Source organism: Bubalus kerabau, chromosome 16 (assembly GCF_029407905.1).
Source record: "Bubalus kerabau isolate K-KA32 ecotype Philippines breed swamp buffalo chromosome 16, PCC_UOA_SB_1v2, whole genome shotgun sequence".
Taxonomy (NCBI): Eukaryota; Metazoa; Chordata; class Mammalia; order Artiodactyla; family Bovidae; genus Bubalus; species Bubalus kerabau.
In genome coordinates this window covers 16,780,304-16,924,482 of record NC_073639.1, presented here as the reverse complement: position 1 = coordinate 16,924,482, position 144,179 = coordinate 16,780,304, and the positions used below count along the sequence as shown (strand labels likewise).

Below are 144,179 nucleotides of genomic sequence, written 5' to 3'. Positions count from 1 at the left end.
GAGTGGGTCCTAACCCCACTGACTTTATAAGAAGCAATTATAATACCAACACACAGAGGGGGGATTGGGTGAGGACACAGGAGAAGATGCTATCTACAAGGCAAGAGGAGAGGTCTCACAGAAACCAACCTTGCCAACACCTTGATCTTAGACTCCAACACTGAGAGAAACTTAATTTCTGTTCTTCAAGCTACCTAGTCTGTGGGACTTTGTTATGGCACCTCGAGCACATTAATGTATGTGCTAACCTAGATTTTTCTGTAAAGAAACTAAATGTAACCACAAGGTCTACCTCCTGTAAGCTTGTTCAAGGCTTACCTTTTTTTTGGTGCACTGCGTGGGATATTGGAGAAGCAATGGCACCCCACTCCAGTATTCTTGCCTGGAAAATCCTATGGATGGTGGAGCCTGGTAGGCTGCAGTCCATGGGGTCACTAAGAGTCAGACACGACTGAGCGACTTCCCTTTCACTTTTCACTTTTACGCATTGGAGAAAGAAATGGCAACCCACTCCAGTGTTCTTGCCTGGAGAATCCCAGGGATGGGGGAGCCTGGTGGGCTTCCATCTATGGGGTCGCACAGAGTCAGACACGACTGAAGCGACCTAGCAGCAGCAGCAACAGCGTGGCATATGGAATTTTAGTTTTCCAACCAAGGATCAATCCTGTGCCCTCTACAATGGAAGCACTGGACTGCCAGGGAAGTTCTAAGACTTGCATTTTAAGGAAAACCTATATTTTTAAAGATTTGAACAAGAAACCCAAATCCATTTTCCTTTTGAAAAATATTTACACAATATATTGATACAGTAAATTACATCATTTTAATTGCAATTTGTACAGACATTTAGAACATTAAAAATGCCTGATCTGGACATATATGAAGGGTATTTTCTTTTGTCATCTATAAATTTATATATTCAACAATAGAAGTAAAACTCAAACTTACTAGAATGTGAAAGTGATAAAGATAATTGATTAAATCAATAGGAATTATTTTGACATAAAGCAAATTATAACCCAAAACTTTTCAGATCATACCAAAAACCATAATGCATTGAGAATTACAGATCTATTTGTATGTCTCCTTTGGGAAACTGTCTATTCAGCTTCTCTGCCCGTTTTTAAATATGGTTGTTGGGGTGGAGGTTGTTGTTGAGTTGGATGAGTTCTTTATATATTTTGGATATTCACCCTTTATCAGATATTTTGCCAAAGACATACAGATAGCCAACAGGCACATGAAAAGACGTTCAACATCACTAATTACTAGGGAAATGCAAATTGAAACCACAATGAGATGTCACCTCATGCCTATTAGAACGGCTATTATAAAAAAAGCAAGAAATACTAAGTGATGGCAAGGATATGGAGAACAGAGAATCTTCATACACTGTTGGTGGGAATGTAACTTGGTACAGCTACCATGACAAACAGTATGAAGATTTCTCAAAAAATTAAGAAGAGAACTACTATATGATCTGGATCTCCTACTTATGGATATTTGTTCCAAAGAATACAAAAACACTAATTCAAAAAAAGATATGTACCTCTGTGTTCACTGCAGCATTATTTACAATCTGCAGCCAAGACATGGAAACAACCAAAGTGCCCATTAATAAGTGGATAAAGAAGATAGGATATTCATATTTAATATGTATATTATAAAAGATATATTATATATGGGCTTCCCAGGTGGTGCTAGTGGTAAAGAATCTGTCTGCCAATGCAGAGACACAAGAGTTGCAGATTCAATCCCTGGGTCGGGAAGATCCCCTGGAGTAGGATATGGCAACTCACTGCAGGATTCTTGCCTGGAAAATTCCATGGACAGAGGAGCCTGGGGGCTACAGTCTGTGAAGCTGTGAAGAGCTGAATACAAATAAGCAACTGAGCATATTATATATGCACACACAGTGGAATATTACTCAGCCTTTAAAAAGAATGAAATCTTGCCATTTGTAACAATAGGGATAGAGCTTCAGTCTATTAGGCTAAAGTGAAATAAGTCAGATAGAGGAAGACAGATATCATATTATTTCACTCATTTAGAGAGTATAAAAACAAACAAACTAAATGAACAACCAAACAAAAAATTGACACACAGATACAGAGAACAGAGTAGTAGTTACCAGAGGGTAAATGTTGGCGGGAAACCAAAATGGATAATGGGGATCAACTGTATGGTGACAAGTGGAAACTAAATTTTTGGTGGTGAGTACATCATAGTGTATACAGCAGTGGAAACATAATGTTATGCACATGAAATGTTACCTCAATAAAAAATAAATTTAAAGAAAGAAAAATAGATCCATCTCAAACAGAAATAATGAATAAGTTCTTTGATTATTTGGTAACACAATTAATTAAAATAATGATATATACAAATACATGGGGAAAACATAAATTGCTGCTGATTTAACAAAATTCTGATTCCATCCAAGACACTACTAGAAAATTTGTATTGCTCTGCCTAAACAAGTAATCACTTTTCAGTGACAAACTACCTACTGAGTGCTGTCAATTCAAAGATTATTTAAAAGTTGACCTGCACTAGAAATCTTGAACTACTCTGCTATCTTATAGCCCATACATGAAAGAAACCAGATTGAGGTTTTCCCTCAATAATCATGAAAATAATCAATAAAATCATAAAAAAAGAGATGAGACCATATTGATAAATGAAAAGAAACATAAATTCCACATACACTTAGAAATTAACAGACTATTAAATCATAGTTCAAAAATAAAAATTTAAAACACTTAAAAATGAATAAAGCTTGAACATATAACTTGCAGAGTGAGGTGCAAATGGCACTTCCAATGGGGGAGTGTTGTAGAAACGAAGAGAGATTGAAAATGAATGTATTAAATGTCCAACTAATAAGTTAGAGAAAACAGGATAAGTCTGCAGGAAGGAGATAACAATGACAAGAGCAGAAATGAACAACATAGAAAAAAATTACAAAAAAAAAAAATCAATAAAACCAAAGTTGGTTCTTTAAAAATATTTACTAAAAGGTTAATCTCTCATAAAAGTGATCAAGGAAGAGAAAGTGAGAGACAGCATAATCAATACTAGCATTGAAAAGGGATGCATCACTTATCTCTGTTGTATCCATGGTTATAATATTAACAGTACTATGAACAAACTTATATTAATATAAAATTGAAAATAAGGACAAAATGCAGAAATCCTTGGAAAAATATATCCCAAAAGTAACTCAAAATAAATATCTATTATATATGCAATAGGCAAATTTTACCAAATTTTATGAAATGAATAATTCTAATCTCATACAAGCTTAGAAATGTAAAAAGGGGGAAAACTCAGGAATATATTCTCTGGGGGCATTTTTAACTTTGATACTAAAACTCGAAAAGATTGGTACAAGAAAATTATAGGTCAGTCTATTTTGGGAACATGATGCAAAAATTTTAAATAAAACATTAGCAAAATGAATCTCACATGTACAGAAAAACAAAATATACCATGACCAAGTTGTATGTTTATCCCAAGATTGAAAGACTGCTTTAATATTAGAAAATCTATATATGCCAGTTACCACATAAAGGAGAAAAACAGTGTGGTCATCTCAACAGATGTAGAATAAAAATTGCATAACTTATTTTTGATAAAAATCCCTAATAAATTAGAAACAGAAGAGAATTTTCTCAACCTAATAAAGGATAGCTACCAAAAACTTACATAAACTATCATTTTAAGTGTAGAACATTGAAAATATTCCCTTTAAAAGTGGGAACAACACAAAAAGTTCCACTGATAGTAAACATTGTGATAGATATCCAAGCCAGTGAAATAAAGAAATGAGATACAAGGAACGGAAAGGAAGAAAAACAGTCATTTTTCACAAATGCTGTATATATAGACATAGAAAACCCAAAAAAACCTATAGATAACTTATTGGAACTATGAGTTTGATGAGGTAGCTTGCCAAAGATCAATACACAAAAATCAACTGCATTTATATATGCCAGTCCACAAAGAGTAAATGGACTCCAAATACCCATTGAAAATGGCACCAACAATGGCTGATTTTATGTGGCCCAGATTTCATGAAATGTATCCAAAGATTATTCCAAATGTAATCAAAATACCTGCAATTCAAGACACTCACTCAGTGTCCAGGAATGAATGAATGGATAAAGAAAATGTGGTGTATTTATACAATGGAATCTTATTCAGCCTTGAAGATAAAGGAAATCTTGCCATTTATGACAACATGGACAAACCTTTAGGATAGTATGCTAGGCGAAATGAGACCAAGACAAGTACTGCATGGAATCACTTGTATGTGGAATCTGAAAGAAACTCAAAAAACGAACTCACAAATACAGAGAAGAGATTGGTGGAGGTGGGGAGTGGGCAAAATGGGTGAAGGTGATCAAAAGGTACACAGCCTCACTTGCTTTTAAAGGACAAAAATAGGCTATATTTCAAAATTTAGGTCCTGGGAATATAATGTACAGTACAGTGACTATAGCTAATAGTGTATTGTGTATCTGAAAGTTGCTGAGAGTAAATCTTAAAAGTGCTCATCGTAAGAAAAAAATTGTAATCATGTGATGGTCATTTTGCAATACATGCAAATATTGAAGCATGTTGTACACATCAAACTAGTATAATTTTATCCATCAATTATATCTCAATATAAAGAAAGAAATTCAACAGAAGTCCCAGTGGGTTCTTTCTTGAAGCCCCTCAAGACAATCACTGCTGCTGCTGCTGCTGCTTAAGTCGCTTCAGTCGTGTTCGACTCTGTGCAACCCCATAGATGGCAGCCCACCAGGCTCCCCCATCCCTGGGATTCTCCAGGCAAGAACAGTAGAGTGGGTTGCCATTTCCTTCTCCAATGCATGAAAGTGAAAAGTGAAAGTGAAGTCCTTCAGTCGTGTCCGACCCTCAGCGACTCCATGGACTGCAGCCTTCCAGGCTCTTCCATCCATGGGATTTTCCAGGCAAGAGTACTGGAGTGGGGTGCCCTTGCCTTCTCCGAAGACAATCACTAGAAACTTCCAACACAGAGAACCTGACTTTTACGCATTCGTAAGAAGACGGCAGTTTATAGTTAACCGAGGGCGGGGATACACAAAAATGGCAGGTGTTTCCTACCTCTTCAAAACAGACTGCAGGTGATTTGGTTCAAAATCACTGATGATTTTAGACAACTTCCAGACATTGTCTTACCTATTTCCTCTGGTTACACATATACATATAAGAACTGAGAACCAAGCTGTTAGCCAAGTAAAATGACTGGTCCAACGTGATGTAAAGTGTTACAGAATTGCCACTGGCAATTCCTTAATGCCCAGTCTTGAGGACTTTCCTGTAAGTCAGAGGAAAAACTTTTTTGTTTTCACTAATCCCCTGTACCCTGGTAAATCATAGGGTACTCCCAACAAATAAACAGAATTGACCCACAAACTTCTTTCAGAGAAGAGCCAAGAAAATGTGAATACGATTTGGGGCTAAAGAAGAGTTTAACTGGAGTGAGAGGATTCATTGAAGAGACATGAGGGAGAAGGCATAGCATGGTTCTCAATTCAAGGTCTGGGGACCTGGAACACTTTTTCATAGAGTCTGTGAGGTCAAAGCCATTTCCCATTTATACTGAGATGTGGTTTCCCTGTTCACTCTCCTTCTCTCTAAGCATACAATGGAATTTTCCAGGGGCTACATGACCTGTGATATCACAACAGACTCAGTGCAGAAGCAGATAGGAGAATATAGCTGTTTTCTACTAAATCAGACACTGGCGAGATTTACAAAAATGTGAAATGATGCCCGTCTCCTAATTTTTTTGAAAAATAGTTATCTTTTCATAAAATGTGTTAACATTATATCAACATACATTTGTTATTGTTATTTTTAAATATATAAGTAAAAATATCTTGGAAATTTCTTCAGTCTTAACTTCCAATACAGTAAATGGTGACAGATGTTGCCTGTCTAAATGAAGGCTCTTTGAGGTTCTCAAGAACTTTTAAGAGGGAAAAGGGATCCTGAAACAAAAATGTTTGAAACCACTGTTCTAGACTTCTAAAACTATGCTGAAGAATGTATCTCTCACTCGCAGGGAATGGCTTGTCACTGGATGGTTTTGATCAGGGAAGCGCAAGGTCAGAGGCAGGCTTTTGGGAAGACTTATCTGACTTACTTGTGGGTAGATGGACAATGAAGGGGGGGTGAAGATACAACTATTAAGAGGCCATAAAAATGCAGTTGAAAAGCAGTGACACGGTGGGACTAGACAGAAGTAGGCAGAAGGATACAGTAGTAGGATTCATGAGTGAGGCAACCGATGGGACTCAAGGGGTACTGCAGGGAAACTGATGGATGTGTTCCTGAGTTGACCAAGATTGTGGTGGCATCCTTAACATAAGCAGGGAAACAGGGAAGTAGATGTGTTTCTCGGTGTTGCGTTTATGCTCTGACATGTTCACCTCGAGGCAAAACTGTGACTCTGATGAGCAGATAGCTGGAAACATGGAAAAGAAATTTGAGAGAGGTTCATTCACGTTGGGGATGTGGAGGTGAGTGGGTTTGAGATGATGAAGACATTCCCCAGCAAGACATGGGGGGAGATAAAGATGGGGAGCAAAAAAACCCAGAGGGGCAGCAGTAGAGTGGTGAGGGAAGCTTGGATCCTAAAGGCAGAGAAGAAGTTGGACTTTGCAATGTCTCAGAAGACAGGAAGGAACACTTCTAAAAGAGAGTAAATGGCACCCAGAAGTCCATAGGGTTGAGGGGCTAAGAGAACTAGAAAACCCCCAGGAGGAAGGCATGGTAACCCACTCCAGTATTCTTGCCTGGAGAATCCCCAAGGACAGAGGAGCCCAGCGATCTGTAGTCTTTGGGGTCATAGAGAGTTGAGCACGACTGAAGTGACTTAGCATACACACACAGGAAATTTGACATGTAATTTTATTGGAGAGGTGGCTGTGAGTCAGACCACAAGGGGCAGAGGAATGAGTATAGGTCGAGAAAGCCTAAGAAGAAGTATGCCAGCAAGAGAAAAGAGAGAAGGTGATAGCCTGCTCAGAGAATGGAAAAACTCTCTGAGGATGAAGATATTCAGAGAAAAGAGCAGAGGTACCAAATAAATTCTCTCTTTGGATTCAGTAAGAGGATGTCTGAAAAAAAAGGGAAAAGACTGATTAGTATGGTAGAAAATGAGTGGACAGAATGTGAAAGAAAAAAAAAAAGAATGTATGACAGTGTTAAAGGTAGCAGAAATGTAGGGCCACCTGAACTGGGAGAGATGAGTGCATGCCAGGATTCTACGCCTGCCAACAAAACAAAACACAAAAAGGTTCTACTTCCAGCAAACTCCCGGAGCTTTGGCAACAGTGAACATTCAACTCCGTTTCCTCTGAAAAGTAGAACTCTGGGAGATCTAATTTTTGCATATTCTTCTTTATAACTGGAAAGTTATCAATTTTTTGATCAGGAGTTTGTATTTCTTTTATAATTAAAAACATTCATAGTTTTTAACACTGTGTCAAGGCCACAGTTTTATTTTTAATTTTTTTTAAGGCTGCACTGCTCAGCATTCGACTTCCCTGGTGGCTCAGATGGTAAAGCATCTGCCTACCATGTGGGAGACCCGGGTTCAATCCCTGGGTTGGGAAGATCCTCTGGAGAAGGAAATGGCAACCCAGTCCAGTACTCTTGCCTGAAAAATCCCATGGATGGAGGAACATGGTAGGCTACAGTCCATGGGGTCACAAAGAGTCAGACACAACTGAGTGACTTCACGATCATTCACAATCTTAGTTCCATAATCAAGAATCAAACCCGTGCCCCCCACATTAGGAGCATGAAGTCTTAACCACTGGACTGCCAGGGACGCACCAGGGCCACAGTTTTAAACAATCTATCTCTGGGGAATAGGAAGAAGCTATTATTACTCTCTACTCTATATATTACTTATTACTCTCTATATATTCTCACTTATTACTGTACACATTTATACTTCAGAATTTCAAATGTGCATGAAATTAAAACATTTTAAGACTTTCAAAATACTGTCACAAAGAGGAGAAACAAATAGTTGATGTTCAGCATTCAGTGTGAGGCACAAGGATATAAAGTCCTTGCCCTTGGAGTGTAAAGGGATGGGACATAATGCAAAATAGCTTCTAAGTGCTAACCCAGTGTACAAAGTAAAAATGTCATGGCACAAGTTATAAGGCCATTGGGACTGATAAGAAACAAAGTAATTTGATACTTTCTAGAGCAGTGTCAGTGGGCTTCTGGGGACACCAGGTTTTAGAAATTAAGGAAAGATTGAATGATGGTAAAAAGAAGGCATCAAGTGTAAACCACTCACCTGAAATCACAGCTGGGACAAAAAGCACTTTATAGAAAAGTGCTTAGGAGTCCATGCTCTAAAGTCATTAACACGTGGGTGTGAATCCTGGCTGTCTCTTCACATTGTGTAGTCTTGGGCAAATCAATTAATCTTAAAAGGGGATAACTGTAATATTTGCTACATAAAAGTTTCACGAGAATTAACTGTGAAGCTACATGTAAAACATTTAGTTGGGTACCTGGCATATTGTCAGTGTTCAATAAATACTTGTTATTTTTACTTGTCAAGTTGCATTTATGTCTGTTATAAAATATAAATGTAGCAAACATGGGCCTCCATAAATTCAATTAATATTTACAGTCTACTCCTAGTTGTTTATGCTAATATAAAATAACATAGCATGAAAATAAAAATTCATTACAATAAATGCTTGAGAACACCATGCCTGCAGATATGCCACAAAATGTATGAGATATTATCCCTGCCTTAAACACTAATTTGCAAACAAGATTTTAAAAGATATGTAATGATACAGGTCAGCTTATGCCGCGTTTCAAATGCATGATTTGGATCAAAGTGGTTCTGGAGTTTGAGGGTTAAAGAAATCACTGAGCACAGAAAGAATTAGGAAAGATGTTTCACGGATAAGATTTGAATTGATCTGAAGAATACATAGGACTTATGAAAGTCAAGAAAGGAAAAGGGCATCCTGGGGAGGGAAAATGTGATCAACAGAGCTAGAAACAAAAAAAATGCACCTCATCTAAATGAACATGGTGTCCTGGACTGTATCCTAGGAGAGCCAAAGGACATCAGCAGGAAAATGGGTGTTTAGTTAAGAGTAAGCGAAGAGTTGACTCATTGGAAAAGACTCTGATGCTGGGAGGATTGGGGGCAGGAGGAGAAGGGGACGACAGAGGATGAGATGGCTGGATGACATCACCGACTCGATGGATGTGGGTTTGGGTGAACTCCGGGAGTTGATGATGGACAGGGAGGCCTGGCATGCTGCGATTCATGGGGTCGCAAAGAGTCGGACACGACTGAGCGACTGATCTGATCTGATTGACACAAGCCTAGCTAGAGATTTTGGACTTCTGCAGTCCTTGTAATGTCACTGAATGTAGAAGGATGGTGGAGAAAGGAGCAGAGCCAGCCTTGAAATGGGTGCTCTGTCCCCACAGAGGCTTGAATGTCATTGTTATTAGTTTGTACTTGTTCAATCCCACACTCCCTGAAAAACAAATAACGTATTTTCACTTTCATATTTTCCCCGGTTATTAAAATCCTAATGCTGGGTTAAATGGAACCAGAACTCACAGAACCTTTCAAAGTTCATAGAACAAACTCTGAATCAAAACGGAACCAGGACATACAGATCCTTCTGGAGTCCATGGAACAAACTTTGAAAAAAATGGAACCAAGGCGTACAGATCCTTCTGGCAATGAACTGAACAAACTCTGATTAAATGGAACCGAACTCACAGAACTTTCCAGGGTCCACTGAGCAAACTCAATTCAATCACAACTCACAGAACTTCCAGAATCCACTGAGCCAACTCAGAATTAAATGGAACCAGAGCTCACACAACCTTCGGAAGCCCACTGAGCAAGCTCAGAATTCAACCTCACCAGAACACACAGAACCGCCCAGAATCCACCAAGCAAACTTTAAACAAGCAGAACTCACGTGGAAGCTCTGGGATCGCAGAACCTTCGGCAGTTGGCCAGGCATCCCTCCGCCCCCGCCGTGCGCTGCGCTGTGCGCACCCGTCCCGGCAGCCTGGCTGCTTTGACTCCTACGGCTCCTGGAAACAGCAGACACCGCACTGCTTTGCGTTGCTGCCTCTCACTGAAGTGGGGTCGGGGGCTGAATGCTCCTCCTCCTTGTGGACCACGAGCCCACCCATTGGCACCACCTGGATCTTGTAAAAGTCCTGCATCCTAGGCCTTCCGCAGCAGATGGTTAAAGGATATGCATTTGACAAGGTTTCTCAATTATCTGCAGCTACATAACAAACCACTCCAAAACGGAGATGCTAAACCAGTAACCATTTACGATCTCACACCTTTGCAGAGGGTCAGGGATCACCTTCGCTGGAGGGCTCCTGCCGCTGCTTCCCAAGGCTGCAGTGGCAGTGGTTTAGCTGCTCAGTCGTGCCTGCCTCTTGACACCCCGTGGACGGTAGCCCGCCAGGCTACTGGGTCCCTGGAATTTTCCAGGCAAGAATACTGGCGTGGGTTGCCATTTCCTTCTCCAGGGGATCTTCCCGACCTGGGAATCCAACCTGGGTCTCCTGCATTGCAGGCAGATTCTTTACCAACTGAACTAGGAGGGGAGCCCCTGCAGTTGGACGTGGCCAAGGTTTTCCTTGGTGGCGGGGGAAAGTCCACTCACTGCCTGGCCAGTTAATACTAGTGTGACCAGAGATGACAGATCTTCATCACGGGGCTCTCCACCCCACAGGACAACTTGAGTGTCCTGACAACATGGCAGCTGGGGTCCCACGGCAATGGTCCAAGAGGGAGCCAGGAGGACATCCCAGCGCCTCTGAAGTCACCTGCGTCATTACATAGGTCATGTGTAATGACATGACCTGCCTCACTCAGCCGGGGAGGGACACCCGGGGCCGTGACTACCAACCTGAGGCTACCAACCCTGCCCAGTATAGTCGGGGAAGCACCAGCTTCACCCAGAGCTCACAGCCCTGATGCGTGGGGGCTGGGAAGGTTTTTGAGATTCCTTGGCATTGGCAGGATGTGGGGCCTCCTTCAGGGCAATGGGCTGCTCACGCTGTCCAGTCTGGAAAAGCCTTACCCGGCCCTTGCTGCAGACGCCAGAAGGATGAACGCATCCAGACTCACTGACCTGCTGACACGTGGGGCTAATTGAACACCGTGGTGCTTGTGAGCACCACTGTCTTCCCAAGGAGCCTAGGTGACTGGCTCTCCCACTGGCATCTCCATCCCTTTGCCTCCCATCAACACAATTTCTATGTTTCCCACTTTGGTGGATGTGAAATGGATCTCATAGTTATCATGTGATTGGAGAAGGAAATGGCAACCCACTCCAGTGTTCTTGCCTGGAGAATCCCAGGGACGGGGAAGCCTGGTGGGCTGACATCTATGGGGTCACACAGAGTCGGACACGACTGAAGCGACTTAGCAGCAGCAGTTATCATGTGAATTCCCAAGATTAGTTACTAAGGCTTGCTAGCCATTTAAATTTCCTTTGTGTGAAATGCCCATTTTTCTACTACAGGGTTTCTTTCTTGACCACTGACATCTTTTATATATTTTGGATACTAATCTTTAGCAGTTACATGTGTTACAAACAAATTCTGGTCCTGGGGTAAACTACCAGAGGCTGGGGAGATGCAGATAACTGATTGACTCCTCCCCCTCCATACCTTCCAACCCTGATCATTCAAGCCTTCATGACTTGGCCTCACTCAATAGCCATAGTCTTGGAGCGGACTTTTTCTTTATGAAAAATTAGCATTGGAATGAGGTGCCACTTCTGCTGTATAGCCAAGAACAACCCCTTGGAGGATACTGCTTCCTTGTATAGAAGGATTAAAAATCAACAAAGCCCTAAGTTATGAAAATGTGAGGCAAACAGGCAGTCCTGCCAGTGCAAGTTTATGCGTAGGTGTAGGTGTGTAAAATGACTGTGCTTGTTGCTTACCAACACTTGACTTTCTCCTTTAGGCGCAAGGAGAAGATCCCTTGTTGGGAGGAGTCATGGTCCCATCTAGAAGGAGTGAAGCCGGCTGCATGGGGAAGATTTATTGCAACACCTCAGGAGGCTGGGGCTGGGTTTTTTCCAACATGGCCTGCCTGGCACTGTGCTAAGCTTTAAGGGGAAATGGCTGGGCGTGTGACTGTGATCTTAAAGAGAAGTGTCCTCAGGGTTCAGGGGGACGCTACTGGGGTGATGGAAAGAACAGAGCTGAATCAATAGGAGTCTCTTAGCAAGCATGAACTGGTTTCCTGCCATCAGAGTGTGCAGGACCACCTGTAACCTCACATGGCAGAGACCCAAGGCCTAGGCGTTCGCGGACTGGTCACGCTTCCTGGTTTTCTCTCTCTTCCTGGCTTCTTGCTGCAGAACCGATCCGCTTTGAATCAAGTTCAAACCAACCCAAGTAGGGTGGTTGGGGGAGGCTTTGGGAAATAAGGAGACTTCCTGTCACTGAGGGCAGGGGGGTGCTCGAGCAATGCACTGAATAAATAAAAGGTGAGGCATTTATACTTCAAGCTAGTATGTGGGTCATTCCAGATCCACTACTGACATGGATTTCTACCCAGTGAGTCACTTCCCTTACGGTCTTTCTCTAAGTTTCTTAAATGCATTCCCACAACACCTGCAGTTAAGCTCAGTGTTTCTGGGAATGTAAGAAGCAAAACACATCTCTGAGAAAAATGGACCCACAGGGTAATAATGAGGGCTTTGAGAACAGGAAATCTGCATGTGCTGGTCTGGTTCTTTATGCTTCTTCTTGCTCACCTCCCAGCAGGCTGCCTGTCTGAAGCCATCTGTAAGGACACTTGCAGGATCCTCTAGGTTAGCTCTTCCATGAAAGCAGGAGTTCTGTGTTCCTTACTGACCTACAGGAGGGCCAGTTAGAAGCTCAGTAAATATTTATTAAAAAAGACGAATCTAGAGAGCTAAGGGACATGAGAGTGTCTAAACACTACCATGCAGGATTGAAGATGAATGACAGTTCGTTTCTGCTCACTGAAAACCCTATAGGGAGGGACCAGTTTCCTCAGAGAAGATTTGGTGCAAGGAAGGAATACATTAATATAGACACCCTGGGGAGAAAGCCTGTGTGATGGAGGGCTTCAGTCTAGGTCTCTCGGAGTTAAAATGAGCCAAAGAACATTCACTTACTGACAAGTATCCATACCAAGAGGAAATAGAGAGCTTCAAAGAAAGGGAAGTAAACCTCAATATTCTGGGCCTGATGCCAGATATTCTAGCGCATGAAAGATGACAGACAAAGGAGACAACACCTCGAGACCTATTCCAGACTGTATATTTTCCTCCCTTTGTGGGTCAGCCGCTGTTGAGTAATGTGTGTCCAGGAAGTAATAGAGAATGTGAGGAAAGATGTTTTCTGCTGCACTCTCTGTAATTCTAGGAGCCACACTGTCAGGAAGGCTTGAGGTCTAAGTCATGTTGTGATGTCTAGACTGTGTGAGAAGAAACAGGATGATGGTAAGATGTAGCTTATCCAAGGATGCTTGTGGCTGAACGTATTAATAGTTTGATCCCCCTCCCCCTAGAGTGACTGGAAAGGTCAAGGCAGCCTCTGTGCTGTGCTGCGCTCAGTTGCTCAGTCGTTGTATGACTCTTTGCAACCCCATGGACTGTAGCCCGCCCGGCCCCTCTGTCCATGGGATTCACAAGGCAAGAATACTAGAGTGGGTTGCCATGCCCTCCTCCAGGGAATCTCCCCAACCCAGGGATCGGAACCCAGGTCTCCCGCATTGCAGGTGGATTTTTTACTGTCTGAGCCACCAGGGAAGCCCCAAGGTAGCCTCTACTTACTGGGAAAGAAGAATATTTTATCTTTTTTGTTTTTTAATTGTTGCCATATTAGGAAACTCTATTGCAGGTTTTCTGGGACTTTGTACATGTTTTTCTCCCTAGGCTAATATAGAGAATGATCTAGTAAATCACCTGTATCTTGCTACTTGTTCAGGTTTCCCTGGTGGCTCAGAGTCAGACATGACTGAGTGATTAATACAAACTCTTGCTACTTGTAGCAGGGGAAGAGTTTTGGAAAATGTAGAATTTTGAAAAGGCACAGGGTTTATCTGATCTGAAAGGTTTATACCTAATTCAGGCAAAGTGGGGAGGCTTTCTGCAAAGATGAGAATTGCAAAGCATGGGAGTCTGAAAGACTGAAAGAACTACAGGCTCTAAAAATCTTGAGTAGAAAAATAAACACATTTAGAAAATTTACTCTGGAGAAGGCAATGGCACCCCACTCCGGTACTCTTGCCTGGAAAATCCCACGGATGGAGGAGCCTGGTAGGCCGCAGTCCATGGGGTCGCCCAGAGTCAGACACGACTGAGTGACTTCACTTTCACTTTTCACTTTCATGCATTGGAGAAGGAAATGGCAACCCACTCCAGTGTTCTTGCCTGGAGAATCCCAGGGACGGGGGAGCCTGGTGGGCTGCCGTCTATGGGGTCGCACAGAGTCGGACACGACTGCCGTGACTCAGCAGCAGAAAATTTACTCATGCAGGCTGGGTTCTCATTACTGTAAAAGTAGAGGTAAGACTTAGCAGGCCACAACATTCTTACAATTTACATGCTTTTCCTTATTAGTGAAAGGGCCACTTAAGAAAAGCAATTTTGGCAAAATAACAAACTTGTAGTGAGGCTGTTTTACACAATTAGCATTATTGACGTTTAGAAAACTTAAGTAGAATAAAGTCAATAAAATTATAACAGGTATTCATCATGTTCTTCAGTTTTGATTCAGTGTATTCCTTTATTAAATAAATATTTAAGCATAAATAGTATATTGCTCACTTAAGAAAGGAAACCCAGAGCCCAAACATCTGAGTTTAAAATAACGCTTGGGGAGTTGCTTCCTTTGCAAACGTGTGCTGAGCGCCTGTGACGGGGCCAACCCTGTAGCGGGTCTCTTGAACACGTGGCTGAGCAACACCCAGGCACTTGCCTCGTGAGCAGCTCGCATAATCCAGGCAGGAGATGCTCACACAAAGGCAATTCACAAAATAGGGGACACTGAGCTCGTCCCGAGTGCCAGCCAGCACTATATGCAATTCCCACAGTCTTACCACAGAAGGCCTATTAATCCATTTCCTAGATGACACAAAGAACGTCAGTTCCTTGCCCAATCTCACAGGGTAACCTGGCTCCAGAGCTCTTGAAGCTTTCCTCTGCTTATGTGTAATATATACAATGATGGGCCTGTAAGTGATGGACACACGCACGGTATTATAAAAGCACGGAAGTAGTACTTTTGACTGGGTTGGTGGGAATAATGAGGGAAAGCTTCCTAGAGGAAGCCAGGCCAGAAGGAAATCCTAAAAGATGTATGAGTATTAATGTTACCAGCCAGGGTTCTCAGCCTTCCCCAGTCAATAGAAATTGACTAGAGGCCAGACAAGAAATTCAAGCAAGGCTTCACTGGGGCCCCTGCTGCAGCAAGTGTGAACTCAGACAGCAGGGTCCCTTGCTTGCTTGCTCCCTGAGGGGCCTGAGTTTGTTCCTTATATGGGGTGAGGGTGGGCATTGGGCTGGAGGCGAGCTTAAGGTGTCTTGCCCGCCCCTCTGGTGCTGTCGAGAGCAGGCGACAATGAGCAGTACTCTGCCTTTACTCCTGGCTCCTCAAAGGTGCAGTTGGGGTTTTTGGTCTCTTTGTATCTTTTAGGTCAAGAATTTGCTCCAACTGTGCATGTACGCAATTGTTTTTCTTCTCATACAGTTTCTTTGCATTTTGTTGCTCAAAGAGTGGTGTGTCCAGGTGCAAGCATCGCAGTACAGCAGCCCAGGGCCCCAGGGCCCAGCCTGTCTCATTAAGCTGATGGTTGAGGGGAGGTAGGCAGGAACGGATGCTGGAGAGCCCTGTGAACCTTCCCACAGAGCTTGGACTTCTCCCTGTATTCAGGGAGAGTCTACCGAAAGGTTTTAAGCTGGGAAACAACACGGCCAGACTTTTAGATCCATCTTCTCTGATGGCTTTTCAGAGCTGTGGATCTCAGAATTAAGCGTTTCTCTGAGGGCTTTTGAGTTTCCCTGGTGGCTCAGCTGGTAAAGAATCTGCCTGTGATGTGAGAGACCTGGGTTCAATCCCTGGGTTCAGTCCCTGGGTTGGGAAGGTCCCCTGGAGAAGGAAACGGCTACCCACTCCAGTATTCTGGCCTGGAGAATTTCATGGACTGTATAGTCCATGGGGGTCCCAAAGAGACATGACTGAGCGACTTTCACTTTCACAGAGGGCTTTTAAAACAGAGGGCTGGGCCCCATTCCCTGAGTTTCTCATCCAGTCACCTTGGTGTGAGGCCTGAGAACTTGCATTCCTAACAAGCGATGCAGCTGTGGCTGCAGGAGCCACACTTGGAGACCTCCACTGTTGTTGTGCAGGATGTATTTGAAGGGGGTGAGGCTGGAGAGCATTTAGGAGGCTAATATCAGTAATTTAGGAAAGAGAAAAGGAACATCTAAAACCTAGAACTAGAGTATAAGCTCTATGAGAACAGGAATTTTGTCTCTCTTATTTAATTCTGTATTCCCACCATCTAGATTATTGTCTAAAAGTGAAGTGCTAGTCACTCAGGCATATTCGACTCTGTGATCCCAGGTACTGTAGCCCACCAGGCTCCTCTGTCCATGGGATTCTCCAGGCAAGAATACCGGAAGCAGTTGCCATTGCCTTTCCTAAGGGATCTTCCGGACCCAAGGATCAAAACCGGGTCTCCTGCATTGCAGGCAGATTCTTTACCACCTGAGCCAACACAGAAGCCTCGATTACTGTCTAGCACATAGGAAGTGTTCAATAGGCATTTACAGAAAAAAAGATAGAGTTCCAGGTTCCTAAGCTGGATGACTGTGAGTGATGCCATGAATAGTGGTAGATACTACAGGATGAAGGACAGCTTTGGGATGAAGATGGTGATATGTTTTGGATATGTTGCATCTGAAGAATGTGTGAGAGTTCCAGGGGAATAAAATCATATGACAGTTGGGTGTGAGAATCTAAAGCCCAGAGCGTGAGAGCTCTGGGCCAGAGATACCCGTTTGGACCCCACTGGCAAGAGGATAGCTGGTAGAGCCAGGAGATTGGTCAATGAACTTGCTCAAGTGGAGCAGTTGGAGTGAGAAGAGCCAAGAGTTAAGAGTGAAGCACCACAATTTATGGAACAAGTAAAGAAGAAGGAAGACAAAGGAGGTGGTCAGAGAGGCAGGAGAGAGCTAGGGGAGTGCAGTCATGGGAGTCAGGGGTTTTAATTATTTGCTTTACTTTTTATTATATAAAATTCCACACATAAAGAAGAGTGGAAAGAGTAATATGATTTCCCATAGAGCCCTCAACAATGGTCAACTCACAACCAATCTTATTGTACTTATATTTCTACCCACTTTCTCTTGCCAACTAAATCATACTATTTTTTAAATGAAAAACACATATCATATTGGTTCATTAGCAAATAGTTCAGTTCAGTTCAGTCGCTCAGTCGTGTCCAACTCTTTGCAACCCCATGAATTGCAGCATGCCAGGACTCCCTGTCCATCACCAACTCCCAGAGTTCACTCAGACTCACGTCCATCGAGTCAGTGATGTCATCCAGCCATCTCATCCTCTGTCATCCCCTTCTCCTCCTGCCCCAATCCCTCCCAGCATCAGAGTCTTTTCCAATGAGTCAACTCTGCATGAGGTGGCCAAAGTATTGGAGTTTCAGCTTCAGCATCATTCCCTCTGAAGAAATCCCAGGGCTGATCTCCTTCAGAATGGACTGGTTGGATCTCCTTGCAGTCCAAGGGACTCTCAAGAGTCTTCTCCAACACCACAGTTCAAAAGCATCAATTCTTTGGTGCTCAGCTTTCTTCACAGTCCAACTCTCACATCCATACATGACTACTGGAAAAACCATAGCCTTGACTAGATGGGCCTTTGTTGGCAAAGTAATGTCTCTGCTTTTCAATATCTATCTAGGTTGGTCATAACTTTCCTTCCAAGGAGTAAGCATCTTTTAATTTCGTGGCTGCAGTCACCATCTGCAGTGATTTTGGAGCCCAGAAAAATAAAGTCTGACACTGTTTCCCCATCTATTTCCCATTAAGTGATGGGACCGGATGCCATGATCTTCATTTTCTGAATGTTGAGCTTTAAGCCAACTTTTTCACTCTCCTCTTTCACTTTCATCAAGAGGCTTTTGAGTTCCTCTTCACTTTCTGCCATAAGGGTGGTGTCATCTGCATATCTGACGTTATTGATATTTCTCCCAGCAATCTTGATTCCAGCTTGTGTTCCTTCCAGTCCAGTGTTTCCCATGATGTACTCTGCATATAAGTTAAATAAGCAGGGTGACAATATACAGCCTTGACGTACTCCTTTTCCTATTTGGAACCAGTCTGTTGTTCCATGTCCAGTTCTAACTGTTGCTTCCTGACCTGCATACAGATTTCTCAAGAGGCAGGTCAGGTGGCCTGGTATTCCCATCTCTTGAAGAATTTTCCACAGTTTATTGTGATCCACACAGTCAAAGGCTTTGGCATAGTCAATAAAGCAGAAATAGATGTTTTTCTGGAACTCTCTTGCTTTTTCCATGATCCAGCGGATATTGGCAATTTGATCTCTGGTTCCTCTGCCTTTTCTAAAACCAGCTTGAACATCAGGAAGTTCACGGTTCACGTACTGCTGAAGCCTGGCTTGGAGAATTTTGAGCGTTACTTTACTAGCATGTGAGATGAGTGCAATTATGCGGTAGTTTGAACATTCTTTGGCATTGCCTTTCTTTGGGATTGGAATGAAAACTGACCTTTTCCAGTCCTGTGGCCACTACTGAGTTTTCCAAATTTGCTGGCATATTGAGTGGAGCACTTTCACAGCATCATCTTTCAGGATTTGAAATAGCTCAACTGGGATTCCATCACCTCCACTAGCTTTGTTTGTAGTGATGCTTTCTAAGGCCCACTTGACTTCGCATTCCAGGATGTCTGGCTCTAGGTGAATGATCACACAATCGTGATTATCTGGGTCATGAAGATCTTTTTTGAACAGTTCTTCTGTGTATTCTTGCCACCTCTTCTTAATATCTTCATACATGTCTCTAAAAGGTAAGCTGTCTTTACACAAACAGCGCCATTATGTTAATTCAACTAGTCCTCTAGTTGAATGGATATTTGGGTTGTTTCCAGTCTTTTACAAAGTCAAAGTTTTTGAGAATGAAGGAATGACTTGTAGTGCCCAGTGAACCTGAGTCATCTGATGGAAGACATTAAAGTATTCACTGGATTTTGCAACATGAAGGTCAGTGAAATCTTAACCAGGGCTAAGGTGTACATATACAAACTACCCAGCAGTATGCAGTACGGAACTTGGCAAGGGTGACATCATGGTGCAAACGGAAATCGGAATATAGTGGGTCACTGGGTGACTGTAAGAAAATGGAGATGTCAGGATGTATAAACTACTCTTTGAACAAGTTGGATAGGAAAGGACACAGAATTGTAACTGGATAAGCATTTGAAAATAAGGGGTTTTATGTGGGGGGGCTCTGTTTTCTATATTTATGAATGTATCAGAAGATATACAGCATGTATGGAGATATAGAGTTAAAATGAAAAAAGAAATGTTGATGGCAGAGAAATGCTGTAATTCTTCATTTTTGAAGAGAAGACTTGCAGTTGTTGAACACATGGTTGGAAAATCTAAATATGTAACAAGCATCTTTAAAAAAAAAATACATTTCCTGAAATGTATAGGAACTCAAGTCTCCATGAAAAGGCAACTTTCACTGGCCTGATCCTTGTCCCCTTGAAGCTTATTATAAAAGAGGCATTTATCCTTATAACAGCATTCTATGATCTTTGCTACATTTCTATCACTACTGCCTAGCCGAAACCACCATCTTTTCTTGAGACCTCCATAGTAGCCTCTGAACGGCCAGCCTGCTTTCTTTCTTTATTCTTATGTGGTTCCCCTTTTCCACAGAGGACCCAGGAAAATGTAACTCAAATCCTGCCTCTCCCCTGCTTTAAACCATTCAGTGACTCCCTATTGCAGTTGAAAAAGACTCCAAAGTCCTTGGAAGAGTGTGCAGATGATGATCTGTAACTTTTTCTGTCTCCTCTCACTGTCCACATCTTAGCTCAAAGCTCTTCCCTTAGAGGGGCCATCTCTGGCTGCCCTACCTAAAACAGAACGCTGCCCATTCCCTAAAGTCACTATTTATCACCACGTTGTGTTTGTCCCCCTGGCTTAAATGATCACATCTTCACTCACCTTGTGTTCATTGTCTGTCTCCCCAGTTAAAACACAGACCAACCGAAAGGAAAAGCCTTTAGTTCATTGTAGTAACCCCGAGGCCTTAAACAATGCCCAGAACACAGTAGCCACTCAATAGACATTCGCTGACTCTATTAATACTGTTCTTTGACTTTTGCAAGGATCTGTTATCTTTGTACCACTTCTTTTCTCTCCTTTGCTTTTACACAAAGCATTTCAACTGAACAATTATGACTTTGGGGAATCAAACTTTGAAATGGACATAATGGAGTGTGAGTTCCTTAACAACCAAATGCAAACTTTAGGGAGCTTTATATAAGCAAAGTGGAGTATCCCTGAGTTAACTGGAAAAAAAAAAAAATCCTGATCACCCTGTCTCAAGTGGAAAAGTACATTAGCCTTTCTTTTGAAAGATGAGATAACTTGGAGTATGTGCAGATGCAGAGTGGAAGACTCCTTTACGGAACCTGAAGAAGGGTATTCTTGGTGAAGGAGTAACCCTTTTGATCCAGCTGTACAGATAAATTGCAACCCACAATGCTAATGCCTGAGACTGCCTAGTTTGGAGGCAAAGTATTAGCAAGCCAATTTGGCTACAGATCTATGGCTCAATATTCCAAGCTACTTTATAGATAATGAAGATTGTGTTTTGAGTTCCACATCCCTGACTTTTGGGTTTGGTTCTTGTTTGTCCCCATACTCAGGAGACAAAGGAAGTGTTATTTATCAGCTATCCTCCAAAAATTCTTGAGAAGACAGTGGCTTAAATATGATTGATTCAGTTGGATAGCCAAGCCTTATAGATCAATTATTGCTGATCATTGTTTTAATTTTCAAATAAGTTTCCTCATCACAATGGCTATAGTCAGAAAACATTAGCTAGAGTAAATTATAAAAAGCAAGATTTTTTAAAAGAAAAATCTCTTTTACAAGAAAAAGGTTGACTGTATTTACACAACGGACTTTAAAGGTGATGCCTGTGCCATGCCGTGCTCAGTTGTTTCAGTCACATTTGACTCTGTGAGACTCTACGGACAGTAGCCCTCCAGGCTCCTCTGTCCATGGGATTCTCCAGGCAAGAATACTGGAGTGGGTTGCCATGCCCCTCTCCAAGGGAACTTCCCGACCCAGGGATCAAAGCTACATTTCCTGTGTCTTCTGCATTGTAAGAAGTTTCTTTTTTCTCTCTCTTTTTTAAAAAATTATTTTAAATTGAAGGATAGTCATGTATGGATGTGAGAGTTGGACTATAAAGAAAACTGAGCGCCAAAGAATTGATGATTTTGAACTGTGGTTTTGGCGAAGACTCTTGAGAGTCCCTTGGACGGCAGGGAGATCCAACCAGTCCATCCTAAAGGAGATCAGTCCTGAATATTCATTGGAAGGACTGATGCTGAAGCTGAAACTCCAATACTTTGGTCACTTGATGCGAAGAAGTGACTCATTTGATAATACCCTGATGCTGGGAAAGATGGAAGGCAGGAGGAGAAGGGGACGACAGAGGATGAGATGGTTGGATGGCATCACCGACCCAATGGACATGAGTTTGAGTAAACTTCAGGAGTTAGTGATGGACAGGAAGGCCTGGCGTGCTGCAGTCCATGGGGTCACAAAGAGTTGGACACGAGTGAGCGACTGAACTGAACTGAATTGTTTTACAATATTGGTTTGATTGCTGCCATATGTCAACATGAATCAGCCATAGGTATACATATGTCCCCTCCCTCTTGAACCTCCCTCCCTCCTCCCATCCTTTCCCACCCCTCTAGGTTGTTGCAGAGCCCCGGTTTGACTTCCCTGAGATACAGCAAATTTCCAAATTGGCTTTCTATTCTATATATGGTAGTGTATACACTTCCTTGCTACTCTTTCCATTAGTCTCACCTTCTCCTTCCTCTCCCCCATGATGTCCACAAGTCTGTTTTCTATGTCTGCATTACCATTGCTGCCCTGCAAACAGGTTCATCAGTACCATCTTTCTTGATTCCATATATATGCGTTAATATATGATATCTTTTTCTCTTTCTGACTTACTTCACTCTGTATAACAGGCTCTAGTGTCATCCATCTCATTAGAACAGACTCACATGTGATCCCTTTTGTGGCTGAGTAATATTCCATTGTATATATGCACCACAACCGCTTTACGCATTCATCTGTCGATGGACATCCAGGTTGCTTCCGTGTCCTAGCTGTTGTAAATAGTGCTGCTGTGAACATTGCGTACATGCACCTTTTTCTATGTTGTTAATACGCCTAGAAGTGGCATTGCTGGGTTGTATGCTAGTTTTATTCCTAGTTTTTAAAGGAATCTCCATACTGTCTTCCAAAGTGGCTGTATCAGTTTACATTCTCACCAGCTGTTGGAAAGCGTTCCCTTTTCTCCACACCCTCTCCAGCACTTGTTTGTGGATTTTTTGATGATGGCCATTTTGATCAGTGTGAGGTGGTCTCTCATTGTAGTTTTTATTTGCATTTCTCTAATAATGAGTGATGCTGAGCATCTCTTCATGAGTGGATTAGCTGAGCACCTCTTCATGTGTTTGTTAGCCATCTGTATGTCTTCTTTGGAGAAATGTCTGTTTAGGTCTTTGTCCACTTTTGATTCCCAGGGTAGGCCAGATGGCCTCACAAGTGAATTCTATCAAACATTTAGAGGCGAGCTAACACCTATCCTTCTGAAATTCTTCCAAACTTGCAACAGAAGGAATACTTCCAAACTCATTCTACAAGGCCACCATCACCCTGATACCAAAACCAGACAAAAACATCACACAAAAAAAGAAAACTACAAGCCAATATCACTGATGCACATAAATGCAAAAAATCCTCAACTAAATTCTAGCAAACAGAATTCAACAACACATTAAAAAGATCAAGCTGGGTTTATCCCAGGGATGCAAGGATTCTTCGATATATGCAAATCAATCAGTGTGATACACCATATTAACAAATGGAAAGATTAAAAACTTTATGATAATCTCAATAAATGCAGAAGAAGCTTTCAACAAAATTCAGCACCCATTTATGATAAAAACTTTTCAAAAAATGTGCATAGAAGGAATCTACCTTAACATAATAAAGGCCATATGCAACAAACCTATAGCAAACTTATTCTCAATGGTGAGAAACTGAAGGTACTCCCTCTAAGATCAGGAATAAGACAAGGGTGCCCACCCTCATCACTATTATTCAATATAGTTTTGGAAGTCCTAGTATGGCAATCAGACAAGAAAAAGAAGTAAAAGGAAATCACATTGGAAAGGAAGAAGTAAAACTCTCACTATTTGCAGGAAGATTCTTTACCACTGAGCCACTGGGAAAGCCCTTAAAGGTGATAAAACAATACTAAAAATTCCAGTCCTTGAGTCCTTTCACTATTCAGCTAAAACTATCACAACATTGTTAATTGGCTCTACCCTAGTACAAAATAAAAAGTTTAAAAAAATAAAATAAAAATTTTAGAAATAAATGAAAACCAAGTTTTAAAAGATATCATCCAAAGAAATACAAAGTTAAAGACAAGTTTAATGGAAAATTTCAAAGGCTTCTCTGCCAGTCTTATTCATTTATCATAAGAGAAAGATAAAGAAAAATCTAAAAGTACAGCTGGCAACTCTAATTTAGATGTGACTTTGTTTCTGATGCTCAGTTTGAAATACCCTAAATTGTATTTTTGAGGTAAAATCCCATAGGTGAGGTCATGTTCACCAGCCCTTGAGATTTTCTTTCCAGTTTCTGGCTCAGCTCCTGAAATCATTCTTCTTACGTTCTCTCTCCAAACCAAAGGGAAGGCAGTCTTTCTGCCTATCAATGCTGTGTTTTCAAGGGCCTGGTTGTGTTCAAAAAGGACAGCAAAAACAGGACTTACCTAAGGAGTCTCCTCTTTTAAGGGTGAAACACCGTCAGTTCCTCCTTATAATCAGGAGAAGAAAATGTTCCCCCGTACTCTTTTTCCAGGAGTACATTTTGAAAGAAGAAATTATTTTAAGACATTTTTATACCTCAGTAGAGTTATACCTTAACTCAGAAAATCTGGTCTGTCTTTGTGACAGCTTGATATGACAGTTCTCTAAACACAAAACGCAGGAGCTGTTTCTGCACGTGTGTGAGTCTTACCAGAACAGAATATTTTTACGTAAAACTTTTTCAAGTTCCAGGACAGAAACTTATAAGTGTTTTATGACATCCTTAGTTTAATACCAAAGAAAAACTTTTACAATTTCTAGGAAAATAATAAAACCTAACATAAATGGATACACCTAACATCTTTACACAGAGAAAGCAATGGCACCCCACTCCAGTACTCTTGCCTGGAAAATCCCATGGATGGAAGAGCCTGGTAGGCTGCAGTCCATGGGGTTGCTAAGAGTCGGACACGACTGAGCGACTTCACTTTCCCTTTTCACTTTCATGCACTGGAGAAGGAAATGGCAGCCCACTCCAGTGTTCTTGCCTGGAGAATCCCAGGGTCGGGGGAGCTGGTGGGCTGCCGTCTCTGGGGTTGCACAGAGTTGGACACGACTGAAGTGACTCAGTAGCAGCAACATCTTTACACAATAAAAAGAGGGGTATTGTTAATATACCAAGTACTTCAAAAGATTATCTGCCAAAGTGTTCACAAGCCACAACCATTATGGTCCGAGATAAATGACAAATACGGAAGGGCTTCCCAGGTGATGCGAGTACTACCAATGCAGGTAGAATAAGAGACGTGGGTTGAATCCCTGGATTGGGAAGATTCCCTGGAGGAGGGCCTCTCCACTCCAGTATTCTCACCTGGAGAATCCCAAGGACAGAGGAGCCTGGTGGGCTATAGTCCATAGGGTCACAAAGAGTCAGATACGACCGAGGTGACAGCATGCACGCAGAGTGTGGAAGCTAAGAAGCCTTCTGCAGCAGGGACTTCTAGTTACCCGTACAATATTCAGCGGGATGGTGATATATATGTCTAGCAACAACAAAAAAAGAAAGTAAGTCTTAATTTTCTGGTGTTTGTCAGTTTTTGTGGTGTAAATGCTCCCATTGTGACATACTTCAGGCTACCAATGTGTTTAACAACCACCTTGCTAAAAAAAAAAAAAAAAGAAAGAAAGAAAACCACCTGAAAATTTAACCATTAGCTCTCACAAGCCAGAAGGAGCTATTTGGAGCACATCACTGCATTCACCCTCCTCTTCTTCTTCACTAACTGAAGTTCCATGTTGTTGCACTGACAATTTTCTAGGATTAAAAACAAAAGAAAGGCGTTTCCCAGTCATTTTTCTTTTTGCCCCAGTCATTCTTGAAAACCGACCGTAAGATACCGTGTGCTGATGAGAAGTAGGCACAAGTCATGGTGGCCGTGCTGCTAGTGGTGTGATCCTTACAAGAGCTTCAGAGTGCGTTCAGCCTTACTGTCCTCATCCTGTCCTTTTTCCTGCCTGGAATGCAGACTTGAGGACTGGAGCTGCAGCAGCCTTTTTATAATCAACAGTGAGAGAGGAAGGGCAAGGAAATCACAGAGATCTTGGCCCTGACATCTTTGAGTTGCCTTACCACCTTTGGAATTCTTATTTCTGATCTTTTTGCGTTTTGTTGTTGTTGTTGTTTTTCTTTACAAGAAAACACATTCCTATATTGCTTAAGCAACTGTTTTGTGTCAAAGGCAGCCAAAGCCCATCTTTTACCTTGGGCAAACTTATCAATGGATGTAGACCTCATGAAGAGAAATTGCCACCAAAAGCAAACATGTTTAAATTTTTTTCTGGATATCACATAGCCATTAAAACTTTTAAAGACTGACCAATCCACTAAATATTTTGTTGGAATGAGTCTACCTAAAATACTTGACTTTGGATACAGAAATTGTATTCTCAACACAGCACCATGAACGTTCAGTGAAAACAATATTGGCTACCATTATTGAACATCTCCAGTGTACCAGATACCACGTTAAGCACTGCAAAAGCAGCAGCATACTCGCTGTGTGACCTGGGGCAATTCACTTAACATTCTGATGCTTCATTCTTGTCTATAAAATGGAGATAATGTAATAGCTATATCATAGAGTTGTTTTGAAAGATAAAGGAGTTAATAATATATATGTAAGGCAATGGCACCCCACTCCGGTACTCTTGCCTGGAAAATCCCATGGACGGCGGAGCCTGGTGGGCTGCAGTCCATGGGGTCGCAAAGAGTCGGACACGACTGAGTGACTTCACTTTCACTTTTCACTTTCATGCATTGGAGAAGGAAATGGCAACCCACTCCAGTGTTCTTGCCTGGAGAATCGCAGGGATGGGGGAGCCTGGTGGGCTGCCATCTCTGGGGTCGCACAGAGTCGGACACGACTGAAGCGACTTAGCAGCAGCAGCAGCAAGGTGTTCAAAGCAACGCCTGACAAACAGTAAACACTAAAGAAATGTTAGCTATTATTAGCATGATTATTATTCCCCACAAACGCTATTGGATAGGCACTGTTATTACCAGCAGATGAGGGTAAGGGCATCTGTTTCATAGGGACATTATGAGACCACCAGGAGACGATGCCTCTCTCGTGTTTAGCATTGTGCCAGGCAAACGCTCAATAAACTCCAGCTATGATGAGTTCAGTACAGAACAGCACTCAGATGAGACTCTTAAGTGAGGTCTGTGCCAAAATAGTGTGAAGGAAAAGAGTAGTTACGTGGGGATGGGCGTGGGTGGGGGGGTGGGAGAGAAGGTTAGTGTTATTTATCTATCCCTATGATGTACTTATGGTACCTTGTGATAGATAATTAAGCTGTCAGAGGATGAGTGATATTTGACATGCAATAGATATGAAACAAACATATGGACATGGCAAGAAGGAAAAGCAGCAAGAAGGCCTCGGGTTGGGGGCTTTGGCATAGCGAAGACAGAACTCAGGCTCAGGGAACCTGGAGTTGGCCCTGATTCTGCCACTTACTGGTTTTTGACTTTGGGCAAATTATTTAACTTTTCACTTCCCTCATTTGTTAAAGTGAGAACTCTGAACTCAATGCACTCATCCATCCCAACTTTTTGTTGCCTATTAATTAACTCATTTATGTATTTGGCTGCACCAGGTCTCAGTTGTGGCATTCGAACTCTCGGTTGCGTCATGTGGGATCTCGTTTCCTGACCAGGAACTGAAACTAGACCCCTTGCATTGGGAGCACAGAGTTTCAGCCACTGGACTACCAGGGAAGTCCCATTTCAACTGTAAGTAGGAATTTTGTTTGTTTAGTATCTAGGAGGTGATGTTGGACCGTAAAGAGTAGGCCAAATTTTGGAAACCAGAGCTGCTGGTTCATACACCAAGTATGAATCCAGGACATAATATTTAGATGCGTTGGTGTAATACTGTTGCAAATGTACCAGCATGTTGCTTGAGAGTATGAGTGAGACCGGGAAGGAAATGTGAGTCGGGGTCATGCTTTGAGAATCTTGGGTACCAGGCCTTGAAGTTAGAAGTGTATTGGAAGCACTGCTAAACTATTGAACTCCCCCCCCCCCTTTTTTTTTTTAATATTTATTTATTTGGTTATACCAGGTCTTAGTTGCTCCATGGGGAACCTTTGATCTTTGTTGCAGCATTTGGGATATTTTTTTTTTCTCGATATGGCATTAGAACTCTAGTTGCAGCATGTAGGATTTAGTTTCCAGACCAGGGATTGGACCTGAGCCCCCTGCATTGGGAGTGTGGAGTTTTAGCCACTGGATCATCAGGGAAGTCCTCATTGAACTTTTCTGAGCAGGAGAATGACATGCCCAGATCACTCCCCTTGGGAGATTATTTCAGCAAGGAGAATTTTTTAAGGCTCACCTGAGGTATGGAGGAGGGTTGGGGGACCACTCTAGAGGTTTAGGCATGAGATCAAAGCAACTGGGGGCATGGGAAAGGAAGGATATGAGACAGTGTCAAGAAGGATGGGAGTGTCACATGGAAGGGATGAACCCGTGGAAATTCTCCCATATGATTTAACTGGCAAGGCATTGATGTGACAGTTCAGCAGTTTAGTGCAGAGCCATTCATTCTTGGCACGACCTGGGGATCAGAACATTTGTTAGGTGAATTTGGAAACAACAGTTTGAACGGTAGGTGGTAAACTCATAAACTCAGGGGATCAGCCTTTGTTAATAATGGTTGAATTAACAGGTCAGATAAGCAAAGAGAACCCTATCGATTTATCATAGTTTAGGAATTCGGTAGCTTTAATATTCACTGTGAGTTTGGGGGGATAGCAATACTGAAATTCCTTGTGGTAGAAAAAGGGAGGAAGGTCTTCAAAGGCCTATCACTAGACCCAAATGGAAATGTGGTCTCAGAGAATAATCCTAAGCAAGGATTCCAGAAGGTCCCACACACTTCAGAAACTGTGGAAATTCTTCCCAAATTCTACTGTCCCCAGGATATTTATCATCAAATGTCCACATAGAACTTTTACAGAGTGTACAGACTGTTTAGAAACTCTTACGGCTAACAGCTTTGGGGAAATTCTTAGAAGTATCATTAGATCTGAAATTTAAAGTTGAGAGTAGGGACCATCATGAGAAAAAAAGCATTACTGTGAAGTATGCTCTCCTCTGGGCTTCCCAGGCAATGCTAGTAGTAAAGAAACTGACTGCCAACACAGATAGACGTAAGACACTCGTTAGATCCCTGGGTTAGGAAGATCCCTTGGAGGAGGGCATGGCAACCCACTCTAGTACTCTTGCCTGGAGAATCCCATGGACAGAGGAGCCTGGAGGCTGCAGTCCATAAGGTCACATGACCGAAGCAACTTAGCACGCATGCATGCACGCACATGCTCTGCTTTAAGAAAGATGCCCATTGGAATTTTCACAGCCATTCTATTACAGACTTATTTCTTCAGCAAATATTTGAGTGTCTACTGTGGTAGGTCTGTGCAAACTTTGGGGATGTAATGGAAAACAAACTAAATAGAGCTCCCACCTTCGTATTACTTAGAAGGCTGTAGTCTTCCCATGAATATTCAACAACACGCCTAAATACATCTGTAACTACAAGCAGTTCAAAGTTCTCTGGAGGGAAGGGTATGATGAGAGAAGAAAGGGATATCAACATCCAAAATGTATGAATCTCGCCACCCCATTCTCACTGGAACCGCCCCCCTTTACTTTTGCCTCCTGCTTTTTTTTCCTTCTAGTTTTATTGAGATGTGATTGATACCAGCACTGTATAAGTTTCAAGTGGATAGCATAATGACTTGAATGACATACATCATGAAATGATGACCGCAGTAAGTTTAGTGAACATCCATCATCTCTCCTAGATATAAAATGAAGGGAACTTCCTTCATTAATGTGAAGAACACCACACCAGTGATTCTTGGCAGGCTCCTTCCTGGGAAACATTCACTTCAATTCACTTAAAAAGCACAAACTCTACATTGCATTTATTTTTTCTGTAGAACCATCTCTTAACATAAGCTTTTGGGTTCATAGTTTGCATATATAAAATTTGCAGCCAATTTTAAGGGCCCACCTTTTGGTAAGTGATTAATAATTGATAGACAAACTGCTTACATAGTAAAATGAATTTGTCTTCTGTCCCATGATACCTGCTTTTCTGTGAGGATCTGGTCCACCTCCCTAGCTCAGCCCATCCACTTTCTCTGATCATACTGCTGAATCTTGTCATTATCCCAGACTCTCCCAGCTCCATGATTTTAATCTCCAGCATCCCATTCTCAGACTGTTCCTCAGCTTTGGGAGTGGTTCCCAGCTCCAGCAATGGTTAGAGCCCTCCCAAGCCCCAGACCATCATTCCTTTCATCTTCTCACCTTTCCATCATCATCACACTCTCCTGTGTCCTCTCCTCCCTCCTTATCAAAGCTTTTCAGAGTCTCTCCCTTGCCTACACCCTCTGCTTTCTGACCCTGGTTCCCTCCATCACATCCACCTGCAAAACCCCAGCTCTGCCCCCTTAGGCCAACGGAGGCTAGAGGGAAAGCCACAGCCATGCTGACTGGCCTTGCTTTAAATTCATGACTACTAACCTCAAACAGGCACTTAATAGCTCTGCCTGGCAAATTTGCTCTCAAACTCTTCCCCAGAAGAGAACCATCTCACGTCTGCTCCTCTCTCTTTCAACCTCCAGCATCTCTTCCGCCCTCACCAATTCTCAGGAAGTAGGGTCTGTGGCTATTTCACCAAGATAAGAGACGCAGAAACAAGAGAACATCCCTGTGTTTCCAGCTCTGCAGTCATCAGCCCGTGTGTAGCTGGCTTCACACACTGCCTTCCTTCCCCTGTTAGTTTCTCCCCGCTTCAGCACGGAGGCTCCTGGCTCTTCCGTGAAAGGGGAAAGAAGACTTAGCATCAGGGTCCTTTGCACTTAGAAACTCTCGCTGCAAATCCCACGGTAGGCTCCCTCTTCCTTTAGGACTTCTTGACAGGAAGGTTTTTCCCCTCCATGGACATAGCCGGGCTTCGCAGGTGGTGCTAATGGTAAAGAATCCGCCTGCCAAGCTAAGAGACAACGCAGGTTCGATCACTGAGTAGGGAAGATTTGCTGGAGGAGGCCATGGCAACCCACTCCAGTATTCTTGCTAGGAACATCCCATGGACAGAGAAGACTGGTAAGCATTCTTGCAGATTGATGCATTCACTCATTCCTTTCTCCAACAGTGTCAGGCTGTGCTCTAGGCACAGCGGGTACAGCGATGAATAGACACAAAATCCTGCAGTTTTGGTGAGGGAAGTACTTAGGTAGTGATAAGTGAAGTGTCCACGCCAAGCAGGGAACGAGGATACAAAGTGTATGTATTTGGTGGAGATGTGGTGGGGGTGGGGTGAGATTTTAAAGTGACCAGGTAGGCCCCACTGAAAGAGGAATGTTTAAGTGAAGAGGGGAGAGAGGTGAGGGAGAGTCCCGTGTGCGCATCTGAGGGAAGGGCTTTCTGGGGAGAAAGCAGCTGGTGCAAAGGTTCTGAGGTGTGAGTGTAGCCCGGTTGATTCCAAGACTTGTGAGACGATCACGGTGACTCAAGGAAGGAGCAAGGGATAGAGCAGGAGAACAGGTCAGGAGAGTAAAGGGAGGCAGGAAGGAAAGTTCATGAAGGGCCTTCTCCACATTGTGAGAACTTTTGAGTGAAATCGGGAGTCAAGGGAAGATTTGGGAGCATACAATGATATCAAGGCAACCCACATTCAAGTTTTCACGACTGTCTCAATAAGGTCCTTTTAAAAACAGTTCAATTTTCTATTGCCATTGAAAGAAATACCTGGCACTTGGGGCAAAATCAAATTTCATAGCATGTGTGGACATGAGTTTGGGTAAACTACGGGAGCTGGTGATGGACAAGGAGGTCTGGAGTGCTGCAGTCCATGGGGTCGCAAAGAGTCGGACACGACTGAGCGACAGAACTGAACTGAACTGAACTGTGCTATTAGTAATTATCATTTGGGGCTACTAGGCTGGAGAGGGCGATGGCACCCCACTCCAGTACTCTTGCCTGGAGGGCTGCAGTCCATGGGGTCGCTTAGGGTCCGACACGACTGAGCGACTTCGCTTTCACTTTTCACTTTCATGCATTGGAGAAGGAAATGACAACCCACTCCAGTGTTCTTGCCTGGAGAATCCCAGGGACAGGGGAGCCTGGTGCACTGCCGTCTATGGGGTCGCACAGAGTCGGACATGACTGAAGCGACTTAGCAGCAGCAGCCGGCTGTGCTGGGAAAGGTCATCTATAGGTTAAAAAAATTAACAGCTCTGTGTCTTTTTAAAGCTTTCCCCCAGAATCCAGGATCCAAACATGGGTTAATCATCATGTCTTTTTAAAAAACAGCTTTATTGAAATAAAATGGACATGTCATATAAGTTGCCCACTTAAAGTGTACAGTTCAACGAGCTTTAGTATATCTGTATAGAGTTGAGCAATCATGATCACAGTCTAATTTCATTTTATTTATACATTTATTTTGGCTGCACTGGGTCTTAGTTGCAATATGTATGCTAAGTCGCTTCAGTTGTGTCTGACTCTGTGACCCTATGGACTGTAGCCCGCCAGGCTCCTGTGTCCATGGGATTCTCCAGGCAAGAATACCGGAGTGGGGTGTCATCCCTTCTTCCAGGGGATCTTCCCAACCCAGGGATGGAACCCATGTCTCCTGCATTGACAGGTGGATTCTTTACCTCTAGCGCCACCTGGGAAGCAGCTGCAGTATGCAGGATCTTCATTTGAGGCATGTCGGATCTAGTTCCCTGACCAGGGCTTGAACCCTGGCCCCCTGCTTTGCGAGCATGGAATAGCAGCCATTGGACCACCAGGGAAGACCCAGACTAATTTTAGAACATTTTTGTCACCCCCTAAAGAAACTCCATAACCTTTAGTTATCACACCCTGCCCTCAGCCCTTCCATTCCCCCCAAACATAGGCAACTATCATTCTACCTTCCAACAGGTGTGCCTGTCCTGGATATTTTGTATAAATGGAACATTACAATCTGTGGTCTTTTGTGTCTGGCTTCTTTCACTTAGCATAGTGTTTTCAAGTTTCATCCATGTAGCTTGTGTCAGCGCTTCATTCCTTTTTATGACTGATGGGGAAACAGTGGAAACAGTGTCAGACTTTATTTTGGGGGGCTCTAAAATCACTGCAGATGGTAATTGCAGCCATGAAATTAAAAGACGCTTACTCCTTGGAAGGAAAGTTATGACCAACCTAGATAGCATATTCAAAAGCAGAGACATTATTTTGCGAACAAAGTTCCGTCTAGTCAAGGCTATGGTTTTTCCAGCGGTCATGTATTGATGTGAAAGTTGGACTGTGAAGAAGGCTAAGTGCCGAAGAATTGATGCTTTTGAACTGTGGTGTTGGAGGAGACTCTTGAGAGTCCCTTGGACTGCAAGGAGATCCAACCAGTCCATTCTAAAGAAGATCAGTCCTGGGTGTTCTTTGGAAGGACTGATGCTGAAGCTGAAACTCCAATACTTTGGCCACCTCATGTGAAGAGTTGACTCATTGGAAAAGACTCTGATGCTGGGAGGGATTGGGGGCAGGAGGAGAAGGGGACGACAGAGGATGAGATAGCTGGATGGCATCACCGACGTGATGGACATGAGTTTGGGTGAACTCCGGGAGTTGGTGATGGACAGGGAGACCTGGCATGCTGCAATTCATGGGGTTGCAAAGAGTCGGACATAACTGAGTGACTGAACTGAACTGAATGTTCCATTATATGGATATAGCATACTCTCTTTATCAAAGGAGGGTTTGAGCAGAGGAATGACCTGATCAGAGTGGCATTTAACAAGGCTCACTCCACCTATTGTTTCAAGGAGTAGACAATGAAGAATTGTGTCAAATGTTGATTTTAGGGAAAATAAGACAAGCCCCAAGAATTGATCTATAACTGCTCAAATCATTTAATGAAGAAATTAGCATAAATAGTGTGATCTGTGTATAAACAGGGTTTACATATTTTGAGGGACTTGTTGCATTTCCTTTGAATAATTAAACATGGAATGCAGAAATAATAAAATAGCTAATAAGAATTTTAAATGAATGTGCACATGTAAAAGTACATGAACAACTGGAGAGTACCATTAATTTTCTAAAAATACTGGTGGTAATGGTTCTTTTGGTACACGTGAAGTTTATTCCTCGGAATAATTATTCGCCTCTAAACATAACTCAGCATTATGGTAATTATCCAAGATTTCGTGCCAGCTTACAGAGAGCTGGCCAAGAGAAAAATTAAATCTTACAAAAAGACACTGTCAATGTCTATGCAGATCAGGTTGCTGGGAGTTAGTTCGTTTTATTTGGGGAAGTTCATGTCATTTGAAAGACTTAGAAACTGGATGGAAAAATTGTAAAGTTCTATTGTGGCATTTGTCATCTGGAGCAACGAGGTAACCAACTGGCATCATTAGATCCCGAACTGGCATAAAACACACGTATTGATTGATTCAAGGTTTGGTATAAACACAGGCAATAGTCATTAGGTTATCCAGTTCTGGGTACTAGCAACTTCTGGGGCTTGCAAATCACTAAGTGAGGGACAAGGAAAATTAGACAGTAAAAAGGCGAAGCTCGAAAGGTAATTGTCAAAATGCACTCCGCGTTTCCAGTGCGGTTCGGTGGGCACGGTGGGAGTGTGGATGAACATTTTGGAAATAAACACTGAAAGCGAAACTTCACCGGCAGGTAAGGCGCAAGTCCGTTCCCCCTGGACTCAAGGAGGCAGGGGCAGTAGTGCTTTCTCCTTGGAACAAGCGGGGTTGTGGGGCTGGAGGCGGGGGAGGCGGCGCGGGCCCAGCGCTCGCGCCGGCAGGGCCGGGAATTTGGAGAGGATCCCTGGTCGGGCGGCGGCGGCGCGCGGGTGCGCGTGTGAGCGAGCGAGCAGGCGGGCGGGCGAGTGCGCCGAGTATTGGCAGCCGAGGAGTGGAGGCTGGGCGGCTCCGACTCCCTGACGCCAGCGCGACCAGATCAATCCAGGCTCCGGGAGCGAGCGAGCGGGCGGGCGGGAGGAGGAAGGAGAGGCCGAGCCGCTGAGCCCGGGCCGAGGCTCGGGGAGGGACCCTGCGAGCGCAGCGCGGCGCAGCGCCCGGCAGCCCGGACCGGGGCCGCGGGGGACCCGGCTCTCCCGGCCAACTCGTGCGCCCGCGCGGATGGGCGCGCAGCCAACCCGGTAAAACGAAACAGACCCGAACCCAACTTTCCTCTCCGTCGCGTCCCCGCCCTCCCCTCGGCGCCCCGGGCTTTCCAGCGCTGCCGCCGCCGCCTCGGACTGGGGCGGGCCGGGTGGCCGCGACGGAGCGCGGGGCCGGTGGCGCGGGCTGCGGCGGGGAGGGGGTCTCTTCCCCGCGTGGGGCGGATCGGGGGACCCCCACCCCTGCCCATGATGGCGCCTCCCGGCAGCTCTAAAGGAGCAAACCTACCACCTTTTGCCCTCGGTGCCGGACCAGCCGGGCAGGGCTCGGGCCGTGGTGCCCCCCGCGTCTTTGTTGGGTCTGCGGTGGGGAACCGCGCTCCGGGGCTCCCGGGCTCCCGGCCCTGGCTGCGCCCGGCCCTCCGCGGCCACCCTCCCCCTCCGCCCGTTTCCCTTTCCCTTCGTGCAGCCGGGCCTGGGCGGTCGGCGCGGCCCGCGGGCCCATTGTGTCCCGCGCCGGCCCGGGCGACCCCTGCGGGAGTCGGAGGGCGGCCGCCGGCGCTGCCCTTTCCGCGGAGCCGGGCTCGCGCCAGGGGGACACCCGGTGCCCTGGGTCCCTCCGCGTGCGGGGCGGGCTCCCTCCTCTGCCCCCACCAGCCTCTTGGGGGTCGAGGTCAAGGAAAGTTCGCACCGAAATTCCCTCTAATTTATTCAAAGGTCTGGCTGCGGCGGCGTGTAAATTTTTTTTTCCTCTTCCGCCTACCCCCCCTCCCCCCCGCCGAGTCGCAGAGTGTCGTCTCATTCCTTTCCCTTTCCCGGATTCGATTGCCTCACTGCATGTGTGTTTGTGAGTTCGCGGTGCAACAACTGTTCATTTACTCTGCGCTCGGTCTTTGTTAAGTGTTTCTCGGGGTTGTTGCTGCGGGAAGGTGGGGGTGGTGAGTGTGAAAGAGATGTGGGCTTGTTTTTCTAGTTGATTAATATATATATATATATATATTTATATATGAAGGCTTCCAGGGAGAGCGTTTTCTTGATGTACCTTGGGAAGGGCGGGGGAACCGATGCCTGCAGGATCTTACAACTACAGTAGCTGCGGCTTTTGTTTATTTTGCGGCGCGGACGTTGTTTCCATGCACTTGCAAGATCGCCGGTAAGGCACTTCCCTTTCTGAAAATCCGGGCGCGTCTCCCAACCATCTCCCGAGAAAGCATCGTTGTCGTAAGGGCTGTGACAACCGGCCGCCTGTTTGTTTCCCCTGAGGGTCTCTTGCCGTTGTAGCTGAAGTTTCTTGAGTAGGTGGAATGACACAGAAGTTGCCTGATTTTTCGGTGTGCTGTTCTGCTGCTGAAACTTTGAGCACGCCGCTCAATCGCAGAATGCCTTGATTTCAGAACATTTCTCGCTCTCGTGGCCTGCCGTGGATAGCGTGCTTACATTCAGGAACACAATGAGAAAACTGTTCTCTGCGCTGTGTTGATTTTTCTTCTTTCTAATTACCGCCTGATGCTTTATTGGAGGTAGGAGAGCTGTACTGGAGCCACGATTGAAAAAGAATCAGGCCCGAATCAATGTTCACGGCCCCGCGATTCTTCAGTGGTATAAATATTTTGCATCAGTGTTATTCTGTTGGAGCGGCCAGGCCTGAATATGCTGTAACTGATTTAAGTGTTTGTGCTCTACTCTCCCTCTGTCCTTCCCATTTGCAGTTATCTGATATTTCTGTGCAGGTGGTGTACATTTGTGCACTATTACAATTCTTTAGGAAACTAACCAGGGTCTCGGGAGATGGTTTTCTAGAGGTGGGTGATGCCAAAGCCTCTGGAGGATCCGGGCAGGATCAGGTTTCTTCTGAGGGTAGGGATTTGTCCTTGATTTAGTTTTGACCGCTCCAGCCATAGGTATGTAACGAAATACATTTTTCCTTTTTTCAGTGTCCTTTGGTGTTATACCCCTGAAGAGCCGATGACCTTTGCATTTTAGAGAAGTGACAATTTTTAGGCCATTTAAAATGTTAACTTATACCTCTTGGAATTCAGTTTTCTACTGAGCTCAATGAAGCATTAAAAGGAAGTGTCTCATTTTTCCAAATACATTTATTAGTTGAAAACTAAATTGCAGTTTGTAATTTTGATTTCTAGTAATTCTGGGTTTAATAACTTCGTTAGATTGGAAAAAGAATAAACTTGAGTGTAATTAGATGAGTGTATTTAAGCTGCAGTCGCTGCCATAATCAAGGCCAAGTTGTGTGTGTATAAAAGATCTCATTTGTGTAGTCTTACAAGGCTAATGGAGGCATCATTGAGGCTTTATAAATAATGTAAGTTGTGTATAATGTAGAGTCTCCAGAGACGGCACAGAAAGCATCATTACCAGCCTTTTCAACCTGCTTGAGATCTTAAATTGATTTACAGCACTGAACTGGTGCAAAATGATACATCAGGATGACATGGGGTCAGCCTGTAAAAGTCTATGATGTCAGCCTATTAGTTCAGTCATCATAATTAAACCATATTACAGGGGCAGCTGAGCAGGAGTCTGGCGTTATCCTTCAGATATGGGTGGTACATGGATTCTGTTTATAGCGGAAATGCGGAACTGGTGAGGAACGCTCATATTTCTGGAAGAGAAGAAAGGCTTACAGAACTCTGAGTTTCTGAAAAGAATTGAAGATAAATTAAGGGATGTTAAGTCTGCGTTAAGTAGCTTTCCATTTGGTAGTGGACAAGCAGATGCTTTGGGGATGCTGATAAGGACCTTTGCAGCTTTGATCCCTGCACTGAATCATGCTTCATGTGAGCTTGAATTTAACTTGGCCTTAGGGACCTTTAAAATATCAGAGGACCACATACTTCGCATCTCTGATCCTTAACATGGAGTTGTACTATATTGATGTATCTGCTGATATGTTATTTCTTGAACTAATCAGAGTTACCAGCTCTCTATTGAAAACAGAGACACTAATATTTGAATTGAACATATGAACAGTTCAGGAAAAGAAGATCCTTATTTTTTGCTTAAATTTCTGGCACTCCTTATTCAGTGTATCTGTCATCCGGGGGTGACAATCTGGTAGCCATATTGTGCTGTCCAATCTGGTAGCCATAACCACATGTGGGTATTTAAATTGAAATTAATTAAAATGAAATAAAAATTCATCTTCCCAGCAGCACTAGCCACATTTCAAATGCTCAGCTAATGTGGCTTGTGGCTACCACATTGCACAAGGTATACACAGAATGTTCGCATCGTCACAGATGGACAGTGTTGGACACTGCTCCTCTAGAACCTTCGCCTCTCCTCATCCTTGCTTTCTACTCATCTTTCAGCTGCTACTCTGCCTGTTACGTCTATGGATGAGTTTGTGGGGTCAGAGACAAAGAGCTACATCACTTAATTTTGCTGTTTACTAGTTGCTTTTGTCAAAAAAAGCTTGGAAGTAACCATTGAAGCTGCTGCATAAAATGAGGTTGACTTTTCTGTGGATCCTATTTATCATTGGTGTCATGGACTCTGATTTGGAGCTTTGGGTAGGAGAAATAACAGTAGCTGATTTCCGCACCCCCCCCCCCCACCCCCCGGGTTTTTACCATATCCTTGTCTTGAACGCTCATATCTCATTTAAGCCTCAAAACTTCCCTAAATACTGTTGTCACATTTTACAGGTAAGGAAACTGAGTTCAGAGCAATTCATTGTCTTGCCTCAGGCTACGTACCTAGTGGTTATATTCTTCGCAGTGATATGAACAAGGCAGCCTCACTCTAGAGTCTCTCTTTTTTTTAACGGTTCTCCCCCTTTTTACTTTCTTTTTTAAATGGGAGGGTAATTGCTTTACAGTGTTGTGTTAGTTTGCTGTACAACAATGTGAATCAGCTTTAAGTATATATGGTATCTTTTCTCATAGCTCAGTGGGTAAAGAATCTGCCTGAAAGGCAGGAGACCGGGGTTTGATTCGTGAGTCGGGAAGATCCCCTGGAGAAGGAAATGGCAGTCCAGTATTCCTTCCTGGAGAATCCCATGGACAGAGGACCCTGGCAGGCTACAGTCCATGGGGTTGCAAGAATCAGACACGACTTAGCACCTAAATCACCACCATAATATATGCTTCTCTCTTGAGTCTCCCCCCACCCACCCATAGAGTCTCGCTTTTAAATATATTAATATATCTAGAGTACCTAACTCAACATTGTTCTGCTGGGCTTTATTATTCTGGTATAGACATAGCTTTACTTTTATTTTTATGCTTTTAAGCAAATTTGCCTTCTCTTATTGTGCTCTACTGGGTCATTTTCTGTTGTCTTTTAAGTGCTTAAAGGAAACATAATGATCCTGCGTATCTAAGCAGAACATAATTGGAGGAATAATTCTGGCATAAAAGTAAGGCATTTCAAAGCCAAATTAGTTTTATCTCTGCTTTTCTGGAAACCGGTCACTTTCTTTTCCCTTGCTTTTTTCTTATGTAAAATCACAAACTGATGGTGCTAAAAAAATGTTCCAGTAGTTCTGTTTATCTCATTAAAATTAATCTCCCTTCAGTTGGTAAACACTGCATCTTGAGATGCAAATCGTTCACTGCAAATTCCTTGGAAAACTTTTTTCTTTATATTTAATGTCTACTTTAGTGTAGTCTTGTAGTTCAGCCATTGTTAAATTTGGGTGGGGGGCAGGGCCATCAGGGCTGTTTAAGAAATCTGATGAAACCCTGGATCCTCTGTCTCACTTGCATCCTCTAATCCAAACATGCTTATTTGCTCTGGTAAGCTTGTGTGTACACAAAAGTACCCCAATCGCGTGATATTTCAGGTGAAGGACATCCATGGGCCTGCCTTGCCAAGTGTGCTCATAAACACAGGATTTGTAATTTCCTTTACAAATAGTAGAGATACTGAGTGTTAAAAACTGCTCGGATGACTTTCTGCTCTAGTTGGTTCCTATCGAGTTGAGCGATCGGGCATCAGGGAGGGACGGCGGGCTTGCCTGAAGTCACCAGCCCGTGATTGGAGGCGGGAAGCCCATGCTTGGATCACTCTCACTGTCAAGTTCCCAGGTGTTTGTTTTTTATCCACCATGCCTGCAGTGTTCCTGGGCTTCCCTGGTGGCTAAGATGGTAAAGAATCCGCCTGCAGTGCAGGAGACGCTTTATTCCTGGGTTGGGAAGATCCCCTGTAGAAGGGAATGGCAGCCCACTCCAGTATTCTTGCCGGGAGGATCCCATAGACAGAGGAACCTGATGGGCTACAGTCCACAGGGCCACAAAGGGTCAGACACGACTGACCAGTTAACACTTTCACAGTACTCCTGGGGCTTTTGGTCTGATCATATCCAGCGTTAATTGGGGAAGGGAGGAAAGAAGAATTTTTTGGCACGATACTGACTTTGTGTGCCCAACATTGTTTGAGATGGTAAGGGATAAAGTCTGATAGCCTCACAGAGACTTTTTTACACATTAAAATTGATTTTTTTTTAAGAGAAGGAAAAGAAAATGCCTCATTTAATCAATGAAACCTTTCTAGAAAATGGGAGATCCAAGATTGTACAAAGCGCAAATGAAATCAGTCAATTCTGCTATACAAATCTCCTCTTTCAGCTCTCAAACAAAAAAATCACATTTCCCACCAAAAGCTCAAGATTGAGGTATTTAGGGAAGGAGCTGGGGGGTACTAGGGAGAGAATTGGAAGGTCTAAGGAGAAAAGGGATAATTTAAATATAAAAAGGTAGAGAAATTTGCCATTAGTTATAAAATGACATTGAGGTTGATGAAGTATTCTCTGTTGTTGTACTTCTGTTTGTGGTTTTTCTTTTCTTTTTGAATCGCTGTTATCGGTTTATCGTAAAAGGGTATGTACGTCAGGAACAGCCAGATGGAAGAGATGCACAGGATGGTACCAGAAAAAGTGCTCCATGCCCTCTGCAGGCACCCCACTCTCATAGCATCTTTTTTTTTTTTTTAACCAAGGCTTGCTTATTTATTTGGCAGCATCAGATCTTAGTTGCCACACGTGGGATCTTTGTTGTGGCACATGGAGTCTCTAGCTGTGGCTTCCCGGCTTAGTTGCTCCGTGGCATGTGGGATCTTAGTTCCCCAACCGGGAATTGAACCCGCGTCCCCTGCATTGTAAGATGGGCTCTTAACCACTGGACCCCTGGGGAAATTCCCTCTAAAAGCATCTTAATGTGTATTCACCAGCCTGGAGGCTCTGGTCTTAACATTTTGGTACCAAGATGAGCAGGACATGCTTTGATAGCAAATAGAGGCATCTCCGTTTTGCCTTGAACTGAAATCTCTTGACTCTCTATATCCGTTTTCTGTTATTACCTCGTAGTGCAGCTATTCCAGCTAATCTGGTGATCCGTCATGTGATTTGCTGCAAAAATACCTGAAGTATTTTTAATACTTCTTCTGGAGTTACTTTCTTTAAAAAGAAAACAAAAAAAGCTAAGCTAAGTTGCATGAATGTATTTACTTAAAATCTAAGTCTAATCTTCACTTTGTTGTTCATTATTTTTTTTTTACATTTTAATAATCATTTTATTAGTAACAGAAGAATCTCCACTAGTATTTACGTAGTGCAAAAAAAGCTGTTATTACCCCTAAAATGTGATATAGCTGACATCCTTCATAACAGCAAAAGAACAAGAGGAAAATCCCTTCGTGTTATAATTGACACTAATTTTGCTAGTTTTAAATTAGAACATTACAATGAAGACCTTAAATTATAAATTGATGTGGTATGTTTAGAAATTAAATTACAAAATAATACAAATCCTTTTAAAGTATAATGTGCCAACAAAGTTTAATTAGGATTCAGGTTTCAGATTAGGCAAACAGTTTGATTCTGTGAAGTGTATAATGTTTGGAAGGAAGAAGGTAGGAGGAAGATAAATTATTTCACAAACTTTTTTTTAAAGATCAAAAAAAGATACAGTGTTTAAACAGATAAGTTAATGTTCTACCTTGTTGGCTGCAACATACAGAAAATACTTACTTTTTTTTTTTTTTTAAGCAAACTGTGTTCATTATTAAGATAGGGTCAGTTTTAAAGACATACTGCTGATCCTAGGCAAAATAGTAACATTTACAGCTTGCTGGCTGACTTGCAGAAGTAGCAGGCCCTGTAGAACATTCATTTGCATAATGAAAACTGTCTTTCAGACGGGAAAAACCAATCTTTAATAAACAGTTCAACTCCAGTAACTGCATCAGGATTTTAGGCAGATACTAGAAAGTGCAGTATTTGAGCAGTTTAACTTAACATCTTTGTGATTTTTTAATAAGCTACAATGAGAACTTTAGGGAAGATTCCCTCTTGAAGATAAAGCTTCAGACTACGGTTTGAGGGAGTCCATGCCTGGCAATTCTCCCAAATCTCTGTTTGGTTTGTGTGCTCAGATAGGAGCCTTATTTAGAACCCAGGTCTATGGTGCGTGGATTGATTTCTTAACTAATTTTCTTGAGACAGACAAGCCTGCGTTTCAAGGAACACATACAACATACACAACAGTTAGTTATGCATTTATATGCTTTTAACCTCATAATTAAAATAAATATTCACTAATGTCATGTTTGCGAAAAGGATGGAGGATTCTAGCTTTTGATTCAAAAATATATGCATACTTATTTAATGCTTTATTTGTAGTTTCCTTTTAATTTTAGGGCAGCTATATTGTATTTTTTCCTACAATCTCAAATAGTTAGGGTATAGTTACTCAAAGTATTCATTCATTTTACCTCTCTTTGTCTATCTTTTGTGGTTTCTTTGTGGTGTGCTTTTGCAAAGTGGAAGTATTTCAGACCTCTATAGTTTTTTGTTTTTTGTTTTTTTTAGTTTTGAATACCACAAGAGAAAAAAGGGAACTAATTATCTTTCAAGTATTATAATTAGGCATTAAATTAAGTAATTATTTAGTTAGCTAAATGCAAGATCTTTTTGTTTTTTTTTCAATTGAAAGAGAACATGTCTTTTTACTGGAGAAGGGTATGAAATGTCTCCTTACTTGATAATTTTGATGTAGTATAGTAATGAGCATATGCTTCACTTAGCAAATCTTTATTAGTTCAGAGTGGCTCAGTAATTAGTGAAAAGACAGAAAAAAGTGAAAAATTGGATGCAACATTGCAAGAGTTGTTACATAGTGTTAATAATATAGGGGTAAGTTGTACAGAGAGCACACATGAGGTCTTCTGTGGTGTGGAAGGACCTGTAGGTTTGCATGGGCCAAAGGATGACACCTGGGGGCAGAGGAGCGGCTTGGAAGACTGGAGGGAACATAAGCGTTAAGAGAACTTTCTGCCGTGATAGAAATGTTCTGTTACTAACGCTGTTGAGCATTTAAAATATGGCTAGTCCAACTGGGGACTACATTTTTAATTTTCATTAACTTACATTTAAATAGCTACCTAATTAACAGTGAGCTCTTTTTTTGGACAGCACAGATGTGGAGGCTAGCATGCAGCTCCAGAGAGTATTCCAACAGGGGGTATTCCTGACAGGGTCCTACAGGACAGCGGTCCCCAACCATTTTGGCACCAGGGACCAGTTTCATCCAAGACAGTTTTTCCACAGACAGAGGTGGGGGTGGGGGATGGTTTGGGGATGCTTCAGGCACGTTACATTTATTATGCACTATCAGTGTGATGTGCACTTTCTGTTATTATTACATTGTGATATATAATGAAGTAGTTATACAACTCGCCATAGTGCAGAATCAGATCATCAGGCATTAGCTTCTCACAAGGAGTGTGCAGCCGAGATCCCCCACATGCCCAGTTCTCATAGGGTTCGCGCTCCTTTGAGAATCTAGTGCCACCCGCTAACCTGACGGGAGGCGGAGCTCAGGCCGCAACTGGAATGCTGGGGAGCAGCTGTAAATACAGATGAAGCTTCCCTTGTTCACCCGCTGCTCGCCGCTCACGTCCTGCTCTGTGGCCCAGTTCTTCACTGTGGGTTGCTGTGCCTGGAGTTGGGGACCCCTGCTGTAGAGTGAGGTAGGAGGGGTGTTCCCCAAGGGGAAATTGGATGGGGATTTGAGGACCTCAGCATGCCTGAATAAGGAAGCATTGGGAAGTCGCTGAAGGTGTTTGAACATGCAGTTTGCGCTGGAGAGGGTAAAGCCCACGTGCCAGCAGATTGATAAGAAAGCACTTTGAGTTATCTCTCTGATGGAGTGGGTTTTGTGAGTGAAAAAAACACTTGGTAGTTATTGACTATAGAGTAATGGGAAAGAGAGATGTCAGAGATTATGCTTAAGTCTCCAATCTGTGCGTGCATAGTTACTTAGTTGTGTCCAGCTCTTTGACACCATGAACTGTGGCCCTTTGGGCTCCTCTGTCCATGGGATTCTTCAGGCAAGAATACTGGAGTGGGTTGCTGTTCCTTCTCCAGGGGATCTTCCTGACCCAGGGATCAAACCTGTGTCTCCTGCATCTCCTGCATTAGCAGGCAGATTCTTTACCGTTGGGTCAACTGGGAAGCCCTTCCAACCTGAGTAGGTAGAAAATTAATAAAGCTTTTACTTAAGAATAGAGAAGAACTGGTTGTGGAAGGAAGGTTGTGTGAATGATAAATTAGAACTGACAGGTTGAATGTAACGTGGTGTACCCAAGTATTCTACAGGCAAGTTAGAGACACATAGCCATGCTAAAGTCTACAGAGGGGCTCGGAGCTTTCTGTAGACTCCACATAGTAAGCTGCTGGGAAGGACAGTGGAACATCTAGGAATGGATGGGCATTTGGAGAGGGTCATGAACGGAGAAACTCTTCCACTGATGCCCACAGTTAAGAACTAGTAGAAAGGAGAGGGATGTTTGAAGTAGACCAAAGAAGGAACTGGAAGAAAGTTCTGGGGTCAGAGGAGTTAAACCAGGAAGCCAAAAGGAGAGAGAACCCAGAGGAATCTCTGGGGAGCGTGTTGTATGGTTCAGGGTGAAGGAGAGGAGGTCAACATTCATCAAGTGAATGCAGCTGAGGTGAAGAGGCTGCGTATATTAAGAGAAATAGTCTTGTATGCCCTCGAGGGACTTACGTTTCAAAATTGATGAGACTTCTTCATATTTGAAGTGGAAACAGTGTCAGACTTTATTTTTTGGGGTTCCAAAATCACTGCAGATGGTGACTGCAGCCATGAAATGAAAAGACGCTTACTCCTTGGAAGGAAAGCTATGACCAACCTAGATAGCATATTCAAAAGCAGAGACATTACTTTGCCAACAAAGGTCCGTCTAGTCAAGGCAATGGTTTTTCCTGTGGTCATGTATGGATGTGAGAGTTGGACTGTGAAGAAGGCTAAGTGCCGAAGAATTGATGCTTTTGAACTGTGGTGTTGGAGAAGACTCTTGAGAGTCCCTTGGACTGCAAGGAGATCCAACCAGTCCATCCTAAAGGAGATCAGCCCTGGGATTTCTTTGGAAGGAATGATGCTGAAGGTGAAACTCCAGTACTTTGGCCACCTCATGGGAAGAGTTGACTCATTGGAAAAGACTCTGATGCTGGGAGGGATTGGGTGCAGGAGGAGAAGGGGACGACAGAGGATGAGATGGCTGGATGGCATCACTGACTTGATGGACAGGGAGGCCTGGCGTGCTGTGATTCATGGGGTCGAAAAGAGTCGGACATGACTGAGCGACTGAACTGAACTGAACCTCATATTTGAAGGTTGAGGGAAAGAAGTTAATGGACAAAGAACCAGCACAGATGATGGAGTTAGTGATCTGGAGACGGTGACGAAACCACAGTCATGGTAAGGAGGGAGACTGCGGAAGAGGCAGGTTGGGGTCCACAGAGGAGAGGGAAGCAGATGGTAGTGCTCTTGCCAGCTTGTGCTGGTTTCCCTAGTAGTGGAGGAGACAGGTCAGTCCCTCCACTGGGATAGTGAGCGGAAGTGGAGCATCAGAAAACGGTACTGAAAGTGTGAGAATAACGGAGATGTTTGGGAATAACCGTCATCGGTGGCGTGCTAGGAAATCTATGGAGAACTTCAAGTTTGAACAGCCCAGGGAAGCCTGGGGTAAAGCTTGATGTGGCTGTAGAGTGGACTAGTAATTGTTGCTTTTTAATGTTGATAAAACTTGGTGGCCTGAAAGTAAGGTTGAAGAGGAGTGCTGGCAGAGATGATTCTGGCCTAGGGAGAGCAAACAGGTTAGGAAATGAGGCATTAGAGTCAGGTTGCCTGGGTTTAAGTCCATGCTCCTAACATTTACTTACCTTTTTTTTTTTTTTTTTTAAACTTTGAGAAAGCTACCATTAACTTTTGAACGTCAAGTTTGCTCATCTGAAAAACAGAGATAGTAGTGTCAGCCTCAGGATTGATACAGTAAGATGAGTTATCCTTCCATATTTCATCCAAGATGCTGCTAGTCATAAGATGTTATTTCATATGCTGCTGAGGAAAAAACCATCATGTGGGGACCACATACCATTGATTGTAAATTTCCTGGTTTGGAGCGGGTGCATCTTGCTGTCAGTGACGTAAAGAATACATGAAGGACTTAGCCTGGGACCTGGCACGTAGTGAGCATTCAGAAAATGTTAGTGTTCATTTGTAAGAGGCAATGTGATTTTGGAGTCTAGGATGTTAACGAGAGCAATATCGAATCCAATCTAGATATGGGGTCACAGGTTCTAAGGCGTTTAGTGCGTTAAATGAATTGAAAAGGGTTAAGCACTGAGAATCCCGATAAATGAAATTGTAAAATAGCAGGTTTGGGAATTTGTAGAGCAAGTGTTTCCCTGACAATTCCAGATAAATCTTTTTAAGAAAAGTGTAGTAATTGAATTAAGCAAAGAATCTCCTTCGAAGATTGTTAAAAGCTGTTTAAGTTGCCCAGAGCTTTTAAAAGTATTCTGAATTTATCTTTGTACTTTTCTTACAGTGTTCATCAGTGTTAAAAAAATTTTTTTTTTAATCAGAGAATACATGCTCAGTGCAGAAAACTTCTGGCATGGATTCTTGTCATAATATCAGAATGGAAGGGGGAGATTGATTCTTGATAATCATTGATTGAGTGAATTGATTGTCATTTTCAAAAGATAGTGGAAGGGTAGTATTAATAGCTACCTATAGAGCTCTTCTTTCTCATCATGGCTTCAAAGGCAGAAACCATAACGGAAAAGTTTATACATTGAACATCTGTGTGACCAAGCACACACTGATGAATGACCACACACAAAAACACAACCTTTCAGATCTGCAGCAAGTTACTTTTCTTTGTAAGAAACGTTTTAAATCAATAGGAAATAGACCCCTGCAGAAAATTGGTACATGTACCCAGAGTATCATACCAAGTCAAGTCAGACAGACAAAGACAAATATCATAGGATGTTATTTATATGTGGAATCTAAGAACATAATACAGTGACCTTAACTGCAGAACAGAAACAGACTCACAGACAGAAAATAAACTTATGGTTTCCAAAGGTGAAAGCGAGGGAGGGATAAAGTAGCGATTTGGGGTTAACAGATACACACTACTGTATATAAAATAGCTAATCAGCAGGGGCCCACTGTATAGCACAGGGAGCTGTATTTAATATCTTGGTATAGCTTGTACTGGTTTGTTGCTGCTCAGTCTCTAAATCATGTCTGACACTTGTGACCCCATGGACGGCAGCACACCAGGCTTTCCCGTCCTTCACTATCTCCCAGGGTTTGCTCAGATTCATGTCCATTGAGTTGGTGATACTATCTAACCATCTCAACCTCTGCTGTCCTCTTTGCCAGTGAGTTGGCTCTTAGCAGACTGTAGTTGGCCAGGCTTCTCTGTCCGTGGAATTCTCCGGGCAAAAGGGAGTGGGTAGCCATTCCCTTCTCCAGGGGATCTTCCCAATCCAGGGATTGAACCCAGGTCTCCTGTATTGCAGGTGGATTCACTACCATCTGAGCCACCGGGGAAGCCCAGTTTATAATGGAAAAGAATCTAAAAAGAATATAATCAAAATAATTTTGCTGTACACCTGAAACACTATTAACCAACTATGCCTCAATAAAAAGATAAATTCTGATAAAGTTGGTAAAGGGCATGAGCAAGCAATTCACAGACAAATGCAAACTAATAGCATGAGATGTTCTGCTGTGTCCCGGATGAGACTCTTCATTGGAATGGGGACAGTGTCTTCTCTTTTACTTGACTGTATCATTCTTGTGGACCAGGAAGGATCAGTCTGGGGAAACTGCTTTTCTCACTGAAGGAAAGGAAGCCCAAATTTCCCTGTCTCCTGAGAGAAGCAGGAGTACAAAGAGGTACCATAAATCTAAGTTGGCGTTTTAAGAGACAAGTCAGCTCCATCCCATTTCCTTAATGTTGCCCCACGCCCCTCGTGACTTTGGGCTCGGAGTCTCCACATGAGGTGTTCCCAGCACTTCGGGGCTGCCGGCTCCAGGCAGTTTCTCAGTCAGCTGGCACGATCAGTGCACCTTCAGGACGCCAGTGCTTCATAGAGCATAGCGAGATGGGCCTTTCTCTCCCCGCTGAGTCGTGGTATTCGATTTGATTCATTGCAGTGTCTCCTTTTTCATGAGAGACACAGCGATGGTCTTGAAACATGGTTGTGATTATTGAGCTAGACTGGCTCATAAGGTATTAAAAATAACAAGTTCCCTCACATAGTAAAGCCTTGTATAAAGTGAAAAAAATTTCAAGTTAGGCATCAGCATTTAATTGTCTCTTAAAGGTAATACTGTAAGTCTCCTACATACAAACAGGTTCTGAGAGCCCGTTCGTAAGTCCAGCTTGTTAGTAAGTCTGACAAAGTTAGCCTAGGTAGACCCAACTGACACAATCGGCTGTAGAGTAGTACTGTATTGTAATAGATTTATAATACCTTTCACATAAATAATACATTAAAAACATAATAAAGGAACCATTTTTAATCTTAGAGTACTTTGAAAAGTCCAGTAGTAAGGTACAACAGCTGGCATGCCCGGGAACACTTGCATCTTGAATGTCCGCAGCTTGAAGATTCGTGTGTATAGTTAAGATTGTGGGTATAAGAAAGGCTTTTCATGTGACACCAGTTGGTGGTGGGGTCTTTACCTAACTGAAGTACACTCGGTCTTATCTCAGCATTTAGTTTTTACCCAGCTGCTGGACAGAAGAGAATTTGTCGGCATCTTCTGCCCCACCATCTCCTTTCTTTTAAAATGATCTGCAAATATTTCAGCATTTGGCGGGGGGCGGGGAGGCTTTTGAATCTCACCCACAGGCTTACCCCTGGGCCTGTTGCCTTTCCTCTTCATTCCTAAGTCCTTTTGGGGGTTGGTGACTCGGAGCAGGGAGCCTGAACAGGTAAGCATTAGGCAGGCACATCCCTCAGACTCTTTAAACGAAGTTGGGGAGGGAAGAGCCATGCCGGCACCGAGTCTTTTGATTTTATCAAAGTGTGTCTTTAATTTTATGGGTAGCCTTGCAAAGGGAGTGGTAATGCTGCAGTGAGTGTCTCTGTAGGAATTACACCCTCAGCCCTTTGCCATCCCATCTGTTAGAGCTTCCTGTTGTGCTGTGTCCGTTGCTGGCTTTGCAGTCTGGTATAATTAATAACAACCTCTTTCTTTCCCCAGTGTTCGTGTTGTGTGCTCAGGACTTCTATTCAGTTTGTTCAAGCTCGAGAGAACGTTTGATTCGTTTCAAATGGTCGTCTGTTAAACTGTGAACAAAATTAACTTGATTATTGTTGAAATGATCGGCATTCAAACCGTGTTGATAGCGTTTATTTGCATGGAAACGCTGAAGACTTCTGTCTTGTCACGCTGTGCGGGCTGAGATATTGATCTGTAGTCCAGGAAAGCCTCCTTTAAAAATAGGTGCACCCTCACTGAATGGTTCTGCTTTTTGTTGAGCCGGTGTTAATCGATTCTGCAAGTATTTCACACGTCGAGCACTGAGTTCTGTCTCAGGGAGGGAGAGAGCAGCGTCTCAGTCAGTGTTTTCCCTGCAGAAGCAGTCTTAACTACTGATAAGAGGAGACTATGATTCTTTGGTGGCTCAGAGGGTAAAGAGTCTGACTGCAATGCAAGAGACCCAGGTTCGATCCCTGGGTTGGGAAGATGCCCTGGAGAAGAAAATGGCAACCCACTCCCGTAATCTTGCCTGGGAAATCCCATGGATGGGGGAACCTGGCGGACTACAGTCCATAGGGTTGCAAAGAGTCGGACACAACTGAACGACTTCACTTTCACTTTCATGATCATACGAAAAGTTGAATAACAAGGTATCATTATTCATGTTATTGCATTTTTGAGGGTGTAACTCCAGTAATTGGGAGGGCCTTTTAGAATCAAGGAATGGGAAAGAAATTGGATGCAGTTGATAGAACTCCTGTGTCCTGCCCACTTCCAGCTTAGTGGATGGATTCTTTGAGCAAGTTTTTGAGAGTCTTTTATTTGTACTTCTGTTGTTAGTGTCTCTCTTAGCTTGATAAAGTTGACATAAGGAGTCATAAATGTAGGGAAGATCCACTAAGAGTTTGTAGGGGAAGATACCAAGAGCTTGTAACTTTGGGGAAAACATGAATCTTGTCTAGTTGGCTTCTGTTTTAATAACTTTTATTAGAGTTATCTTAAAAGAGAATGGCCACCCACTCCAGTATTCTCACCTGGAGAATTCCATGGACAGAGGAGCCTGGCGGGCTACAGCTTATATGGGTTGCAAAGAGTTGGACACCACGGAGCGACTGACACTTTCACTTCACTTTTGTTCAGCTTATAGACTGTGTTCCTTGAGGGTATGTGGACCGTGTCTTTATGATTTTTGTGTTAGCCCAGTGATTCTCACTTTGCATATCAGAATCCTGTGAAGGACAGCCACGGCACAAACACCAGGGCCCATCCCAGGGGGTCTGATTTAGGGGTTAGGGTAGGGAGCGTTTAAAAAAAGCATCACAGATGAGTTTCAACGTACAGCAGCATTAAGAATTGTCGGCTTGACACGTGGTAGTTTTGAGTGAATTCTTTCATTTCGATGTCTTTAAATACGTGTCAGGAAATAGGACCTGTGGCGTGTTGTAGGTCCCTCGTGAGGACGGACGATGTCTTGATACCTAGCAGTGCTAGGTGCCAGGTAATACCTATCCTCGGTGCTCCATGCTCCCCAGCAGTTCTGAGGGCTACTGTTTTCCACCCCCTTCTTTTCTCTGAGGAGAAAAGAGAATTATGTGTCTTTGAAAGCTTCTCCTTTTCCCTTCTTGAAGGAATCAGCAATTCCTTGTGTGCTGGAGTCTAGAGGTGGGGGCTCATAAAGACAGCGGTTGGGACCCGAGGCCCCAGGAGCTCACAAAGAGGAGAGGAGTGTTAGAGGAGAGCGGAGGCCGTCCACGGAGACCGGAGGAGAGCGGAGGCCGTCCGCGGAGCCCGCTAGAGAGCGGAGGCCATCTGGAGGAGAGCGGAGGCCGTGAGCAGAGGCCATCCTCGGAGTCCGTCTGCGGAGTCCGTCTGGAGGAGTGAGGAGGCCGTCCGCAGAGTCCGTCTGGAGGAGAGCGGAGGCCGTCCGCGGAGTCCGTCTGGAGGAGTGAGGAGGCCGTCCGCGGAGTCCGTCTGGAGGAGAGCGGAGGCCGTCCGCGGAGTCCGTCTGGAGGAGTGAGGAGGCCGTCCGCGGAGTCCGTCTGGAGGAGAGCGGAGGCCGTCCGCGGAGTCCGTCTGGAGGAGAGCGGAGGCCGTCCGCAGAGTCCGTCTGCGGAGTCCGTCTGGAGGAGTGAGGAGGCCCTCTGCAGAGTCCGTCTGGAGGAGTGAGGAGGCCGTCCGCGGAGTCCGTCTGCGGAGTCCGTCTGGAGGAGTGAGGAGGCTGTCCGCGGAGTCCGCAGGAGCGCGGAGGCTGTCCGCGGAGTCCGCAGGAGCGCTTGGGCGTCACAGCTGTGGGGAGGGCAGGGCTGTTACCACCAGCATCTCATGGGTAGAGGCCAGGGATGTGGCCCGACGTCCTGTGATGCCGAGGGTGAGAAACCCTGGACCAGGGGAGAACCAAGGGGACCAGGAGGCCGATGGGACCCAGAAGTGGTTGTGTCCCTGACCGCTGTTGCTGCCACACCTGTCTGCTGTTGGCTGTGTCCTTATCCCCTCCCCCAGATCCTCCAGAGTTGAGAGGGCTGTGTTTTGCCCCTATCTCTAGATAGCATTGTGACTGCCATCTGTGTATGAGCCATTAAAATGAATATCTTAATATTTTCTAGAATAAAATGTGATAGTTGGCAGAGTCCTTTAATTATTTTCCATCTCTACATTTACTTGAATGGGACAGTGTTAACCTCATGAAAAAAAAAGAGCCAGTAACTTTTGTTCTGTTTTGTGTATATTTTCAGTAAAGGACCTGAAGTAAAACTGGAAGAAAACATTAAAAAAAAAAATCGAGTCAATCTCTGAGAAAATCAGAATGAAAGACTTTACAATCTTAACAGAGGCTGGCTACTAAAAACTTATTTTTTTAATGTTATTTCTTAGTAAGTTAAAGTTGTTCAGTCCCGTCCAACTCTTTATGACCCCATGGACTATACAATCCTGGAATGAATGGGTAGCCTTTCCCTTCTCCAGGCGATCTTCCCAACCCAAGGATTAAACCCAGGTCTCCTGCATTGCAGGCGAATCCTTTACCAGCTGAGCTACCAGGGAAGCCTAAGATTACTGGAATGGGTAGCCTGTCCGTTCTTCAGCAGATCTTCCCGACCCAGGAATCAAACCAGGGTCTCCTGCATTGTAGGTAGATTCTTGACCAGCTGAGCTACCAGGGAAGCCCAAGTTATTGCTTAGAGCATCATTTATAAAGGAAAGGTTTGAGATAGCCCAAGTGTTTCCCTTTTAGGAGTGGATAAGAAAATACAGCCTGTACTTCTACTTTTTTAAAAAAGAAAAAACCTTGAAAAGTTCTGGAGGTGATGATTGTGATGGTTGCATAATGGTGTGAACTTAATGCTACTAAAGTGCACATTTAAAATGGTTACAATGAAAATGTATGTTTTGTATATTTTCACACAATAAAACAGTGCCATATGAAAGAGAAAAAACAAAAAAAAGACTACACAGTAATTGGTAAAAATAAACTAGATTTAAAAAAGAATAATCAGTGAGAATGTAAAGAAAATGAATTTCTTAAGAGGAGTTTAATTGTAATGTTCCACAGACTCATCACAAGAAAAGAATATTAATACTCAAACATATAACGTGGGCTGTTAGCGTGACGTAATAGTGCTAATTGCCTTGTGTCTTTGTTGAGTTATAACTTCTTATCCCTATTTTAGGCTCTTTAGATGAAAATGGACTTCATCTCGTACTTGCTGCCCTGGTAAAACTCTTGGTTTTTCCATGTTCTAGGAAAGTGGCAAGGTACCAAGAAGGAAGACAACACCAAAAACAAAAGTTGGGGTGGGAAGGAGCTAGAGGGATTAAAATAAAACAGTAAGCAAATCCTTGCTTGTCTCATGCATCCTTTATGCATGAGACAAAGGAGGAGGTTATTCAGGAGAAGCAGGATGGTGGAGGGGGTGCCTTGGCAAGCCCTTAACCTTTCTGCACTTTGGTTTCATCATCTCTGAAACAGTGTTTACGTCATGGGATTCCTGTACGGATTAAGAGAGTTAATAGGTATAAGTGCTTGGGACACTGCTTGGTGCTTCATTGTGGTGGTGGTGGTGGTGGTGGTGATAGCAGAAGGCTTTTCTTGCTCTCTCTGAATACTTGAGCTGTGTTGGAAATTGACGGCAACCATGGATACGCTCTTGCGTGATGTTTCCCATGGAACCACTGGCATGACAGCCCTTTGAAGTGGGTGGTGAGAGTTTATGGAGTCCTCGAACTGGGATATTTCAGATATTCTGTAAAGACTGCTGCCAGTAGGATGAATTTCGAGAGGAGGACTAGAGTGATTTCTGTGATGGAATAGGTTTTTAAGTTTTTATAATAAAACCATAGTTAACTCTCTCATCTACATATTTTCCACAGCAATATTAGAATCTTGAACAGGCATTTCTTTAGAATTTGCTATGTTCTCAAGAGTATAGAATAGTTTTATGATTAGTGTAATAAGCAGAATATGCTAAGGAATGAAAAACTTCTTTGATAAAAGTATAATACATATTTGAGAAGTAATGGTTAATTTTATTAAGGCTGCTTTGGATTATCCATTCTATAGTTCATCCCCACTGATGCACGTGGTTGATAGCTTAATAAACTCGTTTGGATTTCTGTATCAGGGTAGGTAACAGAAAGCCCAGGGTGCATGGGAGATGGAGTTGTGGTGAAGAAATGGCACAGGTTTTTGTCCACCCTCCCTTAGATAATTACAGAGCCTGAAGACGTCCTGTGACTCTTATCACAGTCAGCCTGATAATGTGGTTCTTCCACCCTTCACGCCTCCCCTCCACTTAACAACTGTGAGCTTGGTGATGCTGGGAACTGTAGCCTGCCCAGTTTTTTTCTACTGTACCTTTATGTAAGCCCTTACAGAATTGTTCAGTTAAGTAGTGAATTAGTGGAGAGTAAAGTTGCTTAGAAAGTTGAACATACAGAGGAGGAGAACTTGCATTCGGAAGCCTTCCAAGTGCACTCTGTTTATTGGGCTTTTCCATCCCCATTGGTAAATACCTGACCCTGGGCAGGCTAATAGGTAGAACTGGACTAAACAACTGGCCTGAGGTGAAAGAGGTCTAGGTTTGTGGCGCAGGTCTCACCTCATTCTGTAGGTGACGCCTGCTCGTACCCACAGCATCATTTCCCTAACCCGATGAAAGACAAGCGCTTCTGCTGCTTTTTTGCCCTTAGCTGGAGGGAGCTCTTGCTGTAGGGTAAAGCGGGCAGCCGCTCTTTGCTCAGTTTCTCCTCCTGAAGGCCTGTTAGTCCAGCTTGGGTTTTTGGCAGATTGAAAACAAGATGTCATTGATTGTGAAGGGGAGTGAAATCTGGCTGATCTCAATGTTTGTCTCAGCGGTTATGTAAACTTAGATTTTGAGGAGTTATTTTTTTCTTCCAAATAACAGATTTACATACTGGGAAAGGACAGAACTGAATTGCTTTTGAGGTATCTGATTAATACAAAACATTTCTTTGGTAAAAAAATTCATGCATTGAAAAATGTGAAGGATATTTGAGTTACTAATGGAAGGGGACTAGAACGGGGAGGAAACTTATTTTTTGTTATAATATGCCATTTTGTAAAATTGAGTTTTTTGATCATGTGGTTGAACTGCTTAATAAAACAGTACATTCCCATCAAATATCCTGTTCATCCAGAATTAGGTCATATATCCCAAATCCATACATAGGAATACATTTCTGTGAAAATCTTAGTTCAGTGATAATTCTGTTCTATACAGAAATACTTTCAATGTTTTTTTTTTTCTTTCTTTATAAAAAGATAAATCTTGCCACCTGTTAGTCATAATATTGTCTTCTGGGGCCATGTAGAACAAATCTCTTAACCTACTTTCAGTTTTTATTTGTTTTTATTATTGGGGTTTTAAAATTGGAAACAGTTATTGGTTGTAAGTAAAAATGGTCTGCTCTCCTCCTCTCCTCTCCACCAGCTCACTCGGTATAGTAATTGCTTGTTCAGATTTGTTTCTTTCCTGGCTTTTCAAGGTACACGTATATTTCACATGTACAGGTTTTGTTTCTATTCGAGTTTTTAAAATGAGATTATACTTTGTGTAGTGTTCTGCAGCTTTTTTTTTAACTGAACAATTATCATATTTTTTTTTTTCCATGTTAGACATGAAAGGCTGTCCTCCTCCTACTTTTCTAACGGTTAACATCATTGTCAGATGTACTATAAGTTAATCATTCCCTTATTGTTAGACTGCTAGGTTATTTGGTACGTGAGTGGTCTTGAACATAGATCATGCTCATCTGAGGATGCTGCTTCCCTGGGAGCTGTTTCTCTGGCTGTTTTCCCTCATAACCCTTATACCACAGGGTCTACAGGAGTGGGGGTCTCCGCACTGCCCCCTTCAGACCCTTCTTCCCGCATCCTCCATAGAAACACCCAGCTTTGACTGTCATGTCAAACTGTGCCATGCTTCCCCTCCTTATTATTCACTCCCCATCCTCCACCCTCATCACTACAGAATTTACTGTCTATATTCCCTCCTTTGGGGCTACCTCTGTGGCTCAGACAGTAAAGAATCTGCCTGCAGTGTGGGAGACACAGGAGACATGGGCTCCATCCCTGGGTCGGGAAGATCCCCTGGAGAAGGAAGTGGCAATCCATTCTAGTATTCTCGCCTGGAGAATCCCATGGACAGAGGAGCCTGGTGGGCTACAGTCCATGGAGTCACACAGAATCAGACACGACTGAGTGACTAACACACACACACACACACACACACACTCTCTCTCTCTCTCTCTCCCCCCCCCCCCCCCACTGTCTCTCCCCGTCTTCCCTTCCTTTCTACCTCCTATGATCATTCTTGAGAGAAGCCTGGTGGGCTACAGTTCCTGGGGTCGCAGAATCAGACATGACTGACTCACACACACCCACTCCCTTTCCACCTCCCATGATCATTCTTGAGCTACTTCTTTGCTGATCTTTGACTCCACCTCAGGTGCCATCTCATAGGGCTGTGATACGGGATTTTAACAGATCCCAGAATTAAAAATGAGACAGACATCACCAACTTTATGATTAAGTATTTTCTTCATAAAATGTATTTGTTCATAGCCGTAACTTCAGAATGTGTTAGTCATTCAGTCATATGACTCCATGGACTGTATAGCTCTCCAGGCTTCCCGGTCCATGGGATTTCCCAGGCAAGAATACTGGAATCGGTTGCCATTTCCTCTTCCAGAGGATCTTCATGACCCAGGGATTGAACCCCGACCTTCTGCATCTCAGGCAGATTCTTTACCATTTGAGCCAGCACAGCAGCTAAGGTCTGACCATTTCTGCTGGACTGATCCAAACCTTTATCATCTTGAACTGCATCAACCGCTGTGGCTTCCTCACCGGTCTCCATACTCCCTCCTACTCTGCCACGCCTCTTCCTCCTGCTCCCCCACCTTTCAGCCTGTTCTCAGCCCAGCCACACCATAGTCAGCCCAGGAAGCTGGCGGTGGGACCACACTGGCATCTCTGCTCCCAGCACAGTTCAGAGAGAAAAAAGCTCCAGAGTCCTTGTGGCTTTGCTGTCTGCTCCTCTCCCTTCCCTCTCTCCATCCGGGCCATGCTGGACTCTGCTGCCCCGGGATCATTTCAGGCACATTCTTGCCTCTTGGCCTCTGCTCTTCCTTGCTCCCCCTCTGCTTGCCATGTACATCCTCAGGATGTACTCCTCAGACTGTACTCCTGAGGATGTACTCCTCAGACTGGCTCCATCCCGCACCTTTTTAGGCTTCTGTTGGAAGATCACTTTCCCAGTGAGGTGACCTGACCACTAGAATGTAGGTCTCATGAAGGCATGAACTTTTTTTTTTAAAACTGTTTTTTTCCCCCTTGTTCAGTGCTGTGTCCCTGTGCTTAGAAGAGTGTCTAATAAAGGGGGCCCAGGTTTGATTCCTGGCCAGGGAACTAGATCCTGTATGCCGCAACTAAGACCTGGAGCAACCAAATAAATATTAAAAAAAAAAAAAGAATAGTATCTAATATATTCTGGGGGGTTGTCAAATGAGCTGAATGACTGCAGTGGTTATCAGCTTTTCTTTTTATCATTTTCTTTGTACAAAGTTCAAACTTCACTGGACAGACAAAAACTAAGAGACAAACTTTTGTGTAAACAGAATATTAAAATTAGCTTACTGTGAACCCACTCTGTAAATATGTTACATTTCTCAGCATGTTCGAATTTTCAAATCAATTTTACGTATTCCTATTTAAGGGGCTGGTAACAACCCAGTGGGGTAGGTGGTGAAATCAAAATTTCACGGAAAAGCAAATTGAGGCTCAGAGGTGTTTTATTCAAAGAGCAGCTGCTAAGTGGAAAGCTTCCCTTTAGACCTGCCTTTTTTCATTCCAAGTGAAGCTTCTGTTTTCTCACTTAGAAACGTCTTAAAATGACAGAAACATGGTGAGGATCTGATCTGAAAGTCTGGAGACTGGGTCCTGATTTCTCCCTCTGGATTTTGGCCCTGCCTTTTGTTTCTGCTTCGCAAGCACATGAAATCAATGGTTCGCTTTAACATTCCTGACAATGACAGAGCAACAAATTTTATTTCTCTCACCTGTGGAGGAAGTGGCCTCCACCCAGTTTTACTGAATTAGGAGGGAAGTGATTTTTTCAAGTGATAAAAAGAAATAAAATTCCACGTTCTTCCCAGAGGAGGAGTTAACAATTGGGAGAGTGGCGTGAGACCACATGTTGGTTTGTAAAAGGATATAACTTGTAAAGATGTTTCCTTTGATGCCTGTGATGAATATGGATGTGTTTCCCTTTTAGAGGGTTCTGATTAAACGACTCAATTAAGAGCAGAGCTGGAGGATCTAAATATAGGGAGAGGGCTCAGGCGGCCCTGCCTTGCCTATGTCACTCACCCCTACAGATGTGCGTGTTTGTGGTCATAAACAGCACCTGTGAGATCGCTGGAGAAGGAGCAATGTTCCAAAACCTGAAATACAGCAGGATTGGTCGGTTGGGTTTTGTTTTTTTTTTAAGTACATAGGATAGTTTTTTTCCTCCTATGGTCTATTCCATTTTCATCTGTGAATTTAGTATTTGAATTCCTTACTGTTTTAACCTGATGAATAGACTTTAGTATCTGTTCTGGTTTAAATTGTAGATCTACCGCTTACTAGAAAACGATCTGGAAAAAGTTGCTTAACTTCTGACCCTCAGGTTTATTAGTAAAATGGAGATAATGATATGCATCTTGAAAAGTTGGTATAAAAGGTCAATATGAGTGTAAAAACTACCAGTACAATCCTTCCATAGGGTAATAGCCCAACTAAAATAGTTTCTTCCATTTGTTAATGATTGAATCATTCATAACTGGTCACTTAATGGAAATTTACCACATTTAGCACTCTTTGCAAGCTGTAAAATTGCTCTTTTATGATAACTTAAAACACTCAAAAGAATTTTTTTCTAAGAGACAACTACTGCAGACCTTTTCCTCTTATAGACAGACAGTGAAGTTTGAAAATGCCTCTGCTCTTCTGTCTCCAGTGTTTGAGGAGTAAGCAGTTGCAAGCCAGTAACTCTACAGTTCTTGAGTTGAGGTGACTACAGATGAGATTTATCAGAGTGAGGTCTTTCAGTTCAGTTCAGTCGCTCAGTCATGTCCGACTCTTTGCGACCCCATGAATTGCAGCATGCCAGGCCTCCCTGTCCATCACCAACTCCCGGGGTTCACCCAAACTCATGTCCGTCGAGTCGGTGATGCCATCCAGCCATCTCATCCTCTGTCGTCCCCTTCTCCTCATGTCCCCAATCCCTCCCAGCATCAGAGTCTTTTTCCAATGAGTCAACTCTTCGCAGATGTGGCCAAAGTATTGGAGTTTCAGCTTTAGCATCAGTCCTTCCAATGAACATCCAGGACTGATCTCCTTTAGAATGGACTGGTTGGAGATCCTTGCAGTCCAAGGGACTCTCAAGAGTCTTCTCCAACACCACAGTTCAAAAGCATCAATTCTTCGGCGCTTTCTTCACAGCTTTCTTCACAGTCCGACTCTCACATCCATACTTGACTACTGGAAAAACCATAGCCTTGACTAGACAGACCTTAGGACCTGGATATCTTGAAAGGCTTACCACGTACAGAAGGACAGTTTTCCATTATAAGCATAAATTTGAGGAGGGGAATTCAGGGGGATTAAAGAATGCTGTACAACTTTTAGAAACTTCCCTTTAACTCATATGGTAAGAAATCTGCTTGCAATGCAGGAGACCCGGGTTTGATCCCTAGGTCAGGAAGATCTTCTGGAGAAGGGAATGACAACCCACTCCAGTATACAACTTTTAGAGGAAGTGGCAAGGAGATGTAGAAATAAGCCAGGTTTCTTGGTTGAAGTTGAGGACAGTAAGGAAACTCTGCTTTAAGCATCTGCCTAACTAAACAAGTATCATCTAGTGAAACAAAATCAAACCGACGCTCTTCTGCAGGGATTATCTATGACTAAGAAAAGTTGACCAGGTGCCCTATCGGCAGCCTGAATTTGTCAGGATAGAAGCACTTGTGTATGCAGAGCAGAACCAGAAAGAATTCTTCTCTTGAGGAATTTTCCAACACAATGAACATACATTGAATAGCGTACTTAGTGCAATTGAATATGTAAACTACAGCACTGTCGTTAGAGACACATCTAAGTGTGACATCCATAAATCCTTGATTCCTTTTCATTGAGAGGATGCTGCTGCTGCTGCTGCTAAGTCGCTTCAGTCGTGTCCGACTCTGTGCGACCCCATAGACAGCAGCCCACCAGGCTCCGCTGTCCCTGGGATTCTCCAGGCAAGAACACTAGAATGGGTTGCCATTTCCTTCTCCACTTTTGAAATCATTTGGCTGAAATATTACAGCCTGCAGTGAACTTCCAAGTAGCAGGTGGTAAGTGCATCCTTTTCTTTTTGATTCCTACGATCGCTTAACACTCAACACTCTGTTGAGAGAGACCACATCTCAGCACCTCTTGCTGGCTTGTCCCTCAGATCACACCTAAGAGACTGGAAGAGAGGCTGTTGGTGCCTGTGTTTTAAAGGCACCAGTACCTGCATGATTGCATGATGAAAATTAGCTTTCAAGAGCTGGTCTTCTCTTCCACCTTCACCCCCTAGTTTCTCCAGATTTGGAAAATTAATCTCTGAAAAAAATTTTAATGTAAAAGAGGCAGACTAGCTATTCTATGTCATCAGTCTCACATTTAGAAAGTGGAGAAAGGTTTGAAAGTAACTGAAATGGGCTGAATAAGAAACTCAGGAAAGTTGAAGTCTGTCTTCTGGGTGTTTGGGCTTCCCTGGTGGCTCAGCTGGTAAAGAATCCGCCTGCAATGCAGGAGACCTGGGTTCCATCCCTGGGTTGGAAAGATCCCCTGGAGAAGGGAAAGGCTACCCACTCCAGTATCCTGGCCTGGAGAATTCCATGGACTGTATAGTCCGTGGGGTCGCAGAGAGTCGGGCACAGCTAAGCGACCTTCACGTTTCTGGGTGTTTGTGCCAATAGGGCATTGCTGCTGCTCCAAGACCAGCAGGATTCCTCCGTGAGCTGCAGTGGGCATTCATGCTGCTTTCTTGTATAGGAGCTATAAATACTTATATTTATAGCTTATATATATATACACACCCACATATATATATACACATGTATATGTATTTCCCCCCTAGGGACTCAGTCAAAGTAGAGTTCCTTTTAGCCCAACTTCTGAGCAAAGAAGTAGGTGGTTTAAAAAGTGCTTTCAAGTCTGTCGAAGAGATAGAGGTTTTAGTCATCTGTACTTTTTTCTTCTAGGATTTTTTTTCCCCTTCCTTTTGATTAGTGGTGAGCTTTATTTAGCTGCGTTTGACCTGTTTGGAATTGGGAAATATTGAATGAAAGTTGAGGGCTAACTGCTTGTTTGATATAAGAAAAAGAAATGCAGAGGGACTTACAGGACAAGTATCTCAAAAACCACGTGAGTTCCTAGTTGGAGTAACTGAGAAAAGGAAACATTTGAACAGATGATTTGTTGAAATCAGATCACAGATCATTGTTACTCTGGGGTCTTTTCTGAGACTGAGATAGCTAGAGAAAACCTGTCTCTCTCTCTCTCTCTTTCTCTCTCTCTTCCCTCATTGGGATGTCATTGTACTTGTGTAGCAATTTTAACTTTATTTTCCTCCCCCGTTTGCCTTAAGAGTAGATGATGGTGTAGCATTTTCCTAAGGATCTGTGTGATCGATGCTCCATGATGCTTTTATTCAGAGCTGTTTGGAGTTGGTGCTGCTCCGGTTGTGTCCTGTCTGTTCCCAGAGTACTCTCTCTGCCTGTCTTCATTACTGGTTTTCCTGGTTCCCTTCCTAGGGTTGGTTTTCCAGCTGGAAATGTGAGCGTGTGTGTGGCTTCAGCCTTCCTGTTCAGGCAGTCTGTGGGGTGTCTTTGGTTCTGCTTTGAAGTAATAGGTATTTTAGCTTTATCCAAAGCTTGGTAGTTTCCCAGTTCTTCATAAGTTTTCATTAATTCTGTAGCCTAATTTTATTTAGGCCTGTTTGGTATGTTCTCCCCTTCTTCTGTGAATTCTCCATCATACTCTTCCCAGCAAAGCTCATGGCAGTTCTTGGATTCTTGGCTTAAATGGGTTGCACGTTATGTTTTAAAATGTATACTAGCATCGAGTCTCTGGAATATTTTTCTTTGCGGGCCTTCATCTTTTTAAGCATTTTCAACCCAAATCTGTAGTGTCCAGTCTGTGATTCTGTGGTTTCTATGAGTGTCAGGAATGTTCGGGTGTCTGTTTTATCCTTCTTGGGAATCCTCATTTGTTTTGAGGAGTCTGCTCTTGGTTAGGAGTATATATGGAGAAGGAAATGGCAACCCACTCCAGTATTCCTGCCTGGAAAATCCCATGGACAGAGGAGCCTGGTAATATATGGTCCTATGGGGTTGCAAAGAGCCAGACGCAACTGAGCAGGAAGTATGTCATTGACATTAGTACCTAAATGAAATAAAGCAGGTTAAAAAAAAAATAGTCCATTTTGGAGTAATGAAAAGTTACATTACAGATTTCCTGGTATGTTTACTTTTTGACCCTTTTTGATGTTTTAATTCAAGTATCTCAGGAGGTAAAAGTTCTCATCAGGCCTTGAATCCTATCTAAAATTGGATGTTAGGATAGAAAACACCTTTCAACAGTACTAATTAATATTGCCGCCAGTTACTTTATGCAATACACCTCTGAGGTACTTCCCGTTTCCATGGCATTCTAGTGAGGTGTATGGTGAAATAATTTAGACATGAGAACTACTAAACTACAGGAATCATATAGTTTGCTTATGATTTCTCAAAAGCCCCTCAGTCGCTCTTTGAGAACTGGAGTCTTTTTCTGTTTCTTCACAAGATCATCAGTTTAAGAAGAGCTGGTGGTATAAGTCAGGAAATACACATGCAGTTTATTTAGTTACTTGGAAGTACTTTCTCCAGCAAAATGGATCAGACTTTTTCATAGAAAGATAATCTTTACAAAGTTGTCTTCTTTCTCAAGTAACTTATCCAACGGTTAAACAGTTCTAAAGCGAAGTTAATCAATATCCCATACTTTTAGTTCCTTGATTCTTTTGATCTTTATGCCTTGATGTTTTACCATTAGAGTTAAGACAGTAATGAACCAAAGAACAAGAGGTTGGGGGCTGGGGTGAGTCTCTTGCTTCACTAACAATAGACCATTTATCTACTTTTTTTAAGGTACCTGGAAGGAGTCTTTGATACTTTTCCCCCAGTCGCTTTTGGAGCCTGTATTTTATGCTGATTTTGTTGAACAATTCTGTTCAGATCAGATCAGATCAGTCGCTCAGTCGTGTCCGACTCTTTGCAACCCCATGAATCGCAGCACGCCAGGCCTCCCTGTCTATCACCAACTCCTGGAGTTCACTGAGACTCACGTCCATCGAGTCAGTGATGCCATCCAGCCATCTCATCCTCTGTTCAGTTATTCCTCAGTATTTAAAGGGATCATTTATTTTGTCTAGTTCACTGAATTCATGCCAGTGCACAGATTGTAACAGCACTAGTCTGAAGCTGCAGAGGGCGACTGGCCATCATCTGTCCCCTCTTGTGCTTTTCTTGATTTGTAGTGCTTGGTAGCCCCCAACCCCCACCCCACCCCCATGTCTTTTTATCGTATCTGCGGATACAAATTAGAATAATTTTCCTTTAAAACTTTCAGTGGGAATCTGGGATCTGAGGTATTGCATGGCAGAGAGTGTATTTTGTTGATATTCACACAGTTGGATAATTACATGTTTCTTTACTAGATGAGGCAGAGATGACGAAAATGCCCCTTGTGCAATTGGCTAATGAGGGTTCCTTTCAATGTGGAGCACGTTCACACAGCAGTTAAAGTTATTTTACAGCTTTTTGCTTTTTTTCTTTTCATGTTAAGGAATACCACATAAGTTGCAGAATTCAATAGCCATGTCAAAAGGAGCATTATAAGCGTATTTTTCGCATTTGGTTCTGGTAGTGCCAATAGAAATCCTTTCCATGAGTGAGACTCCATAGGGAAAGGTACTGACTTTAGAAGCCTGTCTTAAACTGCATTTTTATTACGTCCTAAATCGGGTCACACTGTAAGTCTAATCTGATTTATAAGTAGACTTTGTATGTGGCTTGAATTAATGAATTGAGGTGGGTTTTTTTGTGTGTCATTTGCAAATATTTGTGTATAGAGGCTTTTTAAATTTTTTAAAGTTACAGATTTTCCATTAAAGCATGTTTGAAAAGTTTTAACAAGTAGGAACGAGAGAGACTTAACCTTCCAAACCCAGCCACTGTTAATACTTTGATATATTTACATAGTTGTTCAAGCTATATACACAGTTTTATATTCTGCTTAAGGTTTTTTCCAAGTTATCATTTTTATGAACATAATTTTTAAGGACTACATAATATTCTTTTGAGTGAGCTATACTACAGCTTCCTTAACTATCTTCCAATTTTTAGATATTTATTTTTTTCCTTACAGTAAAGAATACTCTGATGAAAATCATCATGCAAAAACAGTTTTACGTTTTCAGTGCAGAATATTTCCTTAGTGTACATTTCTAGAAGTGAAGCAAGCTACTGGAACAAATCTCACCCTTTTTTTAAGACTTCTTGGGGGTTCTTTACCAGTTGAAGTGCTTTTTCTTCTTTGTCAGTGTGAAATGTTTGTATTTGGAGAAGAGGGAAGGAAATCTCTGTTTGCTGACTCATGTTTTTATTTTGCGCTTTAAACTGATAAGGCCACTTAGCTCTTGACATAAACTAAAGCAGGAAGTACCAAAAGGGGCAGAAAAAAATGAGTTGTCTTGCCAAGGCCATCGTGTCATGGACTCTTGAGTTCCTGATGGGAGGTGGGTTACTTGTTTCACTTGAATATAAAAAAAGTGCTTAACCCAAGGAGGCAAAAATCAGTCATCAACCTGTGTTTTGTTTCATATGCACATTTATATGCAAGAGTTTATGATCTTGTCATTTTAATATTTTTAGTGGCATCAACCGCCACCCCCCCCCAACAATTGGCCCTAACAGTGTTTGGAGGTAGTAGCAGGGTTTTTTGTTGTTGTTGTTGTTGTTACTTTACAGGGAGGCCTGGTGTGCTGCGGTTCATGGGGTTGCAGAGAGTCAAACACAACTGAGCGAGTGAACTGATTAACAATGTTGTGATTCAGTTTTTTGACGTTGTTTTTGTTCCCTGGGTGGAGAGGCCTTCTATATTGAGGATGTCACCTTAGCTTTCTTTCTAAAACACGAATCTAATCCCTTTGATGCTCTGATTTAAAACCTTCCATTTGCCCACAGGATAATAGGTATCACAGGCCCTTCACAGTCTTGCCCCGCCCTTATCAGCCTTGTATCATCTACATCAACCTTGAACCCTAGCATTTCCCTGATGTCTGTTAGAACTACCTATTTAGAAAAGTGGTTTAAAAATTGAGGCTCTAGAGCCAGAAACATGGGTTCCCTCTCTGGCCCCACCACTTACAACCATGTACGTAAACCTTGAACAAATTAACTAACTTCTGTATTTCACTTTCCTTACCTGTATAGTAAGGAAAACAGAATGCTCCCTTAAAGAGGCTTTGTCACAAGTTTAAACTAGGTAATAAAGGGAACAGTGTCTCTCATGTAATGATGACTCCAAATATTAGTTCTGTTGTTTTGCAAAATTCTGCTCATCCTGTAATGATATTTCCTCTTTGGGAAAACTTCCTGAAATCCCTGGAATTAATTGTTCCTTCCTTTTCTTCTCTCCTTTTCTGCCTTTATGTATTGTCGTGCATCGTTTTTCCCTGCGGTACAGCTTTTGTGACACGGTGTGGTGGTTGGTTCTTGGTTGGCACATGCGCAATACAGGGGCCACCTCTTCTGTTCCTGCACTCAGAGTTCACCTTGTTCCACTCATGGAACTCCTCTCCTGCTGAGACCTGCACTTGCCTCCAGACTGCTCAGCACAGACCTTGAACTTGGCATACGGGGAGCCAGTTTGCTAACCGTGAGTTCACTGTTAACACACTGGCTCTTCAGGATGGAGCATCTTTGTCTCTGGCCTCAGTGGGGTAGCCTAAGTACTTAGCAGGCACTCAGTGCAACTTCGTTGAATGAATATCGATTCCAGTAGTTGAAGCAAAGGTCTGAAATTGTGGTCCTCAACCCCCACCACCACACACACACCTTCTATGATAAATCCATGAGTTCTAGAGTTTAAAATAGCCCCAAGTGATTTTGATAGAAACTCACCCCCTCAATTTGAAAACCATTGACTGAAATATAAAAACGCAGCTTTTGGAGTTAAAGAAGAGGACATACAGGATAAGGAGAAATGTATTCTGTTGATAAATTGTTACTAGAGGACAAGGAAAATAAGTTGTCTTTCTCGTTCTTCTGCACAATTAACCTTTAGTAAAAGTAAATAATCATTTCAGGAGGTACACTCTGACCAAGTGTGACTCTTGATGATAGCATAGTGCTTTGTTTTCTCTTTTATTGTTAGACAAAAATAATGCCACTTTAAAGAACTGATAAATCTGAGTAAAACTCTTTCCAGAAGGGAACAACTGAGCCCCTATAGCCTATTGAGTAAGTAAAGCTCCACCCTTGGCCTTCTAATTCCTTCAGGGAGCTAAATCATTCATCAAACATTTATTGAGACTCTGATATGTGCCAGGTACAGGGCTCTGCTCCAAAAACAGAAAGACAGTCAGATAGAATTCCTTTTTCCTCTAGTGAGGAAGTAACTCTTGGCATGTACAGTTTGCCATGACAGCAGTCCATCATAAATATCCCTTTCAGTTCTCAGAATCAGTAATGATTTCCCCCTTTTATTCCTGTTACGGGTAATCTGTGCCTTTTCTTTTATTGATTAGTTTTGCTAGAGGAATATCTGGTTTTATTAGTATTTTCAAAGAGCCAACTTTGATTTTATTTTCCTATTTTATATATATAGATATATTTAATTTTTTGCTCTCATTTCCTTTTACTGTCTTTGGGTTTAATTTGCTGTTCCTTTCTTTTTCTTTTGGTAGATACATAGAAAATTAGTTTTCAGCTGCTTTAATTTTCTAATATATGCACTTAAGATTATAAACTTCCCTCTAAGCATGGATTGAGCCACATCCTACAAGTTTGATGTGTCAGATTTTTATAATCATCCCATTTAAAATACTTTCTAATTTCCCCTACATTTTCTTCTTTGACTCACAGGTTATTTAAAAGTGTAATTCTTTTCAATAACAGTATTTGGGCATTTATTCTTAGTTGTACGATGATCAAAGAGCATATTCTGTATAGTTTTATCCCTTTGATATTTGTTGAGATTTGCTTAACGGCCCATTATATGGTCATGTGTTTTTTTTGTTGTTTTTTTTTTTATTTTATTTTTAAACTTTACATAACTGTATTAGTCCTGTGTGTTTTAAAGTGCTATGTATGCTGCAGTTGCTGGGTGCATACATGAATTGAGTCAAGTTTTTAAACATACAATCTCCTATATCTGTCAGTTTTCATTTGCTTGTTTTGTCATTTACTATGTTGATCTCCCACCAAGACTGTTTGTCATTTTAACTATGTCAGTTTCTACTTTATGTATTTTGAAACCGTTACTGCTTGGATTAAAAAATTAGGACTGTGATATATTCATGGTAGAGCACCTCTTTTAACATTATGAAATGTCCCTCTTTTATCCTTGGTGATACTTCTTTCTTTGAAGTCTCTCTTATCTGATTTGATAGCTCTGTGAACTTTTTTGTTTAGAATATGCACAGTACAGTTCTTTCCATTCTTTTTCTTTCAGCTTTTCTCTGTCCTTATATTTGATATGTGTCTCTTGTAAGTACACTATATATTTTCATTTGGCTTATTTAGTCTCTTGATTTGTAAGTAATTCTCGAGACTTTGAGGACTGCATCTGAATCTTAACTGTTTTCTGTTCGACCCACCTATTATGTACTCCTTCTTGTTCTGAAGTTTTTTTGGTTAATCATATCTCTAAATAGAATTCCATATTTTTAACTCCTCTATTACCTTTTCATCGCTTTTAAATTATTCTTTCAGTGGTTGCTTTATTATGACATGAATTCATAATTTGTATCAATAATAATTTAATGCTTTAGCATTGCCTGGGTAGCATAAGGACCTTAGAACTCTGAATTCATTGATCCCTTCTGCTTTTTTGTTATGCATTTTAATTCTGTATTTTAAACACCACAAGATATTCCTATAATTGTTTTGTAAAGTCAGTACCCTTATGGAACTCTTTGTTCTTTCCTGCAGTTTCTTGCTTTTCCCTTGTGCTTGAGAATTCCTTGTGGAAGCCAGTTATTTCAGATTTTGTTTGTTGTAAAGCACTCTTATTTCACAATCATTTTTGAATGATTTTTTCCCCACTAAGTATAGTGTTCTGAGTTACTATTTATTGCATTCAGCGTGCTAAAGATACCATTTTACTGTCGTTTTGTTTGCGTTGTTCCCATTGAAATGTCAGCTGTCATGCTTATTGTACTCATTTGAAAGTATTGTGTCTTTTTAAAGATTTTTGTTGTAGATTTTCATGATATGACACATTAAAACTTGTGGATTTCTATTTCTCCTTCTTGGGATTTGTAGGGCTTCATGAAACTGTGGCTAGACGTCTGTTGCCAGTTTTGGAAAGCCTCTGGCCAGTAACTTTCAATATACATATGTCTTCTCTCACAGTTTTTCTCTCCTTCTTTCCTTTCATCTTGATCTAGTCTAGTATTAAGATGATTCTAGGCTGTGTTCCTCGAAGAAGGCAATGGCACCCCACTCCAGTACTTTGCCTGGAAAATCCCATGGACGGAGGAGCCTGGTGGGCTACAGTCCATGGGGTTGCGAAGAGTTGGACACGACTGAGCGACTTCACTTTTCACTTTCATGCATTGGAGAAGGAAATGGCAACCCACTCCAGTGTTCTTGCCTGGAGAATCCCAGGGATGGTGGAGCCTGGTGGGCTGCCGTCTATGGGGTCGCACAGAGTCGGACACGACTGAAGTGACTTAGCAGCAGCAGCAGGCTGTGTTTCTAAACACTGTCCATTTCAGGTTAGCCCTTGCACTAGGGCATACCTCTCCAAGGGTCTCAGCGGAAAACCTGGCATGTTTACCAGAATTTCTCCTTCTTGGCAGGCCCTCAGCTCTGTTTTTTTTTTGGGGGGGTGGGTGTGCTCTCCTCAACACTATGAGACTCCTGAAATCTCTGCTTGGTCCTTTAGCTTCTTTCTACTTGGGTTCTTACAAAGTGGCTTTGGCAAATGCCTTGAGAAGAAAAGCAGTGAAGAATGTTCAGCTTATCACTTCATCGCTTTTCACATCTTTCCAGATGTGGCCGCTTGTGTCCTGAGTACTTTGATTGCTCATTGATGCCTTAAAAAAGTTGGGCTTCCCCCCCCACCTCGATTTATTCATTTGTATTTTATTCAACTTTTATAGTTGTTTGGGGAGGAGGTTGATTGGATACCTGCTACTCAGTCTTAGCTGGAGTTGGTGCAAAGTTATCATCTTTAATCTTTTTCACCATTTGCATTTTTATCTAGTGAAGAGTAACTGGGAGGTTTAAATGAAACGACTTGACTAAAGTATTTGATACAGTACGTGCTCATGTGCTTCATTCATTTCACGTCGATAAAAAGCATATTTGAAGAAGCAGGGAATGAATTTCCTGCCTTAATTGCCTGATAGTCCAAAGGCATAGACTTATTTACTGAATAAAGACCCTAAAATGTTGGTACATTTATCTAGTATAAATATAATGAACTACCTTTTCTTTTAGCATGAGATACTTGAGCAAACCAAAAACAGATGTTAAGACTGTTATAGTTTTACCTTGTCCTATTGCTTTTAGTTTTTGTTGATTGAGGTGTATTTCGAAATAAATATTTTAGAGCCCATGAGTGACTATAAATATAAAATATCACAGTATCTGTTGAGAACTTGAACTTTTTTTGCACTAAGGGGAATATTGCTTCTACCTCATAACTCATATAAAGAGTAGCATACTTCTTTTAAATTGTATCTCAGTTTATTCATCTATAAAATTGCAATGATTGTATTACCTAGTTGAAATAATTATTTAAAGGGTTAAATACTGTGCTAGTCTGCTGCCATAACAAAATACCACTGATGTAGTGGCTTAAACAATAGAAATGTATTTCTTACAGTTCTGGAGTCTGTGAACTCCAAGATGAAGGGTCCAGACAGTGTGGTTTCTGATGAGAGCTATCGTCCAGGCTTGTAGGCAGTGGCCTTCTCTCTGTGTCTGCAGGTGGCCTTTCCTCAGTGGGTGCACACGTAGGGCAGGAGAGAAATCTCTCCCTTCTTCTTATGAGGCCACTAATCCTCTCAGGTTAGGACCCCACCCTCATGACCACATTTGACCTTAATTACTTCCGTAAAGGCTCCAGGTTCCATCTCCAAATACAGTCACACTGAGGCTTCAATATGAGTTTGGGGGTGGGGGGGTGCATAATTCATTCCATAGCACACTGTAATACATAAAAGCACTTAAAAAAATACCTGGCCCATGGTAATTGTTTAATAAATTGTGATTTTGTGGTACAGATGATATTAAACACCTTTTCCCCTTTTTTCTTTTCTAGGTGCTCGCTTTCGGTTCCTTTTGGAAACACCAGGAATGGTCATTTCTACTTTTCAGGACCTCCGCACAAAGAAGCTAAGGAGAATCTTATGTAGATAAAGTGAAGCCTCTTTCACTGTCCTTTCACATTGGGGACGTCTATATTTCTCCCTCCACAAGGAGCGTGCGTAGTGCCATCATGAATGTGACAAGTTTATTTTCCTTCACAAGTCCAGCTGTGAAGAGACTTCTTGGCTGGAAACAGGGTGACGAGGAAGAAAAATGGGCAGAGAAGGCCGTTGATGCTTTGGTGAAAAAACTGAAGAAAAAGAAGGGTGCCATGGAGGAACTGGAAAAGGCCTTGAGCTGCCCCGGCCAGCCCAGCAACTGCGTCACCATTCCCCGCTCCCTGGACGGCAGACTGCAGGTCTCCCACCGGAAGGGGCTGCCTCACGTCATCTACTGCCGCGTGTGGCGCTGGCCCGACCTTCAGAGCCACCATGAACTGAAACCATTGGAATGCTGCGAGTTTCCCTTCGGCTCCAAGCAGAAGGAGGTGTGCATCAACCCCTACCACTATAAGCGAGTAGAAAGCCCTGGTAAGTGAGTCCTTTCCTGTAGATGCATTTAGCAGATTTGTGTTGTTTCTCGAAATCATCCCTTTGTATGTTTTTGTTGTTGTTGTAATTTCTAAGTATTAGGGGAAAAGTCATGTCTGTCAGTCCTTGAAAGGGTCATACGTTCTAACAGCATAGTCTCTAGTTAACTTTCTTAGGAGCAGGGCTGTGAAAACTGTCATGGAGGCATTAATGCATCTACCTTTTCGTAAATTGTTTTTTTGCTAAATTTATTCTTTATGTTTCCCTTTGGTTCTGTGCATTTCTCGGGACAGAGTTAGCTATGATTTTATTGCAAGGGAAGAAAATCAGGAAAGAAGCATGATGTTGCTGTCTACATACTTGAGGGTGGTTGCCAGTGACTTATATCACTTTATCCTTAAAAATAGCACTTTTTATCATCTCCAATAGAATTTTGCTATGGCATACTCCCTGTGGAGGATATGAAGGAATTGTGTTCTGCTGTGGAATCATTTGATACTATTACTTTATATGAGATACTTCTAGTTTTTACATGTGCAACCTTGGAGAGGGTGGAGGAAGCATAATAAAGGATATACTTTTAACATTTACTTGGTTTTGACTTAAATTAGAGTCCACATTCTAGACAGTGGCATCAGCTGGAAAATGATTAGGCAATCTCAGGCATTTAAATATCTCAGTGTCAGATTGGAATCAAATTTGTTGATGGATTAGTTATTAATAGCTGATGGTTACCAGGTGTTCCCAAATGAGGCTGTGTGTTAGATTCATGTGGCTCTCTCCCAGAAATTCTTATTCTGGCAAAGCCCAGTGATCTGTGTTTTTTTTTTTTTTTTGACCCATGTTTAACATGTACTCCAGATAGCGTTGATAGGGGCTATTGGATTGGTGTTTGGGAACTATGCTATATCCCATAATAACCTGGTTGTCAAATAAAAAGCATTCTGGTTTCTTATGGAATATTTATGACATTCAAAAAGGGAATAATAAACATCTTTGTATCCACCACCCAGTTGCCTTCAGTAACTACTGTTCTGAATCTGATGGTTAGATTTGATGAACATCATTCCCAGGCATGCTTTTTACTGTTGTTTTATATGTATGAATCCTTGACAGGATGTACTGTTATTTTGTATATTTAAAAGTATTGTATAGTGATAATTAGAGTATCCTTCTACAACTTGCTGTATTCATTCAACATCATGGTTTTGTGATTTCTGTATTACATACTTTAGGGTTACTTTGTCAAGGCCTGTGAAAAATCCTCAGGAGGTTTTATTTGAATTTCATTGATTTCATTTGGGGAAGGATTGACATAGTTGTGCTCTTGAGCACAATATTTTTCTAAATTTATTTAGGTTTTTAAGTTTTCTCCTTGAAAGTTCTTGCACATCTTTTCTTAGATTTATCAGTATTTCTAGATGACCAGGTTTTATTGTATCCTTTTAAAAGTTACATTTTGTTACAGTTGTTCATGGCTAGAACTGTACTTGATTTTTTCCAACAATCTTGATGAATTCTCCTTGTTCTAATATAGACATTCTTTTACTGCTTGTTATATCCACCATGATGTAAATTTTAATGTATAATATATACAACAGGGTCATTCAGGTACATGGGTTTTTGATTCCCATAGTAACTTTAAGAGGTACAGAGGGAAGATTCTAATCCCACTTTACAAATGGCGAAACTGAGATCCCTATAAATTAAGTGACCTGTGTGTCAGACAACTAAGAACTGTATTGAGAAAACATTGTGGATCTGTTTTCTCCAGACCTCTCGCTCCATCCTATGACATTTCATCCTGTGCAGCAGCAGTTGCCTCCCGACTGGCGCCCCCTGCAGGGGGACTAGTGCACTACAGAGAGTGTTCCAGGATGCATGCTCTAGCCATGTAACCTTCCTGCTTCCCATTCCTTTACACGCAGCTTTGTGTTCTGGTCCTCGCCTACCTTGCCAGCTTCTTTTCCCACCTTGATTCTACTTTCATGTACTTCCCTGGTAATGCAAGTGGTAAAGAACCCACCTATCAATGCAGGAGATGCAAGAGACACAGGTTTGGTCCTTGTGTTGGGAAGACCCTGTGGAGAAGGAAATGGCAACTGGCTCTAGTATTCTTCTTGCCTAGAGAAGCCCATGGACAGAGGATCCTAGTGGGCCACAGTCCATGGGGTCACAAAGAGCTGAGCGTGACTGAGCACACACACGCTTCGTGTGGTTGAGTCACATGGGAACACTTTAATGCACTCCTCCCAAGTGCCTCATTTCTTCTCCTTCTCCTTAGTCTTCCTTGCAGGATAGTAAATCAAGCTCCAAGATGGCAGGAACCATGTGTATAATTAACATCTTTACTTTTAATAATGAGCACAATTCAGTACATTTCTGATGTTAAAGGCAAACACTACTTTTAATTTCTCTGTTGGGCCATTTTTTTTTTTTTTTTTTTACAGATGAGTTTTTGGTTTGTTTGTACCCTCTGACCATTATCTTCCCTTTTGTTTCATTTCATTGCCATTACTATCTGACATTAGATGAATATTAAAACATTAAAAGTTAATATGGAAATGATTTTGTTACTCTTAATAATTTAAAGATCCTGACTCTGGGAAAGATTGAGGGCAGGAGGGGAAGGGGATGACAGAGGATAAGATGGTTGGATGGCATCACCAATTCAATGGACATGGGGTTGGGTGGACTCTGGGAGTTGGTGATAGACAGGGAGGCCTGGTGTGCTGCGGTTCATGGGGTCGCAAAGAGTCGGACACGACTGAGCGACTGAACTGAATAATGTACATGTAAAACACTTGACGGGAAGGAGTTGGAAAACCAGCTAAAATAAGGCATTTTGAGACTCCATGGATATCACTTCATCCTCCCCTTTAGCCAAGAATCTGGGGAGCCATGTATAGACCAATTCTCAAAAACTACGAGGCCAAGATCTGGTGAATTTGAACATGTCAGGATTTTCCTTATATTTTTCATACTTTGAAGGGGACCACCATGAAGCAATCCCTGCACTTTGTGGGGGAAAAGCCCCACTAAATCAAAGTGCAGGGGGGCCTCAGCCCCACACACTCCCAGTTACACAGGCATGCGGCAGGGCACACTCCTGGCTGTTTCTGTGAACTGGGAAACAAGGCCGAGTTCTAAGCTGCAGAGGCACAGCTCAGCACTGCATTCCTTTGAACCTTGTTTTTACCTCTGAACTGTTTTACTTCAGATACAGTATTTCAAAGAGCAGTTCAGCAGTTGAAGCATAAGTTAATCAGGTCTCCCAAATTTGTTGTTTTCTGCCAAGGCCCCTGTTGAGACCTCAGGAGGAAAATCCAGGAGAAACTGCAAGTGTCTGGAAGGTTTAGAGCAGTGGTTTTTCAAAGTGTGTGGTCCCCAGACTAGCAGCATTGGCATCACCTGGGAACTTGGTTGAAATGCGTATTTTTAGATCCTTGCACAGACCTACTGAATCAAACTCTGGGGATGGGGCCAGCAGTCTGTGTTTGGACAGGCTCTCCAGGTGATCCTGATTCAGGCTTACAGTGTGAGAACCACTGGTTTCCAGGCAAGTCATCAAGTCCAGTTGACAAGATGAGGTCTCTTATTGAAAAGAGATGCTAATGAGTTAAGAGTTTGAAATCCCTCTTTATTTAGAAAGTTGCATTTTGTTAGGGGTATAAAATTGACTAGCTTGCTCTAGAATGTCCCTTCCTGCTGATATTTATAAAGATTAGCATTCTGATACAGTGAGTCTTTAGGGGGGTGGGAGAGTAGACGGGGAGAAAGGAATGCTTTGTTGTTTGACCCATAGACATTTTCTAATTGTTCTTTGGGGTATCTTTTACTATCTCTGTTTCTTTCACCAAAAATAATTTTAATGGATTTAAGTAACTGCTGTTTTTCTTTAACCTATGCCATTTGTTTTGATTTTTTTAGACACAAAAGAGTAAAAATTGTAGTGGTCTGGGGAAGAAACCAAAAGTTATAGAAACACTTGTATTCATCACAATTAACAATGGGATTTACCTATGGCTGATTTATTTTGTGGTTTGACAGAAAACAGCAGAATTCTATAAAGCAATTATCCTTCAATAATAAATAAATAAATAAAAAAACAAAACAAAAAAACAATGGGATAGGGTGTGAGAGGCAAGAACCTTTGGGGCTTCCCTGGTGGTTCAGACGGTAAAGAATCTATCTGCAATGCAGGAGACCCAGGTTCATTCCCTGGGTTTGGGAAGATCCCCTGGAGGAGAGCATGGCAACCCACTCCAGTATTCTTGCCGGGAGACTCCCATGGGCAGATGAGCCTGGTGGGCTAGTAGTCCATGGTGTCACAAAGAGTCGGACACAACTGAGCAACTAATTTCTTTTGTTCTTTTTTTGTAAGTACTTACCAGACCTAGCACCAAGGTCCAGAGTAACTTGGCCATTAATGAAACATGCGTCTTTGGGAAAAGTATTGATAGAAAGCAATAAGACTTGTCTGCAAGTGTGTGGACAGTTATAGGAAAGAGGAAGTTCTTGTGGCTTCTGAAGACTCTGACCCTGCTGATGATGTAACAGGCGGCTGTTTACTTGGACCTTTGGTAGTCTTTAGAGTCCAGGCTACTTATTAGTGGTTGGGTTAAATGGCGGTCTTCTTTTTCTTGACCAAAGAAATTGCTGACGTGATGAAGTCAGTCGTCTCGCTGTGGAGTGAAAAGCCATTCCGTTGCTATCTGCCGCCATTAAAATGCCTTCGTGGAGATTTCCTGTCATTTTTTTTTTCTTTTTTTAATGTTTTTCATGTGATTCCTGAGAATTATCTTCTGTACTTTGAACTTCAAAGGCCATATTGAATCTGAGCTTGAAATTCTGACATTTCAAATTTGATTTGGATCTCTCAAGTAACACCCTGGTGTTCGCTTCCTGGTTGGTGCTTCTTTCGTTTTCAGCATCATAGCTCCCAGCCGTTTAAAATTCACCTAAAATCCTCTTCAGAATTCACCTAAAATCTTCTTCATCTTTTGACTGACTGCAACGTTTGCCCCTTTGGCTGCCTCAGTCACCGGGTAGTTCCTAGCTCCGTAAATTTTGTCTTAAAATCTTAGAAATGGACAGTGCATCGGTGGTTACTGGGATCTGGAGGGGAGTGGGCGTGGCTGTAAGAGGCAGCGTGGGGGAGGCACCCTTGGGTGGATGGAAGGGTTCTGTGTCTTGGCTGTGTCTATGTCAGTGTCCTGACTGATGCTGTTCTAGTTTTGCAGGCTGTTACCATTGGAGGGTACTGGGTACAGGGTAGACAGGATTTCTCTGTTACTTCTCACAGCTGCATGTGAACCTGCCATTGTCTGAATCTAAAAATGGTGATCCCTGAAAGAAGCAGCTAGTCTTGAATGAGTCACCTGAGCGCCCCTCCTCAAGACAAACCGTTGTGTCTGGCAAGCAGCAGAGGTGCTCTGTGAGTCCTTTCATTTTGTCACACAGAATATTAAAAAGACGTATACTGAAGGCTCAAGATTTAATAAACTTAATATTCAAAAATAGAATCAAAAATTTTAATGCGTTTCTTCATGTTGTTAATGTGATTTTTCTTGAGCCAATGATGACAAAAACCTCTATGTAATTAAAGTGCCTTTTTTTTACAGTCTTGTATTAGTATATCCGTTTGGAGGATAGGGAAGGGTGGGGGGGATGTATTGACTCTTCCTCCAGGTTTATCTGAGTGATGTGGATACCTAGGAGTCTGGTAACTGAAGCTGTAAGCCAGATACCAAGATACAGCAGTTAGAAGCAGAAGCAGTTAGAAGCAGTTGTGAAGATTTGGGATTAACTATCAACAATATCAACTATAAAAATTAAAGCTTTATGACCTGTGCATTATAGTCAGTGTTCTCCAGAGAATCAGAACAAATAGGATAGATGTAGATCCTATGTATTTATAAGATCCTATTAAATTTAAAAATTTATTAATTATCCTACTAATAAGTCTACTATTGGTACTTCCATGGTGGTCCAGTGGTTAGGATTCAGTACTTTGTGATGAGGGCCTGGATTCAATCCCTGGTTGGGGAACCTAAGATCCCACAAGCTGCATGGCGTGCCCCCCTCCAAATAGATTTTTAAAGGTTTAAAAAGAAGTCTAATATCTGTTATAGATTTATTATGGACGCTGGCTCACATGAGCGTGGAGGCCAAGAAGTCCCACAATCCACTGTCTGCAAGCCAAGGAGCCAGGCAGACACTTAATGTAATCCCAGTTTTAGTCCAGCGGCCTTGGAACCAGGAGCACTAGTATCCAAGGGCAGGAGAAGACAGGTGCTCCAGGCTTTTTGCTGGCAATCAGCATTTGGGTGCAGCCCACTCACAGTGGCAAGGGTGGTCTTCCTTACTCAGTCTGTCATTTCAAATGCTTCTGTCCTCTGGAGACAGCCTCAAAGACACAGCAAGAAGTACTGTTTCACCAGTTCTCTGATCATCCGTTAGCTCAGTCAAGGTAACACACAAAATTAACCATCACACTCCATGAAAAAAAAAAAAAAACAAATAAAATAGAAGCAATACTGTAGCTAATTCAATCAAGACTTTTAAAATGGTCCTTGTGAAAAAAAAAAGAAAATTTCTTTTCACTCAAACATCTACAATTCATGTACAACTCCCCAGGAACTGAGTCTGCCCCAGAAAGACTGTAAAGAATCTGCCAGCAGTGCAGGAGAGCCAGGTTCAATCCCTGGGTCCCCGGAGAAGAGAATGGCAACCCACTCCAGTACTTGCCTGGAGAATTCCGTGGGCAGAGAAGCCTGGAAGGCTACAGTCCACGGGTCGCAAAGAGTCAGACACGACTGAGCGACTAACACACACACAGGAAAGACAGGCACGTGAGTACAGCACAGTGTGCTAAATTGAATGAATTCTGCTTCCATCTAAGCTCAAGGCACAGCCAAGTGGACGTGGAATTTGGATGGCAGACTTTTTTCCCCTATATTATCATTGGCATGTGGCTTGTGTCTGATAATTTCATCACTGTCATCTGCAGTTTTATTAGAAACAGATGAAGTAATGTAATTGTGTGTAGGATTTTATACCCAGATCTCTTAGTGGATTTCTTTATCTTAAATCCAAGACAAAATATGAAGTTGATTATTTTGCTCTTTTCTTCTTTCCTTGAGCAGCTGTCCTTAGTGCGTGATTTGGGGCACTGGTTTTATGTTATTTATGAATGGATGAACTCATGGTAAGCTTTAGCAGTTACTATGTATTATTTGTACATAAAATATAAAAGTACATAAATTACATAAGTTGAAGCAGGTATCTAGATAATTATTATGTGACTTGTTTCTGGGTAGAGTTTTTTTATTGCCAGATCTTTCCCAACTTGAAATTTTAAGACTGTGATCCACAGATTATACGAAGTATCTTGCTCATACTTTTGTTTTCCTGGCCATTATCCTCTACTTCATTCCTTTTCTGTCTCTGCAACAATTAGGTGGGCTAGAGAAGATATATTCAGACCTTTTGGATTCACTTAAAGGTTCATCGCCCTTGCATTTTTGCTCCTACAGTTCATAAGGCTGTAGGAAAACTAACCAGCCAGCAGCTATTAAAAACCAAGCACACTCTCAAAGAACCATGGCTGATGGAAAAGCAATTTTGAAAACCACAGAGAAACACTTGTAATAAAGTAGTTCACTGATTGCAGTTGTGAGGTAGTAATGTTTTCAATCAAAAGGAAAAGCCTAGCTAATAACTTCCAAGACTAGCTTGGGGCGAACTGACGTTGAGACCTGTGAGTAGTGTGTTGGGGCTTTTGATCCCCACGTGTGGCTCCTCCTCAAACAGCAATTTCTTGTGGGTCTGGGAGTGTTCTTTGTGGTTGTGGTGGGGACGCTGCAGGTGACTTGCCCTCGGTTGCTGTAGCGCCTTAGGCTCTTGATGGACCCTTGAAAAGTGAGAGAAATGAGGGAGAAGGTTGGCTTTTGTAATGATCTCAGGCTGATTCTCTTGGTTTTACTTTCAGCCTCCTTGGTATTAGATGTTCAAAGCTTCAAAGAAAAGACTGGACATTTCTTTCTCCTGAAACTGTCCCATCTCTTTGTCTTTTTCTACTCTGAAATGCAGTGATTTCTCAAATGACCCAGCATCATGCCTGACAACCCTAAGTTAGCCAAATCATCAGACCTCAGCCCTGATATTTGGAAAAACGAGATTTGTTTGGGGAGGAGATAGGGAAGGAAAGAGTGGAGGTTTACAGAGCAGGGCTGAGGGACTTCTGGCAGCTGGAGGCTACCCTGACTACTGTGTTAAAAATCTCAAGAGAGCCTGGAGAAAAGGAGAACTAAAAAACAAATATTGTTAATTTGCTAGCGTAGCACTGTTAGATGCTGGTCTCGGGACTGCTTTGAAAGGCTGCAGACTTGTTTCCCCTGCGTTTAGTCTGGTGTAGGCACTCACGACGTCAACAGCAGTTCTTCCCTGTGGGTGAAGATGTGTTAAGGGACTGAAACTGTCCCTTAAACCCATTTCACCTTCCTAATTACCAGTGCCCTCAACTGAGTTTCTCCATTGTCGTGAGCTTCAGCACTGAAGCCTGCCCTTGAACATTCCATTCAGTCTGCTCGTCATGACATTGGTACGGGCCACATGGGTTGTATAACTAGAAGTAATGTTAACCTCTCTGAGAAAGAAAGAAACCTGGAACCAGAGACTTTGTTTAAATAAAGAGATTTAGATCCACAACGGACTGTTTGGCATTTTTCTCCCCTGGTTATTTCTTTATTTTTCTTTTCTTTTTTTTTTTTTGAGAGAAATCTAGTTTCCAAAATTAGTTAAGTTTTGCTTTATTAGCTATGGAGGAGTAGACTTTTTTTTTAATTAAAAGTTTTTTTAAAAATTATTTATTTATATTTGACCTCACCAGTGGGCATGTAAGATCTTAGTTCCCTGTGGGCATGCTAAGTCGCTTCCGTCATGTCCAACCCTTTGCAGCCCTATGGACTGTAGTCCGCCAGGCTCCTGTGTCCATGAGATTCTCCAGGCAAGAATACTGGAGTGGGTTGCCACTCCTTCCTCCAAGGAATCTGCCCAACCCAGGGATCAAACCCCCATCTCTTATGTCTCCTGCATCGGCAGGTGGGTTTTTTACCACTAGCGCCACCTGAGAAGCCCTCAAACCCATTCCTTGCATTGGAAGCGCAGTCTTTCCACCACGTAAGTTCTGACCTCCACCCCCACCCATTCTTTAAATGCTTGTTTTTATGCTCTGGAATCCATTTAGCAGACCTTACAATGCAAGATGAGGTTTAGATCCTACTACACCATGATGTCATTTCCAAAGCAGCTCTTTGAGATGCTGCTGTTCTCAGCTCCCTGCTGTCTCACAAAGCAGCCGTGTCTTATCTGAGTTAAGGGTATGGCTCACATGGTCACACATCACCCGACCACCTGCCCACTTGCCTGGGTGGGATCTTCAGTCAGGAAAAGGCAAAAGGAGAGACTGTGACTCTTGAATATTATTTGGGCGGCTTTTTGTAAACTGAAGGTAAACATACATATGACAACAGAGTGAAATTAATTGCCTTGTGTGTTTTTTCCTCTATGTTTCCCTATAATTCCATCTAGCTAGCTCTGTAGCAGACTCGGCAGTATTTTTTCTGTGATGGTGTTGTTTCTTCAAGCATGTAAAAAATGTCTCCAGGGTATGATGCTGTATTGGACAGGTTTTTTGTGTGTTTGTTTAAAGAAAACATTAAAAACACTTTTTTTTAATTGTAGGAAAATTGCTTTACAGTGTTGTGTTGGTTTCTGGACAGGTATTTAGGTACAGTGGTCAAGTTAGGAAAGAGTTGTGGGCAAGTGCTTTTGAAACATCTAACTACAGTTTTCAATGGGAAAAAGAACAGCTGATGTTAAAATGAATTATTTTTCAAAGAGAAGACCGATGGGAACATGTCCTAAGGACTCGGGTCAGCTTAAATTGGCTGTTCCTGGCTAAAGCAGATAGTACAACCAACAAGATAATTAAGGTCAGAAATGAATTATCAGCCACTGGAGGATAAAAACAGGGATCCAAACTGATAATGAATGAGAGAGAGGGCTTCCCAGGTGGCTCAGTGGTAAAGAATCCGCCTGCCAATGCAGGAGATGCAGCAGACGCAGTTTCGCTCTCTGGGTCAGGAAGGTCCCCTAGAGGAGGAAAGGGCAACCTACTCCAGTATTCTTGCCTGGGAAATCTCACGAACAGAGGAGCCTGGCAGGCTACAGTCCCTGGGGTTGCAAAGAGTCGGACACGACTCAGTGACTAAACAACAATAAAGGAGAGAGGAGGGCTGTTGCTGACAGGAGAATGCTGACTGGTAGATGTGGAGTTCTCTAGGAAATTCAGGACAAATGGGAACTGTTAAAGGAGATACTTCTCTGTAGTTGTAAGGTTAAAACGTGGTGGGGTAGAAACTCGGGTCAGAAGGCTTGGACTAAAATTTGGCACTTAGTAATTTTGACCTTGGGCTGGTTCCTTCTCTTTGAGCTTGTGTTTGCTAACCTGTGAAATGGGGAGTGATAATATCTACCTTCCAAGGTCATGCTGAGGACTAAATCATGCACGTGAACATGCTTTCTGCACTCTGGGAACATTAAATGTGGCTGAAACAGTGATACAAAGAGCATAACTTCTGTGCATATCTTCTTCAGAAGAAAAACAAAATTCGTAATGTTACGTTTTCACCAAACACATCTTCAGAAAACTATAGTACAGTTGATTAATGAACAACTCGGAGTTTAGAGCCCTCCACACTGTGGAAAATCCATGTATGAATTTAAAGTCAGCCCTCCATATCCACGGTTTGGCATCCTGTGATTCAACCACCTGAAGATCATGTAGTACATATTTAGTGGAAAAAGAAAAAAAAATCTGTGATTGTGGATCTGTGTAGTTCAGATCTGTGTTATTCCAGGGGCAATATTTATGGTATTAATAACAGTAGCAATAAAAATTAAAACAGCTGCTTTTTATGTGCCAGGCACCGTGCTCATGGACTCATGTGCATGCTCATTTCCGCCTGACCTCAGCTGTAAGAGGTGCAGAGAGATGCCAAGCAGCTGGGCCTCTGAGCTGCTGTTGTGTCACGTGGCTTTAAGGGGCGAGGCAGCATTCAAACTTCAACTTTGTAGTTGAAGTCTAACCACAAAGTCCATGCTGCCACTCACCACACTGCTGCTTCCCTAAAGAAGTCATTCCCCACACTCAGCCAGTTTTCTTTCTTTGACAAAGGAGAAAGGTATGCAAAATTTTCAGTAGCAGAAGGTTTAATCCAAAATACATATGTGCACCAGCTGCTTGAGTTTGGGATTGATAGATCAAATCAGTCAATTCTAAAGGAAATCAACCCTGAATATTCATTAGAAGAACTGATGCTGAAGCTCAAATACTTTGGCCACCTGATGGGAAGAGCTGATTCACTGGAGAAGACCCTGATGCTGGGAAAGATTGAAGGCAGGAGGAGAAGGGGACGACAGAGAATGAGATGGTTGGATGGCATCAGCGACTCGATGGACATGAGTTTGAGTAAGCTCCAGGAGATGGTGAAGGACAGGGAAGCCTGGCGTGCTGCAGTCCATGGGATCAAAAAGAGTCAGACACGACTGCGTGACTAAACAAAAAATGGTAAATTGAGAGTCTACACCTGTGCTTCAGATGTTTCTGGAGGTTTTACTGGTATTTATTTCCCATCAGTCTTCATCATTAGATAACAAGTGTCTGTTTCCTGGAATATATTTAACAGAATCAAATTTGATCTCAGAATGAGAACTAATTGCATACTGCTGCAATTACAAATGACTGCCTGCTGTGACGCCTGGGGAAGGACCCTTTCCATATCAACAGCAGTCAATAGATGCTTAGGCCCCCTAGGCCAGGGCTGACCAGAGCCCAGGAACTTGTTAAAACTGACCTGAGCAACATCAAGAGACACCTGTCTCCACTCCTGCCTGGTTGTATATTCATGGGCAAGTTAGGTAGTCTCTACCTCAGTATTCACCCTAGGTCAGCGTCTTTATGAGGATTGTTACTGTTCTTCAGTCGCTAAATTGTGTCCGACTCTTTGTGACCCCATGGACTGCAGCACTCCAGGCTTCCCTGTCCTTCACCATCTCCCAGAGTTTGCTCAAACTCATGTCCATTGAGTCAGTGATGCCATCCAACCATCTCATCCTCTGCCTCCCCCTTCTCCTCTTGTCCTCAATCTTTCCCAGAATAGATTAGTTAACATTTGATACAGTACTTGACATAAGTCAGCACAATATAAATGATTAAATACAAAGAAACCTGTGAGAAGTACTAATGTTCCCATTTTACTAGTAAGAAATGAGGTGTGAAGAGTGAATTCCCCGTCAATTGGCTCCAAAGTAATTGAACAAGACTTCCATCCAGAAGTCCAAAGCTAAAGCTTGCTTCTAACTCTTTTTAAACTTCCTGTGAACCTTATGAAGGACCTTTTCCTCTCCTGATATTTTAAGCTGACACCCTGACTTGTTTTTTTTTATCTCTAACAAGCTATGAAGTCTCTGATAACATAGCACCTTCCTTCTGTGGGAGTTAAGCAAATACATATTGGGCAGAGGAAAGGAACCTGGGATAAGGATGGAAGAGGAGCTGGAGAGAGGAGCCGGCCACATTCAGCCTCCCAGAACGGGGTCTCTAGCCCTGCAGGGAAAGGGAGGCTCCTGCGCCTGAATTCACCCCGCCAGGACCCTGAGCTTCTTGATCTGAAGCCATTGCTTTTTCTGTGGCTCTAAGCCTTCTGACCAAAAAACCTGGACACTGAATATTCTTCTCAGCTTAGTATAAGGCTATGCTGGTCTACTCTATATCATTCTAACTTAATCTACATACCCAAGGATTGAGACTGATGCTGTATCGAGTTTTAGAGGTGGAAGGGATGCCGCTTAGACATCTAACAAGGTGAGAAAATTGAAGTCCAAGTTCCACAGCTGGTTAGAGACGGAGACAGGACAGGAACCATGGGGCTGCGTTGCCAGTAAATACAGTAACCCCTCACCTTCCCCACCCAGGCTGCGTTCACTCAAACCCCGGAAGGTCTTATCTGCTGTGTGGGGGTGAGATAGAGGAATCTTCCTCGAAACAAGTGTCTTCCTAATTGACTGAGGACCATGCTTTGAGCAAGGACTATGCTTCGAGCAAGACCTTGCTTATAATTATAGTCAGCTTATAATAACTAATCAAAAAATAGTAATATAATTCACAAACATAAATTAATTGAAAAAAAATTTATTAGGGACCTATTATATACCAGGTGCTGTACAATACAGAAGGAAAAAAGCTCAATTCTCCCCCAAAGGGGCTGGTGGTCTGAGTGAGTTAAAGTCAAATTAGCAGTAGAATGTTGCTGATGGCATGATAGTCTAAGCTGCAGTTGGGGCGCAAAGAAAAGAGAAATTCGTTTCTTCTGGGGGTGGGTAGAAAGAATAGGAAAAATACCCTAAAGGAAGCGACACTGAACCTGAGATTTGGGAGTATATCAAGTGAGCGAAAGTACAGGAATATGAAACCAGCAGATGGAAACTGCTGGAAGCTTGGGGTGGCTGGGTAAGGAGCAGGGTAAGAGAGTTATCCCAAAGGGTAGGTTGGAGCCTGTATCTGCAGTAGGTCATGGAGTCTTAGAGGACATCCTGTGGACACATAATCTTGCAGATGTGTTTCAAGGGGATCCCCTTTGGTGTTTAGAAAGAGGGAATCCCCTATTACTTAGGAAGTTGGGTTCTCAGAAGTTGATTTCAATTTAGGCCCTTTTAAACACATTATCGACTGGGGAATTTTTGCAGAAACTTAACACCTGTGGCACTAATGTGTGTCTGGTCAATAATGTGTTAAGTAAATTTAACCTTTTTTCGCAGATACTTTTGTTGAATACAGTTCATTTCTTTGTTTATATTTAAGTTTTGTTCACATGTTCATCTTCTGTTCATGTATGTGTACTCAAGAGTGAGCCAGTTCTAATGAGGTAGATGAAACTGGAGCCTGTTATACAGAGTGAAGTAAGTCAGAAAGAAAAACACCAATACAGTTTATTAATGCATATATATGGAATTTAGAAAGATGGTAATGATGACCCTATGTGCAAGACAGCAAAAGATACACAGATGTAAAGAACAGACTTTTGGACTCTGTGGGAGAAGCTGAGGGTTGGATGATTTGAGAGAATAGCATTGAAACATGTATATTACCATGTGTGAAATAGATCACCAGTCCAAGTTTGGTGTATGAAACAGGGCACTCAAAGCTGACGCGCTGGGACAACCCTGAGGAATGGGATGAGGAGAGAGGTGGGAGGGGGGTTTGGGACGGGGGGACACATGTACACCCATAGCTGATTCATGTCAGTGTAGGGCAAAAACCAGCATAATATTGTAAAGCAGTTAGCCTCCGATTAAAATAAATTAATAAAAAAAAGAGTAATTGATACATTCCTCGAAAGTAAATACTACAAAGTGAAAGGAAGTGAAGTTGCTCAGCCGTGTCTGACTCTGTGACCGCATGGACTGTAGCCTACCAGGCTCCTCCATCCATGGGATTTTCCAGGCAAGGGTACTGGAGTGGGGTGCCATTTCCTTCTTCAGGGGATCTTCCCAGCCCAGGGATCGACCCCAGGTCTCCCACATTGCAGGCAGACGTTTTACCATCTGAGCCACCAAGGAAGCAAATACTGTAAAGTTGCTATCTTTAGACAAAAATCATCTTAACTTTTAAAAAGATGTTCCCTCCAAACACTAAGCAGAAGAATGAAAAGAGAATGTTAAATACACAATCTCTTTCTAGTCTTACAGTACTGAGTACAATCGTCTGGTGGTTATTATGAGTAGACCTTGATTCAAACCCTGGCCTTCCGCTTAGCAGCTGTGTGACCTCAGACGTTGTCACAGAGCTGGGCTGAGCCTGCTTCTGCGTCTGCCATGAGGATTCGGGATCTGTTATAAACTCCGGGTGGGCAGGGGCAGTGACTGTCTCGCGGATGTCAGCATCTGCCGCGTCTCCCCAAGCCTGGCCCCGGGGTTCGGTGAGTGTATATGGAGTGCCCAGTGAACATTGGCTAATGTTGCTTCACACCCTGCCTTCTGCCACGTCACTACCAGTAAGCACACGAGATAAAGTGCCCCCGTTCAGGGACTTGGAGTTCTATTTGCGTTAAAATTTAACCTCAATTAAGTGTCCTGAGAATCTTTTCTTCAGTGTAGTTTCCCTGACATATCCTGAGGTCAGGAATTTTATTTCATAACTGCATATACTATTAACTTTTAAGTAGTTTTACCCTCTCCATCACTCTCTTCTGGAAATGTTTCTATTTAGGAGGTCACGAACACACACCGAATCGAGGGACATCTGCTTGGTACAGTTATGATACTGGGCACAGCTGCTCTGGCAGGTTGACTACCCTCCCCCTCCTCACCACCCCCCACCTATTTTCAGATGAGAATTGAGGCCGCAGGACCCGATCTCAGGGACCTAAGCTCCCATTAGCCCTGGACCACGATCCTGCTCTCGGGTGACCTCACTGACTGTCCTGAGCGAGGTGTGGTCTGCCACTTGGGCACCATGACGCTCCAGATGAGCACGGCAGCGGCAGCAGACTTGCCCAGTTCAGGGCTAGAAGGGCCTTCAGACCCCTTGCTCTGCGGAGTGAGGAAAATTGAGACCCTTGGAAATTAAGTGACTTTCTCAAAGTCACAAAACTAATAATTATCATCATCAGGCTAGAACTTGGGCATCTCCACTGTACCCTAAACTCCTTTTCCACGTCTTCAGAACTAAAAAGTGTTATGTACTGCTGGGTCGTAGCCAGCTTATTTGCCATCATGTCTGTATGGACAGGCAGCTTTGTTATCAGAACTCTCGTGTGTGTGAAAAAAAAATTTTTGTCCATGAACATTTGGCATATCGTAGCCTCATCTGCCTTCATCTTGTTACAAGACTACTTTATGCAGATGACTTAGTGATAGAATTTCAAATACTTCAAAATCTGAAAAACGTTCACCGATCTGGAGGGTATACAAGAATACTTTGCACAGCCCAGCCCCCGTCTCCGGGGTTAGCTGTTTCTCGTTTCTTTTTCATTCCTTTTCCCTGTGCCCTGGTAACGCAGAAAAGCTGAGTCCAGTGGCAGAATACAAATGGCTCCTGATACTCGGTTCCGGAAACAAAAATACATCCTGAACCTTTCTTAGTTTGGTTTCCCTATTGACTAGAAAAGGGATTTTATTTCATTTTTTAACTGAATGGTGGCGGTGGTTTTAGTTGCTACGTTGTATCCGGCTCTTGCAACCCCATGGACTGTAGCCCACCAGGCTTCTCTGTCCATGGGGATTTCCCAGGCAAGAATACTGGAGTGGGTTTCCATTTCCTTCTCCAGGGGATCTTCCTGACCCAGGGATTGAACCCACATCTCCTGCCACTAGGGAAGCCCCAACTGAAATAGATGCATAAATACTTCAAAAGGCAGAAATTTGATTTTTTTTTCCTCGTGAGCTATTAGGAAAAGATACATACGCAGTTACTAGGAGTTTTTGAGTAGGTGGAGGGAGGTGTTGTGAAATTATCTAGGAGCCTTCCCCCGTCACCCCCCAAACTAGAATCCTCCTGAAGAGATAGTGTGAAAACATCTCAAGTTTTTTGTTTATTTTAACCAAGGTTGAAAAGTTGAAAGTTAAGTCGCTCAGTCGTGTCCGACTCTTTGCGACCCCGTGGACTGTAGCCCACCAGGCTCCTCCGTCCATAGGATTCTCCAGGGTTGCTGCTGCTGCTGCTGCTGCTAAGTCGCTTCAGTCGTGTCCGACTCTGTGCGACCCCATAGACAGCAGCCCACCAGGCTCCTCCGTCCCTGGGATTCTCCAGGCAAGAACGCTGGAGCGGGTTGCCATTTCCCTCTCCAGTGCATGAAAGTGAAAAGTGAGAGTGAAGTCGCTCAGTCGTGTCCGACTCTGTGCGACCCCATAGACGGCTGCCCACCAGGCTCCCCCATCCCTGGGAGTCTCCAGACAAGAACGCTGGAGTGGGTTGCCATTTCCTTCTCCAATGCATGAAAGTGAAGTCCCTCAGTCGTGTCTGACTCTTCGCGACCCCACGGACTGCAGCCTACCAGGCTTCTCCATCCATTAGGACTCCTAAAATACAAGGATGATACAACACATTCGGAATTTTAAATGATTCAATTCAAAAAGAAGTTTATGGGCGTAAAGAAAGTGTTTAAACATTGGGTCCTTCTTTCAGAGGAGATTCTCACAATTCAAATGAACCAGTAGGAGCAGTCCTTAAAGGGAAGCTGCAAACGTAAGTCATTCTCTCAAGTTGCCAGGTAGGAGTAGTTTTATCAGTGTGCCGAGGAAAAGGGTTCCCGGGAGAGTCAGTGCTCCCCTGTTTGTCTTTTCCCTAAACTAGAAATAGACTGAAACGTGGAAAGAAATACTAAGAGGAGGACACTCCTCACCCTCTCTCCCTTCCAGTTTCTGGCCTGAGTCAGTTGTCGAGTTTGCACATCTCACTCCTCTCACCTGGCTCATCAGCCTCTCACCCAGGAAATAAGAATTTCATAGAGGTTTGTTTACACGTAGATCATTGGCCTGAGTATTTTTTTATTTTCTCTTCCCCCAATAGCAAACATAGCTTCATATTGAAATATTGCTGAAATGAAAGGAAGAGGAGTTGGGGGTCGGGGAGCCTCTGGGACAGAGCACGCATCTCCTTGTCCTTCAGGAGTCAGCGCAGGCGAGGCGCCTGGGCCTCGTTTTAGAGCAGCTTGTGTGTGTGGACGTAAGCCTGCCTGGCTCGCTTCCCCCTGTTTCTTCTCTTTCACATTAATACTTCATTCCAGGTCTAGCAGCTGTTTCAGACCCCCATACCATTCCTAAATGTAATCAGTTATTAATAGTTTGGATGACCATAAGATTTGCTGTCCAAACCAGAACACTTTTGAGAGTGATGTGTTAAGTTGCTTCAGTCGTGTCCGACTCTTTGCACCCCCGTGGACTGTAGCCTGCCAGGCTCCTCTGTCCATGGGGATTCTCCAGCAAGAATACTGGAGTGGGTTGCCATTTCCTTCACCAGGGGATCTTCCCCACCCAGGGATTGAACACGGGTTTCATGTTTCCTGCATTGACAGGTGGGTTCTTTACCACCTGTGCCACCTGGGAAGCCCTTTTGGGAGTGACATTGGGTCACCTATTAATAATTCCATCAGAAAACAGCTACAGGCTGGGACTGTCCCAGGCAAGCCAAAATATACAGATACTTTATTTATAATCTTCAAGCTATATGAATCAGATTTGGTAGTGATGCACCTATTAGCATCGTCAAGGAGTTAGAAGTGTTTCATAATTGAACTTATTTGACTAGACTGGAGTTTTCTCCTGTCAGTTGCGTGACCTTAATTTGTCCAGAAACACTTCTAGAATTTATTCTACTCACTTATCCCTTAAACATCCCTTAAACAGACTATATCAGACAGAATTTAACATTCTTGGAAAGTTGATCATCAAGACAGCAGAACCTCAGGGGTTGAGAGTGCCCATTGCCTTTGTTTGAATCCCAACTCTCCACCCTTTCTCTGGGACCTTAGGTAAGTTATCCCTCCAGCTTTCTTATTTGCAGGGTGTGATAATGTGCTCAGCATGGTTCCAGGCTTAAATAATTAAGTATTAATTAAGTAAGGTTAAGTAAGGAAAAAATGGAAGACATTAAAAGATACAAATAGAAAAATCATCATATTACAGCAATATAAAATTATGTTTAGAGTTTCCTTTTTAAAAAACACAGAAGACAAATAATTACACCACATAGAGAAGTACAGTAAATATAATAAATAACTAACAAAAAATAACATGACAGAGTTGATACCAAGCATGAGTCATATCAATAAACATAAATAGGCTTAATCACCTATTAAGAGATTTCCAAGTTGGTTCAGAAAGCAAAACTTTATGCTGTTTTCAAGAGACCCATCCCTCCCCCCCCCAAGAAAAAGTGATTAAAAAGCTAAAAATCAAGGAATTGGTAAAGATATATCAGGCACCTGTAAACAACAAGTGGAGGATTGTGATTCTGATATCACACAAAATAGAATTGAGAAGACCAGAAGGCACTGACCCAGGGAGACACTTCAGCACGTTATTGACTGGGGCGTTTTTGCAGAAACTAATAGGGTGGGTGATTGTTTTGTAAGTGAATATTGAAACACCCTCGTTTGAGTAAATAACAACTTTTTTTGCACTTAATGTGTTTATTTGAAACTTTGTATGTCTCACTAAAGCATTCTAATACTTCATTGGAGTGTGATAGCAATATAGCTGACATCTCTGTGGAAAAGAACAGAACGTCTCTTACAAATATACCATGATCACTGCACTTTCCCTTAGAAGAGCAGACTCCACGTTTTCGCAGCATTTTTCTTTTCATCCTCTGGGCATTATTTCCTCTAGAACATGTTCTTTGATTTTACTCGATAGTCAACAAGGTGGATTTCTTCAGGGGCTCTTTTAGAAATGAGAAATTTCGTGATGTGTCATTTTTTAAGATTTTATGGTAATAAACTTGCGTTTATCATATACACACGATTGGGACAAAGACCTAACAGTGAAATGTGAATGATTATGACAATCATAAGTTGTGTAATGAACGCTGGATCGATCTTAAGCTCTAAAACTTCATGATACATATGGTCAGTGATGTGTTAAAGTGAACATATATGCACCAAATATCACAGCAACCTCCTGTATAAAGTACAGTATGGCAGGAAAAACAAACAGAAACACACCCAATAATAGGAACTTTAATACACCAGTCTAAATACATGACAGGTTATGTGGGAAAAACCTAAGTAATCATAGCAGCCAGAGATTGGAAAACTGCCCACAGGCCAAGTCAAATCTGTTAGCTGTTTGTAAAAGTTGAGCGTTTTAACACAGCCACACCCAGCCGCTCTCCAGTTGCGGTGCCCAAGCTTCTCATGGCAGTGACCGCTTTTGTTGTGGGGCTCACGGGCATGGTTGCTCTGCAGCATGGGGAATCCTTCTAGATCAGGGATTGAACCTGTATCTTCTGCATTGGCAGGCGGATTCTTTACCACTGGGCCACCAAAGAATCCCCATTTCCATTACTTTTGAACAAAGTATTGGCACTACTAACCAGTTCAGTTAGGCACAAGAAAATAATTTGAAAGGGAGAAGTAAAATTAGCTGTGAGAGAATGATCATTTGCTGGAGAACTATACAGTGAGTCCATGATAAAAATAACTGAGACAACAAAAGAATTCATCCAGACAGTAACATAGAAAATAGAAACGTCAATAACCAATATATAAATAATTACCAGATAGAAGGTATAAGTGAAAGTGAAAGGTATAAGGTAAAAGTGAAAACTCCATTTAAAATAGCAACAGAAAAGATAAAATACTTAATAAACTTAATGAGAAATGTTTAAATCCTAATACAGTGTTATAGGTTAAATTCTGTCCCCTGCAAAATGTATCTGTTGAAGCCCCAGTCAGAAGTACCTAAGAATGTGACTGTATGTGGAAATTGGGCCTTTAAAAAGTTAAAATGAGGCCATTGGGCTGGACTCAAAACCGATTGGTATCCTTATAAGAAGAGGAGATGGGGAGATACATAAAGAGAGACACCAGGGAAGTAATATGGAAGAACCACAGCAAGTGGCCATCTGCAAGCCAAGAAGACAGGCTTCAGAAGAAACCAACTTGCCAAACACCTTACTCTTGGACTTCCAGCCACCAGAACTTTGAGTAAATAAATTTCTGTGGTTTAAGCCCCACGGTCTGTGGTACTTTGTTATGGGCAGACCTCGCAAACTAGTACAGATAGTAGCTATGGAACAATCCTGAAAGCTGCAAAAGTAGACTTGACCTTCCCAGTTCTTGAATAAAATATTTTAACATTATAAGATATTAATTCTTACTAAGTTGATGTTTAAATACAATTTGATTCCAGTAAAAGGATCAATAATCTTTTTTTTCTGGAGGTCTACAAGGTGACCATCAAAGTTCGTATGAAAAAGTAAGCATGTGAGTAAAACTGTGAAGTGCACCGTGAGAGGGGACTAACCCTACAGATATTAGCATATACTATAAAGTCCCTACGGGGCTTCCCAGGGGGCTCAGTGGTTAAGAATCCGCCTGCAGTGCAGGTGATGCAAGAGACGCGGGTTCAATCCCTGGGTTGGGAAGATCCCTTGGAAGAGGAGATGGCAACCCACTCCAGTATTCCTGCCTGTAAAATCCCATGGATAGAGGAGCCTCGCAGGCTACAGTCTGTGGGGGTCGCATAGCATTGAACACGACTGAGCATGCATGCACACATAAAGTCTCTATAATTAAACCAGAGTGACACAGGGCAACGGACTAGAATGGAATGGGATGGAACATCTGAAAAATAGACCCTAACATATGTGGAAGTTTGTGAGAAAGGTGGCATCTCTGACCACTAGGACAGAGGTGGGCTTTTTAATAAATGGTGTTGGGGCAGCTGGCTAGCCATTTGGAAAGATAAAATTAGATCTACTCCTTATGGTATAAATAAACTGAACTCCAGATGAATCAGAGATTTAAATAAAATATGATACCTTACATGCATTGGAAGAATGCTTGGATGAATTCCTCCTTACAACCTGGGTGTAGAAGAAGACTCTATGACTCAAAATCCACATGCAATTAAAAAAAAAATTGACTACCAAAAAATAAACTTGCACATAAGCAAAGTCAAGAGGCAAAGTGACAGACTGTGATAAGCTATTTGGAACATAATATATCATGGGCTGATATCTCTAATATATATAAGATATATAGATAAGATACAATATTTTATATATAGATAATGTATCTTAGATATTATTATATCTTATATAGATAATGTATAAGATCTATAATATGGATAAGATATATTTGCCTATATATTACATGATTTACTTATTTTAATGAAAAATGGGAAGACCAAAAGTGAGCAAAAGGTACAAGCAGACAGTTCACAAAAGAAGACTAACACAGGTCTTCTGAAGTACGTGAGAAGATGATCAACATGAAAAGACATCTATAGAAATGTAAAAGGGCACTAAAATGCCTACCATTTTTCACGCATCCAGTTGTCAAAAACGTAAGAAATTTGACAGAATAGTCTGTTCGGGAGACTTTGGGGGAAAAAATCACTTTCGTTTGTTGCTTGTAGCTATGCAAAATGGCACAACCCCTATGCATGGAGACGTGACGATAACAGAATTATACCTGTATTTACCCTTTGATGCAGTACGTCCGCTCCGAGGATACACCTTTAGCAGTACTGCAGTATATGCATGGAGTCAGTCACTGCAGTATTGTATATAATGGTTAAAATATTGCAGACTACCTAAATGCCCAGATATTGGAGATAGGTTGAATAAACCATGGTGCTCTTAGCTATAAAAGCAAGTTAGGAAGATCTCTACAGGTAGTATGAAGTTAATTCTAGAATATGCTAAGAGCCATGTCATTGGTAAAGACGCTGGGAAAGATTGAAGGCCAAAGGAGAAGAGGATGAGATGGTTAGATCGCATCACAGGCTCAGTGGATGTGAATCTGAGCAAACTCCAGGAGATAGTGAAGGACAGGGAGGCCAAGCGTAGTCCATGGGGTCTCAAAGAGTAGGACACAACTTAGCGACTAAACAACTAAACAAAGTTGAGAAAAGCAAAGCGCAGGGGCTGCCTTTCTTTTTATTCATAAAGATGAAATAAGCAAGCAAACATTTTATCTGCTTAATTTCCTCAAGAAGATGCACAGGAACCAGGGGAAAAAAAAAAAAAAAGAAATTGATTATCCTCTGAGGAGTTTAGATGGGCAGACTGAGTAAATAAATTGTAATACATACATATAATGAGGTGTTACATGCAACATTGGATAAATCATACAAACATCATGTTGAGCTAAAGCCAGACACAAGGGTGTATATGATTCCATTTATATGAAGATTTATACATTTTACTATAGATGTGTGATACCTCAATACCTTTTTTAAGTTTATTAAAATATACCTGTACCTACACCAGGAGTGGCAAAATCATCTCATCTTTTAATTGTCAGAGGTGAGAAAAAAGGTATTGATCTTGTCAAGCTCCTCTGTAGAGTGCTGCTTTGTTGTAGCTGGTGGTTCACTTCCGAGGTCACGTACAAAAGCTGATTGATCTCGCCTGTGGTGTACACCAAGGGCAGACCTGTGCTTTAGAGCCAGACCACTGCACACCAAACAACAGGTACACGGGGATACGTGTGCAGAGCATCCACCGGAGGTGCAGAAATACATTGCCTCCCCCTGCCTTCCGCTGCAGGCAATGGAGAAGAAAGAAATGCCCAGCTGTAAAACTGGAGGAGTCGCTGAAACAGGAGCCCAAGTAAGGGCGGTGGGGGGTGGGGGGGGCGGCGAGAGAAGAGAGACAGAGAATTGATTTTTCTGTTGCTGTCTGTGCTCCTGTTGGTAGGAGGGTTTACAGGCCAATATTTTCTAGCTTTTAAAGGTAAGCATCAGAATGGAGAAGTTACAGTAAGGTGACTATAAACACAAATTGGGAAGCAGTAATTCAAGTTGTAACAGCTGAAAGAAAAAGGGAAAAAGTGTTTGATTGTGTAGGTAACTTAAAGATACTGCACTAGTTCAGAGCATGTGTCTATTTTGGAATATATTGGGTTGACCAAAAAGTTCATCTTATGGAAAAACTCAAACGAACCTTCTAACCAACCCAGTGGATTTCTGTTGGTGTTGGGAAAGTGCTTGTGACTATTGGGAACTTTTTCTTCAACCAAAGTAGTTTACATTTCAAGTGATTCCTGAAAGGTAAAAGGAAGAATTATGTTTTTTCATTTTCTTTTTTTCTCTTTGTAGGTTTTTTTTTTTTATTGGAGTATAATTGATTTCAGTGTTGTGCTTGTTGCAGATATACATCAAAGTGATTCTGCTGTATACATATATATACACACACATACATTCTTTTTCAGATTCTTTTCCATTATAAGTAACTATCATGCTTTTGATTTGGACAAACTCCATCACTGTGTGAAAAAGGAAATACATTTATTACACTAAAAAGATTTGTTTCTAAAGGATTAAGTTGTAGGGAAATCAGTGAATTTTATGGAGGATTATGGAGACATTTAAGATGCAGCATATGAGACATTTTAACACCTTCAGAAACCAATTTTTACTTAATTTTCAGCTCATGAATCAGTTATAATCCAAGTGTTAAGAGCACTTTTTCCTATAGAAATGGTATAAGCCATGGATAGATTCACTGGAAGGCCCTCAAAAAATCTACTTAATTCCTAATGCCACTAAATACGGTTTCTTGGGGAAAGTGTATTCTGAGTCCTAACTCCCAGTAACAATAACAGATTTTAAATCTCTTCCTTTCTCCTCTCGTGCAGTTTACCAAATGGACTGTTTTTCTCCTTCTAACCAAGGCCACGAGAGCAGTAGGGATTCCAGGGACCTTTATTTTTCGGGAGGAGCCATCTGGTGACCCTGGCAGGAAGCTTAGGAACAACCCAGTTAGGGTTCTGGTATCTGGCCCGCCCCTTCCCTTCTCATCGCCCTTGTAGTGGCTTTGCGTCTGGAGTTTTCTGGAGATGGAGAACAACCCTGCTAATTATTGACTCCTTAGGTTCCTAACACACGGAGCTCTGGGGAGTGATTTGACTTGTTTGATTTCCTTCTCTACTAGGGCGTACATTTTTTTTGACCTTTGTACCTTGAGTGTTCAGTTGGTAAAATGCTGATTGTATTGCTTCCTTTGCCTATCAGGTGGTGATAAGGGTTGCTGAGAAGTGGTAAATGCACTCAGATCCTTAGAGGAAAGTGTTCATGAAGTGTGACTACTGGGACACGCTATAAAGCCTGTCCCACAAAATATTGCATTTTTATCTAATTAATTATCTTCATGGCGTTTGGATTTTATACTGCTCATTGTATTTATCCTCTCAACCTTAGTTACTATCAGCACACTTTCTTTGGTTTAAAGTGAGCTAACGTGTCCATTTAAAACATCTGTGGTGAGTGGGGACCACCCTGGTGGTTCAGTGGCTGGGATTTTGCCTTCAAATGCAGGGGGCACAGGTTCGATCCCTGGTGAGGGACCTGAGATCCCAGGTGCCTCACAGCCAAAAAAATCAAAACATTAAACAGAAGCAATATTGTAACAAATTCAATAAAGACTTAATTTTAAAACATTTGTGGTGGATAATTCACAGCATTCAATAAATATTATTAACTCTTAAGTATGAAATCTTTTCCACCAGGGAGGTAAACTGGAATTATCAATGGCGATGTATGTTCTTAGTTGTACCTTGGGTTTTAGTGGGTGAGAAAATAAAGAATCAGGGAACTTTAACATTTTTCACGTCAAAGAATGTATTTTGCAGACTTTGCCTGGGCACTTGGTTGATGCTGCAGGTCTCGGGCTGGGCCGTCAATGATTCTGAGCAGACCATCATCATTTTTACGGCATTTGTTCCCAAGTGGGAAATGGCTTTTCATTTGAATGGTGCTTTTGAGTTGGCAGCACGACAAGGTTCAAATAACTTGTTGTGACTTACGGATTATATTTCAACTTGGTTGTGTTTTAGTGTGACCTTATTAAAAGATTTTCATCATTCTCACTTTGGTCCCTCTTTTTTTTTTCTCTTTCCCCTTTTCCAGTTCTTCCTCCAGTACTGGTTCCAAGACACAGCGAATACAATCCTCAGCACAGCCTCTTAGCTCAGTTCCGCAACTTAGGGCAAAATGAGCCTCACATGCCACTCAACGCCACTTTCCCGGATTCTTTCCAGCAGCCCAACAGCCATCCGTTTCCTCATTCTCCCAACAGCAGTTACCCCAACTCTCCTGGAAGCAGCAGCAGCACGTACCCTCACTCTCCGACCAGCTCAGACCCAGGAAGCCCCTTTCAGATGCCAGGTAGGTTGCTGCATTCAGTAATGTTCTGTGGTCAGTGAGACGCATCATCACAGTGCCGTGGAGAAGCCAGGTTTCCTGGAATGGGGAGAGCTCGCAAGCCTTGGGACGTGGCGCTGTGCTCTAAAACTCAGGATACAACTTTGAATGAAAGGAGACACCTTGTAGCCAAGCAAGGCGGTGTTTTATTTGTCCGGCACAGATGCTTGAATATGTTTTCGTGTTTGATTTTTGAAAGGTTTTGAAACAGCTGCATCCTTCTGGGAGTGGCATGGTTGTTCCAGCCTTTGCTCTTGATAAAAGCGAGCGGAAAAAAAATAGCACGCCACACACATTTGCTGTTTTCATGCCAGGAAAAAAAAAACCCTGTCATAAGTGCAACCTCAGAAAAGATATTTCCTGGGGGATCTCACACACACGCACCCCCACACACACTTAATTAAATTCGTTTAAGTGGTGATGTAATCCTGAGAAACATACACTTGAACAACGAAGGACTTGCAGCAGAAGTACTGGAAACCATCTGCTTGTTTACCTTAGCAAAGACAAAAGACCATTATCTTTCTGTAGGCTTCTCTGAGGGTGTAATGTCTGTCAATTAAATGATTAATTAGGACATTATATTTTTCGCGTTATAGGTTAATAAGCCAGCATCTCAGAACAATAAAAATGATTAGTGCCAGATTTCTAGCCAGTCAGCCTCACAGAGGGTACATTAAGCAAAGATGCACTTGACATCTATTAACATTTAAGAAGGGAAAATGTATGGGCAAGCATGTTTAACATATTGAAATGTTTGGGGGCAAATTTGAATTCGATAGCGGAGCTAGTGTCTTCTCAAAAATGGAAAAGTGGCCCCTACTTGATATTCTTATCGTTTATTTATGTACTTAGTGCTTTTTTGCATTTTAAGCCTGTTTATATTGAACTGGCTTGTTTTCAATCAGAAACTGTTTAAGATGAGGATGGGAGACAGATTTATTTCAAAATCCAACTCATATCATCGGGTGATTTCCTGTTTCCTCCTGGACCCGTTGAGTTTGAGGAACAGGTTAGAGTCAAGGTTAGATGTTTTGGGTGGCTTTGAAGCAGTGGCAGACTCAGGGTAGCCCCAAGAGTGGAAAATACTGAAGATCATTGCTTGAATTTACACTTTGTCCCTGGCTGTCAGGGATTGAGGCACAGGCCGAGTAGAGAAAATGTGGAGCAGAGAAAGCTGAAGGGGTGGGAGGAGGGCCTCACGGAGAGCGCAGAGCATCACCCATAGTATGCGGTCCTTCCCACTGGAGCTGAGGCCACAGGGAGGTGATGAAGTTTTCACCAGTCTGCTTGCAGAAATTTATTGGATTTGGTCTCAGAGGAGGCTCTTTGTCTTCGTTTTTGGCTGGAAATAAAACAGAGGCAGTGTTACAGCTGCAAGGAAGAAGCTGAATTTTAAAAAAGCGGTAGAAAGGGTAGAAAAGGCATCCGGATCAGGTCCCTGCGGTCCTGTCTCTGTGCTTGGTAGCAGCTGAGGGACGAGGGGGTGGGGGGTTGGGGAGACGGTGGAAGTGGCCAGGGTGTGATTCAGCTGGAGAGTCAGTCTGGGAAATCACTAAGAAACTCTGCAAGAGCCGTGTTAGCTTTTTCTATCTGACGGTTGCCCCGAGTGGTGTCATCCAGGCTACTGGTTAAGGTGAAGCTGTGTTTCCTGCTCTGTCATATGTGCCAGATGGTACCATGGGCTCGCCATGGCCCTTTGAGGAACTTGTTTTTCCATCACAAAGGATTATTTGTGGGAAAACCATACCCTGTATTTTACTTAAGAAAGTACAAGACTGGGACTTCGCTGGTGGTCCAGTGGTTAAGACTCCTTCCAATGCAGGGGCTGTAGATTTCATACCTGGTCGGGGCGCTGAGGTCCCACATGCCTCGTGGCCAAAATAACCAAAACAGAAGCAATGTCATAACAAATTCAGTAAGGACTTAAAAATTGGTCCACGTCAAAAAAAAAATTAAAAGTGAAAAATGCAAAAGCACAAGACTTGTGTTAGTGTTGTTTCAAAAATCATGATGTTTGCATCTTATTTGCCAGTTGATTGTGAACTTTTCCAGAAGAAATGTATACAGAAATTCTGAAATAGAAGATAATTGTGACAAACTGATTTATTTCCTCTAATTCTGTTGCTAGAGACTATTTGAGTGGATAGGAAGTTAGGTGGTCCTGGCGGACTTCTTGAAGTCATGGGAAATTCAGAGTTTAAGTCAGTAAGTTGGCTGTCTTGAAACTCAGTTGGTAAATTCCTAAGAGCCCATAGATTTAATGCACGAGACCCTGCAGCTCCTTTTCTGAAGAAGCCCTGTGTAGCTTTCAAAAGTTTTCCATCCACCAGGGAAATGACAAAATGCGGAGGTCCTTTGAAGGTGGGTCGTGTGCAAGCACATTTAAATGCTCTTCTGATTGTTGTAAAAAGGAGTGATCCTGGGTAGGTAGACAGCGTCTAGAACTGGTATACGATGCTTTCCTCCCACTGAATTTTCACTGCAGTCCTAGAAGAATATGAGATGGTAACCATCTTCAAAAAGCATACCCCAAGCCCAGTGTTCAGTATCATCTAGTCTTCAGATGGGGACGGTGAAGTGGCCACTCAATCTTTTAAGAATTTCGGCATGGAAGAGAATATATGTTTTAAGCTTGTGTGCTTGTGTGTTTACTAAGGATAAACAAATCTTTTTTTTTTTTTTTTTTTCCAAATTTTGTAGCAGATACACCCCCACCTGCTTACCTGCCCCCTGAAGACCCCATGACCCAGGATGGCTCTCAACCCATGGACACAAATATGATGGCGCCTTCTCTGCCTTCAGAAATCAACAGAGGAGGTAGAATGCACTGCTGCTTCTTCTCTTTTTAGAGTCTGAAGTTCTCTGTCCAAATGTTGCTTTCTCTCACAAATTCTTTATTAGTCTTGAAAAAGATAGCTATTTGAAAAGGAGCACTTATAATAAGAGAATTTCAGTAGAAAGAATTCCTTGGATTAGAAATAAACCTTTTATATGAAGAACAGACACACCGATTTAGCTAATGAAAGTCTAAATATAATTGTGCAGCCATCTGTTTAGAGGCTTAGTACTTAATACTTCCAAATTGGTGATAAAAGAATATCTTTAAGTGAAAGACAAAGAGATGTTGAGGGGGGGAAAAAGTGAGTATAAAATTGAAGTAGAATTTTCACTGGTGATTTCCAGAATGAAAAGTTCATATAACAAGGCTTTCCAAAAGCTTCTTTGGTTGTCAGGATAAATAGTCATAAGCCTCATCTTCCTTCTGGCCCTCATCTAGAATAGTGGCAGCGGAACCAAACTAACAGCATTTGTTCCCTGCGTGCATGCTTCAATTAAGGCAAATTGAAGGACTTCACAGGTGGCACAGCGGTAAAGAATCTGCCTACAATGAAGGAGACACGGGTTCAGTACCTGGGTTGGGAAGATCCCCTCGAGTAGGAAATGGCAACCCACTCCAGTATTCTTGCCTGGAGAATTCCATGGACAGAGGAGCCTGGCTGGCTACAGTCCGTGGGGTCACAAAGAGTCTGACATGACTTTGTGGCTAAAAAACAACAACGCAAATTGAAGGTAAAATACAAGTTCATTATTAGGTATGTCTTATTTCATTCTTTCAGTTCAGTCAGTCATGTCCAACTCTTTGCAACACCATGAATCACAGCACTCCAAGGCCTCCCTGTCCATCACCAACTCCCGGAGTTCACCCCAACTCATGTGCATTGAGTCGGTGATGCCATCCAGCTATCTCATCCTCTGTCGTCCCCTTTTCCTCCTGCCCCCAATCCCTCCCAGCATCAGGGTCTTTTCCAATGAGTCAACTCTTCACATCAGGTGGCCAAAGTATTGGAGTTTCAGCTTTAGCATCAGTCCTTCCAATGAACACCCAGGACTGATCTCCTTTAGAATGGACTGGTTGGATCTCCTTGCGGTCCAAGGGACTCTCAAGAGTTTTCTCCAACACCACAGTTCAAAAGCATCGATTCTTCGGTGCTCAGCTTTCTTCACAGTCCAACTCTCACATCCATATATGACCACTGGAAAAACCATACCCTTGACTAGATGGACCTTTATTGGCAAAGTAATGTCTCTGCTTTTCAATATGCTATCTAGGTTGGTCATAATTGCCTTCCAAGGAGTAAGCGTCTTTTAATTTAATGGCTGCAGTCACCATCTGCAGTGATTTTGGAGCCCAAAAAGATAAAGTCTGACACTGTTTCCACTGTTTCTCCATCTATTTCCCATGAAGTGATGGGACCAGATGCCATGAACTTAGTTTTCTGAATGTTGAGCTGTAAGCCAACTTTTTCACTCTCCTCTTTCACTTTCATCAAGAGGCTTTTTAGTTCCTCTTCACTTTCTGCCATAAGGGTGGTGTCATCTGCATATCTGAGGTGATTGATATTTCTCCCGGCAATCTGGATTCCAGCTTGTGCTTCTTCCAGCCCAGCGTTTCTCATGATGTACTCCGCATAGAAGTTAAATAAGCAGGGTGACAATATACAGCCTTGATGTACTCCTTTGCCTATTTGGAATCAGTCTATTGCTCCATGTCCAGTTCTAACTGTTGCTTCCTGACCTGCATACAGATTTCTCAAGAGGCAGGTCAGGTGGTCTGGTATTCCCATCTCTTTCAGAATTTTCCACAGTTTATTGTGAACCACACAGTCAAAGGCTTTGGCATAGTCAATAAAGCAGAAATAGATGATGTTTTTCTGGAACTCTCTTGCTTTTTCCATGATCCAGCGGATGTTGGCAATTTGATCTCTGGTTCCTCTGCCTTTTCTAAAACAAGCTTGAACATCGGGAAGTTCACAGTTCACATATTGCTGAAGCCTGGCTTGGAGAATGTTGAGCATTATTTTACTAGTGTGTGAGATGAGTGCAATTGTGTGGTAGTTTGAGCATTCTTTGGCATTGCCTTTCTTTGGGATTGGAATGAAAACTGACCTTTTCCAGTCCTGTGGCCACTGCTGAGTTTTCCACATTTGCTGGCATATTGAGTGCAGCACTTTCACAGCATCATCTTTCAGGATTTGAAATAGCTCAACTGGAATTCCATCACCTCCACTAGCTTTGTTCGTAGTGATGCTTTCTAAGGCCCACTTGACTTCACATTCCAGGATGTCTGGCTCTAGGTCAGTGATCACACCATCATGATTATCTGGGTCGTGAAGATCTTTTTTGTACAGTTCTTCTGTGTATTCTTGCCATCTCTTCTTAATATCTTCTGCTTCTGTTAGGTCTATACCATTTCTGTCCTTTATCAAGCCCATCTTTGCATGAAATGTTTCCTTGGTATCTCTAATTTTCTTGAAGAGATCCCTAGTCTTTCCCATTCTGTTGTTTTCTTCTATTTTTTTGCATTGATCACTGAGGAAGGCTTTCTTATATCTCCTTGCTATTCTTTGGAACTCTGCATTCAGATGCTTATATCTTTCCTTTTCTCCTTTGCTTTTCGCTTTTCTTCTTTTCACAGCTATTTGGAAGGCCTCCCCAAACAGCCATTTTGCCTTTTTGCATTTCTTTTCCATGGGGATGGTCTTGATCTCTGTCTCCTGTACAGTGTCACGAACCCCCATCCATAGTTCATCAGGCACTCTGTCTATCAGATCTAGTCCCTTAAATCTATTTCTCACTTCCACTGTATAATCATAAGGAATTTGATTTAGGTCATAGCTGAATGGTCTAGTTGTTTTCCCTACTTTCTTCAATTTAAGTCTGAATTTGGCAATAAGGAGTTCATGGTCTGAGCCCCAGTCAGCTCCCGGTCTTGTTTCTGCTGACTGTAATAGAGCTTCCCCATCTTTGGCTGCAAAGAATATAATCAATCTGATTTTGGTGTTGACCATCTGGTGATGTCCATGTGTAGAGTCTTCTCTTGTGTTATTGGAAGAGGGTGTTTGCTTTGACCAGTGAGAATTAGCACTTTTTAAAGTAAAGGACTGGAAATAACCTCAGACTTTGTCAGAAGTTACGGATATTTTTTTAAGGTTTTTGAAGTTGATGATGAACTCAGAGAACTTTACTTCAATGTTCAGTGGAAGTTAAATAAATGGGAAGTTACACCTTTTTAACATGTAAACATTTCTTATATCTTTTTTATTGGCTTTGTGTTTTTTTACTGACTCTGGATTTTGATAATCTGTAAAGCATCCTCTCAAACATATGAGCTGACCAAGATTCTGGTTGGGGAAAATAACTCCTATCTCACACACCTTTGGAATGTGTATTTGGGGAACAGAAGAGAATGGGCACAGCCTGAAACAGTTACGAGCATGTGGACTTGCGGCCATGGTTGTTAAGCCAAAATGTCTGATTTCAGAAAACAGACCTTTAATTGGCTTTCAGATTTTTCCTTTAAATGGCTAAAAATTGCTTCCCCATTAGAAAGTAAGTTTACAGTTAATGTTTTTCTAAGGACTGCTGGCTTTATTGAACCTTGGTGGTTTTCCTGGAGCAGGGGGTCAGCACACTGCAGCCCACAGGCCACGTCAGCCTGTTGCCTATTTTATAAATAAAGCTTTATTGGGACGTAGCCATGTTTATTCATTACATATTATCTGTGGATGTTTTTGCACAGCTAGGGCACAGTTGAATAGCGGCCATAGAGATTGTGTAGCGTCTAAGACCTTACTGGCCTTTTACAGAAAAAAATTGTCAGTCTCCAAGCTAGATGAATAGTACTTTGAATGATCCTGGTAGCTGATTAAAGCCTTCTCTTAATGACGTTGCAGCCTTCTTTAAGATTTGGCCCCTGTATATCTGAAAGAACCTTGCTGATTGACATAATAGCTGATTGACATGGGATGACACTTAGCAATCATGGAAGATGGTGTTTGTTTTCAACTCACCTGCTTAAGTGTATAAAGCAGCGAACGTATGGATGGATTTTTTAATGATTATTTTTCTTAATTTCTTTACCGTATTCTAAAGTAAAGGGTGTTTTAATATTCATGGAGGTTGATGTTCAGAACACAGAGGTCGTTCTCCTTTAACAGAGTTCATGCTTCAAACATGGATTTTCTTTCCTTTTTTTTTAAGTGATTGTATACTCCAGGCTTCATAAAAACTTCAGATCATTACATATTGGCACAGTGGAAATATATGGTTTGTATTCCTGGAATCTCTAAAGCAGTGATATAAGAGGTTTTACTGCAGAAGGAACTTATCTTTAGAACCTTTTAGTTGCAAATGTTTAGAAGCATGTTCTGTTTGGAGATTTGTTAGTCTTAAGAGATTTGACTTAACAAGCTGCATCCTGTCAGTAAAGTTGGGTAATTTCCATTGTTGGCCCATTCTGGGAATGGAGAGACAAAACACACCTGCTCTGCATGACTTAAAGCAAATATAAGGAAGTTAGCATGAAATCTGGGTGAGAGAGATATGATTCATCCAGGAAGAATGGCCAGCTGGCAGGATTTCTTCCTGAGTTTGAGGACTGGAGCAAGGCTGTAACTGTGCGAGTTACTGGCAACGTGAAGTAAAGTAACTTTTTATCAATAATTAGAAACTGATTTTTCATTGCTTTGGAAAAGCATCGGCATACTGAGGCATTGTCCAGAGTCATTCCTTTTTTGTGCCAGCACCTTTGGCATATTTCCTGTCCTCTGTTGTTCTCTCCCCACTTGTTTTTTTCCCTTGCCACTTGTTGCCTTTCTTTAGATGGTGAGCCAGGGTCAGTGGTGGGGTCGTTTCCATTTTGGCAAATTATAGAGCCAGCAGCGTCCTGGGAGTGTCCAGCACATACTGCTGGCGTGCTTAGCTGCCGTCTTGTTGATCTGATAGCCATCAGAGAATATTATCTTCCAATGGAAGGTGAATGCCCCACTTAGCAAGGAGTCCCTGCTTCCGAGATCAGAGATAAACTCGACCTGATACTAGCGGTGGCTGTGTCGCGTCTTCATCCCATGACCCTGAGCCAACTTTACGCCGCAGCTTCAGTTTTCCAACGCCCGGGGCGCTCCCCGTGGGTGACTCTAAGCTTTCCTTTCTTTCAGATGTTCAGGCGGTTGCTTATGAGGAGCCGAAACACTGGTGCTCTATTGTCTACTATGAGCTCAACAATCGTGTGGGCGAAGCGTTCCATGCCTCCTCCACGAGCGTGTTGGTGGATGGTTTCACCGATCCTTCCAACAACAAGAACCGCTTCTGCCTCGGGCTGCTGTCCAACGTTAACCGGAATTCCACCATTGAAAACACGAGGCGGCACATCGGGAAAGGTGAGCCTTCGCTGGAGCTTCTCTTGAATGGTCTGTCTATCGCGTTCTCCTTCCCCCAGAACTGACGGGCAGTCATTCTGGAGCCAACACCAGATAATATACACCTGCTCCAGTTTGTAAATACTTTTTCGGTTTGTGTCGTCAGGAAGTTCTTCATTTCCCAATCAGTGATTTTTGTGGTCTACTGACTCATAATTTTTATTTAATTAGTTTAAATTGTGATTTGCTATTTGGGGATACTATTCTATCATATGTTTTGCTGCAGAATGAAATAGCTGTTAAAAATTCTTTACAACCTAAAACTAAAAGCAAATGTAAACAAGTAAACGCTAATGTATTTTAAGTGGAATACATTAACTCACTGGACAAATAAACTTCAAGATAACTTATGAATATAATAGTAATGCAGGAGACCTGGGTTCAATCCCAGGGTTGGGAAGATCCCCTGGAGTAGGAAATGGCAACCCTCTCCAGTATTCTTACCTGGGAAATCCCATGGACAAAAGAGCCTGGTGAGTTGCAGTCCATGGGGTCGCAAAGAGTCGGACACAACTGAGCGACTAACATAGCATTTGCATATCCTTGGCCTGGACCAGGTAAGGTAGAGTGCCAACAAACATATCCTGAACTCTTTTGAGTGCTCTTGATTATTTAGTGGCAGAATGAAGGAAACAGTTACGGAACTTTAAGATGTATTCATATTATAAAATTAAGCAAATGAGTGAATGTGTGGATGTTGTGGGGAACCTGGGTTTTCACTGGTATAAGAGACATACAGGTGTGGAGGAGGGTAAAAAATAAACCCTGTGGAAGTTTTAGTGTGAAGTTATGCTTTTAGTAGTGTGTATGTGTGTGTGCGTGCATGTTTGTGGTCTCTGGTATATGTGTGTGTATGAAGGCCTATGTATTGGGTTGGCCAAAAAGTTCGGATTTTTTTCCATGTTACAGAAAAAGCCAAACGAACTTTTGGACCAATCCAATAGATGTGTTTCTGCGTGCATGTAGTTTCTGATTCATCTATTGGGTTCGATCTGTGTGCATATAGTTTTCGATTCATGTGCTGAAAGGGTCAAGAGGCAAAGATACCCAGCAGTAGTAAGCACATACAGTGATCAGATCATCATTTCTTGACACCATGCTGCTAGAGAGGAACCCAGACTGTGGAGAAAGGGCTGACTTCAAGGCTGGAACAGGTGGGCACAAGATGAGCATAGAATGTTTTGTTACGTCTGAAAGTAAAGAAATACTTATGCACGATGGAGGCATGTCACAGGAGCCAACTTGGAGTGATTTCCACTGCCAGCTTGGATAATTGAAACACTGAAATAATTAAATACAGTGATGAGTTTTAAACCACTGGAGAACAATAGTAATTCGTAAGTCCATGCCAATAATAGATAAGTAAATGAATGGCGAAGGCTGATGGCTAAATATAGTGTGAGTTGGTGGAAAGTCTCCATTTTGCAGCCCATCAGGCAAGAATCATCAATGGATGATAAGCATAGAGAGAATTTTTTAATGAGAATCTGATCAAAATTACCATCACCAGTGAGAGACAGGTGGCAATCATATGTCTGCAGCTGTGGTACCCTGATGAGGAGGTAACATCACCTACAGAGAATCTCCGTTGAGAATGCAAATCTGAATCTAATCACAGGGTACCTTCAGACAAACCACAGATGAGGAACATTCTATTAAAAAGGGTGAGGAGGGACTGTATTCTTCCGAAATATCAATGTCAAAAGACAAAAATGTGAAAATATTCCAAACTAAAAGAGGCTAATGAGATACCACAGCTCTGTAGTAATCTGACCGTGGACATGATCCTGTACCAGACAGGGAAAAAAAAATACTACAAAGATTATTACTGGGGTTAGCAGACAAAGTTAGAATATGAGTGGTAGAAAGGATAGACGTGGCGTATCAATGTTAGGTCCACTGGCATTGCTAACTGTGCTGTGGCTTGTAAGAGAAAACTCCTGATTTTAGGAAATGCACACTTAAGTATTTAGGGGTAAAGGGCCATCGTGAAATGGTTCAAGAAGAAATGATATATGTCTTTTATATTTATAGATCAATAGAGAGAGCTGTCTATCCATCTGAGAGTCCTGTGTCAGAATATATACACATGTGTGTGTGTATGAGGGTGTGTGTGGAAGAATAGACGGAGGGCGGTACCCATGGTGAACATATGGAGCACATTGTCACAACAGATGAATCTGGATAATGGTTCTATGGGTGTTCTTTGTTCTGCTTTTCTTTGTTGTTTGTTCTGTACCTATACATTTGAAATTGTTTCCAGAGTAAAAACTTTTTAAATGACCTCTTGTGAAATTTAAACCAAATTAAAAGGTTTTTTAATAGATCCTTAAAAGACATTGGAGATGCAGTTGAGCATTTAATCCTGGAAACAAAAATAACTCCTCATAAAGCAGGAATTGATAGACAGTTTCTTAGTATGGTTAAGGCCAAAAAAAAAAATCTAAACTACACATTTAATGATAGAATGCCAGAACTTAGGTTCATAGCATATAGATACCTTCCTGTGGTCTGTAAACCCCTGAAACTATATATAAACACAGTTTTGCATATATTTGGGACAGAGGAACATATTTTTCATTCTGTTCTAAAGTTGACCGTTACTGCACAGTAGTAAAAAGCCATTGTACTCTGGAACATTGCTAATGACAATTAGGAAGAAAACACGGATTCTGGGGATACTGCTAAAATTGTTCCAGATGCCTTGACTAGAAGCACTCAAATGAAGATTTATAAATAATGGAAATAAGCCAAAATTATCATCATTTGTAGATGAAATGATTAATTGATATTAAATGATAATATTCTTGGGATTGGCTCTTGAAGTGAAATTAGAAGGCCAAAAATTCTTCATGTATTTTGCCAAATTACTTTCCAGGAAATTTTTGTTAATTTTCAGTCATACCAAAAACTTATGAGTGTCCTTCCATTTTTACTCATTCAAAATTACTTACAGTGATTGTGTCTAGTAAAATGATAGGATTGTTTATCTAGAAATTACTAAAGAATCTATTTTTAGAAATTGTATGTCAGTTCTCTTTAATCTGGCAATAACTAGTTAGAAAAATATAATGGAGAGAAAAAAAAATCGCATTCTCAGTAGCAACAGAATGCATAAATAACCTGAACCAGCGATATATGAGAATTATATAAAGAAAACCAGATTTAACTGAGAAAGAAAATTTGAATAAATAAATGGCAGTCAATGTTCCTAAAAGAGAAGACTTAATATGATGAGAGCATTATAAGGCTATTCTAATTTTTCCTAATTTAATTCATAGTTTAAAACAATCCATGTCAGAATCACAGTGTGATGTTTTTTGAAAGTTGAAAGATGTATATTCTGCATATTATCTGGAAGTATGCATTAAAGGGGCTTCCCTGGTGACTCAGATGGTAAAGAATCTGCCTGCAATTTCAGAGACTCGGGTTGGATCCCTGGGTATACGTTAGTGAAAATAGCTAAATTTTTCAATGAAGGAGTAAAGAAAAGAATCTTGAGGTGGGGGTTAATAAAAGATTATGAAGCTACAGTTAAATCAATGTGTAGACAAAGCAATAGAATAAAATAAATTCAGACTGGACTATATATAAAAGTTTAATGTGTGTTAAATGAAACCAAACAAATGGGTAGACTGTTTCAATGGTCCTGTAATAACAAAGTTAGCTTTGCAGGAAGGCTAAGAGTTCAAATCCTGACCTTATTCCACAAATGCAGGTAGATTAATGAGTTGAATTATTTTATGGCAAGCTATTGAAAAGTTTGAAGAAAATAAACTGATCAGAGAGGCAGAGATTTTCTAAGCGTAAAAAGCAATAGAAAAGTTTACAAGAGATTTGTCTGCTTAGAAATTTCAGTTGCTTCATTTGCTATTATCTTCTCCCATTCTGACGACCCAGAGGGATGGAATGGGGAGGGAGGAGGGAGGAGGGTTCAGGATGGGGAACACATGTATACCTGTGGCGGATTCATTTTGATATTTGGCAAAACTAATACAGTTATGTAAAGTTTAAAAATAAAATAAAATTAAAAAAAAAAAAAAGAAATTTCAAACTTCTGTGGGTTAAAGAAAAACAATAGCATGAACAAAATCAAAAGACAAAGGACTAGCAGGGAAACAAATAGGAAATAAATTATTTATATCTTTCCTATATGTGCAGCTCATAAAAAATATTAAAATACTGGAACTCCAATGGGATAAATAGGTAAGAAATATGAACAGTAAATCCACAAGAGAAACACAGATGGTGAGTAAGCAGAGGAGCACTATCGAGACTCAGTGCAAATTAAAACAATATTGTTTTCCAGCTATAAATTAGGGGAATTTTGTTGTGTTTGAAACTCAGACTCAGTACTGGCGTGGGTGAAATAAGAAAGGCACACATCTCCTGCTGGAGACATGTAAATTGATAATTGCTCTCTGGCAAAGTGAATCAAAAGCCTTTGATCCAATGACTTAACTTTCAGGAGTCTCTCTTAAGGATATTATCAAGAATTATGCGGCAACATTGATCATGGCATTGTTATAACAGAAAATTAGCAATGACAGAATGGTCCAGTAATGGGAGAATCCTTTAAATAAATTGTTGTATTCATTCAGTCATGGAAATGTGTTAAATGTTTGCAAAGAAAGTTTGGTGATACCCAAGACCCAAAATGATGTGTATTCATAGTTATTACCTCTGGGCCACTAAAGGAGTGATCATGTGTTCTGCTTCTTTATATTTTGCTTCACTTTCTAAATTTTCTAAAATGAAAATTCCTCATTTTTATAATCAGGAAAAAGTAAAAAAACAAACACACACACCCTCAAATTGTTTTCTCTACATCAGACAGAAAAATGGGCTTCTGCTCCAGCGGCGGTTTAATTGTTACAGGAATCTTAGCCATTGTGTATACTTATAAACACAGCACACAGTATTTTGGATGAGACAATAGTTTTAGCACTGACTAAGCCTTGCCAGAGTTACCTGCGAGGTCCATTGTTGAAAGCCACATGGGATGTGACTCTGTTTGCTGGGTGGCCTGTAATGATATGGGGCTTTGTCAGAGTGGGGTTTTTTTTTCCCCTTTCATTTTTTTTTTTAAGGATTGGATAAGATCAATTTCCTACACTCCTGGCACTCAAGATCTCACCGGAAGAAGTTTGGAACAGATAATAATTCAGCGAGATCATATTCTACACTGAATTATTTTTTCTGGGCTTTTTTCCCTGGACCTTTCCTTCTTTCCGCTCTCAGCAATACTTCCTCCACCTCTGGTTTTCTGGTTCTTTTACTCCTCTTGATCCTCCCTTTCCTTACCCTAAAAGTTTTTGAACAGCTTAGCTGCAAAATAAATACGAGAGAGCTTATGTGATGAATATGTGTAGGATCCCATAATCAAGTCCAGCTTTCTTATGCTATATTTTTTAAGTGAGACTGTGCTCTCAGTCCATGGCCAAATAGGGCATTAAATGCTTTGAAAATGAAATTGCTATCCTCTGTTAACTGGTTTTTAAGTTAACACACTTTGCTGTGTTATTAAATATTTTCTCGAAATTGTCTAGACAGGCATGTTGGCATACGGGCTTTATATGAACTGATATCGTTAACTAAGATTTTATCAATTGTGTAAGACTTAGGGAATGTTTATCTAATAACCATGTAAATTTACATTCTGAAGCTACCGCGATGCTTGTCAGCTGTGAAAAACAATAATAACCACACTCTACGCTTGTCTTCCTGCAGGTGTTCATCTTTATTATGTGGGAGGCGAGGTATATGCCGAGTGCCTCAGTGACAGTAGTATTTTTGTGCAAAGTCGGAACTGCAACTACCATCACGGATTTCATCCCACCACCGTTTGCAAGATCCCGAGTGGGTGTAGTTTGAAAATTTTTAATAACCAAGAGTTTGCTCAGTTACTGGCACAGTCTGTGAACCACGGCTTCGAGACGGTCTATGAGCTCACAAAAATGTGCACTATTCGCATGAGCTTTGTGAAGGTAAGTGGTTCTGGTTCCTCTGGTCAGGGTTTAATGCACTTCTGCATTATATGTAAATCTGTATCCTCTTGATATATGTCTGTAGACACCAACTTATTATCTAGCCATTTTAACCTTTAATAAGAGGTCACCTATTGGGAAAATATCATTGGAATGTAGGAGTGTTTGTGTTAAATGTTAATAATAGCAGGTTTTTAAAAACTTTTCCTTATTTGAGTAGTGCTATTTTATCTATTGTAATATTATTAGAATATGTTATATATATATAACATATATACTCTAAATGCATGGTTGTCTTATGAGATCAATCCTGTAAACACAACCCTCTTTTTTTTAATTCTATATTTGTTAGTATTTTTATGATGATAAACACTTGGTACTTTTGTTTCAACAGTAAGCAAGTGATTTTTTTTTGTAGAGTCAAAGGTTTTTTTGAAAGTGAAAGTTTGCCACACTAGGATTTATTTTTGATTGGTCCAGGATATTTTTTAGTGGTTCCAGCAAAGCTTGTGATTTTGTTATAATTCAAGAGTTTAATAAGGCCCTTGCCTCAGCACTAAGATTGTGCTGTTAGGTTTGAGGAGGGTCAAGGTTACAGACATTGTTCACTAGAAGTGACCTCTTTGCTGCCTCTTCTTCTGCCACTGAGAAGTAAAAATTTTAAGATGCCATCAAAGTATAAAAAATAGTTCAAATATACGATTAAATTTATAAGTCAGTAGGTGGCTCAGTGGTAAAGAATCCACGTGCAACACAGGAGATGTAGGTTCGGTCCCTGGGTCAGGAAGATCCCCTGGAGAGGGAAATGGCAACCCACCCCAGTGTTCTTGCTTGGAAAACCCCACGGACAGAGGAGCCTGGCAGGCTTCAGTCCATGGAGTCACAGGAGAGTCAGACACAACTTGGCACCTAAGGCACCTAAACCACCACCAGCAACAACTTACTATGGCTGACTTGTCTCTGAATTCTCAAACATAGACTTTCCTCCTCTGTTACCCTGAGCAGCAAAACTAATTATATATTTGGGCAAGGCAAATCACCTTTCATGTCCTCTCCTCAGAAGCTCACTGAACTTGTTGTTAGACCTGTTCTGTGATGAATTTATTACAGAGGATAATTTCAGAACCTTACTTTGTTAATCATCCTTTACATCAAAGATAACTTTCCCTGAAAATCATTTTTTCCCTACTTCTCTGAGTCATGTTAGGAGAGTTTCACTGTGTTGTCTTAGTGTTTGTTTTCTTGAAACATAATTCAGCAGTTTCTTATAGCCGAGTCTGGTACCTTTCAAATATTAAAGGAGATTTTCTACCTTTTAGAGAGGTTTTCCTATATGCTGTATACCTATGAGACCACAAAGAGCTTTCGCATCCATTATTAATATGCATGGTTTAATTTTTTTTTAACTTTTTAAAGATTTTTCTTTATTGAACCATTTTAAACATCTGTATTGAATTTGTTAGTATTACTTCTGTTTTATCATTTGGTTTTTTGGGTCACAAGGCATGTGGGATCTTGGCTCCCTGACCGGGGATCGAACCCATAGCCCCTGCATTGGAAGGCAAAGTCTTAACCACTGGACCACCAGTTGTAGTTCTTCAGTCACTAAGTTGTGTCTGACACTTTTCAGCCCCTTGGACTGCACCTCGGCAGGCTTCCCTGTCCTCCATCTCCCGGAGTTTGCTCAAACTCACGTCCATTGAGTTGGTGATGCCATCCAACCATCTCATCCTCTGTCATCCCCTTCTCCTCCTGCCTTCAGTCTTTCCCAACATCAGGGACCAACAGGGAAGTCCCTAATTTCTGACTTAGCATTTTGACTAAAGTGAATTTAAAATTAGGATGATGACTTGCCAGCATTGTGTTTATTGTTTTTGTTGATAGGGAGGAAATACAATAAAACGTGAAGATCCATGTTCTTACTCTGTCATGTGATTAAGGCCCAGAGATTCCTTCCTGACCCCCCTGTTCATTATCTTTAAAATGGGTGGCTGTAGTTAGGGAACTGGGGTCCTTTGATGAGTCCATTATCACTATCAAAGGACCACTCTAAGAGAACTTAATGACTGTAATGCTCCAATTGACTTTCTTCTCAAACTTATCTCTTATTGATTACCCAATCAATTTTAATAATTTTACTTTTACAGATTTTTAATTATTTACTTTTACACAAGTGAAAACCACCTTTACACTAATAAAGAGTGTTTATAATCAAAGATATGCATTAAAAATAGATTAGTATTTCATTCATTCAGCAAACATTTTTTAGCACCATTCCAAAATAGCAATACAAAGATAATAAAACACCTAAAGTCTCTAGCTTCAAGATTCTGATGGCTCAGTCTATGTTTAATTATAATATAAATTGATAAGTACTGGAATGAAGGGTTATACAAGCTATAAAGGACAAGGCTGAGAAGCTAGATTTGGAGAGTTAAACATTTTAACCTCTTGCTGACATGATAAAGGGCAGCTACTTACTACATTAGCAACAAAAAATGTGATCACTGTATAGTCTTGTTCTTTATTAGCATAAGCACTACATACTCTTCCCTCAGCATCTTAGAGAAAGGATAGAAACCATTTTAATAATGTTAAGAGCTGATTTTGTACTATTTTGTGAAGATGATCAATTTTGGACTTTAAGCATGTATTTTATAGATTATTTGCACAGTAAACTCCCCATATGTGAAAATTCTAAGTCATTTCAGCTCAACAAGCATCTCTAAAGCTTCTGCTTTGTGCTGATCACTCTGCTAGATGTTTGAGAAGAAAAATAAGTGAGATCTGGTCTCTACCTTCAAAGAACTTACTGTCCAGTGCAGGAAACATGGACTTAAACCTTCTCATTAAAGTTAGCAGTATGTTGATATATTTACAGATGCATGGATGTTTATACCTATGCGGTTCATGTATTTCAAGTTTCTTCTTGAAGTTCTGATATTCAGATACATGTCTTGAAATTCCTGAGATAGATAAAGAGAACCCAGCCTTCTCTGACATCTCTCAGGAAGAAAGGGTTTATCAGTATCTCATATGCCGTCATCCACCACACCTGTAAGAATTTGATGTTTGCAATAGCAAAATTATTTTTCTCTTTTTCATAGAGACTTTTCTTCTGTCAACTTTCATGTCCTAATTCAGTAATCCTGAAGGTCTCTGGCAAGCTACCCTCTTGTACAAATGATCCAAGTCACTGGTTGCTGCTGCTAAGTCGCTTCAGTCGTGTCCAACTCTGTGTGACCCCATAGACGGCAGCCCACCAGGCTCCCCCATCCCTGGGATTCTCCAGGCAAGAACACTGGAGTGGGTTGCCATTCCCTTCTCCAGTGCGTGAAAGTGAAGTCGCTCAGTCTTGTCTGACCCTTCAAGACCCCAACCCCATGGACTGCAGCCCACCAGGCTCCTCCGTCCATGGGATTTTCCAGGCAAGAGTACTGGAGTGGGGTGCCACTGCCTTCTCCGAAGTCTCTGGTTAGGTGTTACTAATAGATTTTTGGATACTTACGTGCTCCTGCCAGATTTGCTTCGAGATCAGAAGGTCAGGAGCTCTGTGTTAGCAAGGGAACTGTCAGTGGCTGAATAGGGAGAAACAGAATGTCAGTTTGTCTTACATACCTTTTTTTCTTCTTTTCTTGATGATAAGATAAGAGTTTAAGAATCCCTGTCCTCACAAGGATGAGTAACATGATGGACAATGAAAATGAGAGCTACAGAGTGGCTATTACAGCAGCCTTGTAATGTACTTTGGGCTTCTGTGGTGGCCCAGACCGTAGAGAATCTGTCTGCAGTGCAGGAGACATGGGTTCAATCCCCGGGTTGGAAAGATTCCCTGGAGAAGAGAATGGCAACCCACTCCAGTATTCTTATCTGGAGAATTCCATGGGCAGAAGTGCCTGGCGGGCTGCAGTCCTTGGGATCACAAAGAGTCGAACACGACTGAGTCGGACACTTAATAATGTTGTTTAAAATTTTCATTCCCCGAGACTTGTACTTTTTTTTTTTTTTTTTTTTTTTAATTTTTTTGGCCGTACTGCATAACATGCAGGATCGTAAATTCCCCAACCAGGGATCCAGCCCGAGCCCCCTGCCGTGGAAATGCAGAGTATTAACCACTGGACCACCAGGGAAGTCCCCTAAGACCAGTACTACTTAATCTGGAATCCACATATGGTCTTTGGGGAGCTATGAAATTGTCTGCCAAATCATGTGTACACATTTGCGTTGTGAAGAGAACCATATCTTTAATGGGAGTGTCCGGTTGTGTGAGCTGTTCTTACTCGGTAAGTTGAACCACCGAGTCAAGCAGGTTCAATGACTCCCGCTGTTGTTTCCAGGGCTGGGGAGCAGAATACCACCGCCAGGATGTTACCAGCACCCCCTGCTGGATCGAGATCCATCTGCACGGCCCCCTCCAGTGGCTGGATAAAGTTCTTACCCAGATGGGCTCGCCTCATAACCCTATTTCATCTGTGTCTTAAACGCCTCAGGCTTCTGCCTCTGGAAAACTATTGAGCCTTGCATGTACTTGAAGGATGGATGAGTCAGACAACCATCTGAACTGACAAAGGAGCCTTGACAATACTTGACCTCTGTGACCAACTGTCGGATTCAGAAATTAAAAACCGGGGTAACATACTGTTGATATCAAGAACCTGTTTAGTTTACATTGTAACATTGGATTGTAAAATCAACTAAAATGCATACTTTTTAGCAGGACTTTGTGTATAGTTAAAGGAGAGAAGGCCAAGCCAGGGACAAATCACCTATTGGAAAAACGATCCTAAGAGAGTCTTTTGTGTTTGGCACTTTAAGGTCATCGTTTGGCAGAAGTTAAGCATTAATAGTCTTTCTGACGTGTGTTTTTATCAGGTTTAGAGCCTGCGTGGAGTCTTCTCTTCGTGGGTTTTCATAATATTTTAAAACTATTCGTTTAGTAAAGGTTTTTGTTTGTTTTTTAAGTAAAGGTTAATCTTGGTGATATACATAGTAATCTTTCTAAAATTGTATGCTGACCATAATGCTGTCAGAATAATGTTAGACATACGCTCTTTGCTAAATATATATGTACAGAATATTTGAAAGTTAAGAATTGATTAGACTAGTGGGTTTTAGGAGTATTGAAGGGGGCGGGGGGAGAGGGAAATGACAAATGTAGAATATACTGTAAAAATTCAGTTTGTTGCTTTAAAGAAACAAGCTAATGTCTGAATTTTGCTGTGTTTCAATTTTTTAGAGATTTTATCTTTTTTTTTGCATCTTCTATCTCATCTTCTCCAAAAAAAAAAAAAAAAGTTGTGCAGCTGGTTAATTCATGTAACTGTGAGAGCAAATGAATAATTCCTTCTGTTCTGAAATTGACTGCCTATGTATTTCAATACCAGTTGAATGGAGTTGCTTGAATTTAATAAGGAGTTTTTATGGAGTTTACAGTACAGAAATAGGCTTTAATTTTCAAGTGAATTATTTGCCAAACCTAGTAACTCTGTTAAATATTTGGAGGATTTAAAGAAATCCCTGTTTAAACCAATTTCAAACTTTAAAAAAAATTTTTTTGTACTATGTTTGGTTTTATTTTTCTTCTGCTAATCTTTTATATTCACTTACGCTCTCATACATTGAGTACTTTTATTCCAAAACTAGTGGGTTTTCTCTACTGGAAATTTTAAATAAACATGTCATTATTGCTTACTTTGATTAAAAATTTGTTGTTTCCTTTCTTCACACGTAAGATTTTAGGATTCATAAAATTCACTACTCTCGAGAGATTTTTCTCAAATATTCTTTGCCAAACATAACTAAATGACTAAAAAACTAAATTGCAGAGGCAGGGAGACTTAATCATGAAAAGAGCAGTGCGTGTCTGTTCAGTCACTAAATCATGTCTGACTCTCTGCGACCCCATGGACTGTAGCCCGCCAGGCTCCTCTGTCCATGGGATTCTCCAGGCAAGCATACTGAAGTGGGTTGCCATTTCCTCCTCCAGGGGATCTTCCCAACCCAGGGATGGGACCCCAGTCTCCCGGGTCTCCTGCGTTGGCAGGCAGAATCTTAACCATTGCGCCACTTGGGAAGCCCAAAAAGAGCAGAGTCACTTTAAATCAGAAAAGAAAGGATATAAAGGAACTTTAAATGTGAAGAAAAAAACAGACTTGCTGAACTTGGAATTCCGGATCTAAATGCACAACATTTTTTTATGTGAGGAATTTCAGCAACAGCTGTTATTGGTGGGTACTTCTCAGTCAACCAGAAGCCCCAGTTACTAAATGTCAAATGAGGATGCAAGGGTGACTATGAAAAGATGTGGGAGGAGGAAGGAAAACTGAAATTGCAACTGGACAGAATGATTGCCTCTGCCATCTCCTGGGGACTGGGCTGATCCCATTCTGTCTCTCGGCCCCACCCTACTCCCAATGCTGAGTTGTGACGGACACAAATGTGGGGAGACTCAGATTCTTTCCCGGCCAAACAGATCCCACTGCTTCTCCTGTACATTTTTATACCTCTTTCCCCGGGGTATTTATCAGCCTCATTTACTCTCCAAACTATGACCAAGTAGAAATTTCTGCTGCATCTTGCTGTCTCCAAACACATCATGGTGTAAGTGTAGAGAGTCAGATGGAAGACCTACGTCATAACGCACATTTATATGTGCTTTGCTGGGTTGTTGCGTTGCTGTGAACCTCCGTGCCCTCATCTGTAAAATGGAGATAATGTTGTTGTGTCCTCACCGCAAAGGTGAGGAGAGGATCTTTTGGAAGAAAAATATGTGTGAATATACCTTGGAAACATAGCTGCCATGCAAGTATGTGGTCAGGGTTTGCTTGGATCCTTTCTGTAGTCTGTTTTCCCCCTTACCTACTAAGTCATTCCTAGCCCAGGTGATCTGGATACCCGATGGTGATTGGTATGCATTTGTGCTAAGTCCCTTCAGCAATGTCTGACTCTTCGCGACCCTGTGGACCATAGCCTGCCAGGCTCCTCTGTCCATGGATTCTCCAGACAAGAATATGGGAGTGGGTTGCCACGCCCTCCTCCAGGGTATCTTCCCGACCCAGGGATCGAACCCGCATCTCTTACATCTTCTGCACTGGCAGGCGGGCTCTTTACCACTAGTGCCACTTGGGAAGCCCATGGCGATGAGTGAGCTATAACATAGAGAAGCTTCTCTGGTGGTCCAGTGGCTAAGAATCCACCTTGCAATGCAGGGTGGTGGGTTCAATCCTTGTTTGCGGAGTTAAGGTCTTCCTTGGTTGGGGAGCTAAGATCCTATATGCCATGGAGCAACAAAGCCTGCAAGCCACAACTAGAGATTGTGTACGCTGCAAGGAAAGAGCCTGCATGATGCAACTAAGACCTGACAAAGCCAAGTACATAATTAAAAAATGAAAAATGAACAAAGTTATCAGGCTTCAGCAATGAAGTGTAGCTGGAAATTGTCTAAGAATAAAGAGCTCAGGTCAGGGTTTCTCACCTTGTTCTTAGTGGACAGCTGTTTTTCACTTTCCTGTGTTCCTGGGGCTGCCTATTGGGACAGTTTTGCAAGTGGTGTAGCTACGCAGGCAGCCAGCTTGGAAATCTACCAGGTGAAACTCCCAGGTGTTCCAGGGCCCTAGGAGAAGGCAGTATGGAGCCTCTATCAGCCCTTCATGCTCAACTGCGATTATTTGTAGTTTTGGAACAATCCTGGGACTATTTGCATCAGCCCTGTGTGTGCTGAGTCATTTCAGTAGTGTCCAATTCTTTGTGACCCTATGGACTGTCGCCCACCAGGCTTCTCTTTGTCCCTGGGATTCTCCAGGCAAGACTCCCGGAGTGGGTTGCCATTTCCTCCTCCAAGGGATCCTCCTGACCCAGGGATCGAATCCATGTGTCTTTACCACTGGTGCCACCTGAGAAACCCTATGTCACCAGCCATAGGAGGCTTTTAAGTCTGGAAATTTTTCATTTAAGAAATAAAAAAGTCAAGCAACCGTTTGTTTGGATTACTAGAAAAAAAAATGTAAACTAACTCAAAAAATAATTAATGTGAAGTGTTTCATGGTAGCCGTGTTTTCTGCCCCTAAGAAACCACTAGATGGGATGATTAGAGGTGGAGGATCCTGGAGCTACTGCCTCATCCCACTACTTCACAGATTGGACTTCCAGCAAATTCTGAACTTCTCTGCACTTGTTTTCTCATCTGTAAAAATAGAGGCAATAAAGTCTATTTCACAGGTTATTGGGGCGATTTAGTCAACCTCTCATGAGTATTAGTATGACTGGTTAAATCTGGCTCAGAAGACAATCCGAAAGGAATTCAGTTCAACAAACATTTGATGAAGACCTACTTACCATTAAGGCATTTAATAAGGACAGTGGAAAATTCCGAATTTAAGGACTTTAGAGCCCAGCAAGGGAAATGGGAAGAGAAAAAACTAGCGATTCATGAGTATCGACTGAGCCAGGCTCTGTGTCTAGAGTTCCCACACAATGCCTTACATCCTCACAAGAATATGTGATTTACTGTGTCCTTGAGTCCTTAACTTTAAAAAAAAAATAAATGAAGAAACTAGTTCAGATGTGAAATAACTTGTCCAAAGTCACCTAGCTAGGTATCGTTGTTGTTCAGTTGCTGAGTTGTGTCTGACTCTGTGACCCCATGGACTGCAGCACGCCAGGTTTCTCTATCCTTCACTATCTCCTGGAGTTTGCTCAAACTCATGTCCATTATGTCTATGATGCCGCACAGTCATCTTATCCTCTGTCACCCCCTTCTCCTCCTGCCCTCAATCTTTTCCAACATCAGGATCTTTTCCAATGAATTGATTCTTTGCATCAAGTGGTCAAAGTATTGGAGCTTCAGCTTCAGCATCAGTCCTAGCTAGGTAGCATAAGACTGATTTTAAAAATCTAGAGTTAGTTTCATTCCAGTCTGATTTTAAAATGTAGAGTTCATTTTATTATATTCTTACTCTTGTCATTTTGCGACATGTAAACTTACTATAAAATAAGGCAAAATGAAAAGCACAGGGAGGCACAAAGAAAATTAAAAAAAAAAAAAAGAGTTCAGACTTGGCTGAGTGGAGATCAATGAAGGTTTTACAGAAAAAGTTGTGTTTAAGGTTGAACTCGGAAGGCTGGAAGCATTTTGAAACTTTGAGGCAAGAGGACAATCAGAGTAAAAGTCTGTATGATAGCTACCTGGTGTTTGAAACACACCAGCATCTATCTGTCCACCAATTTCTAAGACCGGCCTCCAACCCACAGGGTTATTGTGGGGTTTTCCGTACAGTATAACGTGATATTCCTTCTGGCTACTATCACATGGTCCAGGTGGGGGCCTGTTCAGGGCCTGGAAGTAGGGAAGTGCCTGGCTGAAGCTATGGTAAGTCTCAGCGGAGTCGCCTGCTGCCATCTCTTGTGCTATCTGAGCTGGAGATGAAAAATGAGAGAGACAGGGTTCCCAGGGAACCTGGGTTTCCAGGTCTAGGGTTTCCCAAGTGCTCCCACAGGCCTGTTCTTGGCTTTCTGGGGACACACCAGAATTTGTGGAGAATCCCCTCTTCTGCTTCATGTACTTTGATTTAGATTTTTGTTACCTGCCGACAAATGTGACTTAAGCAATTATTTGACTTTTTAAAGCTAGATCATTTTTATAAGTAATTCTGAAAGTGAAAGTTGCTCAGTCGTGTCCGACTCTTTACAAGCCCATGGACTATGCTGCTGCTGCTGCTGCTAAGTCGCTTCAGTCGTGTCCGACTCTGTGCGACCCCAGAGACGGCCGCCCACCAGGCTCCCCCTCCCTGGGATTCTCCAGGCAAGAACACTGGAGTGGGTTGCCAGTTCCTTCTCCAACGCATGAAAGTGAAAAGTGAAAGCGAAGTCGTTCAGTTGTGTCCGACTCTTTGCGACCCCATAGACTGCAGCCTACCAGGCTCCTCTATCCATGGGATTTTCCAGGCAAGAGTACTGGAGTGGGGTGCCATTGCCTTCTCCCCCCATGGACTATAGTCCAGGCCAAAACACTGGAGTGGGTAGCCTATCCCTTCTCCAGGGGATCTTCCCGACCTAGGAATGGACCCAGGAGACCCAGGGTCTCCTGCATTGCAGGTGGATTCTTTACCAACTGAGCTATCAGGGAAGCAAGGGTTAGTACAGGTGACTTTAAATTCTTATTTACTCAAGATTGTAAAAGTCCAACAAAAAGAAGAAAGTGAAAGTCACCTGTACTAACCCTTGATAAGTAAATTAAGTTTATCCTTGAACTAGGTGATTATGATAACTTAGCAGAGAGATATGCAGCAGGTGATGAGAAATTCAGGTCTGAAGGTTGATCTTCTTACAGAGATGATGATTGGCATTTATTAAGCAGTTACTGACACCAGCCATTGTACTGGGTATTACAAGTGAATATATCCTTATATTGGGAAAGGAGTACATCAAGGCTGTATATTGTCACTCTGCTTATTTAACTTCTATGCAGAGTACATCATATGAAATGCCGGGCTGGATAAAGGACAAGCTGGAATCAAGATTGCCAGGAGAAATATCAATAACCTCAGATATGCAGATGATACCACCCTTATGGCAGAACATGAAGAGGAACTAAAGAGCCTCTTGATGAAAGTGAAAGAGGAGAGTGAAAAAGCTGGCTTAAAACTCAACATTAAAAAAAACTGAGATCATGGCATTCAGTCCCATCACTTCATGGCAGATATATGGGGAAACAGTGAGAGACTTTATTTTCTTGGGCTCCAAAATCACTGCAGATGGTGACTGCAGCCATGAAATTAAAAGAGGCTTGCTCCTTGGAAGAAAAGCTATGACCAACTTAGCATATTAAAAAGCAGAGACATTACTTTGCTGACAGGGGTCTGTTTAGTCAAAGCTATGGTTTTTCCAGTGGTCATGTATGGATGTGAGAGTTGGACCGTAAAGAAGGCTGAGTGCTGAAGAATTGCTGCTTTTGAACTGTGGTGTTGGAGAAGACTCTTGAGAGTTCCTTGGACTGCAAGGAGATCCAACCAGTCAATCCCAAAGGTAATCAGTCCTGAGTATTCACTGGAAGGACTGATGCTGAAGCTGAAACTCCAATACTTTGGCTACCTGATGCAAAGAACTGACTTATTGGAAAAGACCCTGATGTTGGGAAAGATTGAAGGTGGGAGGAGAAGGGGACGCCAGAGGATGAGATGGTTGGATGGCATCACTGACTCAGTGGAGTTTGAGCAAGCTCTGAGAGATGGTGAAGGACAGGAAATGCTGCAGTCCATGGGGTCGCAAAGACACAGACATGACTGAGAAACTGAACAACCCGCTCTCAAGGAGCCTGCACTTTACTGAAAGAGGCGGAGAAGTGAGTTGACAATAGCACAGTGATTGGACTGCAAGGGGGTGGGGGGTGGCGCAGAAGGGGACTAAACGGGGGTCAGAAGAGTAAGGGAAGACTTCTCAGAGGGCTTGGCGCCTCTGGGCTCAGTCGCAGTATGCTGACTAGGGATGATGCCAGCACGGGATGGGAGTGGGGGAGGACGTATACTGGCAGAAGGGGCAGATTGAGGGAGAACTAGGCACATCTGGGGGCAGAAAATGCAGGGGAGCTGGACTGTAGGGCTGTTTGCAATGGTGAAGAAAAGGGAAAAAAGGGCCAGTCGTTAAAGATCTTGTTTATGTTACACTAAAAAAAATGAGATGTTTTGCCCCTAGGATTTTAGCTCCTAGAGACCTCAACCTGCATGTGGTTCAACAGTCCAAGGTCCAGGAGAGAATTTACAGTGAAGCACACACACAAGAGGTTTCTCCGGTGGTTCAGTGGTAAAGAATGCAGGAGACCTGAGAGACACAGAAGATCCCCTGGAGGAGCAAAAGGCTACCCTCTCCAAAATTCTTGCCTGGAAAATCCCATAGACAGAAGAACCTGGCAGGCTGCAGTCCATGGGGTCCCAAAGAGTCAGACACGACTGAGCAATTGAACACAGACCTACACACGAGGATGAGAAAGGAACTAACCAAGTACGAAAGAATCACTGAAGCCAAACAGAGACTGTCAGCAAGGAGGGTTTAATGAACAACACGAAGAGAACAGATAGAGAAGGGTGAGAACTTAAGGTTTACAGTTGTTTCGTAGTCCCTGGTGGCCTTAGAAGTTTCGGCGAGGAGGGTTCATAAAGCCAATAGATAAAGAGTTAGGGAGTCTAGACAAAAAGTGGAGGCAAAGAGTATTGATTGTAGAAAAGTTGAGTGGTGAGTAGGAGACAAGGAGAAGTGAATATGGTGAGTGGAGACAGGAGGAAGTGAGGAAGGCTGTGTTAGAACCAAGAGCTATTAGGTGCCTGTGAGATGATGTCTGCCCCCACTGAGATCGTCCCCTAAGGCTGGACTGAGGAAGCACGGAAAGGAAAGGTCGAAACATGCTCTGAAGAGAGAATTCAATCAGCAGTAAGTTGAGCCCTGGGGAGAGAATCAGTGGCACGGCTGAGGTGGGGATGTGAACTGGAAGTAGATCCCATCTTCATGGTTCCATAAGGCTCTGGAATTGGGGACGGGATTAGGGAAAATGAGCATGGTCACCTTCCCACATTTCCAACAGCTGAAGGAGGAGTAAGGTAGAAAGGATGACAGAGGATGAGATGGTTGGATGGCATCACCGACTCAATGGACATGAGTTTGAGTAAACTCCAGGAATTGGCGATAGCCAGGGAGGCCTGGCATGCTGCAGTCTACGGGGTCGCAAAGAGTCGGACACGACTGAGAGACTGAACTGAACTGAAGGTAGAAAAGCTGCTTGCCCGCTGCCATTTCTAGGGAGCATGGGTGTGGAACCTTCAAGTAAATTCTGGACCGGTACAATACCAGCTGAATCATTTACAACCATAGGTATTTCTTAAGAGAATATGTTTCATGTATTGCCTGCATTTGATCTACAGTGTTTTCTAACACTAGCAGAATTTATTAAAGAGGAACAATTTGCCTAGTGCCTTGCAAATTACTATACTAGATTTAGGATTCATTACTGTTTCACCCAACTTAAAAGATGAGCTGTTAGCCTCGATGTTAGTTGATTCTTCAATACATATACATTTTTTTTCTGGAAGAATTGGGATTGGAAAAACTGTAGGCAGTTTACTGAAAAGCCTATTTTTATTGAGTCCAGTGATTATGTAAGTGTTGTACTTTTATCATTCTTAAGAGGTTTCAAGGCAGTGGTCCCCAAAGAGGGTGCCCCTAGGACTCCTCGGGGCTGCAGTTTCCAAGTGCTGAAACTGGAAGCCTTTCAGCAGATCTGAAGCCCAGTGCTGGCAACTGAAAGGCTGTAATCCATGCCAGCTGAAATCTAGCATGGTATTTAAAAGGCAGGGCCGTATTATATTTAAAAGCTTGGGACTGACTTTGTGAAAAGCTGACAATGTATAAATTCCCCACCTCGGTCAGCAAACCAGTTAATCAGAGTAACACCAGGCTCTTTATCCCTTAACATAGAGCAAGTTTTAAAAAGAAAAAGAAGAAAAAAAAATGAAATTGAGCTGCCATTACCCTCTAGAACCAGATGCCCTTTGAAAACCTGAGAGAGAAACTTTCCCTTGATCTTGGGTCAGGTGGAGTCACTTCCACCTTATTTCCATCGCATGCGGATGTGGCCATTGAATCAGGGCATCTGTGTTTTAGGGACCAGTTTTCAATGCCAGCTCCGTCACTCTTGAGCTGTGTGTTTCAGGCAAATGGATTAACGTCCGAGCTTTAGTCTCATTATGTGTAAAACAGGAAAATAGTTGCCATGTTCTTGTAGGTTGTGTGATTCACTCTGATTCACAGGCATACTATGAACACTTAGTGGTGGCTTGGTGGCACTGGGGATGCTCACCTAGCCAGCATCATAAATGCAGGCTTGTCAATAAAGGGGGTGGTAGGGTTCTAAGTATCTCTGCGAGATGGGAGATAATTTAAAACTCAGAATTTTTCAAATCCCCTCAAAATAATAAAACATTCTAGTAAAGAAATGGCAACTTTCTAGTAAACAATGTTCTAGTAAATAACATTCTAGAAAGGAAATGGCAACTCACTCCAGTATTCTTGCCTGGAGAATCCCCATAGAAAAAGGAGCCTGGCGGGCTACAGTCCATGGAGTTGCAGAGTTGGACACGACTGAGAGACTAAGCACACACAATAAACATGTAGTGAGTTCTGGCAAAGAAAAAATGAAGGGGAAAAAAACGCAATGCCCAGTTAACTATAACTAATGTTAATAAAACAAATCTTGTTCTTTTTTTCTGATGCTTCCAACAAGACTCCCATCTGTGGATTCTTTTTTTGTTTTGTTTTTCTGCATTTTTTTCCTCTTTTAATTGAATGAAAGGTTCTTTTAATTCTATAATGCTTTACAACTTTCCAAAGTTTCACACCCATGATTTCATATGTGCTCAGTCGCTCAGTCGTGGCCAACTCTTTGTGACACCATGGACTATAGCCCGCCAGGTTCCTCTGTCCATGGTATTTTCCAGGCAAGATACTGAAGTGGGTTGCCATTTCCTCCTCCAGGGGATCTTCCCAAACCAGGGATCGAACCGGCATCTCCTGCATTGCGGGCAGATTCTTTACCACTGAGCCATGGAGAAAGCCCTATGATTTCATATAAACCCATAACAACCCCCTTTTCCTCCACCCCTGTGCTACCCCCTGCTTCTCTCTCCCCAGTGGTAATGGCTAGTTTGTTCTTTGTATCTGTGAAGCTGCTTCTTTTTTGCTTTATTCACTCGTTTGTTATATTTCTTAGATTCCACATATAAGTGACATCCATGTATCAATTCTTGACCAAAGAATCTCGAGATGACTATACTGCAAGTTTTGTCCTATTTACTAAAGAATTCTGCCTTCAAGGTGCTTATAAATACTGATTTTCCATTTTTTTTTCCTTTGGCTATGCTTCATGGCATGTGGGGTCTTATTTCCCTGACCAGGAATCAAACCTGCACCCCTTACAGTGGAAGCCTGGAGTCTTAAGCACTGACCCACCAGGGAAGTTGCTGGTGAAATGAAAATAGTGAAACAAAGTGAAAATATTGATTTTCATTTATATTGCTTCCTGCTGCTGCTACTAAGTTGCTTCAGTCGTGTCCAACTCTGTGCGACCCCACAGAAGGCAGCCCACCAGGCTTCCCGTCCCTGGGATTCTCCAGGCAAGAACACTGGAGTGGGTTGCCATTTCCTTCTCCAATGCATGAAAGTCAACAGTGAAAGTGAAGTCACTCAGTCATGTCCGACTCTAGTGACCCCATGGACTGCAGCCCACCAGGCTCCTCTGTCCATGGGATTTTCCAGGCAAAAGTGCTGGAGTGGGATGCCATTGCCTTCTACATTACCCCTAATTTAGAGACTAGCTCCTTGTTAGGACATCTCTTACCCTGGTGATTTCCAGTTCTACAATCCTTTCTTCATTCCTGGCTCCCTCCTGGGCTATTTGACATGGATGTTTACCACACCCGGTCTCAGACCTGTAACTTGCACCACCAGTCTTAGGGGGTTGCTAACCCCAAAATGTTCAAGCCACTCTTCCGTGCTCCCTTTTCCCCAGATTCTATTCCCTCTGCTGAAAGAACACCCCACAGGGAATTCTCACCCAGGGTACCCCTTTGCCACAACCTCAGCCGTTGTTCTTCTGCGCAGTGCCACATTCCACATTCTTGTTTATCCCTTTGTAGGCAAGGCTTTATTTTGGTGGTGTAATTCTGTCTCCACCGGTCAGGACATGGACACCTGCTGTCCCCTGCTTCTGGAAGATATGATTCCTAACTGGGTAAATTGGCGGCCACTCTGCCCTGGGTGTCTGCCTAAGTACACAGCAGATTCTCCCCTTACCAGTCATCAGATATTAATAGCTCATTTGTATCTCGTAAAACCCATTAACTCAGGGCCCTACCAATTTTCCTACTCCACCCAGGCACTTGCCTAAATATATTTAGAAACTTCAATGAACATAGGTCCTTTGGAGAGGAAGGTGACAAGATAAACCAATTTAACCTTTATAGGATACGTAATTCTACTTAAGTATAAGGCATTAAAGGTAACACCATTAAGAAATGTTTCTGAAGTTAAAAGCCATAGGACAGTGAAACACTCTAAAATTTGAGCCATTGAGAAGCCAATCCCCATGGGTCGTGACATTGATCTATCTTTAAAACGGGTAGATGGTTTCTATGTATATTCCAGGATCTAGATTCTGGCTTTCGGGAGACTGGGAGCGGGATGAAGTAAGGGAGAGGGAAAGGCTTTGAGTCAGAGATTGTGTCCACATCCTTCCCCTGATCTCCCCTCATGGTGGCCTCTATAAAGTTCTCCAGATCCTCAGGCTGTATTTTCTCTGTTAAGTGGGAAGCATTCCTCAGAGATGTTGCAAAGATCAGGAACAATTCTGTAAAATGCTACTTGCCATACCTGTCACCTGAGTTGATGCCCAATAAACAGTAGTTGCCATTATTATGTTTTACTTAAACCAGTGGGGTAATCTTTTTTAATTGAGGTATAATTGCTTTACAAAATTGTGTTAGTTTTTGCTGTACAACAAAGTGAATCGGCTGTATGTACTATATGTATACATATATCCCCTTCCTCCTGGGCTTCCTTCCCACCACCCACCTCGTAGTCCACCCATTCAGATCATCACAGAACACCGAGCTAAGCTCCCTGTGCTATACAGCACCTTTTAATTTACATGTTTATTTGACAATTCACCATAACTGCCTTCAAATTCAGAACTATTAAAGTTGTATGGTATGGGGTAAAAAAGTTGCATATGCGTGCATGTGCACTCAGTCGTGTCTGACTCTTTGCAACTCCATGGACTGTAGCCCACCAGGCTCCTCTGTCCATGGGATTCTCCAGGCAAGAACACTGGAGTGGGTGGCCATTTCCTCCTCCAGGAGATCTTCCCGACCTAGGGATTGAACTCGTGTCTGCTGAATTGGCAGGCAGATGTTTTACTGCTAAGCGATGGAAGATGTGATGGCTGGATGGCATCACTGACTCGATGGACGTGAGTCTGAGTGAACTCCAGGAGTTGGTGATGGACAGGGAGGCCTGGCGTGCTGCGATTCATGGGGTCGCAAAGAGACAGACACGACTGAGCGACTGAACTGAACTGAACTGAATGGAAGATGTATACACGTCTCAATAAAGCTACAAAAAAGAAAGATTTTTAAAATTTAGAAAATAGAGTCTATCAAGTTCCATTAGGAAATATACAGGTGATTTTTAAAATGAAAAATCTCAGGACCTATTCTGCAGGTGACCTGTAAATATTGATTAATGTACTTCATCTATAGTTTTTCATGAGGATACAAGCCCAAGTTCTCTCTTATATAGCCTGCCCTTAATCCAAACATTCATGACTATTTTCCTATCATAAGATTGTTTTGATAATCAGACTTTACTCATTGGAAAATAATTTGAAATTCATGATAAAATACATCCTTATGCTTTGATAAATGAGTATAATTGGTTTCCAAACTTTTTGTTCATGAGCCCAAAGTGGTGTCATCAATCATTAAATATTCCCATTTAAATTAATGGAAAACATCAGTGTTTCTTCTAATGGAATAATTAATAGAGTGCCTCGTTTAGCAGTGTTGGAGGACCCCAAGGTTCTGTCCTGACCCCCCCTTCCTTCCTCCACCACCCTCTTCCGCCAGGGAGACCTCCTCCACTCTCCAACCTCATGGCTTTGGTTGCCCTTTATGTACCACAGACTCAGCTCCAGCCAGAGCACCTCTAGGAAACTCAAACACCTAACTGATCACCTGACGTCTCCACATGGGTGTCACCATAAACCTAACATGGTCAAAACCGAACTCACGATTCTCAGACCACTTCCCCACCACCTATGTCTTTTTTTCCTTCTTTGTAAACAGCATTACTAATTTTCATTCTGAAAGAGATGGGAATACCAGACCACCTGACCTGCCTCTTCAGAAACCTATATGCAGGTCAGGAAGCAACAGTTAGAACTGGACATGGAACAATAGACTGGGTCCAAATAGGAAAAGGAGTATGTCAAGGCTGTATATTGTCACCCTGCTTATTTAACTTATATGCAGAGTACATCCTGAGAAACGCTGGGCTGGAAGAAGCACAAGCTGGAATCCAGATTGCCGGGAGAAATATCAATCACCTCAGATATGCAGATGACACCACCCTTATGGCAGAAAGTGAAGAGGAACTCAAAAGCCTCTTGATGAAAGTCAAAGAGGAGAGTGAAAAAGTTGGCTTAAAGCTCAACATTCAGAAAACAAAGATCACGGCATCTGGTCCCATCACTTCATGGGAAATAGATGGGGAAACAGTGTCAGACTTTATCTTTTTGGGGCTCCAAAATCACTGCAGATGGTGATTGCAGCCATGAAATTAAAAGATGCTTACTCCTTGGAAGGAAAGTTATGACCAACCTAGATAGCATATTGAAAAGCAGAGACATTACTTTGCCAACAAATGTCTGTCTAGTCAAGGCTATGGTTTTTCCAGTGGTCATGTATGGATGTGAGAGTTGGACTGTGAAGAAAGCTGAGCACCGAAGAATTGATGCTTTTGACCTGTGGTGTTGGAGAAGACGGAGAAGGAAATGGCAACCCACTCCAGTGTTCTTGCCTGGAAAATCCCAGGGACAGCCTGGTGGGCTGCTGTCTATGGGGTCGCAAAGAGTCGGACACGACTGAAGCGACTTAGCAGCAGTAGCAGCAGCAGTTGGAGAAGACTCTTGAGAGTCCCTTGGACTGCAAGGAGATCCAACCAGTCCATCCTAAAGGAGATCAGTCGTGGGTGTTCTTTGGAAGGACTGATGCTGAAGCTGAAACTCCAATACTTTGGCCACCTCATGTGAAGAGTTGACTCATTGGAAAAGACTCTGATGCTGGGAGGGACTGAGGGCAGGAGAAGGGGACGACAGAGGATGAGATGGCTGGATGGCATCACTGACTCGATGGACATGAGTTTGAGTGAACTCTGGGAGTTGGTGATGGACAGGGAGGCCTGGTGTGCTGTGATTCATGGGGTCGCAAAGAGTCGGACACGACTGAGCGACTGCACTGAACTGAACTGAAAGCCAAAACCTTTTTCTCATTCCACAGCAGTTCAATCAGTAGATACCATTACCTCTCCCCTCAAAACACATCCTCAGTCTATCCATTTCTTTCCACCTTTGTTCCTTCCATCCTAAGCTCAGGCACTATCATCTCTTGCCTAGAATACAGCCATCCCTTCCTGACTGGTCTCCCCGCTGCATTCTCACCCCTGCTGCAATCGATTCCTCACATGGCATCCAGAACAAGCTTTTAAAAATGCTAATAGTTTTTGTCACTTCCTAGCACTTTCAGTGAGCTCCCCCTGGGCACATAGAATCAAAATTCAAACTCCTTCCACTGAGGGCCTGCCTCAGTGGTTCTTGTTTCTGGGGAGTGATTGGAATTGAATAGGAGCATTTTTGATTGTCATACTGATTAGGAGCGGGGCTGCTACTGCCATTTAATGAGCAGGGTAAAGTAATCCCATGGACAGGATTTTCCAGGCAAGAATACTGGAGTGGGTTGCCATTTTCTTTTCCAGGGGATCTTCCCGACCCAGGGATTAAACTCAAGTCTCCCATATTGCAGGCAGACTCAACCCTCTGAGCCACCAGGGAATCCCTAAAGTATACCAGATGTCCCATAATTGTGGGCCTCTCAATTCTGCCTGCTAATCTATATCTGAGCCTGGATGGAGACTCAATATTATTTTTATTTATTTTGTTATTTTTGGTTGCAGTGGATCTTTGTCCCTGCTTGTGGGCTTTGTCTAGTTGCGGCTAGCAGAGGCTCATTTTTGTTGGAGTGCATGAGCGTCTCATTGTGGTGGTTTCTCTTGTGCAGCACAGGCTCTAAGCATGTGGGTTTCAGTGGCTGTAGCCCTCAGGCTCAGAAGTTGTGGTGCAGGGGCTTATTTGCTCTGAGGCATGTGGAATCTTCTGGAACCAGGAATTGAACCCCATGTCCCCTGCATTGGCAGACGGATTCTTATCCATCACACCATCAGGGAAGTCCCTGACTCAGTATTATACATTAAACACAAAGTAGAAAGGATGTGCTTTGTTTGGCTCTAAATTTTATCGAAAGATGTTAACCATTTCAGAAAATCATCCGTCTCTTGGAGAAGTCACTGGCTGTGTCTGAGTCACTATGGCAAATTTCCTTCATGTGCACAGTTATCCTACTTAGATGGGCAATCATTCATTTACTTCATATCTTCCAACAGAGCTGTGCCTAAGCATTTACATGTTGAAATACAAAATGCTATATTATAAATTGCCTTTTAAAATTATTCCTTTAGCACAAATTAGATTGGTTAATTATGCCAGTCCAGGCTTTAGAGTAAAACTTTTGGACTAACTATGTTCACCCTTGCCTCTATCGCCAGTCACATCCACAACTGGGTATTGTTTTTGCTTTGGCTCCATCCCTTCATTCTTTCTGGAGTTATTTCTCCACTGATCTCCAGTAGCATATTGGGTGCCTACTGACCTGGGGAGTTCCTTTTTCAGTATCCTATCATTTTGCCTTTTCATACTGCTCATGGGGTTCTCAAGGCAAGAAAGCATCACTATGAACAAAGCTAGTGGAGGTGATGGAATTCCAGTGGAGCTATTTCAAATCCTGAAAGATGATGCTGTGAAAGTGCTGCACTCAATATGCCAGCAAATATGGAAAACTCAGCAGTGGCCACAGGACTGGAAAAGGTCAGTTTTCATTCTAATCCCAAAGAAAGGCAATGCCAAAGAATGCTCAAACTACCACACAATTGCACTCATCTCACACGCTAGTAAAGTAATGCTCAACATTCTCCAAGCCAGGCTTCAGCAATATGTGAACTGTGAACTTCCAGATGTTCAAGCTTGTTTTAGAAAAGGCAGAGGAACCAGAGATCAAATTGCCAACATCCGCTGGATCATGGAAAAAGCAAGAGAGTTCCAGAAAAACATCTATTTCTGCTTTATTGGCTATGCCAAAGCCTTTGACTGTGTGGTTCACAATAAACTGTGGAAAATTCTGAAAGAGATGGGAATACCAGACCACCTGATCTGCCTCTTGAGAAATCTGTATGCAGGTCAGGAAGCAACAGTTAGAACTGGACATGGAACAATAGACTGATTCCAAATAGGCAAAGGAGAACATCAAGGCTGTATATTGTCACCCTGCTTATTTAACTTCTATGCGGAGTACATCATGAGAAACGCTGGGCTGGAAGAAGCACAAGCTGGAATCCAGATTGCCGGGAGAAATATCAATCACCTCAGATATGCAGATGACACCACCCTTATGGCAGAAAGTGAAGAGGAACTCAAAAGCCTCTTGATGAAAGTGAAAGAGGAGAGTGAAAAAGTTGGCTTACAGCTCAACATTCAGAAAACTAAGTTCATGGCATCTGGTCCCATCACTTCATGGGAAATAGATGGGGAAACAGTGTCAGACTTTATCTTTTTGGGGCTCCAAAATCACTGCAGATGGTGACTGCAGCCATGAAATTACAAGATGCTTACTCCTTGGAAGAAAAGTTATGACCAGCCTAGATAGCATATTCAAAAACAGAGACATTACTTTGCCAACAAAGGTCCGTCTTGTCATGGCTATGGTTTTTCCAGTGATCATGTATGGATGTGAGAGTTGGACTGTGAAGAAAGCTGAGCCCCGAAGAATTGATGCTTTTGACCTGTGGTGTTAGAGAAGACTCTTGAGAGTCCCTTGGACTGCAAGGAGATCCAACCAGTCCATTCTAAAGGAGATCAGCCCTGGATGTTCTTTGGAAGGAATGATGCTAAAGCTGAAACTTCAGTCCTTTGGCCACCTCATATGAAGAGTTGACTCATTGGAAAAGACTCTGATGCTGGGAGGGATTGAGGGCAGGAGGAGAAGGGAACGACAGAGGATGAGATGGCTGGATGGCATCACCGACTCAATGGACGTGAGTTTGAGTGAACTCTGGGAGATGGTGATGGACTGAACTGAACTGAACTGATGTTCACCCTTTGAGGGACGAGATGAGGGCCCTTAGATATGAGACACAATTTGTTTCCCAGTATGTAGAGTATGGTGGTCATAACAACCTTATAACCAAATAAACAATAACTGACATGGGACCTGTAGGAGTGGCCTTACTCTTCTCAGGACAAAAATTGCAGATGAGGTCCATTAATGTATGGACCACCCACAAACTTGGGGCTGGAATTTCAGTTTTAATATTTCTTTTGTTTCCTTGAATTGGATAGATTTTGTCTTCTCAATATGTTTTTAAATTTAAAAAACAGTTAAGGCGAAAAGTGAAAGTGAAGTCACTCAGTCGTGTCCGACTCTTTGCGACCCCATGGACTGTAATCCACCAGGCTCCTCCATCCAAGTGATTTTCTAGGCAAGAATACTAAAGTGGGTTGCCATTTCCTTCTCCAGGGGATCTTCCCGACCCAGGGATCAAACCCGGGTCTCCCACACTGCAGGCAGACGCTTTACCGTCTGAGCCACCAAGGAAACGGTCTAAGGTGAAAAAGGATCTGTATTATCTGGGAGTTTCATTTTAGGGCAGGTCCATGGGGTCGCAAAGAGTTGGACACAACTGAGTGACTGAATTGAACTGAACTGAACTGGAGGACCACTACAAAGTATATTTTTTAAGGAGGCATCAGGTCTCCGGTTTGAGAACCACTGTCCTGCGTGCCAGTATTCATGGGCTTCCCTGGTGGCTCAGATGGTAAAGAATCCGCCTGCAATGCAGGAGACCTGGGTTCGACCCCTGAGTTGGGAAGATCCTCTGGAGGAGGGCATGGCAACCCACTCCGGTATTCTTGCCTGGCTACAGTCCATGGGGTCACAAAAAGTTGTGTGCAACTCACACACGACTGTTTGACTAAGCACACACATATATCCTGCGAGCCCTGGCTTATGCTTACCTCTCCAGGCTTGCTTCATCCCACCCCAACCCAAGTCCCCAAACACACCACACCTTGTTGCTCCTGAGCACCTCTGCACCAGCTGCTGCCTCTTCCTCCAGTGTTCCTTCTCCTGCTGTTTGTACAAGTGCACCTCCTTGAATTCTTCCTCCAGGGTCCTTCCTGACCTCTGGCAGGCATGGTCTTGAGACACTCGGCACTCACCATCACATCACCTACTTGAATTCTCTTTAACCCTTGTCATCACCTGATGAGGAACCTTTTCTGTCTTTTCCCACAATGTGCAGTAAGTCCCTTCTTCAAGTTGCAAACTTTCAAAGATGCAAACATGTATTCCATCAACGTAAGGCATGAGTGAAATTGCAGCTTGCCCTCTATCTCCTACTGCTGACAATCCTTCAGCTCCACCATCTCCCACCTCCTCTCCCTCCTCTAGTCCTTAACTCTTCTTGCCTGTTCACTCCATGCCAGCCCCTGTATGCCAGCTGTTGTCCTCTACTACTGTACTTTTCACTTCACTGTAAGATTTAAAATGTTTTCTTAATTTTTTATGTTTGTTTTTTATGTATTACTTGTGTGAAAAGCATTATAAAGCCATTACAGTGCAGTACTATATAGCCGATTGTGTTAGTTGGACACCTAGGCTCTGTGTTGGACTTACGAACAAATTGGACTCGTTCATAGGTAGGGGCTTCCCTGGGGGTCAGATGGTAAAGAATCTGCCTACAATGCAGGAGATCCAGGTTCAATCCCTGGGTCAGGAAGATGCCCTAGAGAAGGGATTGACAACCCACTCCAGTACTCTTGCCTGGAGAATTCCATGGACAGAGGAGCCTGGTGGGCTGCAGTTCATAGGATCACAAAGAGTCAGACACGACTGAGCGAGTAACACACACACTTAGGTAGAGGACATATTGTATTCTCTGTGCCTTGAACATTGTCTGGGATATGGTAGGGGCCCAGTAAATATCTGTGGAATGAAAGAATGAATAAGATAATGCAAGATGAAGCAGCTTGGTGGTGATATATAAAAAGCGTTCATCATTTGAGCATGTCTAAAACTATAAATTTTTGCATTATGAAATAAAATGTTAAGACACTTGAATCCATATTGTGGCAGAGGTGGTACCCAGACTCACCATTTCAAGACTGCACGTTAGTGCTAACTGAAAGTGATGTTCACAATATTTTGCACGCCTTTATTTTCCAATTAGGTGTGGTGTTTCTTGTGCTCAGTTGCTTCAGTTGTGTCCAACTCTTTGCAACCCCATGGACTGCAGCCACCCCCCATCCCACACCACCGCCCTGCCCAGCCCCGACCCAGGCCCCTCTGTCCATGGGATTCTCCAGGCAAGATTACTGGAGTGAGTTGCCATGCCCTTCTCCAGGGGATCTCCCTGACACAGGGATTGAACCTATATCTCTTGTGTCTCCCTGCACTGGCAAGTTCTTTACCACGAGCACCACCTGGAGAGCCCAGTGTTTCTTAGTTAAATTATATTTGTGGGCAAGTGTGGAGGACATAAAAGCTCATATATGTGAGATCTTATTCAAACTGGGATGGAAAACAACATCATAATGGATGAACATGAGGTTAGATAATTCCGGGAAATGGTTGTGTGTGTGTATGTGTGTGTGTGTGAGAGAGAGAGAGAGAGAGTCATGTCCGACTCTTTGTGACCCCATAGACTGTGGCCTTACAGGCTCCTCTGTCCATAGGATTTCCCAGGCAAGAATACTGGAGTGGGTTGCCATTTCCTTCTCCAGTGGGTTGCCATCTCCTCCTTCCCTACCCAGGAATCAAACTCACATCTCCCTCATTGGCAGGCAAATTCCTTACTACTGAGCCACCAGGGAAGCTCAAGTGGACTTGCAGATTTCACTAAATTCTCAAAACCATATGTGACCAATAAAGGGTTAAGATACAGCCTACTATCAACCCCTGGCCCTTTATGAAATAAACTGAGGCCTGAGCAGCTGGGTGATTTGTCGAAGGCCTGGCAGCACCTTGATGTCTTAGCTGCATCTGGAACCCAATCTCCAGGGATATTCTCACCCCTTAACCATGTTGCCATCCTATCAGAGAGGGCTGATGCTCTGACAGTTTTCCTAGCAAGGTTTCTTAAATTCTTAATGTCAAGATCCCACTTGTCCTAAATTAAATATAATATGAAGAGGTACCACTTTAAAACTGGGGGTAAATGACTATTACATTGGTCTCTGTTTTACACCCAGACTACATAACTGTACTACAATTAAGTGCTATTGAATACTCCATTTTTTTTTTTTCCTGCGTGCGTTTTGGAGACACTGTAAAATTTCATTTAAATTTGTCTTACAGGTCAGAATGCAAATTTTGTAATAAAGTTACTGAGCTGTGTTTGAGCTTTAAAACTGCAGTTGCGCAGGCTCTTGGTTTCTAAAATTGAAATGACTTGCTTTATTTATACATGAACCAAGTTATTTAACTCTTTTAAAGGGACTATGAATTTTATTACTTTGTTTTCTCTGTTGGAAATGACCATCAGAAGTTCCCTGGAAAATTCTTATTTTGACCCCATTTTTATGCTTTAGAAAGAGGAGTGTCACTGCTCTTTGGGGATGGTAAAAAGAGGTTCTGTGTTTCCTTTCCTTGTGGAATGGGACCCTCTTTAGAACTACTGCTGCTGCTGCTGCTGCTAAGTCGCTTCAGTCGTGTCTGACTCTGTGTGACCCCATAGATGGCAGCCCACCAGGCTACCCCATCACTGGGATTCTCCAGGCAAGAACACTGGAGTGGGTTGCCATTTCCTTTTCCAATGCATGAAAGTGAAAAGTGAAAGTGAAGTCACTCAGTCATGTCCGACTCTTTGTGACCCCATGGACTGCAGCCCACCAGGCTCCTCTGTCCATGGGATTTTCCAGGCAAGAGTACTGGAGTGGGGTGCCATTGCCTTCTCCGTTAGAACTACTAGCTTGGTGCAATTGCTGTCAAAAGTGACAAAAACAGTCTATTTTCACATGCCTATTTTCTTAACTTTCTTAAAAATTGGAGTATAGTTAATTTACAGCATTGTTTAATTTCTGCTGTACAGCAAAGTGATTCAGTTGTGCATATGTGTGTGCATGCTCAGTTGCTTCAGTTATGTCTGATTCTTTGGGACTGTAGCCCACCAGGCTCCTCTCTGTCCATGGGATTCTCTAGGCAAGAACACTGGAGTGGGTTGCTATGCTTTCCTCTTCCCAACCCAGGGCTCGAACCCACGTCTCCTGTGTCTCCTCCTTTGCAGGCAGATTCTTTACCCACTGAGCCGCCTGGGAAGTTATACATACATATGTATTATACAAGGACTTCCCTGGTGGCTCAGTGGTAAAGAATCTGCCTGCCATTCAGAAGACTCAGGAGACCCGGGTTCGATCCCTGGGTGGGGAAGATCTGCTGGAGAAGGGCATGGCAACCCACTCCAGTGTTCTTGCCTGGAGAATTCCATGGACAGAGGAGCCTTGCAGGCTACAGTCCATGGGGTTGCAAAGAGTCGGACATGACTGAAGCGACTGAGCATGAGCATGTATTATACATTCTTTTTAAAATTTCTTTTCCATTATGGTTTATCATAGGATATCGAATATAGTTCCCTGTGCTATACAGTAGGACCTTATTGTTTATCCAAGCTATATATAATAACTGATATCTGCTAACCCCAACCTTCCACTCCACCCTCCCCCCACCCCCTTTCCCTTGGCTTTTAAATAACACTAAAGAACAGGAGTTTCTTCCCAGGTTGCACAACTGCCTGTGCCTGCGGTGATTCTCCTGAGATCTTGGAATTATTGCTGAGAAAGTCTCACTTAGAGGGCTCAAATCAATCAGGGGTGGGGGAGGAGGGAGGGGAGAGAAAGCTCTGGGCTGCTGGAGAGCTCCGTGAGGTATGTCACTATCATTCTGAAACACCTGTCCTCTCTCTGAGATCCCTAAAAATGACTAGATGGCGTGGAAGAAGAAAGGCCGGAAAGGAAATGATAAGAACCTTATGTAAATATGGAGAAATGAAGCATTAGCATCACGTCTGTAGGAGGAACAGCTGGGGGTACATTGCAAATGCATAACAGAATGGAGTAAAGCAGGAGGGGCCCCCAGAAGCCTAGACCAGGGGAAAAGCCACCCAAGGCAGGAGACAAACAAGAGCAGAGTCCAGAGCTAAAGCAAAAAGAGGAAAAGGAGAAGACTGTAATCTGGCCTCCACTCCCCATTCCCCACAACACCTGCCTCACATGCTCACCAGGCATCCCCACCCTCACAGAAACACCCTCAGGTGCCCACTTGCTGCCCTGCTTCTTTCCAAACCCCACACGCAAGCTTCTTCCTCATTCATTCATGTATGCGAGCATCTACCTAGCAAATGTTTACTGAGAATGGCTTCTGGTAAAAGTCAAGATTTCATCTAGCCTTGGAACAGGGCTGCCAGTAAATTGCAAAGAGGAAGTAAAACCTGGGATGTTTCCAAGGAGAGCCTGAATCGACTGCAGTGTGGGGTGACACTCTGATAGAATTGGGGTCACTGGCAAAATGGCCCCCCCTCCCCAGGTTCTATCACACAGGAGTCAAGTATTCGTTTGCTTTGAGCTGACCATAAGTGTGAGCAGCCAACAGGCAGATGACCTGATGAAACCTGGCGATGAGAGAAATGCCCTCTGATAGTGATTAGGGGTCAGACGCCAGGTGGAGTTAATGATAAAGAACCTGCCTGCCAATGCAGAAAATGTAAGAGACGTGGGTTCGATCCCTGGGTTGGGAAGATCCCCTGGAGGAGGGCATGGCAACACACTCCAGTATTCTTGCCTGGAGAATCCCATGGACAGAGGAGCTTGGCAGGATGGCCATGGGGTTGCAAAGAGACACAATTGAAGCGACTTTGCTCATTATGGTGTTGGAATTCCCAGATGTCTCAGTGGTAAAGAATCCACCTGCCAATGCAGGAGGTTCAGGAGACGGGTTCGATCCCTGTGTCGGGAAGATCCCCTGGAGAAGGAAATGGCAACCCATTCCAGTATTCTTGCCTGAGGAATCCCATGGACAGAGGAGCCTGGTGGGCTACAGTCCATGGGGTCACAAAGAGCACAACTGAGCACACACACACGTTTTGTTATTACGACATTATACTTGACTTATTCTCTGGTGTTCTTCCCCCGTCTCCAGCCCAGTTGTGTGCACCACCGTACTGAACGTTGACCCCCATGAATCTTCAGGGGCCTTCATTGAGGACACAGGCAATAGAAGACTAGGTGGAAATCCTGGATTCCCGTTGTAAATACTGTGACCACCACAGTTCTCTCTTGTGCCTACCTTTCACGTCTTACAAACCTCATGTGACCATTTGCTTTGGTTGAGATTTTGTTTACAAATACAATTATTTAAATTCTTCATAAAGATAATGTGCACATGGTTGATTAGCAATCAAAGAGTACAGAAGGACCCATCATGCAAAGCAACTGTCTGGACTCTGCTCTCCTCTGTCTTCATTTCGCTGCCCACATGCAACCATTGTGCCATCTGTTGTTTCCTTTTGGTTGCCATCTCCACAGCTCTGAATGATAAGCTTCTATGTCTAGGTCTTGATTTATCAATTCTGGACCTTGTGTATTGATTCCCTCCTGTGATAGAAGATTTAGCTAATCTGTATGGCTCCCACATCCCCTTCCTGCCTCCTGCTATCATGGATTCCAAGTTTGTGCTTCTCTCTGCACTGAGTTCAGTTCAGTTCAGTAGCTCAGTCATGTCCGACTCTTTGTGACCCCATGAACCACAGCACACCAGGCCTCCCTGTCCATTACCAGCTCCTGGAGTTCACCCAAACCCATGTCCATTGAGTCGGTGATGCCATGCAACCATCTCATCCTCTGTCGTCCCCTTCTCCTCCTGCCCTCAATCTTTCCCAGCATCAGGGTCTTTTCCAATGAGTCAGCTCTCTGCATCAGGGGGCCAAAGTATTGGAGTTTAAGCTTCAACATCAGTCCTTCCAATGAATACCCAGGACTGATCTCCTTTAGGATGGACTGGTTGGCTCTCCTTGCAGTCCAAGGGACTCTCAAGAGTCTTCTCCAACACCACAGCTCAAAAGCATCAATTCTTCGGCGCCCAGCTTTCTTTACAGTCCAATTCTCACATCTATACATGACTACTGGAAAAAACACAGCCTTGACTAGATGGACCTTTGTGGACAAAGTAATGTCTCAGCTTTTTAATACTCTGTCTAGGTTGGTCATAACTTTCCTTCCAAGGAGTCAGCACCACAAGCCAATAAACTGAGAGACAAGTGGTTGGGGGCAAGAACAGTGACATTATTCAGAAAGCCAGCAGACCAAGAAGATGGTGGACCAGTGTCCCAAAGCATCATCTTGCCCAGGTTTGGATGCTAGTATCTTTTCTAGAGCAAAGAGAGAGAAGTCAGGAGGTAAAGTAGACGAGGTGATGTTTAGTCACTAAGTCGTGTCTTAATATTGTCTAAGCTATAGGCAACATCCCTTTAGGGATTGCGTGCGAGCTTAGTCACTACTTCATGTCCCACCCTTTGTGACCCCATGGACTGCAGCCCTCCAGGCTCCTTCTGTCCAGGGGATTTCTCAGGCAAGAATACTGGAGTGGGTTGCCATTTCCTTCTCTAGGGCATCTTCCCAACCCAGGGATGAAACCCTCCTGCATTGGCAGGCAGGTTCTTTAGCACTGAGCCACCTGGGAAGCCCTATTTACTGATTAACTTGTAGAAAAAGCAATAGCATACAAACGTTAAAGTAAAAGAAAGGGATCCAACATGGAGTCAGGTTTGTTCTTCCCCATCACACTCCCAGTGTAGCAGTTTCACAATTCTTGTCTCTTTCACTTTGCCCTCAACTTCTCCTCCCAGCCTTGTAACCTGAACCTCTGTTTGTATAATATCAAGGTTGAAGCATTTACGCTGTGTTCCTTAAACAAATCAAGCCTCCTGTGATTTGCCCACAGGTTGATTCCACATGTTCCAAGCCAGTAAACAGTGTTTACTATCATTACCAGGTAAATAGTATCCACCTAGAGCCAAGTGCTGAGCATAGTGGTAAGATTGCGCAGCCTCCTCAGTGGCTCCAACATCACAACCATGCCCCTCAATGGAAAGTGTTTCTATGGTTAAGTTCAAATGGATTCTCCTCCTCTGTGTTCTATCATGTAAACAAAATAACATTTAATTTTAGTTTGCTTTTTACTTAGACGTACTTTTTTTTTTTTGATTATCAAAATTTTATATTTTTAAAAATTTGTATTGGAGTATAGTTGGTTTACAATGATATGTTAATTTCAGGTGTATGGCAAAGTGAATCAGTTATACATACACATATATCGCTTCTTTTTCAGATTATTTTCCCATATAAGTTAATACAGAAAATTGAATATAGTTCCCTGTGCTGCACAGTAGTGGACTATAACTTTCCAATGATGGAAATTTTTTTCTTGTAGTTTCTGATTCCTTTCTTCTCTTTTCTTTTGCCTACGTGGGATGAGGTTTTTGATATGTCAGCTTGTCTAGTCTAGAGTTCTGATATTCAAACTCTAATCAAGGTGTTGCTGTGAAGAGCTTTTGGTGATTAAAGGCCCCAATCAGTTGATTCTAAGTAAGGAGGATTAAAGTGGATGGGATGAAGTTTCTCTCAAAGAAAAAGAAGACATTTCTCTGGACCTGTGCACAACAGCTTCAGCCTGTGCCCATGGTTTCAAGCCTGCCATGATGTTTTCTTCCTGATAGCCTGGCCTATGGGCTTGAGGCTTGTGTAGCCAAGCCCATGATCAAGTAAGTCAATGCCTTGGTAATCTATCTATCTATCTAGCCTTTCATCCATCAATCTTCTATCATCTCTAACTGCTTCTGCTTTTCTCTTTGAACCCTGCTGCTCTTTTATCACAATTTCAAGATTTACCAGTGTTTTATCATACTGTTTAGTCCACCGAATCCCCCATTTTCTGGCGCTGTTCCCCCCACCTCCAATCCACATACATCATTCTCTAGCCCCGATAGACAGCCACTTTCTCAGGACTTACCTTCACTGCTCTCCCAAGTTGAACTTATGTTTTCTGGATTCATATCATCCTGTCTATTGGTTTACTTCCTCATTTTGTTGGAGTTCAACCAAAAGTTATTTCCTTTAAAAAAAAAGAAAATGAAGGTAAATTTTGAGAAAATGTTTCACATTTTGCTCTCCCTGTTGCTGGACAGTTTGGGTACAGAATTCCAGGTTGAAAATGACTCCCCCCTAAAACCTCTGAAAGCACTGATAAGAGTTTGTCTTTGCTCTCTAGGATTGCTGGTGAGAAACCTGTACCAGCAGATTATCAATCTGTTTTTAGGCGACCTGTTATCTTTCACCACTGGAAGCTTTTAGCTTTGTCATGCTAAATTCAAATGATAGTTCTCATTGTTATTAAAATTATTCCACCAATTTTTCTAGGCATACCCTGTTCACTAGAACCTGTGAATATGTTATCTTACAAGGCAAAAGGGACTTGGCAGATGTGACTGAGTTAAATATCTTGAAAGGGAGAGATTATTTGATGGTCCCAACGTAATCACAAAAGTTCTTATGAGGGAAAGAAGGAGGCTAGAGAGTCAGAATTAGAGAAGGAGATGTGACAATGGAAGCAGAAGTGGGCACCATTCAAACTGTTGAGGGTCTGAATACATTAAGAAGGCAGAGCAAGGGTATATATTCTTTTCTGTTTGAGCTGAGAAATCCACCGTCTCCTGCTTTTGGACACTGGTGCTCCTGGTTCTCAGATCTTCAGATTGGGACCAATATTACCACCAACTTTCCTGGTTCTCCATCTTGCAGATAACAGATCAAGGGATTTCTTGAACTTCATAATGCACGAGCCCACTCCTATTATATATAATAAGAATATATACGTGCATATATATATATATAGAAAGAGATAGAGAAATACAGATATATAATTACATATATATGTTAACTCAGCATTAATTTTTTCCATCATTAGCAGAAATGTTCACCACTTATTCAATAAATAATTAAGCATCAATTTTGTGCAATATAATATAATGAGATCTATTTTGGGCAGGATGCTTGGGATATAAACGTGAGCAAAAGTAGATATATTTTCTGCTCTCATAGCATTTACCGTCTTGAGATCACACAAGTAAATGTAAAATTACATCTGTGGTGAGTGCATCAAAGGAGTGGCACAATAGTCTATGACTGAATGCGGGCTTGCTGACCAAGTCTGAGAGGTAAGTGAAGGTTTTTGTAAGGAAATGACTCGTGAGTAGCATAATTTTCAGTAAATGCCATTTTATATTTTATAAACATTTATATACATATATATTATTATTGCATATATAGATTTCACCAAACATATAGCACATGAAAGATGATAGAGTAGCACATGAAAGATGTTTAGACGTGAGTCTGAGTGAACTCTGGGAGTTGGTGATGGACAGGGAGGCCTGGCGTTCCGCGATTCATGGGGTCTCAGAGTAGGACACGACTAAGCGACTGAGCGACTGAACTGAACTGAATTGATGGGGAGACCTGGGAAGCCTGAAGTCTCTCAGTGTGAGCTTTGCCAGCAGATGGCTGTATAGCCTAGGGCAGCTCAACTTGGCTTCCCTGGGCAGCAATTTTTCAGCTATACAGTGAAGGAGTTGGATAAAATGACCTGTTAGGTCATTTCCAGATCTATAAGTTTGTCAACATTGGTATATTTTCATTAAAAGTCTTGTCTCTCTTAAGTGTTTTGATTTAAGAAATAATTCTACTCAGGTCATGTAGAATTTCACAA

At 42.4% G+C, this 144,179-nt stretch overlaps 1 protein-coding gene and 2 long non-coding RNA genes across 8 annotated transcripts in view; 2 read left to right on the top strand and 1 right to left on the bottom strand.

Moving 5' to 3' along the window:
* The first annotated feature begins 30,789 nt into the window (after window positions 1-30,789).
* On the top strand, window positions 30,790-117,148 carry SMAD1 (SMAD family member 1). Of its 6 annotated transcripts, none has more exons than XM_055550954.1 (7): window positions 30,790-30,921; window positions 70,622-71,198; window positions 96,903-97,160; window positions 99,900-100,016; window positions 105,197-105,418; window positions 111,188-111,444; window positions 115,782-117,148. In XM_055550954.1, exons 2-7 carry the CDS (start codon window positions 70,799-70,801, stop codon window positions 115,923-115,925), a joined length of 1,398 nt encoding a protein of 465 aa, XP_055406929.1. In that variant the 5' UTR covers window positions 30,790-30,921; window positions 70,622-70,798; the 3' UTR covers window positions 115,926-117,148. The 6 variants fall into 6 exon arrangements, with proteins under 6 accessions (XP_055406929.1, XP_055406933.1, XP_055406927.1 ...); XM_055550958.1 differs by lacking the exon at window positions 30,790-30,921 and adding an exon at window positions 34,840-34,978 and having other exon boundaries at window positions 99,903-100,016; XM_055550952.1 differs by lacking the exon at window positions 30,790-30,921 and adding an exon at window positions 34,840-34,978.
* LOC129630376 (uncharacterized) lies at window positions 78,902-80,380 on the bottom strand. The gene is made up of 2 exons (XR_008703653.1): window positions 80,089-80,380; window positions 78,902-79,113 (listed from the first exon to the last, which is right to left on the bottom strand). It is a non-coding gene; the product is annotated as an uncharacterized LOC129630376 (long non-coding RNA).
* Window positions 117,149-141,470: 24,322 nt separating the features above from the next.
* The window catches only part of LOC129629843 (uncharacterized), a 4,750-nt gene continuing 2,041 nt past the window's right edge, over window positions 141,471-144,179 (top strand). Inside the window, exons 1-2 of the long non-coding RNA XR_008703344.1 lie at window positions 141,471-142,176; window positions 143,513-143,628. This is a non-coding gene — a long non-coding RNA (uncharacterized LOC129629843). The remainder of the gene's footprint in view (window positions 142,177-143,512; window positions 143,629-144,179) is intronic.

Coding starts and splice junctions, on each gene's coding strand:
- SMAD1 (XM_055550954.1), top strand. CDS start 70,799: ATGAATGTGACAAGTTTATTTTCCTTCACAAGTCCAGCTGTGAAGAGA. Junction 100,017..105,196: donor TTCAGAAATCAACAGAGGAG/GTAGAATGCACT, acceptor CCTTTCTTTCAG/ATGTTCAGGCGGTTGCTTAT. Junction 111,445..115,781: donor TTCGCATGAGCTTTGTGAAG/GTAAGTGGTTCT, acceptor TGTTGTTTCCAG/GGCTGGGGAGCAGAATACCA.